Source organism: Lithobates pipiens, unplaced genomic scaffold (assembly GCF_037356315.1).
Source record: "Lithobates pipiens isolate NorthernLeopardFrog02 unplaced genomic scaffold, aLitPip1_a1.2 Scaffold_8, whole genome shotgun sequence".
Taxonomy (NCBI): Eukaryota; Metazoa; Chordata; class Amphibia; order Anura; family Ranidae; genus Lithobates; species Lithobates pipiens.
This window is the reverse complement of record NW_027507903.1, coordinates 316,305,334-316,422,209: the sequence shown is the minus strand read 5'-3', so window position 1 is coordinate 316,422,209 and position 116,876 is coordinate 316,305,334. Positions and strand designations below refer to the sequence as shown.

The window sequence follows — 116,876 nt, the reverse complement described above, 5'->3', positions numbered from 1 at the left end:
CAATGTTCAGTGTCCTCATCCCTATCCGCGAGCTTCAATGTTCAGTGTCCTCATCCTTATCCCTGTGCTTCAATGTTCAGTGTCCTCATCCCTATCCCCATGCTTCAATGTTCAGTGTCCTCATCCCTATCCGCGAGCTTCAATGTTCAGTGTCCTCATCCTTATCCCTGTGCTTCAATGTTCAGTGTCCTCATCCCTATCCCCATGCTTCAATGTTCAGTGTCCATCCTTATCCCCGTGCTTCAATGTTCAGTGTCCTCATCCTTATCCCCGAGCTTCAATGTTCAGTGTCCATCCTTATCCCCGAGCTTCAATGTTCAGTGTCCTCATCCCTATCCCCATGCTTCAATGTTCAGTGTCCATCCTTATCCCCGTGCTTCAATGTTCAGTGTCCTCATCCTTATCCCCGTGCTTCAATGTTCAGTGTCCTCATCCCTATCCGCGAGCTTCAATGTTCAGTGTCCTCATCCTTATCCCTGAGCTTCAATGTTCAGTGTCCTCATCCCTATCCCCCTGCTTCAATGTTCAGTGTCCTCATCCCTATCCGCGAGCTTCAATGTTCAGTGTCCTCATCCTTATCCCCCTGCTTCAATGTTCAGGGTCCTCATCCTTATCCCCGAGCTTCAATGTTCAGTGTCCTCATCCCTATCCCCCTGCTTCAATGTTCAGTGTCCTCATCCCTATCCGCGAGCTTCAATGTTCAGTGTCCTCATCCTTATCCCCCTGCTTCGATGAGGACACTGAACATCGAAGCATGGGGATAAGGATGAGGACACTGAACATTGAAGCTTGCGGATAGGGATGAGGACACTGAACATTGAAGCACAGGGATAAGGATGGACACTGAACATTGAAGCTCGGGGATAGGGATGAGGACACTGAACATTGAAGCAGGGGGATAGGGATGAGGACACTGAACATTGAAGCTCGGGGATAAGGATGAGGACACTGAACATTGAAGCAGGGGGATAGGGATGAGGACACTGAACATTGAAGCTCGGGGATAAGGATGAGGACACTGAACATTGAAGCTCGGGGATAGGGATGAGGACACTGAACATTGAAGCTCGGGGATAGGGATGAGGACACTGAACATTGAAGCATGGGGATAGGGATGAGGACACTGAACATTGAAGCATGTAGCTCAGGATAGGCACTACAAGTCCCAGCAATGCAAAACCTACTAGGTAACAAGGGAAGTATTAGTGTTGTAACGAACGGCCCAGTGTTTGTGTTGTGTGTAACTTCACTTCCGTAACATTATGTGATGGTTTCGCTGAACTGTATTGCCGAAACTATGTTGGAACGCACGGCGCAAGTGTTTGGAACGCATCGCGCATGCGCAGTACGCAACAACGTGGCCCGTGTTTGTGTTGTGTGTAACATCACTTCCGTAACATTATGTGATGGTTTCGCTGAACTGTATTGCCGAAACTATGTTGGAACGCACGGCGCGAGCGTTTGGAACGCATCGCGCATGCGCAGTACGCAACAACGTCACTTCCGCACCATCCTGTGATAGGCAGCAAACTGTGACACTACACCGTTGTAGTGTCACATTTTGCTGCCTATCACAGGATGCTGCGGAAGTGACGTTGCCGCCAGAAATTGCGTATTCTGCATGCGCGATGCGTTCCAAACACTCGCGCCGTGCGTTCCAACATAGTTTCAGCAATACAGTTCAGCGAAACCATCACATAATGTTACGGAAGTGATGTTACACACAACACAAACACTGGGCCGTTCGTTACAACACTAATAATTCCCTTGTTACCTAGTAGGTTTTGCATTGCTGGGACTTGTAGTGCCTATCCTGAGCTACATGCTTCAATGTTCAGTGTCCTCATCCCTATCCCCATGCTTCAATGTTCAGTGTCCTCATCCCTATCCCCGAGCTTCAATGTTCAGTGTCCTCATCCCTATCCCCGAGCTTCAATGTTCAGTGTCCTCATCCCTATCTCCGAGCTTCAATGTTCAGTGTCCTCATCCCTATCCCCCTGCTTCAATGTTCAGTGTCCTCATCCTTATCCCCGAGCTTCAATGTTCAGTGTCCTCATCCTTATCCCCGAGCTTCAATGTTCAGTGTCCTCATCCCTATCCGCGAGCTTCAATGTTCAGTGTCCTCATCCCTATCCCCCTGCTTCAATGTTCAGTGTCCATCCTTATCCCCATGCTTCAATGTTCAGTGTCCTCACCCCCTATCCCCATGCTTCAATGTTCAGTGTCCTCATCCTTATCCCCGAGCTTCAATGTTCAGTGTCCTCATCCTTATCCCTGAGCTTCAATGTTCAGTGTCCTCATCCTTATCCCTGTGCTTTAATGTTCAGTGTCCTCATCCTTATCCCTGTGCTTCAATGTTCAGTGTCCTCATCCCTATCCCCATGCTTCAATGTTCAGTGTCCTCATCCTTATCCCCGAGCTTCAATGTTCAGTGTCCTCATCCTTATCCTTGTGCTTCAATGTTCAGTGTCCTCACCCCTATCCCCATGCTTCAATGTTCAGTGTCCTCATCCTTATCCCCGAGCTTCAATGTTCAGTGTCCTCATCCTTATCCCCGAGCTTCAATGTTCAGTGTCCTCATCCCTATCCCCCTGCTTCAATGTTCAGTGTCCTCATCCTTATCTCTGTGCTTCAATGTTCAGTGTCCTCATCCTTATCCCCCTGCTTCGATGAGGACACTGAACATTGAAGCATGGGGATAAGGATGAGGACACTGAACATTGAAGCTCGGGGATAGGGATGAGGACACTGAACATTGAAGCATGGGGATAGGGATGAGGACACTGAACATTGAAGCACAGGGATAAGGATGAGGACACTGAACATTGAAGCAGGGTGATAGGGATGAGGACACTGAACATTGAAGCTCGCGGATAGGGATGAGGACACTGAACATTAAAGCTCGCGGATAGGGATGAGGACACTGAACATTGAAGCTCGGGGATAAGGATGAGGACACTGAACATTGAAGCATGGAGATAGGGATGAGGACACTGAACATTGAAGCATGTAGCTCAGGATAGGCACTACAAGTCCCAGCAATGCAATACCTACTAGGTAACAAGGGAAGTATTAGTGTTGTAACGCACTGCCCAGTGTTTGTGTTGTCTGTAACGTCACTTCCGTAACATTATGTGATGGTTTCGCTGAACTGTATTGCCGAAACTATGTTGGAACGCACGGCGCAAGTGTTTGGAACGCATCGCGCATGCGCAGTACGCAATTTCTGGCGGCAACGTCACTTCCGCAGCATCCTGTGATAGGCAGCAAAATGTGACACTACACCGTCAGATTTTTTTTTGTACCGGAAGTGACGTTCTGTCACCGCCATCTTGCTACACCCCGCATTCATCCACAGTAAGGATACAGTGAGAAGGTGTTTCGTCACATATGGCTACCCATCACGTTTTGCTACCCGCTGGAGTGTGCATGTGTGACGTTGCCATATGCGTTCCAACACTGTTGTAAGACCACTTTGCCACAGGGCCGCTCGCAACGCTTCAGGCATGGCCTCGCTTCGCTCGGCATAATTATAGTCAAATTCTATTCTATGTCCACTTGGATGGTGGGGCTTGAACCTGGCCATAAAATTATGCAAGCGCAGATCATCACAGTGTTGAAACGCATATGGCGGCGTCGCGCATGCGGAGTCCAGCGGGTAGCCAAATGTGATGGGTCGCCATATGTGATGAAAAAAAAGGTGGTGTTTTATCAGATACCAGCTACCCATCACATAGCCACTGTTCCATTGTTTCATCAGATTAGGCGACCTGTCAGAATTAGTACCGGACGTGATGCCGCCATCTTGCTACACCCTGCACTCCTCCATAATAACATTACACTGAGAAGGGGGCAAGCTGACATCTTGTTACACCCACTGTAGTTTTGCATTTCACAGTTATTTTTAACAGGAAACTAGCATATATGGTGAAATACAGGATTTAGAAATCCATGGGACTGTTTACATGCTGAATTATAAAAGCAAAGGTGTTCTGTTAGATTATAAACAGAAGATTGCCGCTCTAATCTCTCAAATCCGTGACAAAACACCAGCCCTAAGGCTGAATTCACACCTATGCAGTTTTAGTGCTTTTTGCATTTTGCAGATTTGTACTACAGTCCGTTTAATATGGTTTCCTATGGAACACGTTCTGTAGTGCAAATCTGCAAAATGCATAAACCACCAAAACTGCATAGGTATGAATCCAGCCTAATGGAGCTCACAGGTTCTGGCTCTGCACAAGCTTGAGGAAAGAAAAAGATCTTGGATGGCCGCACACCATAGAAGGCATCTTTATTGATATGAAGTAATAAAATCAAAATGCAGTCACCTCATGTATAGGGAAGAACGGGGCAAATGGCTAACACATTTCACGCCCTATTATGGCGCTTATTCAAATAATAAAACGCGTTAGCTATTTGCCCTGTTCTTCCCTATACATGAGGTGACTGCATTTTGATTATATTACTTCATATCAATAAAGATGCCTTCTATGGTGTGCGGCCATCCAAGATCTTTTTCTTTCCTCTGTTCTGTTAGATTAGCAAACCTATGAGATCGGCAGGTTTGCCGTTTCTTTTAGTATTCAACATCTCAACAGTCCGTCAGATTTCCAAATACTGTATATGACCTTATAAGCTGCATTTACTGTTAAAAATAAGTGTGAAATGGGGGGGCGTGGCCGGCGCGTGACTGGAATGGCCGCCTGAGAACTGAGCTCTCCACATACATAGCGGCATAGAGCGATTTCCAGCGAACCTCAGCCTACACCGAACGTACGGTGACCGTCCTAATCTCCCGCTTTATCACGGGAGAATGTCGCTGAAGCGAAAAGATTCCCGACCGCCCCGCAAATTGACGGCTTTTATGTACCAGCCGTCGGCGCGGCGAGGCCAAGATGGCGCCGCTCCGTCAGGCAGCCTTTCGTACGCAGCGGCCGTATCTTCCTCACACGGACACACTGAAGCCAGAGACTCACCTAACAATGCGGTAAGCGTCTCACAGGGTGGCGATCCACCCCGCTCCCCTCCTGGAACTCCTACTATCCAAAGCCCTGTCAAAAGCAAAATGAGGCTGGATGCCTCAGGGATAGATGGAGATGGCTGTAATTTGAGAGAGCTCCCCTCTCATACACCTGCACTAGGCCCACAGCCAGATGCCATAGCCTCTTTCCCCACCATGGGCCAAACTGTTCTTGATACCACCTTAAAGGAGATGCTTATTTCACTCCGTAGTTCTTTACAATCCGATATGCTATCATTTATGCACGGATTTGATAACAAATTGGGCCTAATAGATACCAGGGTCAATCACTTGGAATCTAACATGGATACCATGACTGCCACCATTAATGATCTAATTGATTCGCAAGAGGCACAAGCACAGGAAACTAAATGGCTGACTGACAAATTAGCAAATTTAGAGGACAGAGCCAGGCGCAACAATTTCAAGATCAGAGGAGTGCCTGAGTCCATTCAAAATACTGATCTCCCTGCCTTTGCTAAAGGCCTGCTTAAAACATTACTGCCTGAAGCAAAAAACATGGAATTGCTTATTGATCGGATACATAGACTGCCAAAACCTGCGTTTCTGCCGGATTCTGTACCCAGAGATGTTATTCTCAGGGTACACTTTTTTCACATTAAAGAACAGTTTATGCAAAAAGCGAGAGCGTTACCAGCACTCCCTGATCCATATGCTCAAATGCAGATCTTTGCTGATTTATCTCAACATACCCTGAGTAAACGCAGGCAACTTAACAACATCACTAAAACCCTGCGCAACAACCAAATCCAATATCAATGGATTGCACCTGCCAAACTCTCCATCACTCATGCAGGCACCAAACATGTCGTGTCCTCAGTACAGCAGGGCTTACAGATGCTGAAAATCTGGAATGTTATTCCTACCAACAACGACATGATGCCTATGGATCAAAGCAACACGGGAACCATGTCGCATCATCCCTTACCTCAGAGGGATTATGGTCACATTCCATCTACATGAATGGCTGAGGTCCGTCTATTGGGCTATGTTCTGTGGTTGTGATCCCTGCTCACGCTCGGTTTCACTAGACTTTTACCCCCATCCAGGGTTCCTAGACACTGTTGTGTTGTGTCTCCGCCCTGTGCACTGTTGGTGCTGGTTTCTTTTTTTTGTTGTATATTTGTTTTGTTTTTATTTTTTCTTTTTGCTCTACCATTCATCTAATTGACATATACTCCTGACCTGGAAGCAACCTTCCCTCAGTAATCAACCCTTGGGCACAAACCCCTTATCAGTACAGCTTCCTCTTGTGACCAGTGTTTTGTCCCCCTCCCCCCATCCTCCTTTTTTTTTTTTTTTTTTTTGTTGTTTTTGTTTCTTCTCTCTTTTTACAGGTACTCCGAAGTTGCACTAAAATTCTCTACCAGACCCTGCTGTCTTCACCTCTTATTGACTCAGCACACAGCCTTTTGAGGACTTCTCTACACACTACGCCACCTTCTTCGCATCTCCTCCAACTGTACGGAAATCTGTTGGCATCCGATCTGCTAAGTATTTATAAGGTACCCCCATTCATCTGTATTACACCTCAATACGCACTATGACTATCAAAATTGTCACGATTAATACCAAAGGATTAAATCATCCTGCGAAAAGATCCTCTCTCTGGGCCTTGGCTAATCAATCTAAATGCGATATAATCTGCGCTCAGGAAACACACTTTCTATCTAGTAATCCTCCTTCCTGCACCAATAGGAACTTTAGTACTATATACACCGCTAATGCACCTCAAAAAAAGAAGGGTGTTCTAATCGCTATTAGCAACTCGCTAACCTTTCAACAAGATCAATGCCTTTCTGATCCTGGAGGCCGCTTCTTAATCTTGAACTGTCATATTAATGACGCACCCTATACCATCGTCAACGTCTATGTCCCAAACACTCACCAAATTCGATTTCTTCGGAAACTGAATAGAAAAGTTCATTCAATGCAACAAGGTGCAACTATATGGTGTGGAGACTTTAATTGTACTCCCGATCCAGAAATGGATTCTACATCTCTCTCCAAAAGAGGGCGACCAGCACTGAATTCTCTACTTCATGAACTAGGCCTCTATGATGTCTGGAGATGCACACATGCAGACGAAAAGGATTTCACTTTCTTTTCCCCTTGCCACAATACTTACTCTCGCATTGACCTTTTTCTTACAGACCAATGGACCTTGCAAAAAATATCTTCGTCTACTATTCATATGACTTCTTGGTCTGATCATTCCCCTGTAAGCATCATTATAGAAGACACTAACAGAACTGCTTCGACTTACCTTTGGAGGTTAAATACCTCGATCCTGCAATCTCCATTGTACAACCAAACTCTAACGGATAATCTAAACTCTTTTTTTGAATGTAATGAGAACTCAGTTGATGATCCGGCTGTTTTATGGTCCGCGCATAAGGCTTTTAATGCGCGGAATCTTTATACAATTAGGTGCTCAAGATAGAAGACAGAGGAGGCAGCGAATGAACAAAATATTAGCAGAAATACAATCCACTGATCTACTTAATAAACAAAATCCTACGCCAACATTGAAATCTAGACTCATTGCTCTCAGACTGGACCTTAGGACCCTACTCCTAGAAACTCACGATAAATTCCAAAAGCGACTTAAAATGAAATTTTACGCTGAGAATAATAAACCTGGTAAATTTCTATCTCATAGGATCAAAGGTTATTCCGCCAAAACCCGACCGCCCTACATCTATCATCCCCACACTAATTCTAAATTGACTAATCCGCAAGATATTGCCAATGCCTTCAGTGCATACTACAGCTCACTCTACAATCTAAAAGACGATCCGACTCAACCCAAACCCTCGACAGCGCAAATTAAATCATTTTTAGACTCCATTGATCTGCCTAGCTTAACCCCCCTACAATTAGATGACCTTAACGCACCTTTCACAGAGACAGAAATCAAGAAGGCCATCCAATCATTACCTCCCAACAAAGCCCCAGGTCCTGATGGTTTTGTAGGAGAATACTATAAAAAATATGACTATCTTCTCATCAAATATATCACCCCATTGTTTAATTCCGCTGCCTCCTCTGCCTCTTTCCCCCAGGAAATGTTGAAAGCACTAATCGTCACTATACCGAAGCCAGGGAAAGAACCCACTTTAACCCAAAATTACAGACCTATCTCCTTGCTCAACCATGATGTGAAATTGTATGCCAAAGTATTAGCTAATCGGCTTAATGATTTAATGCCATTATTGATACACCCTGACCAATCTGGTTTTATCAAGGGGCGCCAAACGTCTGATGCGACCCGCCGTATGATAAATATCATCCATCACACAGCGGCTCATCGGATGCCTTCTCTGCTTCTCTCCTTGGATGCGGAGAAGGCATTCGATAGGGTTCACTGGCAGTATCTCCGGCAAGCATTGGAAAAATTTGGATTCCAGGGTCATATACTGATGGCAATCTTGGCCCTATACTCCTCTCCATCAGCGCAAGTGTATTGCTCCTCCATGTTATCTACTAATTTTAAAATATCTAATGGCACTCGCCAAGGTTGCCCCCTTTCCCCCTTAATTTTTGACTTAATAATAGAACCTCTTGCTGCTAAAGTTAGGTCCCATACTAACATATCAGGCATTCCCTTTGGCGATTGTGAACACAAGATTAGTCTCTTTGCCGACGATGTGATCTTTTCATTAACCAATCCTACCTCTTCCCTGGCTTCGGTACAAACCTTATTGGATGAATTTAGCTATGTGTCTTACTATAGGGTTAATGCGTCCAAATCTTACATACTACCTTTAGCAATATCCCCCGAACAACGACAACATTTGACCACCCAGTACCCTTATGCATGGTCTACAAATTCTATCACGTATCTGGGTATTAATCTGACGAGCTCCACCAAGGATTTGTATAAAGCAAACTTCCCTCCATTCCTAGCCACTCTCTCATCTGACTTAACGAACATCTCCAAACTCACACTGTCCACCTCTGGCAGACTTGCGGCATTCAAAATGCTCAAGCTCCCTCAGTTACTATACTTATTCAGGGCGTTACCCATTCCTATACCTACTTCCTTCTTTAGGCAGACTCAGTCGATAATTCATAACTTTATATGGTTAGGAAAAAAATCTAGAATATCACATCGCACGCTTATGAAACACAGAAAGGTAGGTGGCTTAGGATACATCGTAGTTAAAGACTATTATTTTGCAGCTATCCTGGCCCAACTCAAAGCCTGGTTCATTCCAGATTCTAGTATCCACTGGTGTGTCATGGAATCCTTTCAGGTGCCAGGAAATAATTTACATAACTGGCTTATCTCTAGACCTGATTCTAAATCGTCCAACATTTCCTTATCCCCAACCATAAAAGCGTCACTAGCAGCATTCTCATATTTCATTACGCATTTTCCTGCTTCAGCTCCCACATGTACAATTCCACTCCCCATTGAAACTCTTAATCTTCTGACCCATGACATTCAACTCTCCCCTTGGAAACACAAAGGTATTTCCTATATCGCTGATCTTTATGATAGTGACTTCCTACAATCCTTTACTTCCCTACAAAATAAATACTCGCTCCCACCCAAAGAATACTATACTTATATCAGAATTTCACATTGTCTGGCCCGATCACCTTCCCTCCGTCGCAATATCCCGAAAGTGGCATGGACATATTTCTCTAATGCCTCATCGTCCATCAAGGGGATATCCCTTTTTTATGCATTATTAGATGGCAAAGATATTTTTGAGAAATTACCCCCTTTACTAAAGTGGGAAACTGAACTGGGTTCCTCATTTTCCTCACAACAATGGCAAACTGCCTTAAGGGCCATATTTCTGGCCACAAAATCGGCAAATCTCTGGGACCTCACATACAAGATAAACCTTAGATGGTATATCACTCCATTGCAGATTCATAGATATAGCCCAGCGACTAACCCTGCCTGTTGGAGATTATGTGGCCTCCCTGGCAATCTTTATCACACTTTTTGGTCTTGCCCAAAACTAACCCAGTTCTGGACAGACGTATTTGTCATCATATCATCTCTCACTCACATTGTCTCCCCGCCTAACCCTGCTCTGGCACTCCTAAATATTGGAATTGACATCTACCCCCACCATATTCAATATATTGTTACACATTTATGCCTAGCAGCACGGCTGACCATTACACGTAACTGGAAATCCCCAGACCCTCCCTCACGTTCTGAAGTCATACGAACAACACAGTTACATGGCGTATACGAACGTATGTATGCCTCTTCGGAAGGTCTATTGTCTAAATCCATCACCCGATGGACTCCCTGGTTAGACTGGTACAAATCTTGCATGTCTGGGCCTCCTTGAACATTTATCTCACCTGTTATGAGAAGAATTTCTCACATGCCTACATGTACCTACTCCACCTTTTCATTCCCCCCCCCCCTCTCCTTTTTTTTTATTTTTTTATTTTTTTTTTTTTTTATTTTTTTTTTTTATTTTTTTTCTCTCTTCCTCTCCCTTTCTTTTCACCCACCCTCATCCCTTCCCACCTTCCTATATATTTCACCTACATAACAGTTAGCGGATCGATATTAGTCCATTTATTATGGACTTCTATTCTCCATTATTTTATTCTAGTTTTACGGTTACTGCTTCTTGTTACACACCATTACGGTACTTTGCATTCCTCTTGGTTTATTTTGATTATATGGTCATTGCAACAAAGTTTGACTTCTTTACTACCCTTACCATGGGAATACTCCCTTGCTCCTGTGTACAGTGTGTTCCCAATTGGGGTGCACGGTGCAAGGTGACGTCCTCCTTTTTCTTTTTCTGTTTTACTAATTGGATTATATATATTAGAAGTAATACATTATGTTTCACTTATTATATCTAAACATTCCATCGCATTGTTAACATACACTGTAATGGTACAGATATTTTGCGAATGTAACCTTCTTTTTGTGTAATCTCTTGCACTTCTGTTTAATAAAAAACTATTGAAAGTAAAAATAAGTGTGAAATGCAAAACTCCGGTGGGTGTAACAAGATGTCGCCTTTCCACTGTATCCTTACTGTGGAGGAGTGCAGGGAGTAGCAAGATGGTGGCGAATGAACCTCACCTCTGTTACAAATTCTGACAGGTCGCCTAATCTTGGTACAATGGCACTCGTCTGCAATAAGCCTAGCATTAGAATTCGGCAAGCGGACATCTTTATACACCCACCGGAGTCTTGTTTTTCACAGTTATTTTTAACAGTAAACTCTGCTTACATAGTGAAATGCAGTATTTAGATGTGCGTAACACTGTTTTGATGTTGAATTTTAAAAGCAGCGGCAAGCCTGCTGATCTCACAGGTTTGCTTATGTGACCGAACACCTCTGCTTTTAAAATTAAACATCAAAACAGTGTTACGGACTTCTAAATACTGCATTTCGCTATATTAGCCAGACATCCCAACCTGCAAAAATGTCCGCCAAAAAACGGCTTACAAGGAATTAATTACAAGGAAGTGGAAGCTGTTTGCAGAGATGTCTGCTGGGACAGGGTCGGTCTTCAGAGCTGTCCCCCGCTGCACCGTTCATTCCCAGGAGATCGGGAGGCACTTGCAGGTGTGCGGGAACTGCTGCAGAAATGCGGGAGTCTCCCGCACCTCGCGGGAGACTTGAAATGTCTCTATTAGCTGAGTTTACTTTTAAAAATAACTGTGAAAAACAAGACTCCAGTGGGTGTATAAGGATGTCAGCTTGCCAAATTCTAACTCCAGGCTTCCCGGGGACGAGTGCGTGTGTACCAAGATGGTCACGAGGCAATGTTACTTCGGTTTTGCATGAGCAGGAGGCCGGGTAATGGCTTTTTTATGGGTAGCGGGTGTCTGATAGAACAACGGCAAGCGGACATCTTGTTACACCCACCGGAGTCCTGCATTTCACAGGGCGTGTTCTATGCCTACATACTTTTACTAATAGGTGTCCCTTGTTCCCATGTAAAAAAGTTGGGAGGTATGATCATGCAAAAGTTCTTAAAGTGGAGTTCCATTCAAAAGTGGAACTTCAGCTTATCCATTTTTGACAAGTACCCTTCCCCACTTCTGGGAGATGGGGCCGTGGTGCAGTCTCTCGGACGTTCGCCCCCATCCTCTTTTCTCCGCGGCGGGGCCAATTAGAAAGTGCAGAATGCTTCGGACATGCGCAGTATGCCATTCCCTAAACAGGAACGGCAGATCCGAAGATCAGTTGGCATGCCAACATTGTGGGATCCTTGGATAGGTAAGTGTCTATTATATATTAAGGCTGGGTTCACACTATTGCAAATTGGATGTGGGGCCTCCTGCTTCTAGGGCCATTTCACATTTTGGCTCTGCGCACCATGTGGGGGGGGGCAGATCGGAAGGAGTGGAGGTGACCGGTAGCTGCTGGGGGCCAAAGCGCTGGGCGATTCCCCGGGTCTTCGGTGTCCGGTGAATCCTGTGCCGGGGACCAGGCTGGGGCTGTGATGCTGCTGGAGACCTGCTCTGTGCGCCCCGTGGAAGGGACCAGAGTAGGAGGGAGGAGGAGGATAACTGCCGCTGTGGGGTGAGTTGGAGCACGCTAGTTGGTTCTCCACACTGGCTGTGCTCTGGGGTACCTCCGCCAGCTACCAATCCAGGGTTGTGGCGCCGATGGGTCAGATGGGTTCTCAGATTCCGCCAGAGCTCAGGGGAAAGCGTCCGCTCACACGCCATCTTAGACACATCCCCCGGACCTCCTCCTAAAGGGTAAGCTCAACTTACACAGGTTACTAGTTTAAAGCTGGGTACACACACTCACCAATCAGCAAACTGAATGAAAAAAAATGGACAGATTACTGTACTAACACAAGTGATGTTAGTATGGGGATCTCCCCCGCTATGCCTTTGTGTTTTGAGAGGGGGGACTGATTAGATGCATGTCGGATGCTGGTTTTCCAGCATGCTCGTTCGACAGAAGCCAGTCGTGAGACCAGCTTCTGTAGAACAGACAGCTGTACACACGGGCCAAAAGTCAGCTGATTTTGAGCATGTATGTACAAGGCTTTAAACGTGAGCTCTGGTGCCAGAATTATTGCTCTCACTGTGATGTTTTCAGAGATGCCTAACATGGGTAGTGCGATCTCTGTTTACATATGTGTGCTAGACCTACATTTGCATTTGCATGTGAGCACAGGGGATAGAGGTGCTTTCAAATCTTTTTTTTCATTTTAATTCTATTTTGTTACACTTTTTTCACTTAACTTTATTGCTATCAAAAGAGGATAGAGCCCCTTGTGATAGCTTTGTGCAGTGATAGGCACTGATTATTGAGACATCAGGGATCTATTAGACCCCTGGTGCCTCCCCTGCCCTTCACACATGGAATTTTAATCATTTTTTCATACAAATAGAGCTTTCTTTGGTGGTATTTAATCATCACTGGGTTTTTTTTGGTAATAACAAAAGAAAACCAAAAACTAAAAAAAAAAAATAATAATAATTTGTACATAAGTAATTTTTCTCCTTCACTGATATGCGCTGATAAGGCGGCACTAATATGCCACACTGATGGGCACTGACTGGCATAACTTGCTAGGGCTGCACTGTTACCTGTACAGTCTCCCCTGCTAGTAAATGCCGCTGATCGATGCTGTCAGTGTGAGGCGAGGAGAGCCGATAAGCGGCACTTCCGCATTTCCATGCGATCAGCTGTGATCGACACAGTGTCATCGCCTCTTTACCAAAATCGGGGTTGAACCATATCCTGGGGGATCGGCACTCCCCCCTGGGGGTGCGCGAGAGCGATTACACTGGGGCGTCATCATATGAAGTCGTCCCAGAAAGAGACGAGATCCCACCGTCATTTCCCTTTAGGCGGGCAGGAGGTGGTTAAAGTATCTGCTCAACACAGATCGGTTTGACTAGATGCTTCTCTGGCTGTACTGTTGTGGACAGGTTGCCTATGGTTTTTTAGCCAAGTAGTTGGCTGGCCTAGGCTGAGGAAGGGTTTAATGTGCTGCAGCTCTGTTCCTGGGCTTTTTGGACCCAGCCTAGCCACCCTGTAATATAAATAAGGGGGAAGGCCGAGTTCCGGAGGCTTTTTCAGCCCACGGAAGAAAAAAGGCCGTGAAACGCTGCAGAGTCCAAAGGAGGGCTGCCGCACCTTGCAGAGTCTCCAGTCCCTGGTAGTAGTCAAGTATTGACTACTACCTTGTGGAGGCAGCCAAATCGATATAATTAGGCAGGTTCTATTTCATATGGTCACACTGAACTGCACCATCAATATGCTTTAAGTAAAAGTTGCATCAACTGTCCTGAGCCTGGTCTGAAGTCATTTAAAGGGGGGCATGATTGTTCCTGGCAGGGGCGTAACTATAGGGGGTGCCGCAGTCGCGACCGCAACTGGGCCCTGTGCTGCAGGGGGCCCATGCAGCCCCCTCTACATATGGCCGGCAGCAGCATAGGCAGCTAGGGGTACCAGTGCACCATGCACACGGGTGGCTGGAGGTGGAGGGTGACTAGCAGAGCTCCATGCTCGACTATCGCACTGGCTGCTCTTTAGTTGTGCATTCCCCGCATGACCTGTGTCCTCGGCTGGCTCCTCAGAGTACCCCTCTCCTGCTCCATGCATTGCCCCTCAGTCCGATGTCTGTTCTCCCCAGCCAGAGTCCCGACCCCCCCGAGTCCGGCCCACACTGCACTGCATACTTCTCCCGGGTAAACAAACTTTAAGCGCACAAATGCAGTGCAGCCCTATGAGAGGCGGCTCCCCGGAGGACACTGCCAGCCCCCCTCCTCCCCCATCATACACAGATGATGAAAGGTCTTTCTGGAAGATATGCTGATCACCCGTCCAGCACACTGGATGGAGCCCAGGCCAACATGGATGAGTGCGCGGCCTGCAGCTTGGTCATGATGAGTGAGGGGACCCCATCCCCCACACACCATTACTTACCCCCTCCATCTCCCCCTGGGGACAGGGGCCCCTTCTCATGTGGGGAAAGGGACCCCCATCTCCCCTGGGGACAGGGACCCCTTCTCATCTGGGGGCAGTAACTTCATCTGCCCTGGAGAAAAGGACCTCATCTCTTCTGGGGACGGGGACCCCATCCTGCCTAGGGACAGTCCCCCAATGGGGCACCTAAAAATGTATAAAAAACGAATAAAAAAAAAACTACTGATGCCAGTGGTGGAACTACAGGGCTCACAAAGGTCATACCTGTGACCACGCCCTGGAGTTCCACCTCCAGACTCGGAGGGAAGGGCCCTGGCTGGGGTTCAGGGGGGCCCTTCATGATTTCTTGCATCGGGGCCCTGAAGGTTCTAGTTACGCCACTGGTTCCTGGCATATGAAAAAACTAGGGTCAGTAAAGCTAATACTACAGGGTTAACTTGCCTCCCCCACCTTCACCTGGATCTATGGCTTGCAACAAGGAGCCTCCCCCAAGGGACCCAGGCTCGAGCTGCCGACCTCAGGAGAGCTGCGCAAGGGATTTGGCATCACCAGTTGCTTGAGACTTTAGTATTGACTCTACTTACCGAAGAAATACCAGACCGCATCAGCCCTTCTCTGTTGGGCTCACTTGTTCCTGAATTTCTGGATCAAGTCTCCCTGCAGCCTTGCATGTCATCTGCCGCTGCTGCCCCCATACCGGATGAGCCACTAAGACCAGTTACCCCCTCCCAAGAGAAATACGTACAGGTATCTTGGGGGGGGGGGGTTCTAGAGTAGTGAAGTAGAATCACTGTCCTTTCCCCAAGTTTTTCCTGGTCCTACCACTTGTTTCAGAGGAACGCCTGGAGTAGTCTATCCTTAGGTCCCTGAGTAAACAGTTCCAGGCTCTGTCTCACTGCCCTGTGTATTCATATCTCCCGCAAGGGTCAGTCCCTCCCCGAGGAAAATTAACCAGACTCTCCTGTCTGCAGAGGTACTTCGATGCTTATGTACTAAAGGAGTTTAGGTACACTTTCTCCCATGTGCCCAAGGCTCTGTTTCAAACGTTTAAAGAGGAGAGGTCCAAAAAATACAGCAGGGTCATCTGGGAGAAGTTCCGGTTCCAGAATGTGTATATTGAAACCCGAATTCCCCTGGTTGTATTAGTACTGTAATATTGGTAGACATATCTACATTGACCGAGTGGAACTGGTGAAGCCCAGATATACATACCTTGTAGTGAAAGAAGTAAAGGGCCTCCTTCCCAGACCCTGCATACTATGCGTAAAGATTCTGTTGTTTTACCAATTGTGGTTTGTTGAAAGTGGTCAGCCTTCGCGCCGCTAAGTGGTAATGAGTGACTCAAGTGAAACAAAATCCAAAATCAGAATTAATGAAACACAGATGCTGTGAAAAAGAACCTGAGTGATATAAAGTGCAAATGCTAACTAAAAAATGCAGCAGGACAAAATAGTGAACACAAACTATCAAATAATGGATATAAAGGGGTAGATCATGCGCAAATCGTGCCACTCAAAGAAAATACACAAATTCAAACTAATATAAATATGTGCATACATATAATGCCGTGAAAAATATAGTCCATAAAACAGCACGGATAAAGATATAGTCCATAAAACAGCACGGATAAAAATATAAAAAATGGAGAAGGGATCAATGATAGAATAATGATAGAATGTCCGCTACTCAAGGCTCCCAGAACTCTCACCTTCAAACGAAGTGAATAAGCAAATCAAACAAACTCCAGGATTCTCTTATTTCATTCATAAATAATAGCCATCAGGAAATCCAAAGGAGGGATGTAGTGATACAATTCCGCCACTAGAGGGCCAGTCCCAGCTTATAGAATAGGTAATATGGATAATATGGATATTCACTTCTATCCCACACTGTATGGCTCAAAAAAAGAGAGAGAGAGATGACGTAACGCGTAGGGAGTGGCCAGAGGACGAACCGGAAGTAGAGTAAGACGGCATTACACCCTCTTCCTGATTGTGTTTGTTTTTTGCAATCAAAATGTGAGAGTCTTTACTGCTGCTTAATAAATCTACCTGCCGTTTTTTAAACTACTACACTATGGAAGTCTCCTGTTTTTCTCTCTCCCCCTCCTCTCTCTTATTATATTAGTTTGAATTTGTGTATTTTATTTGAGTGGCACGATTTGCGCAGGATCCACCCCTTTATATCCAATTGTGGTTTGTTGTTGCACTGTTTTCTATGGCTTTGTAAGGTTGCTGCTATTGTTATTTATTTGTACTGTTATTGTTATTATTTATTGTGGGATAGTTGTAGCCGGGACGGCTTATGAAAAGGGGAAGGCGAGGGTCTGCGAGTATCTGTGTAGTGTATTGCTGAGTATTAGTGTCAGGAAGCTAGTTGTTAGGTAATTTGGACAGGGTATAATCCCCAATCCTCATTAAATTCATAGGTACAATGTCCGATGTGTATATCTTGCGGCATGTTTAAAATGAATAATTGCGCTATTATTAACCTACTAATATTGCACAGTGTACCACCAAATTATGTGAATGATTATGAACTATGAATTATAAACCATACAAAATATAATATATACAATCATGGCCGAAATTGTTGGCACCCCAGAAATTTCCAGAAAATCAAGTATTTCTCACAGAAAAGTATTGCAGTAACACATTTTGCTATACACGTTTATTCCCTGTGTGTGTATTGGAACAAAACAAAAAAAAGGGAGGAAAAAAGCTAATTGGTCATAATGCCACACAAAATTCCAAAAATGGGCTGGTCAAAATTCTTGGAACCCTTTCAAAATTGTGGATAAATAAGATTGTTTCAAGCATGTGATGCTACTTTAAACTCACCTGGGGCAAGTAACAGGTGTGGGCAATAAAAAAAAATCACACCTGAAAGCAGATAAAAAGGAGAGAAGTTCACTTAGTCTTTGCATTGTGTGTCTGTATGTGCCACACTAAGCATGGACAACAGAAAGAGGAGAAGAAAACTTTCTGAGGACTTGAGAACCAAAATTGTGGAAAAATATCAACAATCTCAAGGTTACAAGTCCATCTCCAGGGATCTAGCACTGAAGCTAATCTCTCTGGGCGTGGACGGAAGAGAAAAATTGATGAAAGGTTGCAACGTGAGGGGCGTGGCCAACAGCGGACATTTAAGCAGCGCCAGAGAAGGGCTCCTCTGACACCGATTGATTCTGTACAGCATCCGGACCCCGGAGTGCCGGCTTTCACAGGCCACGGGAGGAATCAAAGATGGCACCGGCTCCTCGGGAAAGAAACCGCCCGGGGACAAGAGGCTGGTGAGTGACGAATCCTCCTCTCATACACAAAGCTCTGCACTCTCCACAAAGAAGGGGAAACCACCCACTACTATAAGAGAACATTTCTCAGAGCCTCAGCAGAGCCCGCGATTATTGGCTACTCCAGCTATCCCTGAGGGGGAAGAGTCTGACTTGTGGGAGAATACAGGCAGGTGGGAGGAAGACAGTGAGCTAGGAGGCCTCTCACAGCCGAATCTGCTAGTGGAGGAGGAGGGAGCGGACACCGGAGGTGAAGAGGAGCTAACACTCAAACATGTTATGGAGGCAGTCCGACAGTGTCAGTCTTCCCTAACCACACAGATCGAAACGGTCAGGCTGGACCTATCGATCATTAAACATGATATGCAGAAAATGCGCTCCAGAATTACTGGAGCTGAGCAGCGTATTAGTGACATTGAGGATACTGTGCAACCTATGTCTGTGAGTCTGAGAATGCAGCAGCAGGATTTAAAAGAACAAACCGCAAAGCTCAGCGATTTGGAGGACCGCATGCACAGAAACAACCTGCGCTTTGTTGGCTTTCAGGAGGGGGCGGAAGGAAGGGAACCAGAACTGTTCTTGGAAAAGTGGCTTAAAGCGACTGTAGGCCCTGAGAACTTATCATCTTTGTTTGCCATTGAGAGGGCGCACAGAGTACCCATGCACCCTCTCCCACAGGGAGCTCCACCACGACCTCTTCTGGCAAAAATTTTGCATTTCAGGGATAAGGAGGTTATTATGCGTACGGCCAGGAACCTCTCTGATCTAAAATTCAATGGAAATAAGATATCAATGTTCCCAGATTTCTCAACTGTTACACAGAAACAAAGAGCAGCCTTTACGGCGGTCAAGAAACGTCTTCGGGACAAACAGCTCAGTTACAGTATGTTGTATCCTGCTAAATTGAGAGTCATTAACGATGGTACAGCTCAATTTTTTCTGTCCCCTATGGAAGCCTCAGATTGGTTGGATGGTTTGGGCTAAGTCTCTACAACTAGCTGCTGGATCTTGATTGGACTGCTTCCTATTACATTCGGCATCCCTCAGACATTTCTAGAACGGTTATGTTGATTTGTTTAAAGTATACCTGGAGGTTACTCCACTCTCCACTCTACTGCACCCCCACTCACGACCTTGTCTGTCACGTAGACATTAATCAATGCTGGACACCTCATACTGCTTGAGTGCAGGGTTGCAAAGTCCATAGATGACTGATATATAGATGAGATGGAATATGCTGAGTGGAGACGTGTGTACATCATATATCTGATTGTCCCTTGAGTGGGAAGGGTCTGGCTACTGAGAACTTGATCTAAGGAGGCTTGTGGCCAGATGCACCATTCTGACTCTAATGCTATGGCGGTGTCACTGTGGCTCCTGGCGGACCCTGGGACACAGGAAGAGGAAAGAGAGGAAAACCCCCCTTCCTCCCCATTACATTATTTTTTTTTCTCACTTTTTTTAATGGACATGCCGATAGTTTAATTGGGAGGCCCTTTTTGGTCACCTCACAAGTTACTGTTATGGTTTTTGGGACAAAGCTCGTTGAAGTTTGGGACAATGAGCAGGGTGGGGGGAAAGGGGAACTGGAAGTCATTGATATGCTTCCTTTTGTTTGTTTGTTTTTTTTCATCTTTTTTATACACTGCACAGATCCACATTGTAGGAATAGTGAAATGGGATGTTCCCTGGGGGGGTGGTACTGAAAAAGTGTTAACCTATGCCAGAGTATCTAAGAGTATTATGACATTATTTGTCGGACCAAGAATTTATACTTTTATATCCTTTACACCATCTTTGCTCCTCCCTCTAGATGGGTCTTAGGTGTGTTTCTTGGAACGTACAAGGCTTGAACTCGAGGATCAAACGTTCTTTGGTATTTGACTACCTTAAACGTACAAAGGCGCACATTATGTTGCTCCAGGAGACCCATCTGGAGGGATCAAGGGTTATGGCTCTAAAACGACCCCACATTGCTCATGCATTTCATGCAACATACTCCTCTTACTCTAGAGGGGTGTCTATATTGATTCTTAGATCATTACAGATTCAGGTACTGGAGGTAAAAACTGATCCTCAGGGTTGCTATGTGGCTGTGGTCTTTAGGTATAAGGAAATGTTGTACACTATAGTGAATGTGTATATTTCTCCACCTTTTGAACTACAAAAACTGGAAAAATATATGGCTACGGTGCTCCCTGTGATGCAGGGCCATCTCATAATAGGAGGAGACTTCAACAGGGTTATGGATGTGGAGATGGATAGACTCAGATGCACCAGACCGCAATCTCACGCATTGAGAGATTGGGCAACTGCCTATGCTCTGGTAGATGTATGGAGATGGAAATACCCGGACAAGAAGGAATTTTCTTGTGCGTCTGAGTCTTATAAGTCTCTGTCTCGACTAGATATGTTTTTTACCTCCAGGGATGTGCTGCAGAAGGTAAAGAAGGTGTCGTATCTGTCAAGAGCACTCTCCGATCATTATCCTCTGGAACTCATCCTATGTGACCCAGATCGTCCGACTGACCGGGTCTGGCACATGGGCCCATATTGGTTGATAGAACCATTGGTACTGAGTTCCTGTGTGGAAGCTATAAACACGTTTTGGCGTGAGAATGCTCGGGAAGTGTCGGAATTGGTCGCATGGGATGCCTTTAAGGCAGTACTGAGGGGACCGTATATGCAGGGGGTATCAACTTTAAAGAAAGTTACTGGGGAGCAATTACTTACCTTGGCGAAGGAAGTGAAAGAAGCAGAGGAAAGGTATGTCAGAGATTCAACCCCAGTTAGATATCAGATGCTGCGGGATGTCCGCAGGACGTATGAGCTAGCACTAGTGTCCAAAACACAGAAACGGCTGTTGTATCAGAGGCAGAGAGTCTTTGACTCAGGAGACAAGAATGGAAAGATCTTGGCCTTTTTAGCCAAACCGATACGTGACCCAATTGTTATTTCTCAAATCTATGATGCCTCAGCTACCTTGCAGGAGTCTAGGGAGGGAGTTGTTAAAGCCTTTATTCAGTTTTACTCTGATCTGTATAGATCTCAGGCCCACTACACCCCCCCTGAGCTGTATGATTACATAGATTCTATTGCCTTCCCCACTCTTCTGGAGGAACAACAACTAGCTCTGGAGGAAACCATTTCCACAGAGGAAATAGAACAAGCCATAAACTCTTTCGCTAAGCATAAAACCCCGGGACCGGACGGTCTACCTATGGAATGGTATATGGAACATAAAGAGGCCATGGCACCACGACTGCGCAAGCTTTACTCTACTATCTTTCTACAGAATAGCCTTACCTCCTCTATGAAAGAGGCCATCATAGTTTTAATTCCTAAACCCAAAAAAGACCCACTCTACTGCGAATCTTATAGGCCAATTTCACTCATAAATACAGATCTAAAAATATTGACTATAGTCCTGGCCTCCCGTATAAACTCGGTCATAACAACATTGATAAGCCCAGATCAGACCGGTTTTATACCAGGCAGAGGTACCTACAGTAATGTGCGTAGGCTGTTCACCAATCTCCAAGCTCCCAATACCTTGTTAGTTCCCAGAGCAGTGGTGTCCCTCGACGCCCACAAAGTGTTCGAACCTTTTGCCCGTATTAGAATTAATGGAACGATTTCTAAACCATTTCCTATATGTAGAGGTACACGACAAGGATGCCCATTATTACTACTTTTGTTTGCGCTTGCTATAGAGCCCTTGGCTAGATTGCTAAGATCATCTTCAGATATACAGGGTATGAAAATTGGCACCCTAGAAGAACGTATATCACTTTATGCAGATGATATGCTGCTGTACCTGTCTAACCCCCAAGTTACGATCCCGGTGATGCTTAGGCTCATTAGTGAATTTGGTAAATTCTCAGGCCTTAAAATAAATTGGACTAAATCTAATGTTTTATCAGTAGATTAGGATATCCCATTTGTGCTGCCCTTGGATTGCCCTTTACAGATGACTGATAGGTTTAAATATTTGGGAATTACAATACTATTGCCAATCTCCACCTATATATAGCGAATAACCTTTTACCATGTATAGAACCCTTTAAAAACAGGATAAAGAGTTGGGTAACCCTGCCATTGACACTGATGGGTAGGGTAAACCTATTTAAAATGGTGTTTTTGCCTAAGTTCTTATATGTTCTTGCAAATAGTCCAATATATGTCAATAAGAAGATCTTCCTGGAAATTGATTCTCTGCTACTGACCCTGTTGTGGTTCCCCAAACACCCTAGAATAGCCTTAAAAACAATGCAGCTGTCTACAGCTCAGGGAGGTTTAGCGCTACCAAATTTGAGACTTTATTATTTTGCATCACAGCTTGTCTACATGCATTGGTGGTTGTTCCCACAGATTGAAAATGCTGCGGTAGCAGCGGAAGCGGCTACATTTTCATCCTACGAGGCACTTAACAATTTGATTTTTTGAAGGACAACTAGAAAAGTGGAGGGCGCTACAATAATTAAGACCTCTCTAGAAATATATAGGCGTTGTCTCCAGCTGAGTCCGGGGGCCACGACATCTATATCCCCCAGCCATCCTGTGTGGTGTAATCCCACTCTCCCCCACTTTCTGGCTCTCCCTTCTGCTTCCTCGTGGGCCACAAAGGGACTGAAATATATACACCAGTTGTATAATCAAGGGAACTTTAAATCCTTTGAGGTACTGCAGGCTGAATTTGGGATCCCAGTTTCTTGGCACTTTAGTTACCTGCAATTAAGACACGCAGCCATGGCTCAACTGGGGTTGCAAAATGTATCTTTTCAAAACTCTCCATTGGAGGAGGCACTACTACAACCTACACATGTAGGATTGATATCTAGGTACTATAAAATGTTGAGACATCACGACTCTAACCAGCTTCACCCATTAAAAAAAAATGCTGGCGATTAGACATACCGGACCTTACAGATGAGAATTGGGAGGAACTTATTAACACATATTTTGTCACTACGCTCTCGGCTAAAGATAAAATGATACAGTTGGGTTTTTTCCATAGAGTCTACTACACCCCTTTACGGCTTTTCTATATGCAGAAAAAAAAACAGTCCTACATGCCATAAATGTAATAGACATATTGGAGATTTGCTCCACATGCTTTGGGATTGTGAAAGGATCAGACCATTTTGGTCTCAAGTAACGCAATTTATTGCAAATAATTTTGAGTTACCTAATATCTGCAGCTCAAAGTGGTGTATCCTAGCGATCTTTGAGGATATAGATTTGAGCATGTATCAAAAGCAATTTCTCCGTCTTTTGTTGTATTATGCTAGAAAAACGGTGGTTATGCAATGGATATATTCCACAACGGTTCCTCTGGACCAGTGGAAAACCTTAATAAATCAGGTATTGCCAGTTTATAAACTTACATATGAGGCCAGGGGGTGTGCGGGTAAATTTATGAAGATTTGGGCGAAATGGACCGAACTAATGGATACATGTGAATACTCTGATAGGGTGCTGAGTTCTGGGGGGAATGTAGGACAGTAGGATAACACACAAGAATGGGTTTCATGGTACTCCAGGGAACAGATAACTAGATCGGCTTAGGCTTTATGAATATCTCTAAGGACTGTGCAAAAATGTAATTAAGTTTTTTGTTTTTTTCTGGGGGTTCCCCCTTTTTTGTTTTGTTTTGAGTGTTACAGTTGGTGATGTTGGTTTAACTTCTGTTGTATAGAAGGTGACACATTTACAGAATCTGAGATAAGAAAACGTTGTCTTTATATATGTATCAGCAATGTATAAGCAATTGTACTTGTAATAAGTTTGGCAAGTGTATCTTGTATGTGATGAAGACTAATAAAAAACAGTATAAAAAAAAAAGGTTGCAACGTGCGATAGTCTGGCGGCTGCTTGGGGCTGCTTATGGTGGATAAGCAGCCCCAAACAAGTTCCAAAGAAATTCAAGCTGTCCTGCAGGCTCAGGGAGCATCAGTATCAGTGTGAACTATCCATCAACATTTAAATGAAAGGAAATGCTATGGCAGGAGACCCAGGAGGACCCCACTGCTGACACAGAGACATAAAAAAGCAAGAATACAGTTTGCCAAAATGTACTTGAGTAAGCCAAAATCCTTCTGGGAAAACTTCTTGTGGACAGATGAGACCAAGATAGAGATTTTTGGTAAAGCACATCATTCTACTGTTTACCGAAAAAGGAATGAGGCCTACAAAGAAAAGGACACAGTACCTACAGTGAAATATGGTGGCGGTTCAATTATGTTTTGGGGTTGTTTTGCTGCCTCTGGCACTGGGCGCCTTGAATGTGTGCAAGGCATAATGAAATCTGAGGATTACCAAAAGATTTTGGGTCACACTGTAGAGCCCAGTGTCAGAAAGCTGCGTTTGCGTCCGAGATCTTGGGTCTTCCAGCAGGACAATGACCCCAAACATACGTCAAAAAGCACCCAGAAATGGATGGCAACAAAGCGCTGGAGAGTTGAGATGAGTCCAGATATAAATCCCATTGAACACCTGTGGAGAGATCTTAAAATTGCTGTTGGGAAAAGGCGCCCTTCCAATAAGAGAGACCTGGAGCAGTTTGCAAAGGAAGAGTGGTCCAAAATTTTGGGTGAGAGGTGCAAGAAACTTATTGATAGTTATAGGAAGTTATTTTTTTTCAAAGGGTGTGCAACCAAATATTAAGTTAAGGGTGCCAAGAATTTTGACCAGCCCATTTTTGGAGTTTTGTGTGACATTATGTCCAATTTGCTTTTTTTCCTCCTTTTTTTGTATTGTTCCAATACACACAAAAGGGAATAAACATGAGTATAGCAAAACATGTGTTACTGCAATACTTTTCTGTGAGAAATACTTGATTTTCTGGAAAAATGTCTGGGGTGCCAACGATTTCGGCCATGGTTGTACATGAGCAGCTGCATCCCATTGGGTTATAAGTTTAAAAGAGCAAACAAAAGTCCTGGATGGCTTAACTCCAATGTAAAAATGCATATAAAAGTAAAAGGGAAGGCCTTAAAAAAATACAAGGTTGAAGGATCATCAGCATGCAGACTTTATAAAGAATGCAACAAGAAATGCAAGGGTGCAATTAGGGCGGCTAAGATAGAACACAAAAGACACATAGTGGAGGAGAGCAAGCAAAAATCCCCAAAAATTCTTTAAGTATGTAAACAGTAAAAAAGGGAGGATAGACCATATTGGCCCCATAAAGAATGAGGAAGGACATCTGGTTACAAAGAATGGGGAGATGACGAAGGTATTTAATTCTTCTCCTCATTCTTCACAAGGGAATCAGGGGGCTTCAGTAACCAAAACTGCAGTGTTTATCCTCGTGACACATCACAGGAAGCACCCTCAAGGCTAACAGAGGATAGAATTAGAATTAGATTTGGAAAACGTAACATTAATAAATCACTGGGACCAGATGGCTTGCACCCCTGGGTACTTGAGGAACTCAGTCAAATAATTGCCAGACCATTTTGCCTAATTTTCACTGACAGTCTACTGCCTGGAATGGTACCAGTGGATTGGAGAAAAGTCAATGTAGCACCAATATTTAAAAAGGTCCTAAAATACATACCTGGGAATTACAGACCAGTTATCCTAATATCAATAGTATGCAAGCTCTTGGAGGGGATGATAAGGGACTATATACAAGATTTTAGTAACGAAAATGGTATCATTAGCAGTAATCAGCATGGATTCATGAAGAATCGTTCTTGCCAAACCAGTCTATTAACCTTCTATAAGGACATGAGTTGCCATCTAGATAAAGGAAGGCCGGTAGACGTGGTGTATCTGTATTTTGCAAAACCATTTGACACAGTTTCCCATAAACATTTACTGTACAAAATAAGGTCTGTTGGCATGGACCATAGGGTGAGTACATGGATTGAAAACTGGCTACAAGGACGAGTTCAGAGGGTAGGGATAAATGGGGAATACTCGGAATGGTCAGGGGTGGGTAGTGGGGTCCCACCGGGTTCTGTACTGGGACCAATCCCATTTAATTTGTTCATAAACCACCTGGAGGATGGGGTAAACAGTTCAATCTCTGTATTTGTGGATGATACTAAGCTAAGCAGGGCAATAACTTCTCCACAGGATGTGGAAACCTTGCAAGAAGAGCTGAACAAATGAATGGGGTGGGCAACTACATGGCAAATGAGGTTTAATGTAGAAAAATGTAAATAAAAATGCATTTGGGTGGCAAAAATATGAATGCAATCTATACATTAGGGGTAGAACCTCTGGGGGAATCTAGGATGGAAAAGGACCTGGGGTTTCTAGTAGATGATAGCCTCAGCAATGGCATGCAATGTCAAGCTGCTGCTAACAAAGCAAACAGAATATTGGCATGCATTAAAAAGGGGATCAACTCCAGGGATAAAGCGATAATTCTCCCACTCTACAAGACTCTGGTCCGGCCGCACATAGAGTATGCTGTCCAGTTCTGGGCACCAGTCCTCGGGAAGGATGTACTGAAAATGGAGTGAGTACATAGAAGGGCAACAAAGCTAATAAAGTGTCTTGAGGATATGAGTTATGAAGAAAGGTTGCAAGCACTGAACTTATTAACTCTGGAGAAGGGATGCTTGAGAGGGGATATGATTTAAATTTACAAAAATTCAGTACTGGTGACCCCGCAATAGGGATAAAACTTTTTCGCAGCAGAGAGTTTAACAAGACACGTGGCTACTCATTAAAATTATAATAAAAGAGGTTTAACCTTAAACTACATAGAGGGTTCTTTACTGTAAGAGTGGCAAGGATGTGGTATTCCCTTCCGCAGGCGGTGGTCTCAGCAGGGGGGCATCGATCGTTTCAAAAAACGATTAGATAAGCACCTGAACGACCACAACATACAGGGATATACAAGGTAATACTGACATATAATCACACACTTGATGGACTTGTGTCTTTTTTCAACCTCACCTACTATGTAACTATATAGATTGATCATGTGAAAGGGGCCCAAGGCTGCTTTCACACTGATACACTGCGGTTTACCCGCAGCATGGATGAAGAGCAGTGCACCTGTGGATTGCCTGTGGGTTAACTGCACTTTTCCATACAATTCTATTAAATTCTGCAGGTGTGATGCACTTTCAGAAAGTGCACCAAAACCACAGGTAATGACAGCAGTCCATGGCTCAGTGCAGGTAACCCACAGGTGCACTGTGTGGCAACTCCAGATCAGTTTGAAAGCAGCCTAGAGTAACCAGTGCAGAACTAGAACAGATATGTCCATTACAATTTGATTTTAATAAAAACTGACCTGTAAACACAATGTTCACTTCAGGAATCACCCTGCAGGTTTTGCCAGTGGTTGCTGTCCCAGGCAGAGTGGGCTTGGTATAACTTTGCCTGGGAAAGGAACCTGCGCTATACAGGAAACATCAGCTCTGCTCTCTACTGTAACCACATGCTTCCTCTAGCGCCTACTCCATTCTCAACACTGATGCTCTGGGATGGTGGGACAGGAACCTGCGATCTGGGCTTCATGAATCTCTATCCCAGAGCAGGAGGTTTCGGGCCACATCAGAGGGCTCATGTGGACTGCAGTACTGTGGTTGGGTGGGGTGCCATAGATGGTTATTTTTGGGGCTTTGTGTATGTCTAGCCCCTGGTAGTCACATGTTGGGTCCTTTTCTCCAGCAGTACATGATTCTCACTGCTTCCAAATGTTTTTGGAGAGCGCCGCCTCTTATTTGTCTCACTCACATGGCGTTGGGAGAGACCCATGATGAACCATAAATAGTGAAGATATGTGGGGGTGATTATTTTCACTAGTACACTGTGGAGCAACACGTTGGTTTTATAGTTCTAATATGCAAGACTCATGGTGGCCTTTGTTTTTGTATGTTTTAAATGTCTGTTCACTTGGCACATGCGCGACTTCCGCGGGACCGACTGCATGACTGAGTAGCTCCGTACTACTCACACTGACTAGCCTGCTCCCTGCGGCCATTCAGTGACAGAACCCGCAGCAAACTTGCCCAACACCCCCAGGATAGTGCTGTGCATGCCGCAGAAGAAAAAGGGGACCACTCAGAGGTTCGAACTACTTACCTACTGCAATCACAGGAATGATTCGGCATGTCCCAAGATGGCACCGGCAGCCCTGCCTCTCCGTCTCTACAGCTCACACAGGATGCCTCAGCACCGCCCCAGGACAGTGAGTACTCTGCCCCCCTCACAAAAGAGGATTTAAACAAAAGTCTGGAATCCATATATAGCAAAATAGTATCCAAATTTCAGACTGAGCTGCATAAAAGCACAAATACCCTGACACAGGAGATAGCAGATCTGGGAACCCATACCGATGATCATTTATAAACTAAACATGATGAGCTCAGTATTGCGCACAATGACCTTTCCAGGGAATTTGAATCTCTTACTGCGACGATCACACAATTACAATCACAAGTCGAAGATCTTGACAACCGAAATTCCAGAAATAATCTCAGGGTAAGAGGAATCCCTGAATTTAACACAGACCTGATCCCTACCATGCATTAGCTATTCCAATCCCTGCTGCCAGACCATGAACCGGAGTCCTTTACTTTGGACCGAATTCACTGAGCTTTGCACCCAAAACCACCCCCTGATAAACCCCCTAGAGATATTGTTCTCTGCCTAAAAGACTTCCTTATCAAAGAGGAGATCCTTAGGGCTGCTCATAATTCTCATTCTATCACATTGGACGGCACCCCTGTGCAAATTTATCCTGACATCTCTCCAGCGCCCCTGGACAGACGCCGTAAGATGAAGGAGGTGACTACAGTGTAAGCTAAAGCACACATCCGTTACAGATGGGGCTTCCCTTTTAAATTTTTGGTCCCCCGTGATGGAACCACATACACTGCAACCACACTCTTGGAAGGGCAAGACATTTTAGTGAAACTGTGACTTTTGGATGCAGAATCCCTCCCCTCGACAACCCTCCACTCCCAGAACAACACCCATCTGGCTTACACCCTTTCCAAGGCGAGATAGGAGACAAGCCAGACATGACCCTGGCCACAACCCTCGTTGATTGTACTGGATCAAACTGACTTCATTATCACATTCTGTTCCTGTTGAACATTGTCTGCAGATCTCTTTGATTAGAACTCCACCTACTGGATGTTTTTGGAAATTCACCTGCACCTTTTATTTCAATTAATCCACGATATATTTTACCTGGATCTGATGACTGTTCAGACGTTTTCAACACGAGAAAATATGCACTTTGGATGAACCTGGGAGTGTACAACTGATCCTGAGACACCTGCATATTCCCCCAGATCACCCCACGGGATCTGATCAACTCCAGTCCGAACATACTTTTGTCTGTTGTTTTTTTATTTATTTATTTATTTTTTCTGTCCGTTCTTTCTTTAGGTGGACACAATTTTTTGCCTTCTGTCTCCTATGATTTCAAACTGTGATATGCATGCTCTACACATTTTATTCAATCATTGTATGCTAGTTCGGCGGATGCCGTTGCCATGCCACCCCACTCCACTCATATCTGGACTTCTAGAAGTCTAGATATGACCTCTGGAGTTAGGGGCGTTTTTGCCCCTTACATGGTTAATTTTTCAGTTTCAGGTTTTTGCTATTTGCAACCTGACCCTAGGTTTTACCAGCTCAAAATCATTAGGCTGGCTCTCTTTTCAGTTATTTTGTTTATTCACAAATCAAGTTTTTGTTTTTTCAGTTATCGAAGCATATCAATCATTGCAATCACAATGTACCTAATTAGGTACTCCTCTCCTGGCGTTTCCCTTGTGAAGGAGAATTCAGGCGATACACTGAAGTCACCTCTATTCCTGTCAGTTGAACCTGCTTGGATCCCATTTCACAAATGGTCATTACATGTATATCACATAATGTGTAGGGCTTTAATTCTCCCCACAAGTGGAAAAAAGCCTTTACCACCTATAAAAAATTAGGAGTCCAGATTGTCCTAATACAGGAAACACATTTTGCCGAAAATAATCATCCTACCTTTTTTCATAGGTCATACAAGCAAACCTTCTTTACCAAGCATAAATCCAAATGTAGAGGGGTTGCCATATTCTTACATAACACATTCCCCTTAGATGTTCAACATATTTACAGGGATCCAGATAGTATATTCCTCATAATCAATGGGTCAATAGCTGGACGGGAGATAACTATAGCAAATGTGTATGCACCTAATGTAGCACAGGCATCTTTTTTCACCTCCTCCCACGGGTCATACCTCCCGGGGCACACATCCCTGGCGATCACTATTCAGAAATATTATAAACAAACTAGAACTTGCGCTGATAGATCAAGAATAAGCTGCTGGCAAAAAACAGATAAGCTGTATATAAAAGATAAGGTACAGTTTGCCGCGCTGTTGTGATTACATAAAAGTGAAATAACTTTAAATGACAAGCAAGTGAAAATATAAAGACTTGCTGTGCAAAAAAAAAAAAATTCCATCAGTCCTAATAGTGCAGAAATCCACCATTGTGCTGATATGAGGAGTGTGTTAATCCAATTCTTGAACACCAGGTGCACCGTTGCCTCAAGTAAAAAGGACTCTTACAGGGGCCTTTGGACTCTATTACAGAGTCAAATCAGCATGTAGATCATAATATCATCCTGGGGATCTATATAGAGGCCATTTATCGAAAATCCTAGGATATCTCCCACCCCCCAATATACACTGCTCAAAAAAATTAAAGGAGCACTTTGAAAACACATCAGATCTCAATTGGGAAAAATATCATGCAGAATATATATACTGATATGGACTGGGTAATGTGTGAGGAATGAAAGGATGCCACATAGTTTGATAGAAATGAAAATTATCAACTTACAGGAGAGCTGAATTCCAGACCCCTTGAAAATCAAAGTGAAAAAGATATATAGCAGGCTAGTCCATTTTGCAGAAATTTCATTGCAGCAACTCAAAATGGTACTAAGTAGTTTGTATGGCCCCATGTGCTTGTATGCATGCCCGACAACATCGGGGCATGCTTCTAATGAGAAGACATATGGTGTTCTGAGGTATTTCCTCCCAGATCTGTAGCAGGGCATCACTGAGCTCCTGAACAAACTGAGGTACAACCTGGCGGCGTCAGATAGATCGAAACATAATGTCCCAAAAGTGTTCTATTGAATATAGGTCAGGAGAGCGTGGGGGCAATTCAATGGTATCAATTCCTTCATCCCCCAGGAACTGGCTGCATACACTCACCACATGAGGCCGGGCATGGTCCTGTACCAGGAGGAACCCAGGACCCACTGCACCAGCAGAGGGGGTTCGACAATGGAATCAAGGATTTCACCCCAATATTGAATGGCAGCCAGGGTGCCATTGTCTAGCCTGTAGAGGTCTGTGCATCCCTCCATGGATATGTCTGTACCAAGACCATTCACTGACCCACCACCAAATCGGTCGTGCTGAACAATGTTACAGGCAGCATAACATTCTCCATACCCTTTCAGGTCTGTCACATGTGCTCAGGGTGAACCTGTTCTCATCTGTGAAATGCTCAGGGTGCCAGTGGCAGACCTGCCAATTCTGGTGTTCAATGGCAAATACCAATCAAGCTCCACAGTGCCAAACAGTGAGCACAGGGCCCACTAGAGGACATCGGCCCTCAGTCCACCCTCATGAAGTCTGTTTCTGATTGTTTGGTCAGAGACATTCACACCAGTGGCCTGCTGGAGGTCATTTTGTAGGGTTCTGGCAGTGCTCATCCTGTTCCTCCTTGCAGAAAAGAGCAGATACCGGTCCTGCTGATGGGTTGAGGACCCTCTATGGCCCCGTCTAGCTCTCCTAGAGTAACTTCCCATCTCCTCCATGCTCTTGAGACTGTGTTGGTACAGCAAACGTGGCAATGGCACATATTGATGTGCCACCCTGGAGGAGTTGGACTGCCTGTGCAACCTCCATAGGCTCCAGGTATTGCCTCATGCTACCAGTAGTGACATCGACTCTAGCCAAATGCAAAACTAGTGGAAAACAGTCAGAAAAGAGTAGGGGGAAAAAAAAGGTCAGTGGCCTCCACCTCTAAAACCATTCCTGTTTTGGTGGTTGTCTCATTGTTGCCCATCTAGTGAATTTGCTATTCAATTCATTAACACCAAAGCAGCTGAAACCGATTAGCAACCCCCTCTGCTACTTAACTGATCAAATCAACATCCCAGGAGTTTAATTGACTTGATGCTATACTCAAAGTGTTGAAAAAGTGTTGCCTTTATTTTTTTTTTATTTTTTATTTTTTTTTTATTTTTATTTTTTTTAAGGTGTATATCAGATTAGTGCCATCCACAGATTCCCATATGGTTCACCATATCATGAAATTAAGAGGAAGAAAATTCAGTGTAAAAAACTAATAAAACCAGAGGCTTGATTCAGGCTTCCTTTATGATCAAGTGAGGCCGGTCAGCCATTTTAAAAATCAAAACGAGGCTTGGATTGCTGTATTCACAAGCAGGACCTCCGCTCTTGAATAAAATAAATATCGGCATGGTGACTGGCACGGCATTCGTGCCCCCGATGACATCAGATGTAACAAAATGCATAGGGTGAAGCCAACACGACATCACCACGCTAATCCGTACCGGGAAATGTTTTGGATTGTCTCCCAGGAATAAAATCTTTGTATTAAGTGCTTATTCATTTTAAAAACATGTGATTAGTTCATTTGTCCTTGGTTTGCATTAACGTTCTACACAGTTTTACTCTAATTTCATGATATGGTGAACCACTTGTGATTCTGTGGATGGCACTAATCTGATATACAGTATATTGGAAAATATAGGATTTTCGATAAATGGCTTCTATATGGATCTTCCAGGATGAAATTATGATCTAAATGCCGGTTTGACTCTGTAATAGGGTCCAAAGGCTACGGTAAGAATTCTGGTGTTCACAAGCATTGTATTAACACACTCATCATATCAGTACAGTGGCGGATTTCTGCACTATTGGGACTGATAGACATTAATAATTTATTTTTTGCACAGCAAGCCTTTATATTTTCACTTGAGTGTCACTTAAAGCAGTTATTTCACTTTCATGAAATCACAATGTGTCACATAGTCATGGCTGAAATTGTTTGCTATACACCCCAGAAATTTTTCCAGAAAATCAAGTATTTCTCACAGAAAAGTATTGCAGTAACACATTTTGCTATACACGTTTATTCCCTTTGTGTGTATTGGAACAAAACAAAAAAAAAAAAAAAGAGGAAAAAAAGCAAATTGGACTTAATGTCATACAAAACTCCGAGACCCAAGATCTCGGACGCAAACCCAGCTTTCTGACACTGGGCTCTACGGTGTGACCCAAAATCTTTTGGTAATCCTCAGATTTCATGATGCCTTGCACACATTCAAGGCACCCAGTGCCAGAGGCAGCAAAACAACCCCAAAACATCATTGAACCTCCATCATATTTCACTGTAGGTACTGTGCCCTTTTCTTTGTAGGCCTCATTCCTTTTTTGGTAAACAGTAGAATGATGTGCTTTACCAAAAAGCTCTATCTTGGTTTCATCTGTCCACAAGACGTTTTCCCAGAAGGATTTTGGTTTACTCAAGTACATTTTGGCAAACTGTAGTCTTGCTTTTTTATGTCTCTGTGTCAGCAGTGGGGTCCTCCTGGGTCTCCTGCCATAGCGTTTCCTTTCATTTAAATGTCGACGGATAGTTCGCACTCATACTGACTTGTAACCTTGAGATTGTTGATATTTTTGCACAATTTTGGTTCTCAAGTCCTCAGTTCTCTTCTCCTCTTTCTGTTGTCCATGCTTAGTGTGGCACACACAGACACACAATGCAAAGACTAAGGTCCGGTTCACACTGAGGCAGCATGACTTACAGCGTTACTGCCTCAGGCGAACTGGACGCGACCACTGCAGCGACTTGCAAAACGACTTCTGTATAGAAGTCAATGCAAGTCGCCTCAAAAGTTTTACAGGAACCTTTTTCTAAGTCCCACACCTGTTACTTGCCCCAGGTGAGTATAAAGGAGCATCACATGCTTGAAACAATCTTATTTATCCACAATTTTGAAAGGGTGCCAAGAATTTTGGCCAGTCCATTTTTGAAATTGTGTGACATTATGTACAATTAGCTTTTTTTCCTCCTTTTTTGTTTTGTTCCAATACACACAAAGGGAACATGTATAGCAAAACATGCATTACTGCAATACTTTTCTGTGAGAAATACTTGATTTTCTGGAAACATTTCTGGGGTGCCAACAATTTCGGCCATGACTTCATAGCGTGGCAACTGTACCCCATTCAAAAATATGAATTTTTTATGGATTTGTAAATATCAGGTCCCTTTTAGTGTCCCTTGGGGTTGTAACAGCTTCATTTATAAATGTGATACTATTATGCTTACTATATATTCTTCAATTGATGTCCCATTTTATAGATATCTATATTTGCATCTACTCCTAAAGAAGTAAACAGAGATCTGATCAGAGAAAACTGTATACTGACCAGGAATAAATTACCAATCAGCTTACTAATGTTAATGGTTTTTGTATATAATATTTGCAACCAGTGATCAATAAAGTGTTAGTATATTAGTTATTTCTTAATTTTATTACAGGTACTTCTATAGCGCTGTCAATTTACGCAGCACTTCACAAAATGATTATTAGCTGTCTGTGATGCACCTTATTTAAAGTCCCAGGGAAAATATAAAAACTTTATGGATGTGGATAGGGATATTTTTATGCTGATGTAGGGACAACTAAATGGGGCTGCTATTGTTGGCCTTCTTGCTTCAGTACTTTCACAGACCTGGAACACACAGTATATGCAAGCAAGAACTTATGACTTTGCAGATCTTAATACTTGTCTTTGGTCGGTGACTGTAGTTAGCAAGTCAAACATCCAGATAAGCATTTTCAGAAGGAGGTCAATGGCAGACCCTTATTTATCTCATGCAGTAGCATTAACCAATTGGCAAAGACCACACAATGCTACAACTGTACCCACTATGGTGTGCCTACGATCCATGCAAGGTCCATAAAGGCAATTCACTCTGACTTCTACTTTAAAAAAATAAATAAAAAAAATAAAACCCAAACACTCAATCATAGACCAGGAGCAGTTTTGTCACATGGATCTTGTCTGACTAGAAGTCAGCAGTGTAACAAGACATCTGAATTTTATGTCTATGCAAGCAAAAAAAACGTACACTTTATTTGTGAAGAGACAAAATAGCTTTATTAAATAAAAGGCAAAACAGAAACAGACAGAAATAAAAGACATTTTGGAAACACTTTTTTTTTTTTTTTTTTTTTTTTTTACAGTATTTTTTTTTTTACTTTTGCATTACATACTCCAGATTCTATTCCAGCCACTAAGCCTCCTCCTGTGCATTTATTATACAAGGGGCAAACATCTGTTATACAGTGGTAAACATGGTGGTAAAATGACTTGACATGCTAATTTTGTAAGAAAGCATTTTTCCACTACAGGAACCCTGAAGATGTTTAGGAATGGAGCGCTGCAATAGAGGCAGCGAACTATGTGCATGTATGGATCATAGCCAATACATTTACTACCTTGCTGAATCAAACATACATAATAAAGCACACAGTTGGGGAGGAGTTAAATGGGTTCACTTTCATTTAAAACCAATGTGCCTCTCTTTAATCAGTCAGGTTACAGGTAAATAGATGACAACACCTAGCATACTGTAAATAGTTCAGCATGAACAATGTAATACAACTTTGTGTTTTTTTTTGTTTTTTTTTGGGACCACCCCAAACAGAAAGAATCAGCAAAAACATATTTCTAATATAATAAAGTGCCATCTGCTGATAAATCATGTGCAAAATATTATTAGTAAATTACTAATGTGGAGTAGAGGAGTAGCTTCTCATATGCATCTCCACAATGACTCATAGCAGCATTAACCAGAGCTTCCAAAGTAGCTTTAGTCCAGGTTTTCGGTTACAAGTGCCAACGAGTACTGAGTGTCTGGTGAATCAGACCCTGGAAATCCAGATAAGGACCACAAGATTGAAATATTATTGATTTTGGCTGGTAACATCTAAACAAAGGTTTGAAAATGCAACTTTTGGTGCCACTGTGGCTGCAAGTCAAATAGTTTATTAACACTCATTAGATCGATACACAGCGTGACTTTGACTAAATAAATGACAGGAAAGTAAGATAGCTGTGGAGGAAACCAACAAAAGGAGATGCATATGACCGCATTCTGTCAAGTGCGGCAAAATGATCTTTAGCATGGAAAACTGCTGTAGTACTATAAAATTTACACTTTATCCAGCAGACAACATGATCACAGAGAGAATCTACAAGCTAGCCCCATTGCTCAAAACAGGAGAGAGGCACTCAAAATTTGTCTCCTTATGTAAGGTACATCTCTTTTTCTTAGTCAGTATCACACACATTAACACATTTCTTCCCAAATGGTCCACACAAAAATGGCCTAGAGAAAGGCCAGCTTCTATCTGAATGTACAAGTAAGGCACAATTATAAGAACACATCACACACACGACAGGCAAGGGAAACAAAACAGACAGTTGGGTCTGATAAGTGTACTGCCTGACCCATAGTAGGTTTTGAAACCTCTTTTACAACAAAGTTTAGGATCTTTATCAGTAGAAGAAAGACTAGTGAGTAATTCAAAGTAATACTGGAATATTAGATGTTAAGGAAAGTGAAATGAGAGACCACCATAATCTGTGTGATATATATGACCAGAAGTACCATTTGGTGGTGTTCTCTAAAGTGACTAGTTTTGACAAATTTAGACAGCCCTTCCCAAGGACTTTTGTGAAGAAACTGCCCAGTCAAATGTGACTGAACCTTAAAATCAGAACCGTGAATAGGCTATGGACATTCAAATATTTACATGAACATGTCAAGCACTAAGGCTGCATTCACACCTGAGCATTTTTAAAGTTGCACGTTTTTTACTGCCATTTTGTACAGGTCAATGTAAAAAGCAGAAAAACTTCTGTAATTTGCCCTAAAGAAGCTCATGTTCTTTTTTTATTTTTTTTAACTTAAGGTGCTTTTGAGGCATTTTGCTTCAGGTGACAAAACGCTCAGATGTGAACAGGTGCCATTGAAATGATTGGGATTTTGCTTGTTGGGCTTTTTTTCAGGTGTTTTATTGGCTGAAAACAATCAGGTGCGAATGCAGCCTAAATGGGCTTAAAGCCTGGTACACACAGGCTGAATATCAGCCAGTTCAATAGCAAGTGGCCTGTATTCAACCTGTGTACATCAGTCTGTCTGACAGAAGGCGGCTGAACAGTCAGCAGTCTGGGGTGGGGGGGGGGGGGGGGAGGTGTCAAGTCTCCCTGTCAAAAACACAATCGCTGTACCAATAATCACATAGTACAATGAGCTCCTCAGTTTTTTTTTGTTCAGCCCGCTGGGTTGAACGGAAAAAACCTTAAGACCAACCCCCTCTGTAGCTGCAGGCACTGTAAAATTCATCCTAAAAAATTCATACTAATTTGAGCCCTTCGTGTTCTCGCCTCTTTTTCTAGTACACCTGCTCTGTGTTTTCAACAGTAGGTTAGCAACCTGCTAAGTCAATGCTGAGAGAAGGAGCAGGATGACCAGAACTGCTTAAAGCGGAGGTCCACCCTAAAATGGACCTCCGCTCATCGGAATCCCCCCCCCCTCCGGCGCCACAATCGGCGCCTTTCAGGGGGGAGGGGGGTGCAGTTACCTGGATAATCCAGGTAACTGCACCCACTTCCGGGCTAGCTCTCTGCGGAAAGGGGCGTACGTTACGCCCCTTTCCGCAAGCGCCCGCCCCCTTCAGCAAGTGCCCCGCTGCCTGCTGGGAAACACACAGCTCCCAGAGGCAGCGGGGACCGTCCGGATTGCGCCGCGCGGCTCGCGCATGCGCAGTAGGGAACCGGGAAATGAAGCCGAAAGGCTCAATTTCCTGATTCCCATACCCAAGATGGCGGCGGCAGGACCCGCCAGACGAGCGAGCGATCGGCTTCGGGTGCCGACATCGCGGGCGCGCTGGACAGGTAAGTGTCACTATTTAAAAGTCAGCAGCTGCAGTATTTGTAGCTGCTGGCTTTTAAAAAAAAAAAAAACGCGGAGTCCCGGTGGACTCCCGCTTTAAATGAAACTGAAAGAGCATACTTTCTGCTGTATATACAAAGACTGAGTGACTCCACAATGCCTGCAGCTAGAGGCAAGTGAGGGCTTCTTTTAAAGTTTATGTAATGCTTAAATAACTCTTTAGACGATCTAGTTACATGGACACAGATCTTCTTTAAAAAGAAACCACTAACTCTGACAACTGGTTGTTAAAAGTGAAACTGTCACTCAAGCTCTCATTAACTCCTATAAGATCTTCACCATTCCTCATATTCGGGAATGCAGGAAGGAGTACAAATGTATGCTTTCATCCAATTACTGACAAACGCAGTGCTGGAAGCAGTTAGAGGATGCAGGGTACTGAGAGGAAAGGAGACAAATCTCGGTTTACCTTGGAAAGGAGCCTCCTGTAAATGGGAACCACCCCTTCCCTTTCGTAGCTAGCATATGCTTATGCAATCTCAGGGCATAAAAACTACCAGCTATAATCTCCCCAAGAAAACCTGCATTGGTATTCTAATTATCAATTATCCCAGCCTTGCGTGACGTGTGCATGCCTTGAAAAACGATAACATAAAAATAACATTTTCCAAGGGGGATTACAACAGATAAAAATTTATGTCAGATGATCATATTCAACCTGCAAGAAATCCAAGTGCACAACTGGTTGTGTCCTGTGTAGCTAGAATCTGGCTGTTCTCAAACTACATACAAATGCAGAAATTAACATATATACATAATGAGATTTTACAATGCAACTTGTTTTCTTCATAAGAGCAAGAACTATACACTAAAGATTTACATTATAATATATAAATGTATACTATATATATATATAATGACAATAGAGGAAGCAGAATATTACTGGCATCAAAGTACAACCATGTCTAGACTGTTTTAAAATACCACAGAGTCTCCTGGTTTAAGAGTAAAGCCGCACAGCTTTTCTTCTACACTGGGTCATTGTGTGGAGGGTGCATGGTGGCTCCTGGTAGTCTGGGCCAAGCTCAGACAGTCACTAATTATAAATCACATTGGTCCTTAGTTCGAACATTCCACGCACTTGGTTCCTTACTGTAAACTAGCTAGGCCTCAGAAAAGCATTTAGGTGCTGTTTCATTGGGGCTTTCTGTCCAATTTATCTGACAGCTAGGAGAGCTTTGATACATATCAACTCATGCAAAACAGAAAACACTTAAGGGTCAACACCAGTTCAGGACCTGTAATAAAATTTAGGATGGTCTTACCATGTCCTCAATGACAAGGTCCAATAGTCAAACCATGCAAATCCAACCTGACCTGAGGCATCATTTTCCTCTGTATCATAACTGCCAGCTGTATTTAGTTTACATCAAGTATTGCTGCAGCATACAAAGCAGTCCAGAGTTAGCAGCAAATGGCAGGAAGTGACATATATATATACGTATGTTTGTAAAACAAAACTATTTCCTCTTTTAACAAAGTGCTTTTTGTACATATACATAAATACTTATAAAATAAAGTGTCAGTTGGAAAAAAAAAGTTAAAAGTCTAAAATCTCTCAACATCTGCTCACTATACAAACTAGCAATAACACTGTGTGGCCACCTAGAGACTGGAGTGACCATGTTCGATGTCACGGATAATAAGGGGTGAGAAGGAATGACATGAAGTGGCAGGAAGAAAAAATTAGTGGGTGTACAATTATGGCAAAGGATATAAACTTTCTTGTGCCATACCCAGGCAAATCTTGGCCCTCATTTTACCAAGAGTAAAATATTTGAGAGGTTGTACCCATGGGCACTTCATCTGTGCCCATGCTATGTTTGATTTAGGTAGCGTTCATAGCTTGGGCAATGGAATTCAAGAGCCACCACACCTTAGGTTCCATACAAATCCAAGCAGGATGTGCTTTACAGGTAAGTTTATAAGGACCTCTGGATGGGCTCACTACATATAGGGAAAAGGGCACATCCTATCTTTTGCATGCCATCCAACCTGAACATTTATAGGTATAGTCAACGTTATTTTCATGCAAAAACCATAGGTGAGGTAACATTTAAGTTCAGTTTAAAGGTTGAATGTAGCCCAAAAAAAAAAATTAAAACAAACAAAAAACCACTGTGGAACATATTCAGGAAAAAATAAATAAAAAATATGACCGTTGTTGCAACGTATCATATGTAAGCCTCTCTTTTTTATCTTTCCTTGGAAAATGGCAAACTGCAATCAGATTGTCTGCTATGGACAACATTCCTCTTGTTTGCTTGAGCTGATCAATATATCAACCCCATTACTTTTTTTGCATGAGCACCAATAAACAGAGAATTTTTATATCAATGGAAAACAATATTATTTACAGAGTGCCTTGTACATGTAGATAAAACTGAGAGGTACAATGGTAGATTGTCTGGAACATACTGTAGATCTGTACTACTTAACTTGTGCCACAGTCAGGACTGAAACATGATCAAGAGTCTACCATAGAAAAGGCACCCCCAACATAACAGTGCAAAAGGAGTAAATGCTATGTCTGTATGCAATTTTTTTTCAATAGAACAACAATCATTCTCCATACAAAACTGATGAGAAAACTCCACAAGGCAACTGCAGAAAAATATTGCCATCTTTGCTGCCTTAATATTTATTGTAATGCCACAACAGCCAATTAGAATAGATGGCCATCATATAGAAAAACAACGTAGTACTGCTGCCTAAAGTCTTGTCCTCCATCTGCGATACAATACATCCTACATGTCTGAAAAATGCTAGCTTATACAGGCTTCCCTTAACACAAAATCGATTATTTAAAGTCACATCTGGTCAGAAAAAAAGTTTTGAATGGTTTTAGCAAGTTACCTGAGTCTTTTGTGCTTTACAGATACTGGGGCATGTTTGTATGGACTCAAGCATGGTAGGCTAATATTATCTGTCAGGTGTTTGGAGTGTTATAGATAGCCCTGTGTTAAATATAAGCAAGTGTATTGCCAGAGGAAAAAGGATTTCCGGAAGTTGTGTGTCTACTGTAAAAATGGCTCGGGATGTTATTACAGCAATGAGGGATTGATACATACAGTACATTGGATTGCCCTCTAACAGTTGAAAGTGGTAAAGGACATTATAGCTGTGCATTGAAAAACATGTGGGACTCTTAACAAGATACAAAGCGCAGTAGCCTAGAGCTGGCAATCAGAACTCCTTTGTGATCTGACTATAGTGAATCTGGTTGGCTGCTATAGATTTCTGCAATTTAAACATCACTGCGCTTTGTACTCTTATTACCCAAGCCCAACTCGCAGCTGGCAATTACCAGCGAGCAATTCTTCTTTCTTTGACTAAGTTGTGGAAATACCTGCAGAAGAGGACACCACTGAATAAAACAAAGCTTATCAACTGAGAAGTAAAAGTCAGTATAAGTTCCTCGAAAAGGCAGGAAGGAAGCAGACTAGGAAGCAACAACGGTTGTTAATAAGGCACTCCGAAATGTATGCCAACTACTAAATGTCATTACAGATTAGGTAAACCAGAAATGTTATATGGAACTTCTATTGGACAACAAAGTGCAAAATATAGATGAATGACGAGCACCTCTCAGAAAACGCACTTGGGCATGAACATAGCAGCTACTGAAGGATGACCCTTCAGTGTGTGGGCCAAAGGCGTAGACATAGGACACATCATATCATTGCGAGACTGTTGGGACTTTGGCTGGGATTGTCAGTGTTTGCCATGTATATTAATGAGAAATAGAGGGCAGTATCTAGAAAAGGCAAAGCACTGGTTTTCTGGGTCTAGCCAGGTTTCTATTGAACCGCCAGCTTCACATTAAATGGTCCATGAAAATGAATGTTCATCTTCACTAAGCCACAAAAAAAAAGGTGGTAGCTCATTATACATTTCCTGAAAATGATATAGCACGGTCTCATGTAGAAAGTCTGTTTGCTCCAATTTGTACACTTCCCAAAAGTAATTTGGGGTAAAAAAGGAAAATGCTATTCTATAGTCCCCTCAGTACCGTTGACTATATACTTTTTTTTCTGCATCTAGCAAAACATAGCTCAGTCAGCTGATAAGGGGTACGTCCGTGTAATCCGCATCAAATCTTCTGCTAAATGGGATACAGGGCCTGATGTAAAACAACAGGTCAAGATGAATCATGCAGTTGGCATATTAAGTAGACTATGCTGATACGCAGTCACTGTCCAGCTGTGCTCACACAGCCCTAATCAGTAAAACTGTGAAAATCAATGATGCATTATAGAGTGCAAAAAATCAATAGCAACCAATCAGATTAAAGCATTGCAATCACAACAAATGAAATCTGACCAGTTGCTTTGGCTTACTGCACTTTGAATAATACCTCTTGTTTTTTCAAATAAGGCAGAAAGTGTATCCAGACAAGTCAAACCTCAGTAATGAATGGGCAATGTGAATGGCTTGTACTGTATTGGATGCACCATTTAGCAGTGCAAACAAAATATTTCACTAATTCTGGGCCTGCTGAAGACACAGAAGCATGTCTCATCAAGCTAGTTATAAATGTTATGGATACAAACAAGCCATTACAAATAATAACTTTAGTGCTTCGATGGACCCTTTTGAATGAGTAAATAGGCATGCTGAAAATACACACGCACCCGTAAGAAATAGCTCACAGAAGATACTTCTCACAATAAAAATAACACATCCCTATAAACTCATGCTATATAGATTTACTGGAAAATCTTGTCTGGTCTAGAATTTTGTCTGTCAATCATCTTTGATCATTTAAAGCTGATCCTGGGTTTAGAAGACTGTTGGGCACTCTTTCTACAAATCGCTCTACATCTCTAATGCCGCATACACACGACTGGACTTTGAGGGACTAGGTCCGACGGTCTTTCCGACAGACTTTCGGCGGAGTTCCAACGGACTTTCCGAATGAACGGACTTGGCCACACACAATCACACCAAAGTCCGACGGATTCGAACATGATGATGTACGACTGGACTAGAATAAGGAAGTTCATAGCCAGTAGCCAATAGCTGCCCTAGCGTCAGTTTTTGTCCGTTGGACTAGCATACACACGAACAGATTTCTCGGTCCGGCGGAGTTCCGGTGGAAAAATTTAAAATATGTTCTATTTCTAAAGTCCACCGGATTTTTGGCAAGCAAAGGTCCGATGGAGCCCACACAAGATCGGACCTTTGCTGTCAAAAAGTCCGGTCGTGTGTACACGGCATAAGAGATCTTTCTTAGAAACAATGGAAATGCTGCCCAGCCCATGTTAAAGCATTGGTGCTGTACGATTGTGTCCAAGAAACAATTATTCCCAATGGGGCAGACAAATGTTAATGCTCATGGACACTTTGCTGGATACACACTGCATTCAGCATAATGCACATTTTCAGGACCCATGGTGCCAAGCAATACATATCATTACTGACACCCAGGTCCACTTACACACAGCACTTAAAAGCTAAAAACACAAAAGCAACAATCTCACCGCTAGAGATTTTCTAGTGTATTCAGAATCGCCAGTGTAATTTAGTCCTAAAAAGGTGCCTTCTCACATTGTCACCAACTTGTAACAAACTGCTGTGTTTTTCCTGGGTGGTAAACCATCTGGGCAGAATTACCAATACATACAAAGATTACCAAAATGTACGCTCACATTTTCTAAATTTCAGCAGGACTGAGGCATTTTGGGGGGGTGTGCAAAGGTCTACATACAGGTGACCTATCTAGGTGTACCCGTCAGAGTACATTTGACAGGTCCATGTAGTAGATCTGCCTGTTCAAATAATTTTCAAATAGTAGTTTATATTTTATAAAAATTACAACTAATTAAATGTGCCATATTAACAGGTTTTTTTTAAATCTTTTATAAAAAAAGAAGGGTTGCTTGTTAAACAACTATACATCTATTGGGCATACTTTACACATTTTATACAAGGTAAATACCAAGGGCACTTGATAAACATCTATCAGTTCAGCTTTAAGTTGAATAAAGTAGTTACTAATATAGAACATGTGGAAAAAAGGGCAGTCTAACCTCTCAATACCTGCACAGGCATGGGTTTACACATACACTATATTGTCAAAAGTATTGGGACGTCTACCTTTACGTGACCTTTAATGGCATCCCGGTCTTAGTCCGTAGGGTTCAATATTGAGTTGGCCCACCCTTTCCAGCTTCAGCTCATCTAGAAAGTCTGTCCACAGGTCCTGACCTCAAGCCGACAAACATTTTTAGGCTGAATTAGAGTGGAGAATCGTGAGTCAGGCCTTCTTGTGCACATCAGTACCTGACCTCACAAATGTGTTTCTGGAAGGATGATCAAACATTCCCATAGACACACTCCTAAACCTTGTGGACAGCCTTCCCAGAAGAGTTGAAGCTGTTATAGCTGCAAAGGGTTGACAATATAGCGTATGTGTGGAAAGAAACTTGTACTTGTAAATAGATAAATACATAAATGTACGTAAGTTTTAAATTGCTTCCACAGCCCAGGAAAAGCAGACTAACATGTTACAGGCTAGTGTGAGTACACACCAGATTAGTAAAAAATGAATTGCGATATAGTAGTTATGTATTTTCTTAGGGACAATTCTTTTACCATAACTGCACAAACTGCTGGTGCCTAAAAAAACTAAAAGAAACGATAATGGACATTTCTGAAGCACTTTGTAATTCTCTGATTCTGTATACTGTTTAAGACTTTGAGACCTAAAAACAGATTCAACCCCCGAATTTTAAAAAACATAAGGCACGTCTAAGGGAGCAATCTTTTTTTTTTCTTTTCTATTTTTTTTTTTGGCATTACAACTACCAAAAGTGCTGCAAATTTCTTTCTTTACAGCAAGAAAAAAAAACTCTGTATATCAAAACTAACATTTTAAATCTATGTATATTTCAAGAATATATGTATCAAACAAAAATATAATCTAAGACCGAACCAGATTACAGAATAAACTCCAGCCATCAGTGAACACTTTTGCATTTGGCGAAGCATCGTGCGATATACATAGCAAAAGCATTCATTTACCTCTCCATGTCCTGACAAAAAAAATGGAGTACTGCTCAAGGTCCCATTCTGTTCTGTTTTTTCTGCTGCCTCTTAACCACAATCTGATTTGGGCAAAACAAGGGATACCACCTTCACCCACCTAGATCACCTTCTGAATAAACAGAGCAGTCAGAACAAATGTGTTCTGCATGAATCAGCATGTGCAGGTAATGGGGTCTTTAGCAGCAGTTGATCTCCTGTGAGTGCCCATAGAGATTAAATAAAACTTGCTATGTGTGCAACATGATGAAACAATTGAACCAAATACTGGATTTTTCACTAGAGGTGGCTGGAATAACTCTTTAATGGTTCGATATTTAACACTTTATTCCAGATTGTGGGAATTTCTACAAATAAACAAATTACAGACAGCTATAGAGTCGATCCAGACAGATAGCTAAATTAAGTTGCTGGGTTAACTTGTTAAACATTTTGAACATTCTAACATTAGGTCTAATCCAATAGATTTAGGCAATAGGGAAGCAGCTTAGGGGAGTAAAGTCTTCAAACACATACCTGTGAGATGCACTCTTATGGTATTCCAATTTGGGGTCATGCGTCCTGGAACCACAGTGGTCTGCACTGTAAAACAAACGTCAGCAGAGTCTTCAGTAAAAAGGACTCTGCTGAGGCTGAAACCCACAATATAGAGCTACTTCAAGTCATGTCAACCAACATACTGGCTTCAGGTCTGTGACCAAAAGCCTTTGCTGCATAATCTGCTTTTACATCTCCCATGTATCTTCCGTCTTCTTTACCCCCTTAGCTAGCCTCAGAAAAGCTGCAACTCTTTTAAAGTGGACGTAACTTTAAAGTTTAGGTCTGTTTTTAGACTCGATCTTCTCTAATGTAAGAAAGAATATCTCAACACTTTCTGTAGCCACAAAGTAACTACATGCAGGATAAAGCCAAAACCACCAAGACAAAAATGAAAACCAAATCCCTAACAAACCAAATAAGCATATCTTGCAGAAAAAGGTACAAAAATATATATTTTTTTCCTTTTTTATTTTTTTTTTCCTCTTTTAACATGTTACGTTTGTTTCTTTTATATCAGGTCATGCTCTGTATGATCGACATTAACAAAAATATTGGCAAAGTATTAGAATTTCTAAAGCTCTCCTTTTCTTCTCAAGTTCAATATATTTGGGTGCATATAACAATAGCAAAAATAGATATATTTATATATATATATTTTTTTCTTTTACAACATATAGGCCTACAACATGTCTCTGGCTAGGGAAAATATCAGATTCTGGAAGTTTATCTATATGAATGAAATGTAGCAGCACCACCTACCCTCCAAAAATCTGAAAAAAATAAAACATAAAAAAAACACAACTACATATATAAAGTCTATTTATCTACAGAGAAATCACTTGTGTTACTGTAGACAGCAGACTGTGAATAAACCCTCAGAGTTTACATACAGACTCAGAATATTGGACCACTACAAAAACAAAAAAAAAAAAAAAATTCACAGTTTATTATAACCCCTACTAATCCCCAAATTCTGCTGACCTAAACTTTTAAATATATATGTTTTTTTTTTTAAATGTTTACATTCATTACAGTATCTTTTAAGCTGTGCAAATCTTTACTTTGACTGGCAGTTCGCCACCTCAACGTGTTTTGTCTTTGGTACAAAATAAAAATAAAAAAAGGAAAACAATCAAAAGTAATGTGCAATTTTTCTTCCTTTTCAAACTAAAAGTACCAAAGAGAAAATAAAAAGAACACAAATCAAAAAAAGTGCGGCTTTTTAGTTCAAGAGCCACCGTTTAAGGTTTTTTTTTTCTCTTTTGTTGCCTTTTATGTTTTTTTTATTTTTTTTTTAACCTTTTTGTGGTTTTTTTTTTTTCAATGTCTATACAATTCACAGACTCTGTGGCACATATCTACATTTTCAACATATTCCTATATACATTCGGAGAAAAAAGGAAGTCACAAGGATTTTTTTTATCTTAAACATGTAAGTTCAACCCAATAAATATGTATCAAACTATGCAATTAAGCCCACTACACTAATTTTTTTTATATATATTTTGTAACGGTTTAAAGCATACCAAAAAAAAGCAACTTTAAGCAGAAGTATCTTCTCACTTCGCAAATTACAAGGCACAAAGATATTTTTTTTTTTTATATAATCGTAGTCCCACTTCTGACAAACGATTTGCGATCGCAAAGTCTGTTTTCTCTGCGTTAGATATATTGTGACTGTAGCCACTTTTGGTGACCGCGGCTTTGCTACTGTAACATGAGCGCGGCACACACAGGCATAGACATATAAGCCTGGCATAAGGATTCTGCATTAAAATCAGAATCCACAATTCTAACATCCCAAAAGAGTTCTTATCACTTGTGTTTGAAGCTTATTCTGAATAATTTTGGCATTAGCTCAAAACTATGGGAACGTAAAAGAAAAAACAATAGAAGTCTGACTAAGACAGACATTAAACTTACAATACGTTTTCACTATTTCTTTTGTACGTTTAAGTTCAGTATTTAGAAATCTATGGCAATGATAGAGTTGTTGCTGCTTGTATGCTAATAACAAAGAATTACGAACAACCAGAAGTTGTGATAAAACAGAGCTCCATGCAAAGAGTACTTGCCACTTGCAGACAAGTTTGTTTGCTTCTCTAGCCCAACAAATCTTGTTTAAAATAGAATCCTAGCAGATGATGAATTTTACATGCAAAACCTAAATGGAATTTACAGTGCAGACTGTGGAGAAGACAAGGACGACACACATCAGCGCTCATCGTGTAGGGAGGCCATCACACCTTTGAAGTGGGTATACGTAACCCCACTAGGCCACCAGTGGGATTTCCCTCAGAGGTTTTCTCCAAAACTTGATTAACAAAGTCGGAGGTCTGGCCAGCCACTGGGGATCCTGAAAAACAAAATAAAAAGCTTCTTTATAACACTTCACCAACATAATCAGATTCTACTTCCAGATAAGCGGTCCTTTGTGTTATGGTCTAAGTCTAAGGCAAGAACAAAAATGGGTCAAACACAAAAAAATAAAAAAAATAAAAATAGGGACTAAAACATCAATCATCAATCTGATAAAGCAAGACATTCTATCAGAAAACAGTTGATTCCTTATGACCCAATGCGTTTCATGGACTTGATCCACTTCTTCTGGATTGGTCAAAGCACTTATTCACATAAGCTAAACAGAAACTACCAAAACTATTAAATATTTATCATCCCAATAATTGTTGGTTAATTGGGGCCATAAGGAATCAACCGTTTTTTATTTTATTTATATAAGGTCTTACTTTATCACTAAGAGGTTTTATAGTATTTGTCCTATATTTCGATATTCTATGATATTTTATGTATTAACGTGGAAAATCCATTTTATGGCTACTGTAAATAAATGGTGTTTTTAGATATATGTTGTGCCTCAAAAGTCCAATTTTAGTGCATTTTTATTAATTTTTTTTCTTTTGCTTGATAGTATAAAGCAGGGGTATTTTGAATTAAAATTCATGGGAGGTCCGATTAGTAAAATTTTCTTCCAGCAGAGCTCTGAAATGCATTTTTGTGGGATGAGTTTATTTACATCACAGCCCAGGTGTGTAGGCACGACAGCCCATTAATTTGAATGGGCCGCTGTGCCTGTGTTTTCTGCTTGGAAAAGGTCCTGGCACCTTTTGGGAAAAAAAAAAGCTGCACGAAACTGCATGGTGCATTTGTATCATGCAGGAAAAAGCACCTTGTATTTCAGTGCGTTTAAGAGTCAATGGTACCACTGCCCTTTCACATCTCCCCCACAGCACTTTATTCCTTCACATCACCCCCTCCTAGCAGCCAATCACCTCCTGGTTAACGTGAAAAGGTAATTTAGGTCTTTAACAGCTTCCCCTTTCCATGCAGAGCTGATCTGCTAATGACAATGTCGGAGGCTGGGGAAAAAGCAGCAGCTAAATACAGTGATCGCAGCGATCCAGATAAATGGCAGACCGAGCTACTGCTCTACCAATACCCGATAAAGAATGTGCCACTACTTTTTTTTAACAGTTTCATTACTACAAAAAAAAAAAAATGGGCTAGACATACATTTAAAGAGGAAGTAAACTCTGATGGGTTCACTTCCTCTTTGATTCCCTGCAAAATTAAAGCATAATGGACTACTATGCATCGCATAGTAGTCCATTATGTGTCACTTACCTGACACAGGAGCCAGCGAAGTCACCGCTGTCCCCTTGTGTACAGAGCCTCCATCTTCTTGGTGGGTCTCGCTGCTCCACCGCTGTCATTCGACGGAGTTGCAATGACTTCACTCCTGCGCATGCGCAAGGGAGCCGACACTCGCGGCACATCGCCGTTAACAGCGGTGTAGATAGCAGTGCCTGACTTTTGGCAAATATCTCCTAAACCGTGTAGGTTTAGGAGATATTTCTTGGACCTACAGGTAAGCCTTAATCTAGGCTTACCTGTAGGTCAACGTGGTTTGTAAGGCCGCGTACACACGCGCGGACTGTTCGCCCAACTTTGTCCGTCAAACAGTTTCGGCAAACAGTCCGCTCAAACTTAGCATGGACGGACATGGCCACACACGACGGACGAACAGTTTGCTGAAACCGTGCGCGATGACGTGAACGGCACGTACGACGGGACGAAAAATACGACGTCCTATACACTGCATTATAGCTTTCGGCGTGAAAATCCTTTCTGAGCATGCGCGCAACTTTGTTTGACGAACAAGCCTACACACGAGCGGACTGTTCACTGAAACAAGGTTTCAGCGGACAGTTTTTCGGAAATTCCGAAAAACCTTGTCCGTCAAACTGTCTGCTGAAACTGTCCGCTGAAAGCCCACACACGAGCGGACTGTCCGCCCAAACACTGTTCAGCGGACAAAGTTGGGCGAACAGTCCGCCCGTGTGTACGCGGCCTAAGGGTTTAAAACCACTTTAAGCCATGTTTTGAAAGCAGTGAATTGGACATTCACCATTCAATGATTTCTTACCAGTAAATGTTTGGTGAAGTCACATTCACTGCTCTATAAATTGACTCATTTTAAATTATGGGCACAGTGAGGCATTGATTTGATTGGGAAAGAGATTTGTGAGCGGTCCATGACCAAGTGGAAAATATCTAGCCCATCAGCCAGTGCTCAGCTTTCAGTTGAACACTTCATTGGAGGAATGCAGACTGCATAATGCTGTGGTTCCCGCCTCTTTGGATTTATTAACAGGCATATATTGTGAACATATTCTTAACTGTAAAACCAAGACCAATTGTTGCCATGATTGGGGATGAAGGAGCCCCCTGGATTGATGCTTGAAAATTTAAGGCCAATGTAGAATCATCTGTCTACAAAGATCTACTGTACACCTAGTCATACACAAAGAATAGAGGACTAGTGGTCCCTTCATTTTTAAATAAAGGTACATTGACTAATTATTACGGCAGATACATTGCTTAAAGAAAACTTCAATATATGAATTGATATAAAACAGCAGGGATGATAGAAATGGGCATATAATATTTAAAATAGAGTTAGCCAGTATCCTGATGGTTGGGAAAGCTGTTCATATAAACATACAGTCATTATAGTTTGCCTAGTCTGCCATATTCTTCACACAGCTCCATACCCAAAGTCTCTTTGATAAGAGTATCCAGTTTCTGCTCCATGCTTGACGACCATTCCTCCCATGGGATTTGTATCCGTGTCATTATCTCTTGTTTTATTGAATTGATCACAAACAGCAAATTATCTGCAGACAAATGTAAAGCAAAAAAATTGAATGTTTTATTAATGCAATAGGAAAACATCAGTAAAATATTCCGATTACTGTTTTGCAGCTTGACTGGACATTCACACAAAATTCTAAATAGCTTTTAAGCAAACATAAAAAACTATTTTATATTATACATATATATTATATATATAAAAAACAATCTTTACTGACAACACTGAAGAAATGATACTTTGTTACAATGTAAAGTAGTGAATGTACAGCTTGTATAACAGTGTAAATTTGCTGTCCCCTCAGAATAACTCAACACACAGCCATTAATGTCAACAAAAATTAATGGTAACAAAAGTGAATACACCCCTAAGTGAAAATGTCCAAATTGGACATAATTAGCCATTTTCTCTCCCCGGTGTCATGCAACTCATTAGTATTACAAGGTCTCAGGTGTGAATGGGGAGCAGGTGTGTTAAATTTGGTATTATCGCTCTCTCTTACTGGTCACTGGAAGTTCAACAGGCTATAGAAGATTCCCAAGACCCTGAAACTGAGCTGCAGCACGGTAGCAAAGACCATATAGTGGTTGAACAGGCCTTGCCATGATCGACCAAAGAAGTTGAGTGTACGTACTCGGCGTCATATGCAGAGCTTGTCTTTGGGAAATAGACGTATGAGTGCTGCCAGCATTGCTGCAGAGGTAGAAGAGGTGGGGGGGGGGGAAGGGTCAGCCTGTCAATGTTCAGACAATACCCCACACACTGCATCAAATTGGTCTGCATGGCTGTCGTCCCAGAAGGAAGCCTCTTCTAAAAGCAATGCACAAGAAAGCATGCAGTTTGCTGAAGACAAGGAGACTAAGGATATGGATTACTGGTACCATGTCCTGTGGTCTGATAAGACCAAGATAAATTTATTTGGTTCGGATGGTGTCAAGCGTGTGTGGCGGCAACCAGGTGAGGAGTACAAAGACAAGTGTGTCTTGCCTACAGTCAAGCATGGTGGTGGAAGTGTCATGGTCTGGGGCTGCACGAGTGCTGCCAGCACTGGGGAGCTATAGTTGAGGAAATCATGAATGCCAACATGTACTGTGACATACTGAAGAATGATCCCCTCCCTTTGGAGACTGGGCCGCAGGGCAGTATTCCAACAGGATAATGATCGCAAACACGCCTTCAAGACGATCACTGCCTTGCTAAAGAAGCTGAGGGTAAAGGTGATGGACTGGCCAAGCATGTCTCCAGACCTAAACCCTATTGAGCAACTGTGAGGCATCCTCAAACAGAAGGTGGAGGAGTGCAAGGTCTCTAACATCCACCAGCTCCGTGATGTCATCATGGAGGAGTGGAAGAGGATTCCAGTGGCAACCTGTGAAGCTCTGGGGAACTCCATGCCCAAGGGGGTTAAGGCAGTGCTGGAAAATAATGGTGGCCACACAAAATATTGACACTTTGGGCCCAATTTGGACATTTTCACTTAGGAGTGTACCCAATTTTGTTGCTAGTGGTTTAGACATTAATGGCTGTGGGTTGAGTTATTTAGAAGGGACAGTAAATGTACACCGTTATACAAGCTGTACACTCACTACTTTACAATGTAGGAAAGTGTAATTTCTTCAGTGTTGTCAAATGAAAAGGTATAATAAAATATTTACAAAAATGTGAGGGGACTTTTGGGAGATACTGTATATAGATAGACAATTTTTAAAAGAAATTTGAAATCCAAATGCTTATTAAAACTTGCAGATATTTGCAAAATCCTCCCTTGTCGGTTTGATGTGCACTGGTCCTATAAGTCAACTTCTTAAATGCAGAGTAAGAGCAGTACATTGAATACATAAAAGATGCTTGCTCCTATATGCAGCATACAGAATAAACCCTACACTGGAGAGATTAAAGTAAAGTAAACCACATGGGAATTATATGTGCTTCACTGTCATTCCTTATGTGTCTCATTCCAAAAAGAAGTCTGAGCCTCAGAGAAGAAGCCACACTTCATGTTCCTAAACAAAGGCATTGTTCATATATCAGACTCTCCAAAATCTTGCTCCACCATACAGAAACATTCCATTTCTTACCATATTCGGTATTCAGGCCCCACAGCTTCACTTTATTGGCTTCATACTGGGCTTTCTTTTTTAGACGGCAAGCTCTGTGGAAGAAAAGGTAAATGAGCTTATGCAGAACACATGCCAAATGGAAAGAGTCAACAAAGGGTAGTGTAAAAGAGAGGGATTAAAAAAAAAAAAAAAAAAAAGGGAGTAGAAATGCATTTCACTTAGGAGAAGACCCTTCCGACTATTGAAACATCTATGTTTTATTGTGACCTTTGCAGTGCCACTCAAAGCAGGCATATGTCCTCTTTCCCCTCAGTCCTCAGTTGTAGGGGTGCCAGCGATCAAGTAGTATCATCCAGCAACAACAAAAATGGACATCCAGAAAGCCGATTTCCTGCTCGACCTGTGTAGAGTTTGTAAGGGCTCATCAAGTGCTTCTCTAATGACCATGCCTTCTGGTGCATTTCCCCCTGACCACCAGGGCTTAGTCATAGAGGCTTATGACCAAGCTCCAGTGAGTGGGGCGAAATGTGTCAGTGGGTGTGGTCAGCAGAGAACCACTGGCTGAAGCCCTATTACACACTCTATAACACACTATGATCCCTTAGGAAGACACATGATTAGCCCTGTCATCACATGCAGGGGAGGGGCCAGGACGGTGGAGGAAACAGTCTCATGCTTTTTTGAGCAAACTACTGACACACACAAGATTTGAAGTCACTTGGGGAGAGGATTTTGTACTTAATGTATTTTATAGTTTGGTGTGCTGGAAGCACCAATGAAATGTGAGTACCCTAATGTTATTTTCTCTAAATAAATTTACAAACAAAACGATAATACACTATTCATCCTCTTTCTATTTTTAACATTGAGGATTTCTTCTCTGGATTTTACCGTGGGATCCTGCTGAAAATCTCTGTACACAGAGCCCAGGAGTGGCTCAAAAGTTTATGTGGAACAAGCTTAGTTGTGCAATCACACAGCTTGAGGTGAGCGCAACTACACAAGGGGGAGTACGTCTGTAAAGTCACCCTCGTATCAACCAAGACTTTTTCATCACAAGAGTCACTTTATGGAATATTATTGCACATATGCACTTTAATATTTGTGGAAGCGAAGATTTTTGAGGACAACATTTTTTAGGACACTTTCTACCAATGCATTTTTTTCACTGTGAACTTACTTGTTACACACATTTATTTTAGTTTTTTTTTTCTGTATTTTATTAATATACTATTACATATATTATTGATGTTATTGCACTAGTAGCCTTGTATCAATAAGGACATTATCACACAGCGCTGCATATTCTTTGTTATTTTTGTATAACACACTCTACACAGGTCAGGTATGAAACCAGCTTTTTGGATGTGCTGTATATTTTATTACTGGTGTCGAAAAGGCAAGCATCATACTTACCATTGGCCACTTTAGTGCATCAATTACCAGTGTAAAGCTAATCGATAGATGGTTTGTTTTATTTTCAGCCAGCTGGCTGATTAAAAATGTTTAAATGAACAGATTCTACCATCCACACAAATGAGGTGGATGTAGGAAAGCTGTCAGAATACACCGATTCACGGCTGCAGCTGCTGAACCAGTCACTACTGAACCTGCTGGATTTCGATTTGTCTATGATCAGCTTTTCATGTGACATGTCCAGGTGTGTGGGGTCCGTTTCCCATCACTACACCCAATATCTGGAAGCCACTATGCCACTAGCATGTCCTTGCAGCATTCCTGGCACATAGTCTCTGCACAGTCAATATTACTAGGCTGTGCTGGCAGCTCAGAGGCACACTAGTGATGTAGTAGTCAAGGGCGTAGGACGACTTCAACACATCTAGAAGTTTTGGACTGGGAAGATTCCAGTGGCATGGAACTATGTTTAACCAGAAAAGTTTGAATCAACACAGGGTCTCACAAGGAGTATGATTTTTGCCTTTTACACAGAATAAAATGTAGAAGTTACAAGAGGTAACAAGGTTATGGTGTGGATTCTAAGTATAGACAGCTATGTAGCTGCTTGTAGATTTGGTAACAAAGCTGTTTCTACACAACTGCTCTGCGTCAAAGTTTTATAACCAACTTTTCTTGGTGCCTGCATTGCCATCTTTGTTCCATTTCAGAGACTTCCCTTCACTTCCTGTCTTATAGACAAACAGGAAGTAAGAGGAAATTCCTTGGGGACCCCCAGGTCACCAGAACTAATGTCCCCATTGGAAGATTTCCCCTCCATTAATTTTTAGGGGATGACCCAAAAAAACTTTTTTTTTTTTTTTTTTTACTTTCAATGCCAATAGTAAACAAGACAAATAGAGAGGGGGGCAGGGGCACAGACAGCAATAATAACTGGCAATTGTTCTAATCCCTCTGAACTCTATCCAAAACTAAAATAAAAAGTTTTGCCTTTAGTTCCACTTTAACTGAAAGGCTGCAGAATATGAGTTTGGATGTTGATGGGTGTCAAGATCTGTGATAACAGTGTTAAAATGTGCTTCAATTGAGTAAACAAACCAATGACAATTTTGTTAGCCCTCAGAAAAATCGCCAGAGACAAAATGTTACAGTATATTCTGCCTAATAATCACCTTTGAAGAGAATGTCTTGGAGCTTTTATGTTCTGCAGGTGTACAGTAAATTTAATTGTGATAATTCCCATTTATAAATAATAGCTAACATACCTGGAAGCCAGCTTGTTTTTCTCCTTACGAGATCGTGGCCTGGCAGTGACAGGAAGCTCCGATACGGGTGTTAGGTCACTGATTACTTTATTCAGTTTACGCAGCTCACCACCAATCTGCAGAAGTTTTCTTGGATTTGGAGTCAGGTCTTCCACATCTGTCCTGCGAGACTTTTTCACAGTGTACTTGCCTACACACACACACAATAATGCACTTATCAGTAATGTAATTGTATAGTATGCTGCTAAATAAAATACCTTAATTACTGCATTGGAAATGTACAAAACTCTATAGTCACAATAACAATGCGGTCATACACTGTCCCATGAACAAATCCAGAAATGTCCACTGGATTATACTGAGGGCGTGGTGCTTGGGAAAATGGAGCACAGTCATCCTTTAGGTTTGACTTTCAGGCATAGGAATTTATGCTCCACATATTCTGGGATTTTTCCTGACAAAACTTGGCAGAAAAAAAAAAAATAGGATTTTTAAAACAGCTTTCCTGTAAAATCCTTTTCTTTGATGTAGATCAGGGGACACAGAGCCATAGTAATTACTATGTGGGTTATATATCGGACCGAAAGGTGCTGGACACTGACACGCCCCTAAGGTGTGTACTCCCCCATATAACCCCTCCCATTACTGGGAGTTCTCAGTTTTGTAGCCAAGCAATACAAATGTATACCAAGAAGGGAGGAACCTCTGTGTCCCCTGATGTACATCAACGAAAAGGATTTTACAGGCAAGCGGTTTTAAAAATCCTATTTTCTTTTCTTACATCAGGGGACACAGAAACATACATAATTACTATGTGGGATGTCCCATAGCAATGACAACTGAAGGGGGGGAAACACAACAAGAAAAAAAGGAAGTCAGAGGACTCATACTGTAGCCTGCAGCACACTGCGCCTGAAGGCAATATCCTCATGACCTTTAACATTGATTTGATAAAATCTGGTAAAATTATGAACTGAAGACCAAGTCGCGGCCTTACAGATCTGAGCCATAGAGGCCTGATGATGCACCGCCCAAGAGGCACTAATCGCCCTGGTTGAGTGTGTTTTAACATGAAAAGGAGGAATTTTCTTCTTTAAGTCGCAAGCCTGAACAATCACTTCACGAATCCATTTGGAAATAGTAGATTTTAAATTTAACTGTCCCTTTTTGGATCTTCTGGCAGCACAAATAAAACATCAGTTTTGCGAACCTGAGCGGTCGCCTTTAAATAGACTCTGATCGCTCTTACTACATCAAGGGAATGTAATGCCTTTTCTTCCCCAGATTGAGGCTCTGGGAAGAAAGGAGGAAGAACAATATCTTGGTTTAAATGAAAACCTGTTACCACTTTTAGTAAAAAATTCAGGATGAGTAAAACCACCCTATCCTTATGAATGATCAAATATGGCTCTTTACAAGACAGAGCCGCTAGTTCCGATACTCTTCTAGCAGAAGAAATGGCAACCAGAAAGATTACCTTTCTTGTCAAAAGAACCAAGGGAATTTCTCGTAAAGGCTCAAACGCTGATTCTGCAAAGCCGATAAAACCAAAAATTTAAATCCCAAGGATTTAGAGGTGCCTTGATAGGGTGATTAATCCGTGTTACCCCCTAAACAAAGTTACGCACCAGAGAGTGGGCAGCAAGAGGCTGTTGAAAAAAATATTGACAAGGCTGAGATGTGGCCCTTGATAGTACTCAAGGCCAGCTTAATTTCTAATCCCATTTGCAAGAAATCAGGGATCCTACCTACGACATACTTCCTGGGGTGCCAACCCCTGGATCCACACCAAGAAACACATGCTTTCCAGACTCTATAGTAAATGATTCTGGAGGCCGGCTTCCTGGCATTAATCAAGGTAGACACTACCGAAGGAGACAACCCACGATCCTTTAAAATGTGGGTCTCAATAGCCGAACCGTTAACTTTAGCGTCTAAGGTAGGATGGAATACCGGACCTTGCGCAAGAAGGTCTGGCCATAATGGAAGAGTCCAAGGGACTCCTACTGCCATCTTTATGATCTCGGCAAACCAAGATCTTCTGGGCCACGCTGGGGCCAACAGAATTACCTCCTTTTGTTCCTGGTTGATCCTGCGGAGAAGACGCGGAAGTAGCAGAACTGGAGGAAACGCATTGATCAGTGAAAACTGATCCCATGGGAAGACTAATGTGTCTGTTCCGCATGCTAGTGGATCCCTCATTCTCGACACAAAGTTGTAGACTTTGTTGTTGAATTTGGACGCTAACAGGTCCACGTCCGGAATACCCCATCTCTGACATATCGCTAGGAAGATGTCGGGGTAAAGAGACCATTACACTGGAAACGATTGTTGGCGACTCAAGTAGTCCACCTGCCAATTCTCTATTCCTGGAATAAATATTGCCGATAGGCAAGGAATGTTGTGTCCTGCCCAAGCTAGAACATGATTCACCTCTTTTTGGGCTGCACGACTTCTCGTGCCCCCCTGTTTGATGTAAGCCACAGCCGTGGCATTGTCGGACTGAATCCTGACAGGACAATCCCGTAGTCAGGCCGTCCAAGACTCTAGGGCCAGACGTACAAGCATAAGCCGTGAGGCTTGAATGATAGAATCTTTCATAGCATCTACTGTGAAACATAGTGCGTCCGATACACCAGACCATTTCTGGGGCTGCTGATCAGGCAGAATTTTAAGTATCTCCACAAATTGTTGCCTAATGGACTGAGATAAACCAAATGCCGCAAGAACAGGCTGCGCTACTGAACTTGGTAAAGACATATTGCTTTTAGAAAGAAGTTCCAACTTTATCTGTTGGATCCTTTAACATTAACGCATTAACGCATTAACCACCGGACATGCTGCAATTGCAGCATCAATTGCTGGAACCCCCCATTTCTTATAGAAATCCTCTTCCATAAGATAAAGTGTGGAGAATTTCTTATCCGGATGTTCTCCTTTAGAATATATAAGCTTTCTTAGCCATGCGTGAATAGGAAAAGCATCCCTAGATGGGGGAGGTTTTAATGATCCCAAATTAGAGGTGGGTTCATCAACAGCCTGCTCTGCAGGCAGCAAAAAGGTTGAACAAACCAATTTAGTAAGAGTGCACAAGCAACCTGTCTTGTGATGCTACACCTTCTATATTAGGATCCTCGGAAGAGGATATACAAGTATCTTCCAAATCTTTGGGAAGATCTACCTGATCCCCTGCACCTCAATAAGAGGGTCCTGAGCACTAGATGGGGATCTGCTACGTTTGGCCCCACTATGGGGAGATATCATAACAGCAATCTTCTTTTCCAAATTACAAACGGTAGAAGAAAAAACCTCTTGTGTGATATATACAGGGACTGAAGTGTCTAGTGCAGCTGCAACAACAATCTCCCCTGATGGCTCAATTTGACTGGCCGTATAACTCTCAGAGGATGACATTCTTTTGGAAATGGATTTAGTTTGTTGTGAAACCACTGACCCTTTAGAACCCTTAAAGGAGTTCCCGTGCCCTTTACCACTCATAGCCTGAAGCACAAAAGCAGCGGCACTACCAGCAAAAGAATGTACACTGCTAGGTTTTAGTCCAGCGCTATAATCTGCTATTAATACCTAGCCTGGTAAAGTAATAATGTGTCAAAGGGAATGCCTGTGTCACCAAACCTGAAGCAAGCCACCTCCTGATCATGCGTCCCTTCACAGCCAGCAGCAGCTACACACAGTGCTTTAAAAACTTCCTTCACGTGTGGCCGGCATCTGACGCCATTAGCCCCGCCCCCCACTTTCAAAAGAAAGTGTCTTCCCGTGCGAGCGGCGGACTTCAGGCGCCTTGCAAACAGCGGATATGGCAGGGGGGGGGGGGGGTTAAAAACTGATGAGTGGCCGCGTGGTTTGTCTTTTTTTTTTCTTTCAAAAAAATAAATGCTTTTGGCATAAGTCCCCCGAAGGGGAAGATTCCAACATTGAGGGTGCAGGAGAACCAGTCCCCCCTTTCTTACCGGAGGATCTGCTTGTGGCCGGAGAGGAGAAATGCTGTTTCCAGCATCAGGTGGTGAGTGCTCAATACAGCCCCATTGGTGACACATAGGCATGACAACATTATAACTCAAAAGGATAAATGCATAAGAAAATCTCCACTTACCTTTCCTCGCTGCAGGTTTATCTGAGATAAACCCAAACTTCACCCTTCATGATGGGCTCCGAAACCTTCAGGAACAGGGGAACCTAGAGGTTACCCACAATCCTGGACCTGCAACAGCACCCTGCCAGTAAAACGTTATGGCCTTACTGCCAAAAAGTACTGTATCGCAGGGTCCAGCTCTCTAAAAAGAGAAGCATTCACAAGAAAAACCTCTTTTCTTTGGAAACGAGGCCTGGGTACCATTCCTTTAGCCCATGAAAGGACACTCTGAACGGATCCGGTCAGCATGGCTAGCCCCAGCAAGGATTGCTTCCAGCTCCCAGCACATCTTTACTCATGACCAACACCTTAGACAAGGGCGAAAAAACTGAGATACTCCCAGTAGTGGGAGAGGTTATATAGGGAGTACACTTCTTGCCTTAGGGCGTGCCAGTGTCCATCACCTATCAGTGGCCCTATAACCCACATAGTAACTACTATGGCTCGGTGTCCCCTGATCTATGAAAAGAAAAGAAAAAAAAAAAAACTCATTTTTTTTTTACATTTTGCTATAATAAATATCCCCCAAAAATATATATATAGAAAAAAAATAATAATAAATCGCAATAATATTGATTGGTTTGTGCAAAAGTTATAGCGTTTACAAAATAGGGGATAGTTTTATGGCTTTTTTTTATTAATAATTTTTTTATTTTATTTTTTTACTAGTAATGGCGTCGATCAGCGATTTTTATCGTGACTGCGATATTATGGCGTATAAATCAGACATTGACACATTTTTGGGACCAGTATCATTTATACAGCAATCAGTGCTATACAAATGCACCGATTCCTGTGTAAATGACGCTGGCAGTGAAGGGGTTAACCACTAGGGGGCAGTGTAGGGATTACGTATGTCCTGGGGAGTGATTCTAACTGTGGGGGGGTGTGGATACGTGTGACACGTCACTGATCTCTGCTCCCGATCACAGTCATAGGCAGAACGGGGAGATGCTTGTTTACATTAGCATCACCCCATTGTTCTTCTCCGTGAGGCGATTGCGGGTATCCCCGCGGTGATAGAGTCCACGGGACCCGTGTCCCGACTCATGGAGCTTGCGCGCACCTGCAGGCCGCCTCTTAAAGGGTAACGTGCAGGTACGTTAGTTTGCCTATACGAGCCCTTCTGCCGATGTATATCGGCATGAGGTCAACGTTTTTTATCTTAATGCATTCTATGCCCCCCCCCCCCAATAGTTACCGGAGCCCCATCTCTGTCCAGCGATGTACACGAGTGTCTCAGCTATCCAAGACTCTCCCTCCTGATTGGCTGAGATACAGCAGCAGTGCTATTGTCTCCCACTGCCTTTTAAAGTCAGGTCAGCCAGTCAATCAGGAGGGGGGAGGGGGGGGGGCAGACTGCAGCCTCGTGTCTGGATACACGGAGCTGGGACTCGGCTTGGGTATCCCCATAGTAAGCCGCTTGCTGTGGGGACAGTTGACGGATAGGAAGGGAGGCACAGAGAAGAGGAGGATCCAGGCTGTTCTGTGCAAATCTGATGCACAGGGCAGGTAAGTGTGTGTGTGTGTGTGTGTGTGTGTGTGTGTATGTATATATATATATATATATATATATATATATATATATATATATAATTTTTTTTATACAAAAAGAAACAACTGTCCTCTTAAAGCAAAAACTGTTTATATATATTGTGTAGATCCTGTATGTCAACCTAGCAGCCTATAAAATACCATAGCGTTTTCTTTTCGCTTTACTTTTTTTTTTTTTATAAACTGACTCTCTAAAAAAAGAAAACCAAATAACAGAAATAATAAAATGTTATTTTTAAATAGATGTTAAGATTAAAATAGATGAATCTTTAGTGTTCAGTATCTAACCTGTAACTGAAATAGCTGGATTTTCACTGCATCACCCCCTTCAATGTCCTATTCTGTACAGTTATTACAAGTAATATACAACATTACTATTGCCCTTTTAGTGAATAGGGAAACTGGCAAAGGTAGTAGAAAGGTACAAAAGGTAGCAATATTTTAAGTACCGTGATGCAGACCATTCTTCTGGTACATATTACTGGGAAGCGTGTCTCTGTTCCATTCAGACGGTCTCAGCATCCCTTCCTGTTGAGAAGGCATTAATTGCTCGCTATATTCCCAGAAATACCTTCGCTTTCCTCTTTTCCTTGATGACACGGCAGTTATTCCTTTCAAATCTTCAACAGAATCATTTTCATAACCTAAAATGTTAAATTTCATATTCATAAAAGAATGTTAAAACAACATGAGGTAGAATAATATAGATTAGGAGGAAGAAAATGCAAAAGTGTTGTTCATGGAAGCCACGCTAACTGATTTTCTAGCACATGCTGGAAAAAGGACAACAACCACAGGTTACAGCGATCAACACTCTTCATATAACCTGGTAGGTTATAGTACAAAATGCTTCATTAATCAGCATGTGCAACTGCAATCTAACCTTTTCCCAAGGTCACGGACTCTTAAGCTCACACTGCAGTTACAGCAAACATTTTTTTCTCATTTTGGGATAAAGGTTTTGCATAAATAAAATAAAAGAAGCACCCTTGCCATTAGTAAATGGTTTGTGTCACTGTTAACTGACAGAATCCTCCACCCCCACATGCAGCAATAGCGATGGTCCATCTAGCCTTCTCTCCCCATCCCTTACCATTCACTCACCTCCATTTCTACCCTCCAGTGACTTGAACACCCAGGGACCACTGCACAGGAGATCAAGCCATATACCATTCTTTAATTATACCCACCATATAGCGATGTGCCATGTCATGGCCACCTGTGCATAGACCATCTGGCGCTCAGAAGTTTACAGGTTATATGTTTTAGTTCTGTTTTTTTGTTGGTGTCCAGTTTTTGTTTGTTTGTGTTGCCATATCCAATGGCCATATTGCCTAGTGGCCTTCGGATATACATCTTGTCTTATTACATGATCTTCCTCCAATTGGAGGATATAACATATGATCTTTTTAATTGATTGTTAAAGTGGTTGTAAACCCTTTACAACCACTTGTGCCTAAAGGAAAGTCTATAGTAAAGCTTACCTGTAGGTACCGTGAATCTCTCCTAAACTTACACAGTTTAGGAGAAATTCGCTGTATACGCATGTGCCGACATCAGTACATGCGCACTGAAGAAACGGCACATACGTGCCATTTCTTCAGCTGCTGTGCCGTGACTGCGGCATGTGCAGGAGTGCCGTCATCGCGGCTCTGGCCAATCACAGTGCCGGAGACATGTCGCCCGTCACAGCGGTGTACGGGGACCTCTGCAACAGCATCGTTCTAAGCTAAGTATTTCATAATGAGGTAGTATGCGATGCATACTATCTCATTATGTCTTTGTCTTGCAGGTTTTTTTTTTTTTTGCAGCGTTTACAACCACTTTAAAAAAATTATATACCATTTAATCCCAACACTGTGTGCTGGTTCACCGATATGGCCAGTTCTTCTCCTCCACTACTCTAGTTGGGAATTTTGTCTATATGCAGTATAGTGACATTACCTCAAATTTGGTAAGCGTTGTTAATGTGGGGTATTAGTATGTATTTTGACTGACGTTTTTTTTTTTGTATATCAATCTTTTACTTGCATATAATAGCCTATAATAAGGCTTAGCTATAGGTACTATAGATTTCTCCTAAACGTGCACCATTTAGGAGATATTTACTTCATATGCAGTCAATGACGTCATTGGCAAATGCGCGCTGAAGGAACGGCCACCCAGAATCCTGTGCCATAAATGATAGCTCCCCGCAAATGCGCAGGAGTGATGTCATCGTGGCTTCCGGATAGTCACACAGCCAAAGTCCACGCCAGAATGCATAGTTTTCAGGTAAGTTTCACATAATGTGCTAGTATGCGATACTAGTACATTACGGCTTTACCTTGTAGATCTAAAAAAAAAAAAAAACCACACACAAAAAAAGAGCACATAGCAATTTATAACCGCTTTAAAGGATCAGGAAGGCAAGTGCAACATAATAAATGTTTGCTTTTGGGTTTAATACTACTTTAAATTTTACATGATACAGAAAACACCTCCAACTCAAGGTCAGACATTGCATAAAAAACACCATATAACAAGACAAAACAAGTAGAGTGGTCAATTATATGAGGATGGGAATCAATGTACTACATCACAGTGGAACCTTGGATTAAGCGCATAATCCGTTCCAGGCGAATGCTTGTTATCCAAAGCACTCGCATATCCAAGCGAGATTCCCCAAAGAAGTCAATGGAAACCAAGATAATTTAGCAATACCACATGTGGCCAGAGGTAGGTGGGGGGGAGCACTGAAGAGACTCAGAAATATTCAGACTGCTCGGATGCACTCTGAAACCCTAGGAAAGGTTTGAAAACACTCGTGAACGGAGTATTTTTGAGTGGCTCCAATTGCCACCAGAGCCCTGCCTCTGGCCAAATGCGGTACTGCACACCGCAGAGGCTTGAATCCTGCAGCTACTGCTGGCCGCCTGGCTGTCATACTCTCCAACATACATACTGCCAGTCCGAGGGGCTTGGTGCAAGCATTCAAGCAGTAAAACTGGAACTTCTTATTTGAAAACGTATTTTGAGTAATTTAGAAATGTACTGAAGCATTTTATATCAGTATGGCAGCTAGGAAACCAATGTTTTCAGAAAGAGAGGTGGCAAGGGTACAGTGGTAGCTTCTTTATTTCTCTCAGCACAGATTCCCTTTAAAGGGGTTGTAATGGTAAATGTTTTTTCACCTTAATGCATTCTATGACATCTGACAATGCCAGCGCCCCCAGCCCCCCCCCCCCGTTTGACTTGCCTGACCCCTCGAAAGTCCCACGCTCGCCCCCGACTTCCTCGCCGCTCACCCTGGCCGTTGATTGGCAAGAGTGGATGAATTGAAAACAGCGCAGCCATTGGCTCACGCTGCTGTCAATCACATCCAATGTCACGGCGCACTGGGGGGCAGCGCCGAGTGATACAGCGAGCGGCTACAGGCGCTAGCTGTATCACGGGAGTGTGCCCGTAAGCACTACACACTATGCGAGGGAGCTCGCATGAAGTTGTGGAGTTCTTGCGGGAGGGAGCCGAGACAGCTGCAAAGGGACCCCAGAAGAGCAGGTTCGGGGCCACTCTGTGCAAAACGAGCTGCACAGTGGAGGTAAGTATAACATGTTTGTTATTTATTTTTATTTTATTTTTTTATTTGCCTTTAGCGATCCTTTAATCATGTGGAATGTGCAGCAATATTTGTCTGACAGTTGATAGAGAGAACATACCTGGCTCTGAGAAGGTATCACTGATATCATCTTTGTCATCTTCATTGTCTTCTTCCTCTTCCTCCTCCTCTTCTTCTTCCTCTTCCTCCTCCTCCTCTTCTTCTTCTTCTTCCTCCTCCTCCTCCTCCTCTTCATTCTCAGAAAGCTCATGTTCACTACCAAATCCTTCATCATGTTCTTCTTCATCCAAATCAATATCCTCCTCCTCATTGTCCTGCTGGCTATCTGTCTTGATGGCTGATTCGGTAAGCCCCTCTGAGATGAAAAGTGAATAGTTGTGCTCCTCTTTCTTTTGTGAGGGATCAGACACAGAAGCTGAAACAGTAACACTAGCTTCCACAACCCCAATTGTGGCCACATTCTGCGGAGGACAGAAAAGCTTTTGAGTCTCTCTGAAAGGCAAAATGGCACAGCTTCTTCGGCCTATGGAGGGCTCATCAATTGTCCTTTCCTGCTTTTTGGCTACAGCACCACAAAAACAAGTATTTTCCTTGGCTGCATCTATGGCAACCACAGTGCTTGTTGTTCGGCTTGGAAGTGCTGAGCTGATCTTTACCTTAGCCTTTTTTACATAGTCCTTGCACTCTCCATGGACATTAATTTTCTCATCACAAGAAATATTAGTCTTTGCTACCATCTGGGTACTTGCTGCTGTCTTGGCAGCTTTTTGGGAGCAGTCAGGGCATGGCACTTCGATGACAGGGGCAGTCTTAGATGAACAAACCGGAACAGCCACCCTTCCTGATGCCACCTTCTTTCCTGGAAAAAATGTGGCTTTACCACCAAGGAGATTTTCCGTGCAGCAAAGAGAGTCTGTGACTGACTGAGAGTCCTCACTATTTAGCTGAGCAAGAGTGGGGGTTTTACTGATAACTTCTTCATCCTGATAGGGACTTGAAAAGTCATCAAGACCGAGATAATCCACCTCTTTCGTTCCCCATATATCACAACTAGTTAGCTTTGTGTACTTGGTCAGATCCTCACAATATGTGTCCCACTGCTCCCAGTGAGATGTTAAGGGTGGACTGTTTCCAAGGATACCAGTAAATGAGTCAAATATTTCAAAGTCTTTGCACTCCTCCAACAACAGAAAATTATCTGCTGGGCTTTGTTGGTATCCCAGTTCTCGGTCCTGTTCAGAAAAAAAAAAAAATAATAATAGATTGAAGTGCATCGATATGGCTTTTTATACATTTACACTTTTATTCAGAAAAGCGCCTAATGACAATCAAAAATAGAGTACAAAAACGTTAAAGGTTGTGTACTTTAATGAAGTATTTCCAGGCAAGTTATTTTTTTTTTCATCTGCAGCGTAAAAGACAATTTAAAGGAGTATGTAAAACCAACATTTCAGATTTCTGATTTGTGCCTGCTGTACCATGTACTTGTATAAAAAAAAAGTATACTTTTCTCTTTGTATCGTTTCCTTTGTGTAAAATCCCTGGTGTTCCTGTCAGTTCCTCTACTTTTCTATCAAAAACTGACCACACTAAGCAGGAGAACACATTGTGGTCAGCTTTCTAGCTGTGCTGGGAACTCAGCGTGCTCTCCTCCAATAATTAGACTTGTCCTGACACCCCCACCGCCTTTCACTGGGAATACCAGTGTTCTGCTGCCTTTCCTCCTCCAGCTCTTATGCAGCCGAGAACAGAGGGAATGTGATCACTTATTAAAAAAAGGTGGGGAAAAAGGGTATTTCAAATGGATTTTTTTTTGTTTTGTTTTTTAGCTATATACAAAATATTTTGCCTTTCATTTCCAATTTAAACTGAATTTATTATTTTACAAGTTGATCGCTTACAATCACTTTAGGTCCAAGGAAGTGCAAGCTCCCTCCCCTTGCACATTCGCAGAACAAGAAAGATCCACACAGAATATGAATCATTCTGTAAATGGGCAAGGGGAGAGGAAGGGTAGACACACAACAGTGCAGCTTCAGTTTAAGAGAACCCAAACCCCCACGTCTCTGAAACAAAAGGTTTAGGGAGAGGATTACTACAGTATATGGCCTGAAAGAATGTGTAAATATGAAAGAAATAGCAGCAATACTTAAAGTGGTATACATATGCTGAGACTTTAATCAAAAAATGGTAAGTTTATTTTTTTAAATTTAATTTTTTTTTTTAGATGAACGGAAAAAAAGCAAACATTCAGCTAGACCACATCCCCCCAAGAAGAAATTACACTTTGATACAATGTAAATTAGTGAGTGTACAGCTTGTAGAACAGTGTAAATGTGCTGTCCCCTTAAAACAACAACACAGCCATTAATGCCTAAACCCCTGGCAGCAAAAGTGAGTACACCCCTAAGTGAAAAATGTCCAAATTTGGCCCAAAGTGTCAATATTTTGTGTAGCCACCATTATTTTCCAGCACTGTCTTATACCTCTTGGGCATGGAGTTCACCAGAGCTTCACAGGTTGCCACTGGAGTCCTCTTCCAATCCTCCATGACAACATCATGGAGCTGGTGAAGAAGGATGAGCTCAGGTGTGTTCGCAAACAGCACTTGCAGAGCCCGCCAGGAAGTCGGCACTGCACAGCGCTAATCAAAAGCAGCGAGACATTATCCCGATGGGCGGCTGCAGAGATCGGGAAGTGTCTCACTGCTTGTAATTAGCGCACCACAGTTCCTGGCGGGCTCTGCATGTGCTGTTTGCGAACATGCCTGAGCTCATCCTTACTGGTGAATGTTAGAGACCTTGCGCTCCACCCCCTTCCGTTTGAGGATGCCCCACAGATGCTCAATAGGGTTTAGGTCTGGAGACATGCTTGGCTAGTCCATCACCTTTACTCTCAGCTTCTTTAGCAAGGCAGTGGTCGTCTTGGAGGTGTGTTTGGGGTCGTTATGTTAGAATACTGCCCTGCGGCCCAGTCTCTGAAGGGAGGGGATCATGCTCTGCTTCAGTATGTCACAGTACATGTTGGCATTCATGGTTCCCTCAATGAACTGTAGCTCCCCAGTGCCAGTAGCACTTATGCAGCCCCAGACCATGACATTCCCACCACCATGCTTGACTGTAGGCAAGACACATTTGTCTTTGTACTCCTCACCTGGTTGCCGCCACACGCACTTGACACCATCTGAACCAAATAAGTTTATCTTGGTCTCATCAGACCACAAGACATGGTTCCAGTAATCCATGTCCTTAGGCTGCTTGTCTTCAGCAAATTGTACTTGGGCTTTATTGTGCATCATCTTTAGAACAGGTTTCCTTCTGCGATGACAGCCATGCAGACTGATTTGATGCAGTGTGCGGCGTATGGTCTGAGCACTGACAGACTGTGACCCCCCCCCCCCCCCCATCCCTTCAACCTCTGCAGCAATGCTGGAAGCACTCATAAGTCTATTTCCCAAAGACAACCTCTGGATATGACACTGAGCACATGCACTCAACTTCTCTGGTTGCCCATGGCGAGTCCTGTTCTGCGTGGAACCTGTCCTGTTAAACTGCTGTATGGTTTTGGCCACGGTGCTGCAGCTCAGTTTCAGGGTCCTAGAAATATTTTTATAGCCTAAGCCATCTTCATGTAGAGCAACAATTCTTTTTTTTCTGTTCCTTAGAGAGTTCTTTGCCATGAGGTGTCATGTTGAACTTCCAGTGACCAGTATGAGAGAGTGAGAGCTAGAATACCAAATTTAACAACACACCTGCCCCCCATTCACACCCGAGAACTTGTAACACTAACGAGTCACATGACACCAGGAAGGGAAAATGGCCAATTGTGACCAATTTGGACATTTTCACTTAGGGGTGTACTCACTTTTGTTGCCAGCAGTTTAGACATTAATGGCTGTGTGTTGCTATTTTGAGGGAACTGCAAATTTACACTGTTATACAAGATGTACACTCACTACTTTACATTGTAGCAAAGGGCAATTTCTTCAGTGTTGTAAATATTTGAAAAGATATAAAAAAATATTTACAAAAATTTGAGGGGTGTACTCACTTTTGTGAAATACTGTAATATACACCAACAATAAAGATAGCAGATGGGCAGAAAAAAGTCAGCTAGCAATCACTGATATAGATAGACAATGTACCCAAGTAACAAAACTTTTTTTTTTGTAAGTTTATTTTATTTTATTTTTTAATTATAAAAGTAAGAGGGCAACATAAGTCTAGTGTGACATTGGGCACTATTTTTGATAAACTAACACATCAATATCGTTCAATGGATGTAGTAGTAGTTCCTCACAAATATAGGTAAAACGGATTACAAGAATAAGGCCCAATTGTGAAGAGTGGAAGATTTTTCCTTTGGAAAATAATGTGGCCCAACACAAAAGTGTAATCTTTCTTACAAGTGCTGATTTATTGTTTTGGTGGGGGGGGGGGGGGGGGTTTGTAAAAATGCACTTACACTTAACGAGCACATGCGGCATAAAAGTCTAGAAAAAGGGAGACTGCCAATTGTATATTCCTTCCGCATGTGTTTGCTAAGTGTAAACGCATTCTTACAAAAATCCAAAAATCCCCCCCCCAAGAAAAATAACTCTAGAATTTTGTGTTGGGCCGCATTCCTGGCCTGTGGGCTGGACACCCCTGCTGTAGACAAAGAGGGGGGTACAGCTACCCTGGGTTCCACCTAGTGTCACTGGGAAATATGCATGGCTCTATAAATTATTTAACCCTGTTAAAAGAAAATAAACAAAATCATGAGTGGAAAGTCTGCAAAGATTTAAAGAGGTCTCACGTTCTCACTACTGTGATGACTTACCATTTCATACATGAAGTCTGGATCTGAGCTACTTGCTAGGAGATCTGTGCTCATTAATGTTTGCTCAGGAAAGGCTGGGCTGCGAAAAACATCCCCAAATGGAGGCTCCATTCCACTGACATTTGGCTGTGTGAAAAGTCAGAAAGAACATTAATTAGACAACATAAACTAGTGGTGTCATGTATCATAATGTATAAAGATTATATGAAATAAACACCCAGTTGTTTGCTATAAAACCAACATTCACAGTCTGTGGACCTTGCTATGCAAATGTTTTTTACATTATTATTATTAATAATAATAATAATAATAATAATAATAATAATAATATCCCAAGCTTTGAACATCTCACGGAGCACTATTCAACCCATTATGCGAAAACGGAAAGAATGTGGCACAACTGCAAATCTAACAAGACATGGCCGTCTACCTAAACTGACAGGTCGGGCAAGGAGAACATTAATCAGAGAAGCAGCCAAGAGACCCATGGTTACTCTGGAGGAGCTGCAGAGATCCACAGCTCAGGTGGGAGAATCTGTCCACAGGACAACTATTAGTCGCTTACTCCACAAATCTGGCCTTTATGGAAGAGTGGCAGGAAGAAAGCCATTAGAAGTCCCATTTGCAGTTTGCTAGAAGCCATGTGGGAGACACAGCAAACATGTGGAAGAAGGTGCTCTGGTAAGATGAGACAAAAATTGAACTTTTTGCCTTAAAGCAAAACACCATGTGTGGCAGAAAATGAACACTGCACATCACCCTGAACGCACCATCCCCACCGTGAAACATGCTGGTGGCAGCATCATATGGTGGGGATGCTTTTCTTCAGCAGGGACAGGGAAGCTGGTCAGAGTTGATGGGAAGATGGATGGAGCCAAATACACGGCAATCTTAGAAGAAAACCTGTTATGCCGCATACACACGATTAGACTATCCGGCAGACTTAGTCTGGTGGACAACCCGCTGGACTTTGCAGCGGAGGTCCGCCGGACTTTCCGAACGAGTGGACCTGCCCACACATGACCGGACTTTTCCAGCGGACAAGCTGTCGGACTTTGAAATGAAAGGAATTGCCCACATACGGAGTAAAGTCTGTTTGAATGTGGCTCGAGGTTGATGGAACTAGCGAAGGAATTCAATGTCGCCATCTCCAGCGGCAACATTGACACCTCGCGAGCCCCGTCACCTGGTATGGAATTAAAGGGGAACCCCTACGCCAAAATGGGTAGGGGTACATCGTACCTCATACTCATTCACATAGGGTAGGGGGCCGGAATCTGGGGGGCCCCTTATTAAAAGGGACTCCCAGATTCTGATAAGCCCCGGCCTTCGTCCCCACCCCCTTTCCTGACTGTCCAGGCTGCGTGCTCGGATAAGGGTCTGATATGGACTTTGGGGGGGGGCCCCCACACCGTTTTTTCGGTGTAGGGCTTCCCCTTTAAGTCCATACCAGGTGATGGGGGCCAGCGAGATGTCAATCTAACCGATGGAGGCAGCGACAGTGACCTACTTTGCTAGTCCCGTCTACCTGGAGCCACGTTCATAATGAACAGACTTTTCTCCGTGTGTGGGCAAATCCGTTCATTTCAAAAGTCCGGCGGACTAGCACACAGGCTCGGCAGTCAATTTTGAGTCAAGACTTCTTTCCAAGTCCGCCGGACTTTTGGGAACAAAAATTCCGCTGGAGCCCACACATGCCGGATTGTCCGCCGGATAATCCGATCGTGTATACGCGGCATTAGAGTCTGCAAGAGACATGAGACTGGGGTGGAGGTTCACCTTCCAGCAGGACAATGACCCTAAACATACAGCCAGAGCTACAATGGAATTGTTTAGATCAGAGCATACTCATGTGTTAGAATGGCCAAGGCAAAGTCCAGACCTAAATATAATTGGGAATCTGTGGCAAGACTTGAAAATTGCTGTTAACAGACACTCTCCATCCAATCTGACAGAGCTTGAGCCATTTTGCATAGAAGAATGGGCAAAAATTTCACTTTCTAGATCAGGGGTCTCAAACAAAAGTTCCATTATGCCTCTGCCTGTGGGAGTCATGCTTGTAACTGTCAGCATTGCAAAGCCTCATGGGACTTGTAGTTTTTCCAACAACTGGAGGTTAGGACCGTCTGGATTTTGTGGGAATACAGCGTAAAGTCTCATCCAATTTGTATTTGGTTTGACATTTTGTGATTTATACATTTGTATATATGTATATTGGTTTCAATAAAATTATCTATTTTGTAATTTTTTTACTTTGTTGCCTTTAAAGTCCCACCCTATTGGGGTGTATTTCTCTCTTTTTTTGAATTGGTCATACAAGGGATGTTGGCAACTTTTCAGTGATATAGTTGGATGTTCTTTTATTTATTTCCATTTATCATTTTCCCTTCAACTTCGCAATTATGTGCCACTTTGTGTTGGTCTATCACATAAAATCCCAATAAAATACATTTACATTTTTAGTTGTAACATGAAAAATGTGGAACATTTCAAGGAGTATGAATACTTTAAGTCACTGTATTCTAAATAAGTCACAAACTTTTTTATTTAGCAAAGAACATAAATTAAATAGACTCAAATAAGGCTGTTTATGACCTGGTTAAAGGGGGGAGTAATGAACACGACACCCCTTCAAGCAAGAACACAGGAGGGTCCTACCTACCTCACAAGCAACAGCAAAACCTTCAACCTAATACTGTGCACAGTGATCGGGCAGCTGAGAAAGGGTCTGTTGGCCTGGAAATGAACAATTCAATGTTTATTGGAAATACACATTTACTATCAGATGAGCTCCACATTACTGTCTATGAAGCGATTTCATGCAGTTCTAGTTTATCAGCATGATAGTGCCACATGTTCTTGTCTCCAATTGGTCAGCAGAGGGTATGGAAAATTGATCAATTTCCAGCCTCATCGGTCAGAAAACAAACATCAGAACATTGGTTAGTGCAATGTTAGTCAAGATAGCAATCTATCTTGACACACACACACACACACACACTTCAGTAACTAGTTTTCTGGTACATGCATTAAAATCACTTAAAAATAAAAAATAAAATTTTGACTAAACGAAAATTATCTTCTAAAGCAGGCATTACTAAATGGCAGACCGGTACTACCATTTAAAAGTTGGTTCTTCTCTTCAGCCACAGCCACCACTGCCATTATCAAAGCAGAGTGAAAAACAGGAGGCATGACAGTTCGGCAGCTTTGGATGGAGAGCGGGAGCAGGAGCTGCCAGAGTTAACTTTTCAACTTAAAGCGGGATTCCACTGCCGTTTTTTTTTTACCTGTGTCACTGTTGGGCGATTCCTACCGGGTCTTTGCAGCCACGATCGGCGTCTTTTTAACCCCCGGCGTGACGATTTCATTGCTAAGGAAAACTTTTAAAAAAGCAGTCCGGCGGTTTCCATTTTCACTGTGGGCGTTTGAAGCCCACAGGCATTTACTTCCTGGATGCGATGACACTGAGCTCCCAGCATCCACTGCTCCATCTCGCACATGCTCATTGAGTGTCCTCTTTGTTTTCCTTCCTTTTGTCTCCTGTGCTATAGTGGTAATGGCTGATAGAGCTGCCTGCCCACTTTCAAAATGGCAATTTCGGGTTGACTGTGTCCCCCATGGATTCCTGGGAAATAGCTAAAAAAGTTCCCAGGGACCATTGCGAAGCCGATAAACACGCCTACTCCCACGGGAGGAGAGCCCAGAAGTCGGCATAAACATTAAAAATAAAAAGGTAAACACTGCATATTATTTTATTTCAATGGTCATAACTGCATCTATGTTCCAAAGCCATTTGAATAAGACGAACTTGCAATTTTCTGTACAAAACCACTTTAACCAGCAGGGGATTGTTTGCTTAGATGTAGGGTGGTCCTAGCAAACAATCATCAGCTTGGTAATATGAAAAGTTAACTCTGCCAGCTCCCGCTCCTGTTCTCCATCCAAAGCTGCTCTACCTCCCTGTCCTGAACGGTCATGTTTCCCACTCCCCACTCTATGTATCCAAGTATCCAAATACAGTTATAATGTCACTGTGACTATTATATAAAGTAATACATGGGTAGGAATTTGGTGCACCCAAAGTACCTATTTTGTGCAGATTACTTTTTACACAAGAACCTAATAGGAGTCATAAAAAAAAATAAAAAAAATAAAAAAAACACTTCAAGCATTCACAGACCCTAAAGTAAAAAAAAAAAAAAAAAAAAAAAAAAAGACAGCTTCAAAGAAATATTCTTTAGAAATTTCAGGGAGTGACGTCCCTTCATGGAGACAACACATATATTGTGCAGTAGTAAATAACTTCCTCAATGTTATGGTCATGGTGTAAACCAGGGGTGGCCAACCCGCGGCTCTCGAGCCGCATGCGGCTCTTTGCCTGGTTTCATGCGGCTCTTGCGTTCGGGCTGTTTAATTCGGCTCTTGTGTTCGGACTTTTTTATTGTGGCCCTTGCGTTCGGACTGGGCCGATGGTTCAGTGGGCTGGTTTAGTGACAGGCAGCCCGAGTCTCTGCACTCCTCCGCTCCTCCCACACATCAACAGCCAATCAGCATGTAGTGTCCCCAGCCCGCCACATTTGAATACATATGCGCTGGAGTGAGGCTGAAGGGGGGCAGAGGAAGGAGAAACACGCTGTATCTGAAGCCGATGAGATACAAAAAGGTATGACCACAAGTGTGCAGGTTACTGATCTGTCCTCCCTTCTCCCTCTGTCTTGCTCTGTACTTTTTTTTTAACTGTTTCACCTGAACACTGATAAGACAATGACAATGATAAGATCTGCTCAGCACATTCTCTGTCTGTTGATAGTGTGACACACGGCTGGCTGTTAACCATTTCAGCTTCTTTTCACTTATTTATCCAGAGCTCTGTGTGTGCTGCATGCTTTCTGTGATGTTTTTTGGAAGAATTTACTGCTAGTTCAGGCTAGAAGACCCATTAACTGTTTATTGTTATCCTGACCAGTTCACTGTTTGTAAGACAATTTGTATTTTGGAAATTAGATGAGCTACTGTCTTCTGTCACATGGATGTACTTTCAAAGGAAGATTACTGACTTGATGAAAATGACTGGCCTGTGGTCTTTGTAGTGTTAAAACAGTGTGTGCCATTTACAATAAATCCAGCTGAGCAAAAGTATGTGTGTATGAGGAAGGGATGGGGTGATGTTCATGTGTGCCATGCATATGATGTGGCTCTTTGCGGTAACTTGGTAAAAAATGTGGCTCTTGATCTTCGTCTGGTTGGCCACCCCTGGTGTAAACAATTCAACCACAAGTAGGATGAGTAGCCAATAAAAAAATGCAGTTTCAAGATAGTGACATCAAAGCAGAGTTTCCAATGCTCCATTACTTCAGTTACAGAAGACCAGGGTATCCCACTTCGACTCCCCAAGACCTTCACAGAATTACTGGTAAAGCTATTAAAACATACACACACAAATAATATATTTATATATATATATATATATATATATATATATATATATATATATATATATATATATATATATATATATATATATATATACACACACACACACACACACACACACCCCCCCCTCTTTCTGTAAGGCTTGGCCCCGGAACAAAATGGCTGAAATATATTACAGTGCAAAAAGTGAATTACTATGCACCAGGACTTTCACACTGAAAAAATACATATACATAGGGCTTGTTCACACCATGTCTGAGCTACATTATTCTTCTATCGTACTTGTGTGGTGAGAATACAGCACATAGAAAACAGTTGTTGTCTATGTGCCCCGTTCTCGCAATATATGTGCGGTGGCATGCAGAGACACGCAGCTCAACGTACATTGTGTTAACAAGCCCTAAAAGGAAAATAAATGGCAAATGAAAAACTGCCCAATTTAAATGTGGAATTACAGCTAAAAACTAACCCTATAGTATCATTATTTCTAAAATAAGAGAATTACCATGTTAGGTTAGTGAAAACATTTCCTTTATTATATGAATACCTAGTGACCCTACCAGTCCACAGCACTCCCTCCCACATCGTGATAACACTAGTTAACCTGCAATGAAATCCCTGCAGCGCTGTCACTTGTGCAGCACAGGACTGGTATCAAACAATGTGCCCTGCATCAGGAGGAAGTAGTGCATGGTGCCCTCTTGGATATTTTGCAGGCTAAATACTTTTGAACCCCCCAGTGATGACACTATCACAGAAGAAGAAGAGAGTTGCATGTTCCCACATTCACTGCTGTGGGAGAGGGCTTACATGTCTCCCTTAGTTTATTTCCCATTGGCCAGTGCAGTGACAAGGCCACTAGTGACACCACACAGAACTAGTCATCTCTGCATACGTTTAAAACGTAACTACACTTTAAAGTGGAAGTGAAACTCACCTGAGGCATCTCAAAGCCCAGCTCTTCCAAAATCACTTCTAATTGTGTATTACCCAGGGGCCTTCTTTCTGACTTTTCCTTCTGGTCAGCAGCAAGAAAATGATACATACAAAGAAGCGTAACGGTTTTCAGAGTAGAAGATCAGGGAATCACAGGCACACCATTCAGAGCCTATTTCACAGAAAAGATATAAAAATACCATAAGACTACAATTCTACAGTGCATATAAAAAACAAAACAAAAACACCTTTCTAGAGTTTAACAAATATGAATTTGTTTATACTTTAAAGTCTCCCAATATGCAAAATTAGACGGTCCCCTAAATACATTTTTATGGTCAGTGTCCATTCTTTAAGGCCCCTTGCAGATGAGGCAGACTCTGTCAAGCAGATCTGCCCGCTCAGCCCCGAGTAGGCAGAGGAAAGGTCTGTGGTCCGCATTAGCGGAGCAGACACAGCCTACTGTTCTCTATGGGGCATTCGGTCGGATGGAAATGGACTGCCTATCAGTTTCCATCCTACTGTCATCCGACCCACCAGACAGATTTGTAACGGATCCTTATTTGTCTGTTGTTAGCGGACAGGATCGGATGCCAGTGGACATGTAACCATTGACATCTGCAGATCCACAGAGATCTATGTATGGTCCGATGGTCTGAAAATCTGACCCAATTGGTCCCTCAATGTGAAAGAGGCTGAGATCACAACATGTCCACTCCCTTCTCCACCACTGCCAGCTTAGGCACACTATGGTATGTGTGCAGCTCCTATTTTTTATTTATTCTTACATGTTAAATGCAGGCAAACAAAAAATTTAGTAAGTGTTAACCATATTACTGGGTCCTGGAACTGGGGTTTCAAAAAAGATAACTTATTTCTGAAACTCATCCAAAAAGGAAAAGCAAATTAAGCTCAAACAGAACTATGGACACAATTTTGCATGTCATTTTAAGTGGCAAAAGAGCTTTGGGCTGGTGTTGATTGCATCAGTTTTAGATGCTCCTGAGATCAACTGAAAAGCATAGAGAAAACAAGAAGACGACTATTTGGAGACTGCAGTGCATCGCACACTGTCCACCACCGTCTGCCTGCTCTGTGCTCTATTAGTCAACAACATACTGGTATGGACCATCCTGACCTTTCTCATCTAGTATGAGCACTTAAAGTGGTTGTAAACCCTTACATTATACCCAGTGAAGTGACTGGCCTCAGATGATACACAGAGATTAAACACATCCTCCTATAGAAGTTGTATCTGTCTATCCACAGTCTTGTCTTCATCTGTTCAAAGTGCTGAATTTTAAAGCATGTCTGAGAGTTCCAAAAAAAACAAACAAAAACAAACGAAAAAATGGGGAGGATTTACATTTTGCATGGTTTAGTGAGGAGAGTTCTGAGAGCTGATTGGAGGGAAGTGACACACCCCCTTCACACAGCACACAGGAACAAAGCTGAGGCTGTCAATTAGCTGGAGATACCATCCCCTCACCATTTTTCTCTTGGTGCCAGGAAAACTTGTCAAAAGTGATTCATGCTGATGGCAGAGGAACAAAGCAACAGACAGAAATTATACCTAGTGCTCTTAGTTGAGAGAAGTACACACTATACATGGATATGCTTTGTTCATATTTCATGTGTAAGGTTTACAACTATTTTAAATATCCATCAGCTTACAGCGCAATTCTCCTGCTAGAAGCCCGACTTCAACTTTCAGCTGGTATAGCGTACTCTCAGCTTGATCAATTTTCTGAACAGACTTTGGATAACTTATTCCGCAGTCTGTAAAGATTTTGGCATCAGTGCCATGCTTCACTGCCACTCAAAACTTTATAAACTCAAGACTGAAGCACCACACTAGGAAGTAATCATTCAGGTATAAACTTATCAGAGACTTTACCATGAAACCAAACACGTTTCTGGGGTCATAAAACACCCATCACACATCAGGGCTTGTTGTAAGTAAATACTGGACTGGATGTAAAGTAGACAGTGGTTAAACCAGGCAGGTTTTAAGAGCTCACTGCATCTCGAAGAAGCTGCTCGTACAGGCTTTTGAGCTCTTTTTTTAAACTCATTTTTTTCTGCCTGGAAACTCCCTTCCATGTTAGTCAATGTGTCCATGCACACTATGGGGGTTATTTACTAAAGGAAAATCCACTTTGCACTGAAAGTGCACTTGGAAGTAAAGTCGGTGTAGAGCCAAGGGGGACATGCAAGGAAAATAAAAAACAATTTTAGCTTGCACATGATTGGATGATAAAATCAGCAGAGCTTCCACTCATTTCAGATCTACCCCTTAGATTTAGAGCGACCGCACTTTCACTGCAAAGTGGATTTGCCTTTCGTAAATAACCCCCAATGGTGTTTTTAGGAGTTTACAGGCATATGCTCTTACATGCACAAAAAACCCCCACCAAAAATCGCATTTTGGAGAGGAGCTTTCACGCAGAAAAAAAATGCCCAAGTGCCCACAATCACACACACAAAGAAAAAAATAAATAAAAAATAAAACGCTTATGCTCAAAGAAGCTCAAAAATGTGCAAGAAAGCACAAGCTTTTAGGCAGAGAAATAAAAGCTCAAATGCCTGTAAAAGCACCTTTTTTGAGGTGTAGGTTGCTGATTGACTCTGTATGTCTGCCCGGTTTAACCACTATATACTTCACATAGTCCAGCATTTATGAAAGTCCTAATGAAGGGGATATTTTCTGACCACCAAAACACTTTCGCTCAGTGATAACGTTTTTAATAAAAAATAAAAATAAATGTATGCCTAGATCAGGGATATGCAATTAGTGGACCTCCAGCTGTTGCAGAACTACAAGTCCCATGAGACATAGCGAGACTGACAGCCACAAGCATGACATCCAGAGGCAGAGGCATGATGGGACTTGTAGTTTTGCAACAGTTGGAGGTCCACTAATTGCATATCCCTGGCCTAGATCATAGACTCAACGCTTCAAACTTAGATTTGCCTGGTTAAACACCTAGGAAACAGTGGAAATCTCTGGGCATGGATAGGCAAATTCCAGATACCTCATCCAATCCTAGAATAACAATAATCCTAGGGTCCCAGTGCTAATTTTTCATTTTTCCCCAAGACTTAGAACTTTATGTCCAATGCCGTACAAGATCTTGCATTGAAATCTTAAAATTCTGTGAACATCTCACAGAGAGAAAAACTGCCCCTGTTCAATAGTCATCTCTTGCCCGGGCAAAGGGCAGTGATGGGTATGGCCTCTTCCTCTTTCCATACCCTGCAATCCAAGTATTGTTTTTGTAAACTAAAAGGTTTCTGCCAGCTGGATCATACACGCAGTCCACCTCTGACGTCTAAGTCGGTAAGTGTCACACCTTTAGACGTGGAAACATACTCTGTCAGTTCACCAAACCTGGCAAGGACCCGATGTTTATATTTGCTCAGTGCGGAAAGGTCACTCACGGTTATTTCGTAATTTCCTATGCATTTTAAGAAATATATGCAAGAGAACACGAGATGAAAGCAGACACGTCTCAGGCCCCAGAATTAGTATAATAAAACCAAATGAGTTTTCAAGGCAGCAGTTTGTTTTTTCTCTGCTGAAGAAAACCAATTAACTGAGCACTTCGGGGAAGCAAGCTCCATCCGTATGATCAGCCATGGTGGAGGCTGGACATTAATACGCAGCAGGGAGCACTTTCTACACCCAGAACCAAACAAACTTCTTTGCCTAGTAAGATTTTTCTGCGTTTCTTGTTTATCAGATAAGAGAACCTAGTAGTGGTGAGTAAAAATTCTTCAACAGAAAGAAGTGCGATCATTTTATTTCACTAAACAGTAGTAATATCATTTTTAAACAGCATTATCCTGAACATGTGACCAAGTACCGGTACTTATAAATCGGACCAACAAAGGCATGTTGGTAGGTAATTGGTGCTAATAGCTGTATACCTGCATGTGGGATAGCGACTATAGATTGTAAGCTCCTTGAGAGCAAGGACTGATGTCAACATAATTAAAAAAAATTAAAAAAAATAAAAATTCATCTCAATGGTAATGCTTTAAAAACTTCTTAAAGCTCTTACGAGTAGGGCCCTACTAACCTTTTCAACTTGAAACGTACTGCAATTGTTCTGTCTGCCTTCATTTTCTAAAGGTCTGTGAAAACTGTTGGCGCTATATACATTTTGGCAGAACAATAATCTTAAAATGATATACATTCGTGAATGCAGCTGATGAACAAATATTACAAGCTATCAATTGTGCTTAAAGCCATTGTAAATGTATATATATATATATTTTTTAATATATCTAATAATAATGTTATATTTACCTGCTCTGTGCAATAGTTTTGCTCAGAGCAGACTCAATCCTCCTCTTCTCCGGTCCCGCACTGGCTCCTCCCTTCTGCTGAGTGCCCCCACAGCAAGCTGCTTACTATGGGGGCACTCATGCAGGCTCCATTGACACACACAGGGTAGCTCAGCCCGTCCCCCACTCACTCTTCATTGGCTGCGATTGACAGTAGCAGGAGCCAATGGCTCTCATGCACAGAGCTGGGTCAACATTGGGCTCAGGTAAGTATAAAGCCCCATACACACTATCAGATTATCTGCTGAGTTTTTCCTTCAGATTTACCAAAACCATATAATATGAGGACAAACCTTAGGAGTTTCAATGTGTATGCAATCAGGCAGGCCCTTCTACTACATGGTTTTGGTAAATCTGAAGGAAAAACTCAGCAGATAATCTGATCGTGTGTATGGGGTTTAAGAGCAGGACACAGAAGGCTTTTTACCTTAATGCACTGGGAAAAAAAACCTGCCTTTAGAAACACTTTAGCGTGGATGTAAATTCCAACAAATTATTTTCTCCCTTTTGGTCTGCTTAACATAACACTGAAAGTCTTTTGTTTTGCCTGTTTCACAAGTGAAAAAAGATCTGTTGATCCTGCCCAAAATCCTGTGCACTCTACAGTGTTCTCTAAAGTGTTATGAGCCTTGTCCAGGTTCTTTCTAAACTAGAGTAGCTCCCAGGGAACAAAATCTGAAGCTGCTCCCAAGACCATGACATCCTCAGCTCCAGCTTGCATGTGCTCACTCCTTTGGATTTTGTTCCTCTCACACACAATCCAGCAAGGTAACAGTGATCCTTAAACTGTGGCCCTTTGCTTTCCTTTATCTGGCCCTTGGGGTGCTGTTCATCTAACTGGGGCATTTTTCCTCCCACTGACACCAGCAATGGGGTTCAATTCATCCCACTGATTTAACTAATTAGGCACTATTCCTTTCACGAATAACAATTATGGGGGCACTACTACTCTTTCTATTGGCCATGGGCACCATGTAATTTTTTTACTCCAACTGGCCACTCTGGCCCCCCCAATGTTTGAAGGACAGTAAACCGGCCCTTGTTTGTTTAGAAGTTTGGAGACCCCTGTTCTAAAACAACACACCACTTCTGAAGGGTAAAATCATCAACTTTTCCGTGTAAGAGGAAAAATCATCAATGCAAGAGGCATTCAGTGAATGTGCTCTACTGTACATCTATTTCTATACCAAATCCAAGGCTTTTTTCTCAGAGAATAGGTCCAGGAACTATGCCCCTTCTGAATTACTCCTCGTCTCTGTTCCCGTTCCACCCCCTACCCACCTCCCAGTACCACCCCCATTTAAAGAGTACAGAACCATGTATCAGTTTGTGGTGTTATGCAATTTGTTAACAGGAAAATAAAATAATGTAATGTAGATTTCCTGCAGCCAGCAATAGTATACCCCCCCAGAGGCAGAACACCACCCAGCAACAATAGATCCTCCCGGCAGCCATCAATAATATACCCCACTCAACAGTAGATCCCTTCTAGCAACAATGGACCTCCCCAAAAACAATAGACTAACCACAATATACCCCCCACAGCAACAATAGATCTCCTAGCAGCCATCATTAATAGACTGTACAGTGCACCTCAGCACACCTTGCCATTGAATGCTTTCCACCTTGTTTCTGCTGAAAGGAAGTCCTGACCAAACCTAGTCACCCTATGCAGAGAATTGGTTTTATGCTACCAGATGTTTAGCATTGACACTGATTACACCTCATGGTATACAATAAACCACTAGACAATAATAATAATAATAACAACAATAATGGAAATATGGAACAGCAATATAGTAAAAATGTGAAAGAGGCATTAAAAAGACTTTCCCATTAGTACCTACAGATGCTCACATCGCTCCTGAGCCCATTCGCCCCCGACTGATTGAAACATGCAAAATTTAAATTTATATACTGCTTGTAGAAATCACCTTAAGTGCAGCGCGTCCCTGGCATTGCGGCCGGAGAGAGCGTCGAGTCAACATCTCCAGAAGAAGGAGAAGAAGAACGGAAGGCGGCGGCGACAGAAGATCGGGCCACCGTCTGTAAAAGAGCTATAAGAAGGCGCGGTGGCCCGGCAGAAGAAACGAAGAGGGGGACAAGACCCCCGAAGTCAGAAGAAGAGGCCGCGGCGATGAAGAAGAATGCCGGGCTCCTCCGCTAGCAAAAGAGCTATAAGAAGATAGCGGAGGAGTCCAGCGAGAAGACCCCCGAAGACGGAAGACCCCCGGAGCTGTGCAATAAACTATTTTATCTTGTGTGTTGTGTTTTTTTTGTACTTTATTTTACAGGTGAATGGGTAGGGGTACATTGTACCCCATACTCATTCACATAGGGTGGGGGGCCCCCTTATTAAAGGGGGCTCCCAGATTCCAATAAGCCCCCCGCACGCAGACCCCGACAACCAACGGCCAGGGTTGTCGGGAAGAGGCCCTTGTCCTCATCAACATGGGGACAAGGTGCTTTGGGGTGGGGGGGCCGCACGCACGCGTTGAGGGCACGCGGCCTGGTACGGCTCAGGAGGGGGGGGCGCCCGCTCGTCCCCACCCCCTTTCCTGGCCGGCCGGGTAGCGTGCTCGGATAAGGGTCTGGCGTGGATCTGGGGGGACCCCCACGCCGTTTTTTTGGCGTAGGGGGTTCCCCTTGGAATCCATACCAGACCTAAGGGCCTGGTATGCTCTCGGAGGGGGAACCCACGCCAAATTTTTTTCAGAAATTTGGTGTGGAGTTCCCCCTTCAGAGCTAATAATTCTGTCAAAGTCTCCTCCGTATAGACAGAGATCCGACTTGGAGGCGACCTCCATTGAAATCAATGGGTACAAGTCGCCTACAAGTCGGATTGAAGTAGTACAGGAACTTCTTTTGAAGTCGGAGGCGACTTCAGTAGCGTGCATTAAGACGGCTCTCATTCACTTACATTGATTTTTAAATGTTGTCCGACCTGAGGCGACTAGGGGCGACCTGAAGTCGGATCGCAGTCGCCCCTGTGTGAACCAAGCCTTAAGAGCCATAGCAGGCGCCCACTGCAGGGTGGGGGACCCAATGCGTGTGGACGCGATTGCTGTCAGCCACGAACGCTAGAACGGGGATTTGTGTATTTACAAATTTCAGGTACTTACACTGCTTGTTCTGTTAAAAAAAAAAAAAAAAAAAGTCAAAGTAAAAAAGGAAGAAGGATGTATTAATGATTAGCGAACTGGATTAACCCCTTCCCACCACCACTTCCCAGCCCTTCAAAAGGTTCTAAATACTGGGAGGTAGAGGCGCGCATTACAATCATGTGAGTGCTGTGATTGGCTGCCACATGATCGGAAAGCTTCCGAACACAAGTATGCATCAGGAGCTTTCCAGTATCCAGCAGCTTCCGTGCTGGGAGTGCGCTCAGCACAGTAATTTGTCTACACAGGGCCGCATTATATGCAGCCACTCACCAGTAGAGCCCACTTGCCGAGAGGCCACATATATGCATAGGACCAGCTGGAAGTGGTTAATGCAGAACTAAACTCCCTAAAGGGAGTTTGTTCCGCTTTAATACTAACCCCTTCCGCAGGCAAAAGTCCAGGAAAGGGTTGTTACCCCCGTCCCCATTCTGGCCTAAAAAATGACAATGACATGTACCTGGTCCTGCAGCCTCCTGGGATACTCACATCACATCTGCCAGGAGTCTACATTATCAGCACACAGAGCAGCTGGGGAAGAGGCAGCAAAGACCAAGATGGTGACATGATCTGCTGTGTGGCACCGGAACAGCCGATTGCAGGAAGACAGCGCTGTATTCACTACGGGCGCGTATGTGCTTTGAAGAGCACTACAGATAAGTGGGGGGGGGGGGGGTATTGCTTTAAGCTGGGTGCTATACCTGCCTGAAGAAACATTTCAGCTACTTCATGTTTTTAAACACCATCTTGCTTTTTTAGTTTGGAGTTCCACTTTAAAGATCTAATTGGTGCTTCTGCGTCTCTGTACTCACGCTAGACTTCACCGCTGTAAAAATGACCTATATTTTCCATTGCCAGCTCTGACAGCACACAAATAAAAATGTCAGTAGAAATGTTTCCTCTAAAACATACATGTAAACAAACCGCAAACAGATGGAGATGGCATAACTCTCCTTGTTTACCACAGAATTTAAAATGCTCCTCACAGAACCTACATTCACAAATCTTCAATGGGTAATTTCATACATTACTAACTTGTTACTACCAGCAAGACACAAAAGTTGTGGAAAGAAAATGCGCAAACTCAAATTCTTACAGCTATTTGACTTTACATGGGGAAATGTGAAGGAGGACAGGCAGTCGAATTACAAGGAAGACATACTGCTTTTATCTACTTGAAATGAGACTGCCGCTAAATGCAAACCTAGAGCTGACTATTTTTATGAATGAACTGTGCCCACATTCTCCATCATGCTGATATAGTAAAAGCTGGCACAGCCTCTGCTTCTCTGGGTCATCCTACATTGTAGAATCTCTAATCAAGTTCTATTACTAGAAGAATGGACATGTACACACAATATCACAGACATGAAGGGAAAAGCAAGAATTTCCATACAACTTGGCATTAGATAACAGCTTGGTAAACTGAGGAAGTGGTTGCGTACTATTGTTCGCACAATGCTACTTCCTGCATTGAAGCCTGAGGGAGTCTCACAGCCTGCTCCCTCTATATTCACAGTGTTATAATCAAACTACTATTATCTGCTTTCTGAGTGTTGTTAGTACTCACATATGACTATGGTGGCACGTTAGGCTCCCACCCTCCCTTACTGCAAGGAACATATATAAAAAAAAGTGTTAACCAGTTAAGTTGAATGTCAGGAATGTCTAACTTTAAGGGCTCATTCACATTATTATTCAGGATTTATATACAGTTTGTACAGCACTTTACAACATGAGGGCAGACAGTACAGTTACAATAGAATCAGAGGGCCTTGTTCGTTAGAACTTACAATCTAGGAGGGAAGGTCAAATGATACAAAAAGGTAATAACTGTGGGGCATGATGTGATAGAGAAAGTAAAAGTACAGTTGTTAGGTGGGGGGTGGATATGCTTCTCTGAAGAGAAGAGTTTTCAGGGATTGTCTAAAGGCAAGCAGAGTAGGAGTAAGTCGGACAGATTGGTGTAGGAATTCCCAGAGGATGGGAGAGGCTTGGGAAAAGTCCTGGGAGGAGAGCATTGGAGGAGGTGACGAAGGAACTAAAGAGCAGGAGGTCTAGAGAGGAATGAGTAGGTTGGTGTTTTGAGACTAGGTTAGTGATGTAGGTGGGGGCTGAGTTGTGGATGGCTTTGTAAGCTATTAGAATTTTGAATTTAGTTTGTTGGTCGAGTGGAAGCCAGTAGAGGGATTGACAGAAGGGGTAGCAGACACTGAACGGTTGGTAAGGTGGATGAGCCTGGCAGCGGGATTCATGATGGACTGAAAGGGGGGATAGCCTATGTAAAGGTAACCCAGTGAGGATTGGAGTTGCAGTACTCGAGGTGGGAGATGACCAGGGAGTGAACTAGGAGTTTTGTGGTGTCATCGGTTAGGAAGGGGAGTATTTTGGAGATGTTGCGGAAGTGGAGACAGCAAGATTTGGAAAGTGTTTGGATGTGGGGCTGAAAGGATAATTCAGAGTCCAGGGTTACACCTAGAACCTTGAGAAGACTGGAGAAGGGAGCCGAGGGGTAGAAAGATAGATTTGGGTGTCACAATGACATCAGATACCGCATTATGGTATGGCTTGGCAATGTACTAATTAAGACCGTTACGGTACATGGCCATTCATTCTTCATTGCATCCAAATGCATATATGCAGTGCACAGATGTGTTGGTTCTGTGCCTTGCAGTGCGATGTTTTCTGAAATATAAAGTAGGACCTTTTTTTGGGGCACATTAACCACCTCAATACCGTGCGATTTCACCCTCTTCCTGCCCAGGCCAATTTTCAGCTTTTAGTGCGGCAGCACTAACAATCAAGGCACTGATGATCCGTGCCCCAACTATCAGTGTAAGCAATGATGTTCTGATAGTCTTGTCTGTTAACGGCTCTCCTTTCCTCACACAGACACAGGGCATGAGGAAAAGAATGCTGATAACTGGCAAGTCTGTTTACATGTGATCAGCTGTGATTGGACACAGCTGATCACAGAGTATGCACGGGAGGAGAATTCTGGGAGGGTATCCACGGATGCTCTTCCAGAACTGGAAGCCCATGCTCTAGCATCTTTTGGCTATAGCACGACCGGGAAGAGGTTAATCACTTTCACATATTGGACTGCTCTTCAGAGTTTATTTGACACAAAAAAAAGGTAACAGATGAGTAGATGGATAAAAGTTCAGTTGTTTGTTCAGGTGGAGACAGGAAATTCTTCCCTGAAGAGATGAGTTTTCAGGGATCATCTAAAAAAGGAGGACAGAGTAGGAGGACAGCTTGACAGACTCAAGTAGAGAGTTGCAGATTGATGAAGCCATGGAGGTGAGCATGAGATGAGGAGACAAGTGAACTAGAGAGCAGGACATTTTGGAAGGAACGTAGAGGCCAGTTTGGTTGATATTTCGGTCCAAGCAACTAATCGCAGCTACCACCCTCCATCCAGACCTGCTGCACCTCTTGTCCTCTGTTGTGCTGTGTTAGGTAGGACTGTGAAGGGAGGGCTGTCATGGGAATGTGACTGTGGACACTGATATGAGTAGGAGGATGTAATATGAAGGAGGGACTGATGAAACTGATGTGATGGTGGGATGTGATGTGAAATCATGATGCAAATGTAACAAGGGGGGGGAGGGGAGGGGGTCGGAGGGCACCGATGTCAAAATAGGGACTGTGTTGTGAAGAAAAATGTAAATGACTGGACCTCCATGAACTTTAATGCAGTACCCCTGCTGTAGATGGTAAAATGTTTACTACAAAGTTCATGCCCAAGTCAAAACATTCAATTTTTTTTTGTTTATTTACTAAACTTCACTCCAAATTGGATTTAAAGGGGTACAGTAAAAGGCAGGCAAATTCACATCAACTAAGAGGGCGTCTACTAAGCTGCTGAGGATTTTCTTATTTTTTCCCCTAATATTTAATGTTGGTAATATATTGAGGTGATATGTACAATGGCATTACAGCCAATAGAGTTTACTTTTTTTTTAAATATATTTTAAAGTTGTACTTCCATTTATCTAAAAGCAATATTTTTGTTTATGAAACTTGCTTTTAAGTGTAAAGAAGTTATATATCACAACAGTTAAATCTGTAGTGCATGTTCAAATCTTAATACCATAAATAACATGTTATCCGTTTTTTTAGTCCTGGAATATATCAGGAGTTTTGCAGTTCTAGAGAAATGCTTAAATTATGCATTACAATTAAACCCATTCAATTTTAGTTGACAGGACTCTAACAGAGATTTTAGTAGTTCAAGTAAAACTCAAAAATTCAGGTGACTAAAATACAACTAAAATTAAAATGCTATTTTAGTCAAAAGACTATGACTACACCTAAATCGAAATGTGACATCAAAATTAGCACTGGTAGCAGGGTAAAGGTTATATAACAAAAAAATAAACCGCCAACATCTTAAGAGTTATGGTCAAATTTTTATTTCTACATGTTATATGCTAGAATTTAGCAGTTGCCAGGAAGATAACAATTACTAGCAGTTTTTCTCAGTCGTTTCATCCTTTACTTTGCCGAGTCATCCTGACCTGTAGTGTTTAAAGCAAGCACATCTTCCGGCCTCTTCCCATTACACATACTTGACATTCTGGACATTTCCATATAAACTGTAGCAAGCTTTTTTCTTTTTATACATCCCTGAAGTGTTTACAGACAACATAACACAGAATTCTTTTAATTTAAGTTTAAAAAATAGCCATGTCAAAGTGTAACACTGAAAGGGGTTTTAAATTTTGAGTATCAGGGCAGGAAGAATCACTTGAAAGACTCAAAGCGATCGCAACAGTACATTTTTCTCCCCCCAAAAGGTCCTCCTGTAGGTTTAGGCTGTAAATGTTGAATACTAGTCTAGTACTAACTAGATTAAGTTAAAAATAATTGAAATATAAAATGTGAGAAAGTATAATTTAAAATTTTCACCAAGGATACGCTTTAAATGTCCAGTAGGAGGCGTGGCTAGCACGCAAGGCAGATGGACGCTTAGACCTGGAGCTCCATACTGCAGCAGGGGTTATCGCCACAGAGCGCCTAACTCAGGCCTAGTTTTTTTTTCTCCCCCTAATGGCAGATCGCTTCCCACATGAGCAGGTGACAAAAAATCTCACTGCCTTCTTCCATCAGGCAGCTCAGGAGCGCAGGCAAGATGGAGCCGTAACACATACTTCTCCACAAGGCAGACAACAGACACCAACAGCGGCCCGTTCTGGTGGCTATGGGCACGGAAGCTGCCCTGATCTCTTCTCATCTCCTGCAGCATCTACTCCACAAAAGCCCTGCCAAATTGAAGGCTGGATGACCACAGGGGGCACATTCTCTCCGGTCTCCGACTCCATCTATCTCACTAGAGAACTACCTGACTCCTAGATATACTTGTTTCATTAAAGGTCAACTACACTTTCATGGGGGGGGAATAGCAAATAAAGAAAAAATAGAGCATATAATTGTGACAAATCATATAACAACTTGTTGTTATTAAAAGATACCTTTCCAATCTGCAGCCATTAAAATTTTCAAAAACATGCATTGCAATATGGCTACCTGGAGTTGTTCAGTACACAGAGTGTGTACTGACCGCTCCCCAGAAACATACATTTCCTGCTTTGCTGCGATAGGCAGACTTTGGTGAGCCAAAGATACAAGTCAGATTTCAGGCATCCCCTGCCCAGCAGATTTCCTCATTAGTGCCCTGCAGCTGCACACCTGACAAGCACAGACAAACACACATGGATTTCTTCAGAATAACAAAAAAGGCAGTAATCTGCAACAAAGGTTGTTATAATCCTTGCAATGTATATTGATCACCCAGAGAGGAATGTTTTTTTGCTCAACAAAAGAGAAGTTACGCTTTAAAGTGGTTGTAAACCCTTACAGACCACTTTGATCTACAGGTAACCTTAGATTAAGGCTTACCTGTATCTCCTAAACTCCACTTTTGTTGAGCAAAAAACATTCCTCTCTGGGTGATCAATGTACATTGCAAGGATTATATTTGCAAATGACAGGCACGCAGGCGCACTAAGCATGCCGCTTCTAACTGCAATCACTAACTGAAATTCTGTCACATCTGTGACGTGACAGACATCTAACAGATGTGACAGAATTTTGTCCAGACGAGGTTGGAGTTTGGCTTTTCATGTAACTGGAGAGAACCTGGCAATATCTATCCGTATTTGGAAGAAAGCTTTCCTTTAAGTTTGGGAATCCATTATCTGGGAGTTCCATTTACCTGCTGTCATCATTAAAGTGTGTGCGACCCTTGGAATATATGTTCTTTTGGGTCAAAATCAGCTGGTAAGCCCACATCTATAGAGGTGGTGGTATCGTCACATGGGTGGCTGCATGTTGCATCTCTATAACTGGATGGTCCATTTGATATGCAATATCCAACTGCACATGTGGGCCTTGATTTTCTTCCTTTTTTGAAAGGACTTTTCACATTCCATATTCTTTTTTTCACTCATTTTTTCTTTTGCATATATTATGTCATTGTATTTGGGTACATAAGTATACTGTATATATTGAAATGGTATAATGTTCTTAATCGAATAAGATACACACTTGATGGTATGCTAATCAATACAATATATGGTATATGAATCACTGTAGTTCTATGTAATTTCTGCACATATTTGTGATATTTGTTGATAGACGAGCTCACATTCACTTTCTCAGCGCTACACTTTGTGTAACTCCCTCACTGTTTGAACAAGATATCCATTTTGTTGTGTTAGCTGCTCTCCGATTTTGACAGCACTGTGATTTTTGATTTTAAAGCGGGAGTCCACCGGGACTCCGCGTTTTTTTTTTTTAAAGCCAGCAGCTACAAATACTGCAGCTGATGACTTTTAATATAGTGACACTTACCTGTCCAGCGCGCCCGCGATGTCGGCACCCGAAGCCGATCTGTAGATCGTCACCCGGGTGCTGCCGCCGCCATCTTGGGTATGGGAATCAGGAAGTGGAGCCTTTCGGCTTCATTTCCCGGTTCCCTACTGCGCATTGCGCGAGTCACGCTGCGCAATGAGGACGGTCCCCGCTGCCTCTGGGATCTGTGTGTTTCCCAGCAGGCAGCGGGGCACTTGCGGAAAGGGGCGTAATCTACGCCCCTTTCCGCAGACAGCTATCCCGGAAGTCGGTGCAGTTACCTGGATTATCCAGGTAACTGCACCCCCCTCCCCCCTGAAAGGTGCCAATTGTGGCACCGGAGGGGGGGGATTCCGATGAGCGGAGGTCCATTTTAGGGTGGACCTCCGCTTTAAGTTTTTTCTCTATTACTTGAGGTAATCTGACACTTTTTAGGAACTCTCGTCTTTTACAGTCCATTTCCTGTTGTCCCTTTGTTTTATGGAGTATAAAGGACCCATAATAAATCTGGAACACTTGCCATTTCTGTTGTTGAAAATACCATCTCCCCAGTGCTATTCTGTATTTTTTCGATACGATTACCTTTTTTCTTCAGTATTCTTGCCAGGTGTTTACCCGTTTTATTTCCCCACAAATATCTTTCTTTTGCAATTCTATCAAAAAGGTCCGTCTACTGATCCAGTAAGGTCTTTTAGTTTGTTCCTTTTTTATCAGTAGTGCCTGGAGCCACTCCCCTTCGCCCCCCCCCCTTTTTATGCCCTTGTTCCAATTTATGGATTTCTTTTATTAATACTTCCATATTTTTTCCCCCTCTTGATCTCATCAGGATGCCCCTAATATAGGCCTTATGGACCTTCTAAAGGGTAGCCTCTGTTATCTGCTTTGTATCATTTAAAAATATTGTTATAGTTCCTCTTATTTTCTCCTCTTCTTCTTTACTTCTTTAGTTCCTTGTTTAATCTCCATGAATTCGATTTTTTTTGGACCGGGGAATGATCTGACAATGTTGTCATTTCAATGTTCGTCCTAGTCACCAAGTCTAGTAACCTATATTCGACCATTATATAGTCGATCCTTGAGTACGTTGCATGCACAGGGGAGTAGAATGTATAGTTCTGTGTATTAGGATGCTGCACTCTCCATATGTCCAGCAATTGACACCGATATTTCTTTTTTTTGTTAATTTTCAGCTGTACATTCCTGGTCCCCTGTGCCAGCGACGTACTGTCAATTCTTGGCTCCAAGCAGATATTTCGATCTCCTGTCATAATCACACTTACCTTTTTAAAATCTATTAACTTCCCCATGACCTGCCTCAAATAGTTTGTTGGGTGTTTATTAGGGCAATAGAGGTTTGCCAGAGTACTTTCCATTTTACATACCTTTTGCTAAAAGGAAAACCATCGACCTTCTGGATCTGGCATCCTTTCCTCCAATATGAACTGCACTCCTCTGGCCACCCCAATGGCTACCCCCTTTGTTGTTCTTGTTGTAGAATCCCCATAATACCATATTGGGAAAATTTTCTAAAACAACTTTAATTTGGCATCACGGGAGATATGCGTCTCCTGAAGGGACATCACCCCAGCTTTATACTGGTTAACCTCCTTTAAGATTGTGTCTCTTTGCTGGCATATTAAGCCCGCAAGCGTTATACGATATTAATTTTGAGGTCATCTTTGATTCCCTAGCTCTCTTTCTAATCTCTGTCTGGGAGAGAAATTATCCGATTGATGTCGATCACATAGATAGGGATTTCCAGGACCCTCTCCCCCCCCCCCCCCCAACCATCCCACCCACTTTGACCCCGTTCCGGCCTTCGAACCATAGGTGGATCTGTATTCCATTTCCACCAGTGATTCACTTGTCCTGGGGTGAGTCTCCGACCATGCTCGTCAGTGATCAAGTGTCCCAACTCTCCATCCCCTTTTTACCCCGCTGCCACCAATTCACCCTCATCCACTTCCATTCCCCTTCCCCAAAGCCTATTTCTGCTAAAAGTTTTTACACTTTTCTCTACCGTTTCTGCTCTATTCAGCTTAAACGCTCTTAATACATTCTCCAAAAAACGATTTCTATTCAGTCTCTGAGGTATTTTTAGTTTGGTTTTTAAGTCTTCCTTGTGACTTTATGTGGCTTTTGCCATTGTTTGCCTTCCTTCTGTGTTAATATTTCTTCTTCTGACCATCCTGGGATAACCACGGCTTGTAATTCCAATTTATTACTGAATTCTTGTAGGTTTTCTGGAAACCTTAGTCTCGTTGATCTTCCATCCTTCTGACCTATTAGACATGCCGGGAAAACCCAGCTATACTTGATGTTCTTTATTTGCATTTGCTCAAGTAGAGGTTTAAGGAGTCTTCGCCTAGGCAACGTTGCTGGTGCTAGATCTGTGAAAATTTGGAGGTCCACTCCATATTTTAGTGGTGGTCATCCTCTGATTTTGTTCCCCCATATTGGTGCTTTTTCTTCATATAATTGAAATCTCACTATGAAATCTCGGGGTAGGTCAGCGGATATGTTTTGGGGTTTTCTGATCCTGTGGATCTTAAGGCAGTCCTCCACTGCTTTATCCAACAGAGGGTTAAATATTTTCTTCATTATTTTTCCTAGATCTTCTCTTTTTTCTTCTGATAGCGCACGTATCCTTAAATTTTGTCTTCTATTTTGGTTCTACTAATCTTCTAGTTTATATAAGCCTCCTCTGATCCAATAAGTGTTAAATTTATCACTTTTGGTGCAAATCCACACTCACTCTCTTCTCCGCTCGCTTCTTTCTTTCCGACTTACCAAGATCTTCTGCCTCTCCTCTCCCCCCTCCAAAAACTTCAGGGAGAGGGCTAGAAAAGTGTAAGGGAGCAATAAATGGAGTAAAAAGGAGGCAAAAAGCAAAAAAGTAGCACCAGTAGATAAACTACAGGGGAGCGGGGCTGTGTCTCTCATGTTAAGTTGAATGCCTTATCGGTCAGACCTCCAGGGTTCCCCCCATAGGCAATTCATATGCTGTTTTGTGGGAAGCTCAAACTATTTACTGGGCAGATCATAAGCTGTTTCATAAACAGTTCATAAGCCATTTCATAGGCCATTACATAAGCTGTATCAACAGATCATTAAGCAATGCTTTAAATAATCACTTTAGGGAACCAAAATTTCTGCGAACTTGCATAACATTATTCCCCTCAACTACCAGCCAGTCTTATCTACATTCACCACTGATCTTAAAAAGAGGGACTCTCTGGCCCTTTCCTGGGGTGTCAGTGGGGGGGGGGAATAGTGCCACATCACTGGTGTCAGTGGGGGGGGGGAAATAGTGCCACATCATTGTGTCAGTGGGGGGGGGAATAGTGCCCCATCATTGTGTCAGTGGGGGGGGGGGGGGAATAGTGCCCCATCATTGTGTCAGTGGGGGGGGGGGGGGGGGGAATAGTGCCTCATCATTGGTGTCAGTGGGGCGGAATAGTGCCACATCATTGGTGTCAGTGGGGAGGGGAATAGTGCCACATCATTGGTATCAGTGGGGGGGGGAATAGTGCCACATCATTGGTATCATGGGAAGGGGGGGGAATAGTGAACCATCACTGGTGTCAGTGGGGGGGGGTAGTGCCCCATCATTGGTGTCAGTGGGGGGGGGATAGTGCCCCATCATTGGTGTCAGTGGGGGGGGGATAGTGCCCCATCATTGGTGTCAGTGGGGGGGGGAATAGTGCCCCATCATTGGTGTCAGTGGGGGGGGGGGAATAGTGCCCCATCATTGGTGTCAGTGGGGGGGGGAATAGTGCCCCATCATTGGTGTCAGTGGGGAGGGGAATAGTGCCCCATCATTGGAGTCACTGGGAGGATTAGAGCGCCATCCTTGGTGTCACTGGGAGGATTAGAGCGCCATCCTTGGTGTCACTGGGAGGATTAGAGCGCCATCCTTGGTGTCACTGGGAGGATTAGAGCGCCATCCTTGGTGTCACTGGGAGGATTAGAGCGCCATCCTTGGTGTCACTGGGAGGATTAGAGCGCCATCATTGGTGTCACTGGGAGGATTAGAGCTCCATCATTGGTGTCACTGGGAGGATTAGAGCGCCATCATTGGTGTCACTGGGAGGATTAAAGCCCCATCATTGGTGTCAGTGGGGAGGATTAGAGCCCCATCATTGGTGTCAGTGGGGAGGATTAGAGCCCCATCATTGGTGTCAGTGGGGAGGATTAGAGCCCCATCATTGGTGTCAGTGGGGAGGATTAGAGCCCCATCATTGGTGTCAGTGGGGAGGATTAGAGCCCCATCATTGGTGTCAGTGGGGAGGATTAGAGCCCCATCATTGGTGTCAGTGGGGAGGATTAGAGCCCCATCATTGGTGTCAGTGGGGAGGATTAGAGCCCCATCATTGGTGTCAGTGGGAGGAATAGTGTCTCGTGTTTTTTTTTTTTTTTTTTTTTTAAGGCTGGCAGGGGACTTGTTAGGTTAGATTTGGTAATGGTACCTGCATAAAATAAGTTTTCTGAAGGAGCACGGTATCCAGCGTGACTCCTGGCTGAACAACTTGCGCTGGGGGTGACGTCAGCGCGCAGGTCGCCGACGCCGGATGTACCAAGATGGCCGCCCGCTCCGGAGCTAGGCCCAAGCCGCGGGGGCGGTTGGGTTGCAGGGGGGGGGGGGGGGGGTTATTGCCTAGGTCTGCTGGTATAGCCCATCATAAGTGGGGATGCCGCAGCCTCTCACACCGTAGGTCTCCCACAGGACTCTCCCCCTTCCACGCTTCCTCTCGGCACCATGGTCAGGCCCCTCCCCCAGCTAGGAAGCGGCACGTCTTCATCATCCAACAACCACCAACACTACATCTATAAAATGAGCACACTTGAATCAAAGCCAAACTTGCAGATCAGGAGGATTGCTCCGGAATAAATAATCCAAAGATCAGGGGAATCCCTAAATCTGAACAGCAACAGGAGCTCCACCAATACTTTGGTGATCTCTTTAAATCATTGATCCCTGAGCTCACAGATTCCGACATTATTATTGGACAGACAAAATACACTGCATACCTAAACCGTCTTTCATACAGGAACATGTGGTCGGGGAAATGCTCATGTGCATTAATTTTTCCACAAGAAAGAGCAGCATTTAATCACCTCTCATAACTTGGGTACCCTACAACCTCCATATGAGCATCTGCAATTTTTTTCTGACTTATCCCAATTCACCATGCAACTCAGAAAGAAGATAAAAACACTATCCCCAAAACCGTGAGAAATCATAAAGATAAATTACACTTGGGGAAACCTGATGAAGCTTCTTCCCTTCAGAAATAGACACACGTCATCCAATCTCCAATCCTTAGATAAAGGTTTGCAGCTCCTGAGGTCTTGAGAAATCCTGGATGAATCTGCATCATCCACCAAGGGGAAATCGCACCCCAGCCCGACTATCACTAGAATGGCAGCAAGTGTCTCAAGCATCATCACCTCCCATTTGAGCATTCAATATGCAGGAATTCCTTGTTATAATGGTAACTCCTCCATCTGCTGTATGGAAACCTTCCTGTTAGTGGATGTTACCCCCAGTTGCCTTCAGCTTTGTTTTACAGCATTCGGATCAAAGATCCACCTTTTAGTTCAAGGACTGTTGTATATAATTTGGTTTATGTGTTTCTTCTTTTAGTTTTTCTTTTTATTCATGAGTCAGCCACTACACTCCAAACCTGGACATCACACCTTCTTCCTATGCGCTACAGCAAAGTCGCCCACATCCTGTTGAGACAGCTTCTCCATACCATCTGACCAGCCAGACCAGATCATGCGCGCGAATACCAAGCCATTTGATACCAGCACCTTTAAAACCCCCATAATATGGCTATCAATGTACTGTTGATAAATGCTAAAGGACTCAACCACCCTGCTAAACATGCTTCTCTTTGGGTTGAAGCGATTAAGTAGCACGTGGACATATTATGTGTCCAGGAGACGCACTTCTGCCAATCAGCCCCCCCTAAATGCTCACATAATTCCTAACCTCATATTTTCTCTGCTTCCATCCCTGCAAAAAAGGGGTAGTATTGGTAGCAATTAGAGACATTGTTGCTTTCCACTTAATCAGATCACCGATCCTGGAGGCAGATATACAATCTTGAGTTGTGATGTGAAATCAACAAAGGTATAACCTTTATTGCTCCCAACAAGCATCAGATATGGTTTTTAAACGGGACTTCTCTGCAAATAGACAAAATCAAGCAAGGTTCATTATTAGTGTGTGGAGACTTCAAAACTCTCCGGGATCCCACAGATCTACTACAGCTCCCAAATTGCTCCTCTCTCATTACAATCTCTCCTACATCAGCACGACCTTTATGATGCCTGGGGTTGCCTCCACACCACAGAGACTTCACCTTCTTTTCCTCGACCCATAACTCTACTTATTCTTGACGGATAAACGGCTTTTACAAAGGATCCAGGACTCCACTATAAACAACATGACATGGTCAGACCATGCGTCAATCACCCTCCAGATTGCAGATCCATGTGCTTCACAACACTCCTTCCTATGGAGAACAAAAAGATCCACTCTGGAGAAGGCCCTCCTGGAATTCTTTCAGTTTAATATAGTTTCTGTAAATGATCCATTTATACTGTGGAATTCCCTTAAGTCCTTCATGCAGGAATGTTTATTAAACCTGGTGCTAGCGCTAAGAGGAAAAAGTGGCAACTTATAGATCAGCTACTATCAGAAATTAAACAACTTGAAATAACCAACAAGTCCAACCCTGACCTAAGCGCTTAACTTACCAATTTACAGAGAGTCCTCTGCACTCTCCTTTTGGAGAACTTTGAAAACATTCTAGATGCATGAACATGATTATACTAGTGGCAACAAAGCCAATAAACTGTTAGCCAGGCATCTTCAAGGCGTTAGAAAAAAAAAAAAAAAACACACACTTTCTCTATCCCCGTCACCAAGCAAAAAGTGTTGAATCCACAGGAGATTGCTGATGCTTTTAGCTGTTTCTATAGTTCCCTATAAAATTTGAGGGAAGATTCAGCAACCCCTCAGCCATCAACTGATATCTAACAAAGTACATCTACCCACTCTATTTTATTCGAATTTGGGGGCCTTAAATGCCCCCGTCACCTTAACTGGAGTTTGCAAGGTGTTAGATTCTCTCCCAAACGCTATATCACCAGGACCTGATGGCTATAGCGGTGAATACTTTAAAACAGTGATTCTCAACCAGGGATCCGTGGAACCCTAGGGTTCCTCCAAAGGTTGCTAGGGGTTCCTTCAGTATTGGGCAATTTCTGCCTCTCAGATAAGTTCTCACCGACACCACTGATCTTTTTAGCTATCTGTAAGGAGGTAATTCTTCCCAATGAACACAAGTGTAAGGACCAATCCTCTCACTGGCCATCACACTAATGTATCATGAGTTGTAGATTTCTCATTTTTAACAGGGGTTCCCTGAGACCGAATAACTATTTCAAGGGTTCCTCTGTGTTGAAAAGGTTGAGAAAGGCTGCTTTAATACATTTAAATATATACATTCTGCTGCCGCCTCTTCCTCTTTTCCTCAGGAAATGTTAAAGGCTCTTATCACACTGCCAAAACCAGGGAAGAGACCAGACTCTACTTAAAACTTTAGGCCAATTTCATTATTGAACCTTGATCTAAAACTATATAAAAACTTATAGTCATTAGACTTGTAGACATAATGCCTACCCTGATCCACCTAAGGCAGACAAAACGTCTGATGTCACAAGAAGGGTTAAAAATGTCATTCATTACACCAAGACCACAAAAACACCAGCCTTGCTTCCAGTGTAGACACAGAAAAGACGTTTGATCTCATCCACTAGAACTACAGTGGGGGATCGAAAGTTTGGGCACCCCATGTAAAAATGTGTATTAATGTGCATAACGAAGCCAAGGAAAGATGGAAAAATCTCCAAAACGGCATCAAATTACAGATTAGACATTCTTATATATATGCCAAATAAAGTTCGATTTTATTTCCATCCTTTACACTTTCAAAATTACAGAAAACAAAAAAAATGGCGTCTGCAAAAGTTTGGGCACCCTGCAGAATTTATAGCATGCACTGCCCCCTTTGCAAAGCTGAGACCTGCCAGTGTCATGGATTGTTCTCAATCATTGTCTGGGAAGACCAGGTGATGTCAATCTCAAAGGTTTTAAATGGCCAGACTCATCTGACCTTGCTCCAATAATCAGCACCATGGGTTCTTCTAAGCAGTTGTCTAGAAAACTGAAACTGAAAATAGTTGACGCTCACAAAGCTGGAGAAGGCTATAAGAAGATAGAAAAGCGTTTTCAGATGTCAATATCCTCTGTTCGGAATGTAATTAAGAAATGGCAGTCATCAGGAACAGTGGAAGTTAAAGCAAGATCTGGAAAACCAAGAAAAATATCAGACAGAACAACTCGCAGGATTGTGAGAAAAGCAATTCAAAACCCACGTTTGACTGCACGATCCCTCCAGAAAGATCTGGCAGACACTGGAGTTGTGGTACACTATTCCACTATAAAGAGATACTTGTAAAAATATGGTTTTCATGGAAGAGTCATCAGAAGAAAACCTCTTCTACGTCCTCACCACAAAAATCAGCGTTTGAACTTTGCAAACGAACATATAGACAAGCCTGAGGCATTTTGGAAACAAGTTATGTGGACCGATGAGGTGAAAATAGAACTTTTTGTCCGGAATGAGCAGAGGTACGTTTGGAGAAGAAAGGGCACAGAATTTAATGAAAAGAACCTCTGTCCAACTGTACTTCAACGAGGTTCTGATAGAATTTGGTTTCTTGGGACATATCATTTCCTCTATCATGGCGCTCTATACCTGCGCCTCAGCCCAAGTATTCATAGAAGGCACACAATCCCAACCCTTCCTCATTACCAATAGTACTAGATAGGGCTACCCCCTGTCCCCGCTATCTTTTAATCTCCTAATGTAGCCTTTGGCCTCAAACTTCCATTCACTACCGAGTATCACTGGCTTCCAAATTGGTAGCAGTGTCCACTCTATAAGCTTATTTACTGATGACAAATCCTGAAACCCTGTTGGTTGCAGTCCAAAATGCATTACACCTATTTCACACAGTCTCATGTTATAAGGTCAACAATATAAAATTTGAATCAAAATGATGGTACTTCCTCAATTACTCTATATATTTAGAACATTGTTATAGTGGCCCCAGATTCCTTCTTTAAATCTCTGCAATCTATTGTCAATAAGTTTGTGTAGTAAAACCAAACAGCACGTTGCGCCTTTAGCAACCTTTTTAAGCAGAGGAAAGCTGGTGGCATGGGTGATGTAGCCAAGGAGGATTTCCATTTTGCCACTATTTTACCACAATTAAAATATTGGTTCAGAATCATCCAAAAAGGGGCATCTCCCTTATGCCCCATACACACTATAAGATTTTCTGTAGATTTTTTCCTTCAGGTTTACCAAAACCATGTAGTAAAAGAGCCTGCCTGATTGCAAAAAAAAAACAAACGTGTGTAAGAAATTGCGTGGGGGTACTATTAAGCAGTAATGGCAATACTGCATGTCTGCAAAAAGGCAGCACACTTTTTTCGCATTACAGGAAAGCATATGATTTTGTGCCCCTTCCTGCAATGCACAAGTGTGAATGTAGCCTGAAGGTCCACTTTAGCTTCGAGAAATATTTAAAAAGTTACTTCATCTTTACCAAAAAACTGCATGTGCATAAAAGGGGCGTCTGTAGATAAAACAAACTGTGCAGCCTTAACTAAAGCAGAATAATGCCCTTGCTAGAGGTAGGCCATTTACGTATGCCATGAAGCCTGACTGGAAAACTCTCAGGATGCATCAAGGGATGTTGCTAACAGAGGCCCAGCTGATACTGTTTACATCCACTATCACAGCAGTAAGCTCTCAAACTTAGTAAGGGCCTTTTCACACGGGCATTTCTAACAGGTCCACCTGTCAGTTTCTCAGGCGGTCCTGATCAAATGCTCCATTCACCCATGACATATCTGCTGACACCCACTGCTATACGATCCGATCCTGTCCACCAAATCCAGATGGATGGTGACCCTATTATACCATCCGTCTGGTGAATCCAATCTCCCCATAGAAGAGAGTGGGACTCTGACATAGGGTGACCAGACATCCCCGGTTTCCGGGGACAGTCCCCTGATTGAGGACACTGTCCCCGAACCAAATCTGTCCCCGGTTTTGTCCCCGGATTGCATTTGAACAGGGGCTGGGGCAATTTCAAAGACAGTCAGTGCAGAATTAAAAAATAAATCTGAATTACACCCCCCCCCCCCCCCCCCGACTCTGCCACTCTGCCGCTCCTACTAGCTTAGGGTGTGGGGTGTATTTTTTTTCCATCATCTGTGCCCCTTTCTCATGATCATGTGCTGGTCTGAGCGGAGAGAATATTTCTTCAGTTTCGGGTGCATGCTCGTTCCGCTACTGCTCGCATGTTCTTCTGCCTTGGCTCAACTCCTGGCCAGCCATCTGCCCATCTCCTTGCCTTCCCTGGCAGAGTGATCTTCCTCCGCTCCCCACCCAGTAGTAGCCAGGGCCCAGAGAGTTAAGACTTGACAGGCTGTGAGGTGGGCAGCGGCGGTGATGGGCAGAGAGTCTCTAATTGCCGCCATTAATAGTAAGAAATAAATAAATAATATGTCCCCGGATTTCATTTAAAAAAAATCTGGTCACTTTACTCTGACAGGTCCGTCCCAGCACAGTGAGTGGAGACAGACCTGTCATCCACCTGCTCAGCGAGATCAGCAGATCAATCCCCTGCTGAGCAAGCCGAGTCCGTCAGACATACCTGTGTGACAGGACCCTTACTGCATCAGAGGAAGGAAAGAGTATGCGAGGGGGTTTGAAACAAAGAAAGCACTCCTGTGATGGCAGAGGTAAACAGTAACAGCTGGACCTCTCTTAGCAACATCCTGGGATGGCTCAAACTTATCTGCATAGGCAATTTTTTGGTAAAGGTGAACTAAGCTTTTCAAATGTTTACATTGTACATTGGATTAATAAAAGTAAAACTACACCTAAAGCAAGATAGTAAAACCGACAGAAGCAGCAGGTAGCCGACATGATTACCTCTTTGCTGTGTGGCACCCAACATCTCTGACATCGATATGCAAATAAAAAGCCGCTATTTAGCTAAGAATAGGCATACTACATACACCCTCCCCCACTTGGTGAGAATGTCTAGGCCTGCTAATAGGTGGCTCTGTTACCATGCATTGGGATTGATTTACTAAGGCCCGAATCACAACTTTGCAGGTTGCAGTTTGCAAATTCCAGGTGCATTTTGTGTTTTTTTAATATACGTTTTAGATCCATTGAAGTCTTTGGAACCAAAAATCAGAACAAAGCTCCTGGTTGTTTCCATAAAAATGCACAGATGTGAATGTGACCCATAGGAAACCATGTTAAATGGACTGTAATGTATTTCTGCAAAACTGAAAACACACAATCAAAAAATAAAAATAAAAAATGCATAGGTGTGATCCGGGCCTAACATTGGAAAATGCTAAATCTAGTGCAGCTGTGCATGAAAACTAATCAGTTTTTTTTTTTTTTAAGTTAGAAGCTGATTGGCTACTATGCACAGCTGCACCAGTTTCAGTACCGTAAATAAAACGCATTGTATTGTAGAATGAGAGAGCTGTGTACTACAAGGAAAGAAACTGCTTGAGGCACCATACAGCACTAGTGTGAAAGTTTCTATAGTAACCAGGGTTTTCTTTTACACACAGATTTGTTTTTAAAAAGATAGCTACAGTCATGCATTTATTTTCTTATTACTGGAGTCTGTGACTCTCAGGGACATGTAAGGTCTATGCTGATTTTTTACAGCACAGTACAACGTACAGTGTACAAATAGAGGGTGGTGGTACTGCAGTGAGCAGACTAGGACAACCCTAGGAATTTGGTGCTCAAGGACATTTACTGAAAAGAAAACAGTGGACAAAAATACATCAAGACCAACATTTCAGGAAAACACCAGTCCTTTTTCATTTGGTGCTTTTGCCTAGAGAATAGAGCACAGGCTCGAAGCGTCAGTCTTGATGCATTTGGTCTACTAGTTTCTTTTTACTAAACGTCAGATTCTGGAGTGCAGGCATCTAATCTCATTAGTAAAGTTTGCCCAGGAGGGGGGAGTTAGAATCATTTCAGGTTTTTATTGGTTTTTGTGTCCCTCCTGGGGAGATTTCCCTCACTTCCTGTCCCCAGTGGTGACATAGACCACAATAAAAACCTGGGAAAGTGGATAGTTAGCACTGGACCCTAGGGTTCTCCTATTAGTATTACTAACCAGTAGTATAATAGTATGGGTACAAGTTGCGCTTACCAGGCTGGCAGCTTTTACACTCCATTGGAATTCTAATCGCTTCGTATGCAATACAGAACAGCAGATCTATGACTGAAGCAGCACATGTTAACAGTCCAGATACAACTTCATTCTAGTATAGGGTCTGAAGGCATAAAAATGGATAAACCAACGAGTTTGCCTTTTTAAGCCCTCATCAGGACTTGAAATTGCAAACAACGTGGAAGAACTGATTGAGAATAAGGCCACATCACCACTAGTGCATCTTGTCATGCGACTGAGGAACACAGTCGCATGACAAGTTGCAATCAGTTGATTTCAACGGCACCCGTTCCAGTCTATGTGACTCAAAGGTTCCTGCAATACTTTGATGCTATTATCTTGCAACTGATAATTATAACTTAGACTTATAAATTTGTACCCCAACACTTCATATTCCCAATATGTGCCTGCTGTACCATGTACCTCCTGTTATCTTTGTATTGCTTCCTTTATGTGAAATCAATTGCCATCAGACCTTATATGAAAGCCAAATCCTCGGCTCCTCGAAGATCCACTCGATAAAATTTTGTGAATGTATGCACTGAAGACCAGGTAGCAAGCCTTACAAATCTGAGCCACAGATACCTGATGGCGAAAAGCACAGGAGGTTCCTACACCCTTGGTAAAATGAGCTCTCACCCTAAAGGGAGGCGCTTTACATTTCAGACCATAGGCCTGAATGACAAATTGATGGACCCAATTGGCAAGGGAAACTTTGGAAGCTGCCTGCCCCTTCTTGGGGCCTTTAGGTAAAACAAAAAAGGAGTCTGATCCTCGGATCTCCACAGATCTAGACAAATAAACCTTGACTGCGGGACAATGTCCAAAGAATGCAGATGTCTCCCTTCCACCGAATGAGGCTGAGAGAAAAAAAAACGAAAGGCTGACACCCCTTTTGGCAAAAAGGGATGGAACAGGTTGTAACACGACCCTGTCGGGATGGAGGATCAAGTACAGTTCTAAATTTAGGCTCCGACACCCTTCTAGCCGAGGCGATGGCTATCAGGAAGGCTAGCTTGCATGACAGCAAGTCTAATGGAATTTCCTTGATAGGTTCAAATGGTTGTTTCTGTAAGCACCAAGGTCAAGTTCCAAGGACACATAGGTGACCTAATGGGGGAAGCAAGCGAGTTGCCCCCTACATAAAAGTTTGGATCAGTGCATGGGAAGCTAAAGGCCTTTGGAAGAATACTGATAGAGATCAAGTTTTGGCCCTGATTGTCACCTCCATCAGAGCTGAACGACTCCTGGTACCGTCTCTGTGGTTTATACAGGCCACTGCCGTGGCATTGTCGGACTGAACCCCGATAGGGAAGTCCTGAAGCTCCACCATCTGTGACCGTAGGGCCGGTCGTTCTGCCCATAATTCCAGGACGTTGATGGGCAGGATCTGTTCTGTCCTTGACCATTTCCCTTGAGCTGTGAGAAACTCTAGGGTTGCTCCCAGCCTGAGAGACTGACATCTGTAGTCAGTACTCTACAAGTTACCGGGAGGAAGGATCTTCCCTTTTGCAAGTTCTGACCCTGCTTTTCCAAGTCAACAAGATGTCTTGTTGTAGAGGCCTGGAATGAAACTGTGCATAGGGCATCGCCTTAAAGGAGGATACCATCCTCCCTGGAAGACTCATGCAGAGCTGAATGGAGGGTTGTCTGGTGCCCCTTATCTGATGCACCCGATTCTTTATGACACAGATCCTTGTGGGTAGCAAGAATAGTCTTGCTTGGACCGTATCTAGGATCAGACCTAAATACTTTAGACTTTGAGCTGGTCTCAAGGTTCACTTTTCGGTATTTATGATCTAGCCTAAGCTTTCCAAATACTGCACTGTGCGTGTTATGTTCTGTTCTAGAGCCTGTAGTGGGTGATCTCTGAACAGGTCATCCAGATGGGGAAAGGGGAAAGCCTGTGTGGCCTGAAGAGGCCTCAGGGATCCCAAAGAGGACCAGGGAGGGGTAAGTAACCTCTGCAAGAGGCAACTTAAAGGCAAAACGAACCATTTCAGTAAAAGTCAAGATCAAAAGCCTCTGTGATTGAGACGCAGACACCAACTGGATAGCTTCTTGTCCAGATTGCTCTGAAGCAGACTCATCTGCCAGGCCATCCACAGAATCCTGAGCTTTAAGCTCTTCCCCATCCTCAGCCCATTCCTGCTCCAGACTGGGAGGCTCTGGGAGGGGGGATCTGTCACGCTTCTTGCCACTCTGTGGGATGGAGGCAAACCTGCCAGCAATCCAATGATGTATGAAAAAAAAAAAAAAAGTGTATTTATAATGTTTTTGTATATCTGTACAAAAATGTTTTTCCTTTCATTTCTATTAAAGTGAATGGGTTGTTTTACAAGGTGATCTTTTACAATCACTTTAAGTGCCAGAGGCTGCACTAGTTGAAAAGCAGCCTAAAATAAGCAGCTGGTTTAGTAGCCTGTTAAACCAACTACTGAGGAGATCTGTGTCTGTCTGTCTGATATCACATTGATAACAATACATATTCAACCTCAATGAGTCCGCCAGTACCATGATGCCATGATACTGGTGTATTCCCAGCACAGGCAGTGTTGGCAGGGATACTATGAGTGCGTATACAAGGGTGGCTAAGACAGGACTCCACGGGACCCTACATGCCAAGTAGCCACCCATACAATGCAAATCAAGGACCTGGTGAAATGAGAAAACAGAAATGCAGACACTTAAGAGGAAGCAAAACACAATATAAAGTGCTGCCACCAGCTTCTCTAGCACAAACAAAAGGAGGGGGGAGTTACTCATTTCAAAAAGTAACAGTTTGGGCTGAAATTCTATTGATTGGGATATATATATATATATATATATATATATATATATATATATATATATATATATATATATATATATATATATATATATATATATATATATATCTCCCAAAGTATGCTTTGTTCTTTTTAAAGCAGAACTCCGGGGAGAAAAAAAAATCCCATGCAGTGGGTCTGTACCTGCACTGCATAGGTTAACCACTCGGCCAGAATAGTAATTTATTCTAGCCATCAAAATCAATTAACGTGCGTTCAGTCTCGAGTGTGTTTTTTTTTTCTCCAAAAACACTGCTGCTCCTGGATGCGCTGGCAGAGGGGGTTTTTTCCCTGCCTCTAAACCAGCCTTTTTCAACCAGGGTGCCCAGGGTGCCTTAAGGCTTCTTCAGAGGTGCTTTGGCAAAGTGCCTAAAAAATTTACCCAAAATTGTACAAAAGCCATCAGGTGAATGAAGCCTGCCTTTTAATTACACAAAGCCACAGGTTTTCATTATGCACCATTACAACTGTCTAGATACTGGCATCCTAACAACAAATAATGTTATCACTTGATAAGGATGATGTCTGTTGCATCCATAGCATCCTTGTTTGATCCTCCTCTGCCTCTCTCCCTCAGCACTGGGGTCACATTAGAGCTGACTGATGGAGAAACTGAGGGAGAAGAGAAACATTTTAATACTAGTCAGTACTAGACATGTGCAGAGTAAAATATTTCGTTTCGGAATTTCGTTTTCGTCCGAAAACTTAATTTATTTAGTTACTCCCGAAATTCGTTTTTATTCATTTCGTTTTTCGTTCAAAAATTGCATTCGTCCGAAAATCCACATGAATTACGGTCGAATCTGTCTTGGAAGGCTTATGGTGTCTGTCAATGTATAAAGAAGATTTGACGGAGCTAACTATATAGCATACTTTAGAACCCTATTAAAGTCTATGGGACTCCAACGTTCAAAATCTAAAGTGCTAATTTTAAAGGCTAATTTGCAAGTTACTGTCCTAAAAAGTGTTTGGGGACCTGGGTCCTGCCCCAGGGGACATGTATCAATGCAAAAAAAAAGTTTTAAAAACGCCCGTTTTTTCGGCAGCAGTGATTTTAATAATGATTAAAGTGAAACAATAAAAAGTGTAATATTCCTTTAAATTTCGTAGGGGGGGGGGGTTGTCTATAGTATGCCTGTGAAGGGGCGCATGTTTCCCGTGCTTAGAATTGTCCCTGCACAAAGTGTCATTTATGCAGGAAAAAAAGTCCTTTAAAATCACTCGCAGCTATAATGAATTGTCGGCTCCGTAATACAGAGAACACTCATTGAAAGTCATTGATAAAAAAATAAATAAATAAATAAATAAAAAAGTGTGGGGGTCCCCCAAATTCAATTACCAGGCCCTTCAGGTCTGGTATGGATATTAAGGGGAACCCTGCCTCAAATTTAAGAAAAAATTGATGTGGGGTTCCCCCTAAAAATCCATACCAGACCCTTTATCCGAGCACGCAACCTGGCAGGCCGCAGGAAAAGAGGGGGGACGAGAGAGCGGCCCCCCCCTCCCTCCTGAACCGTACCAGGCCACATGCCCTCAACATTGGGAGGATGCTTTGGGGGTCTGTGACCCCTCAAAGCACCTTGTCCCCATGTTGATGAGGACAAGGGCCTCATCCCCACAACCCTGGCCGGTGGTTGTGGAGGTCTGCGGGCGGGGGGCTTATCAGAATCTGGAAGCCCCCTTTAACAAGGGGACCCCCAGATCCCGGCCCCCCCCCCCTGTTTGAAATGGTAAGGGGGTACAAAAGTACCCCTACCATTTCACAAAGAAAGTGTAAAAAATGGTTAAATAAAACAAACACACTTTTGAAAAATTCCTTTATTAAAAATAAAAAAAAAAGATTCCAGCGGCGGTAATCCACTCTTGCTATCCAGCGACGGACGGTCATCTCTCCAGCGATGTCTCATCTCATCCAGCGCAGCGATCCATCCTTCTTCTGTCTCCTCCACGGAGACACTGCAGGCATTCCGGCGGCTGACGTTTCTTATATACGGAGGGCGGGGCCACCCGTCACCTGACCCCGCCCCCCTCTGACGCAAGGGGAAACCCGGGGTTCCCCGTGACGTATGGGTGACCCCGCCCCCCCTCTGATGTAACGGAAACCTGCCTGTGTTACATCAGAGGGGGGCGGGGTCACCCATACGTCACGGGGAACCCCGGGTTTCCCCTTGCGTCAGAGGGGGGGCGGGGTCAGGTGACGGGTGGCCCCGCCCTCCGTATATAAGAAACGTCAGCCGCCGGAATGCCTGCAGTGTCTCCGTGGAGGAGACAGAAGAAGGATGTATTCGCTGCGCTGGATGAGATGAGACATCGCTGGAGAGATGACCGTCCGTCGCTGGATAGCAAGAGTGGATTACCGCCGCTGGAATCTTTTTTTTATTTTTAATAAAGGAATTTTTCAAAAGTGTGTTTGTTTTATTTAACCATTTTTTACACTTTCTTTGTGAAATGGTAGGGGTACTTTTGTACCCCCTTACCATTTCAAACAGGGGGGGGGCCGGGATCTGGGGGTCCCCTTGTTAAAGGGGGCTTCCAGATTCTGATAAGCCCCCCGCCCGCAGACCTCCACAACCACCGGCCAGAGTTGTGGGGATGAGGCCCTTGTCCTCATCAACATGGGGACAAGGTGCTTTGAGGGGTCACAGACCCCCAAAGCATCCTCCCAATGTTGAGGGCATGTGGCCTGGTACGGTTCAGGAGGGAGGGGGGGCGCTCTCTCGTCCCCCCCCCCTCTTTTCCTGTGGCCTGCCAGGTTGCATGCTCGGATAAAGGGTCTGGTATGGATTTTTAGGGGGAACCCCACGTCAATTTTTTTTTTAATTTGATGCGGGGTTCCCCTTAATATCCATACCAGACCTCAAATTTTTTCTTAAAAATCTGGTAATTGAATTTGGGGGACCCCCATGCTTTTTTATTTATTTATTTTTTTATCAATGACTTTCAATGAGTGTTCTCTGTATTACGGAGCCGACAATTCATTATAGCTGCGAGTGATTTTAAAGGACTTTTTTTCCTGCATAAATGACACTTTGTGCAGGGACAATTCTAAGCACGGGAAACATGCGCCCCTTCACAGGCATACTATAGACAACCCCCCCCCCCCCCCCCTACGAAATTTAAAGGAATATTACACTTTTATTGTTTCACTTTAATCATTATTAAAATCACTGCTCCCGAAAAAACGGCCGTTTTTAAAACTTTTTTTTGCATTGATACATGTCCCCTGGGGCAGGACCCAATCTCCTATTCTATATCGAACTGTTGTAAAAATGAAAACGAACGAAAATAAAGCATTTATTTATGTCGGATCTTTCGTTTTTCGGATTTTGTGCTTTCGTTATCGTTTGTCAAAACGAAAACGAAAATAGCTGAAATTCGGACGAAAATGCATTCGGACGAAAATGAATGCACATGTTTAGTCAGTACCCGTACCAGTGTGCAAAAGTGTATTTGCTTTTGAAAAAACATCACCTTTAAACATTGGGTATCCTACAGGTGCGGATGTTGCTGCATTATGTAAAATAGTTTTTTACGTTGCAGAATGGGATGCCCTGAGACTGTCTTGACTGAAAAAGGTTGAGAAAACACAGCTCTAAACTAGGGTTGCCATCTCATCCCTTTAAACCCGAACACATATTAATTACACAGGTTCTGTGGCTGATCAAGGTGATAAACTCACATGGTGCCTTATCTGCATTTAAAGTGGGGTACCCCCTAAAAAAAAAAAAATTAAAAGTCAGCAGCTACAAATACTGCAGCTGCTGGCTTTTAATAATCGGACACTTACCTGCCCCAGGGTCCAGCGATGCGGGGGAACGAAGCCCCCCCCCCTCGCTCCCCGCGCCGTCATGCATACTGTGGGCACCCGGCTGTGGCTTCACAGCCGGGCACCCACTGCGCATGCGCGAGCGGTGCAGGGCGCCGTGATACGCCGTACAGTCACCTGGGACACATGACAGGTCCCAGGTGAATGTGCGGCGCGAGGGGAAGTGATGTCACCAGCCCGGGCAATGAAGAAGGCAGACTACGAGGGACCCCCTAGCAACCGGTATTTAGAGGTGAGTAAAAAATTTTTTTTTTGCCAATTATTTTTTTTTTTTTTTTTTTTACGAATTTTAAGTAGTTTTATTTTTTTGGTGGCAACACCACTTTAATTAGCCACAGAACCTGTGTAATTCAAAGGTGTTTGGGTTTAAAAAAATGAAGCGGCAATCCTACTCTAACTGCCTATGTGTGTATGGAGGGATGTTTAGAGGAAATAAAAAATAAATACATAAATAAAAAAAGCCAGACGCCCTAGAAGCAGCGTTTTTTTCAATGCTCACTGTGCATGAGTCCTTAAAGAGAAGCGCCACCCAAAAGGGGAAGCTCAGCTTGTTTGCTACCTTCACTGCCACATTTGGTACCTATGGGGGGCAGCGGATACCTGTCATAACCAGGTACTCACTCCCACTTACGGGTAATATCACTGCAATCGTTGCGGCGATCTACAAAATTTCCGGCCCTTCCTCCTTTCCTAAGCTGCCTTCTGGGAGACACACAAGTCCCAGAAGACAGCGGGACCAGTCAGAAAGCGCAGTGCGACTCACAGTAGGAAACAGGCTTTGAAGCCGCAAGGTTTCACTTCCTGCTTCCCTTAGGCTGGATTCACACCTATGCATTTTTAGTGATTTTTGCATTTTGCAGATTTGCACTATAGTCCATTTAACATTGTTTCCTATGGAACAAGTTTTGTTGTGCAAATCTGCAAAAAGCACAAAAAAAAAAAAAAAAGGGGGCTAGGTGTGAATCCAGCCTTAGTGAAAATGCCAGCGGCTCCACCCAGAGCCGATGGACAGATCGGCTTGGCGTGCTGACATTGTGGGATCCCTGGACAGGCAAGCGTCCATATATTAAAAGTCAGCAGCTACAGTATTTGTAGATGCTGATTTTTAATTTATTTTTTTACAGGGAGGAACTCCCCTTTAAGCTTACATCTTTATGCCTTAAGCATAAAGATTTTGCTGGACTAAACTAAAAAATTCCAGCAGCTGTCATAAGACTGGAACAGTGAATGCTTCTGTGTGATTGCAGTCACTGTTCCACTGACTTCCTTTGCGCCTGGCTGCGGTGATTTGTCAATAAATGTTTTTTGATCCGGATGGGGTCAGCGTGGCCCCCTAGGGCTTGAACTTTGGACGATTCACAGGAATTAGCCAAAACGAGCGCCTTGTATGGTTCGTTTTTTAGACAGGTGTCCCCCAGAGCTAGATTTCCCCACCTGTGTGATTGCTGCTCATCTCCTGGACTGAAGGCAATGGTCACCATGACAACTATATAGGGTATAGAAATAAAAACCTGACAATGGGGGTTAATGCTTCCCCACTTCATCATCCCAACCCCCCCCCCCTCAGGCTATGACCTGTCTCTAGAGTTCCACTTTCAGCAGGCAGAGGGAAAACACATCATACACATTAGTTACCGTTTACTAGTTGTTTTCATATCCTCTGAAGCCAGGAAGGAGGTGACCATTCATATCCATACCAGTAACAGGCATAGAACTGTCTTTAGTTGGGGGAATGAGCAGCTCTGCTCACATTAAAGAGTGCAGACATTGAAGGCACAAAACTAGGGAATGCCAGCCATGCCCCTCCGCTCACACCCCTCTCTTGCACTATACAGCCAACATGGCTTCAGCTCCTGCTCCGAGCCAGCCTAACCTCGTGACGGAAGCACAACGACGCCGCTCATTGGATACAACGGCTGCAGACTCCTGTTCCCATTCGTCGCGGGCGCTGTCGCTTAGAGACAAGCTCCCGCCTACCTCCTCCCCGCAAAGTTGCTGTGACTGAACACATAAACAATCCCCAGCTTCATTCAATGTGAGGGGCGGGCGGGAGAGCAGAGGCCCAGCTGCCTCTTCCTCCTCCCTCCCCCCCCCCCCCCGTATTGTAGAAGAAGCACAGGAGCTGACTGACGGTGGGGGCATTAGAATGATTATGTAAAACACGAGGCCCCTCCCCTCATGTGCTCACACCCCCTGGACATGCAGAGTCCTCTATTCAGCGACACACCCCCTTCTCTGCCATCACTGCATGTAAACAACAGGCCCGGACACATCTAGGAGTATCCTCGGCACACCTACCAGTGCCCACTACACGAGACAAGGAGTGCCATAGTGCTCTACACAAGCCTGAGAAACACTGCCCTATATACTGATACTGATCTATATACTGGTCTGCATCAGCCCCAGCCCACCGAGCAGGAAAGTCCCAGACCAGATCACAGAGGTCACAGCTTCGCCACCCCTTCCAAACACAAGGGGCCCCACCCTCCTATTATTTGCTGGAGGTACCCCATGCCACCCATATAGTCTACTGGAGGTACCCCATGCCACCCATATAGTCTACTGGAGGTACCCCATCCCACCCATATAGTCTACTGGAGGTACCCCATCCCCCCCATAAAGTCTACTGGAGGTACCCCATCCCCCTAATATCTGCTGGAGACACCCCATCCCACCCATATAGTCCACTGGAGGTACCCCATCCCACCCATATAGTCCACTGGAGGTACCCCATCCCACCCATAGAATCCACTGGAGGTACCCCATCCCCCTAAGTTCTGCTGGAGGCACCCCATCCCACCTATATAGTCTACTGGAGGTACCCCATCCCACCCATACAGTCTACTGGAAGTACCCCATCCCACCCAAATAGTCTACTGGAGGTACCCCATCCCCCTAATATCTGCTGGGCGCACCCCATCCCACCCATACAGTCTACTGGTGGTACCCCACCCCCCTAATATCTGCTGGAGGCACACCATCCCACCCATATAGTCTACTAGAGGTACCGCACCCCCCTAATTTCTGCTGGAGGCACACCATCCCATCTATATAGTCTACTGGAGGTATCCCATCCCCCTAATATCTGCTGCAGGCACCCCATCCCACCGATATAGTCTACTGGAGGTACCCCATCCCCCTAATATCTGCTGGAGGCATCCCATCCCACCGATATAGTCTACTGGAGGTACCCCTATCCTCCCTCATAGTCCACTGGAGACAACCTATCCCACCCATATAGTCTACTGGAGTACCAGTCTATCCCATCCCATCCCATCCAAACTCAGCAGGGGGCCCTCCATCTCTTCTAGATTTACCTGAAGGTGCCTCATCCCTTTCTATATTCAGCTGATGTTCCCCTATCCCTTCAATATTCAGATAGTGACACCTCACCAATTCTATGATCATCTAGGAGGCCCCCCAGTCTTTCTATACTCAGCTCATCATTAATGATCAGGCTCCTTGTAGCACAATACCAGTCTGTATGGATCATCTTTTATAATAAACACACCAATCGTATTACTTTCCATTAGGAGTCCCATGTGGTCGGCCGTATTTATTCGTGTCAATGGCTGAGCCTGGAATGGTATGAGTGGGTATGATTGTGGTGTGAGTGAGTGCATGGAGGGTGCAGATCAGAGGCCATTCCACCCACATACATACATACACAGTCACTGGCAGCTTTCTGTCAATGGTGCACCACGCCCCCTACACCTGACAGCAGCCTTCTCCCCCATCACACACACACACGGTGCTGGCAATCCTGGCAGTGACAAATGCCATATGATGAGCAGTCCTCTGCCCCCCCCCCCCCTCCTCCCGAATAGATCGGGCTGTCCTGGCAGGCATGCCCTGTCCCGTGCCCCTGTCTTACTTCAGCTGACCGCCCACCTCCCGTACCCCCTCACCTGTCACTGGTAGTTTGGAGAAGATGCTCGATGTGTGGGGTCAGGCGCTCCGCCGCCACTGATCACCCCCCCGGACAGTCTCCATGCTTTCTGCTTTGTTTTGTTTATTTCCTTCCTGACGGGTTCCCGGAAAGCGCGTGACTCCCCACCCATGTGACCCGCCACTGCACCAATCCCATTCGCCTGGTACCCGAGCCCAGCCAATAGGCGCTCACCTGTCAAGGGTGGAAAAAGGAGGGGAGGGGGGCGAGTCCCGAGCAGGAGGAGAGGGGCAGCAGAGAGCCCGGGGATGGCTCATACTTCGGACGCATTTACTCCTCCATACACTGACCGACTGACACCCAGGAGCAGGGGATGATCCATCCTCGTCCTCCCTGGGGGATCACCATGACAGGCGCTAGGGAGAGGAGTGCTGCTTATTGAGGGGGGGGGGGGGGGGTAATTAGCAGTCTAACATGAGAAGGGGATTCCCTTAGTGGGAGGGATCACAGCTCATTCATCCCCATATGGAGGGGGGGATTCCAGAGAGAAGATTTCTTTAGAAAGGCTGATGATAGGATTCATAGACGTCCTCCAATCAGCACTGACACCCTTTTTTCCAGCACTGGGATGGGGTGCCTCCAGCAGATATTAGGGCTATGGGGTACCTCCATTAGACTATATAGGTGGGATGGGGTACCTCCTGTAGACTATATGGGTGGGATGGGGTACCTCCAGTAGATTATATGGGTGGAATGGGGCACCTCCAGCAAATATTAGGGGGATGAGGCACCTCCAGTAGACTATATGGGTGGGATGGGGTACCTCCAGTAGACTATATGGGTGGGATGGGGTACCTCCAGTAGACTATATAGGTGGGATGGGGTGCCTCCAGCAGAAATTAAGGGGATGGGGAACCTCAAGTAGACTATATGGGTGGGATGGGGTACCTCCAGTAGACTAGGTGGGATTGAGTGCCTCCAGCAGATATTAGGGGGGGGTACCTCCAGTAGACTATATAGGTGAGATTAGGTGCCTCCAGCATAAATTAGGGGGATGGGGTACCTCCAGTAGACTATATGGGTGGGATGGTGTACCTCCAGTAGACTACATGGATGGGATTGGGTGCCTCCAGCAAAAATTAGGGGGATGGGGTACTTCCAGTAGACTATATGGGTGGGATGGGGTACCTCCAGTAGACTACATGGATGGGATTGGGTGCCTCCAGCAAAAATTAGGGGGATGGGGTACTTCCAGTAGACTATATGGGTGGGATGGGGTACCTCCAGTAGACTACATGGATGGGATTGGGTGCCTCCAGCAAAAATTAGGGGGATGGGGTACTTCCAGTAGACTATATGGGTGGGATGGGGTACCTCCAGTAGACTAGGTGGGATTGGGTAATTCAAGTAGACCATATGGGTGGGATGGGGTACCTCCAGTAGACTACATGGGTGGGATGGGGTACCTCCAGTAGACTATATGGGTGGGATGGGGTACCTCCCAGTCTCTGCCACCTAGCTCCCAGAACTGACACCCCGCTTCCAGTCTCTGGCACCCCACTCCCAGTCTCTGCTGTCACCTGACAGCACGTGCTGCCCAATACCTGCAGCCAGCAATACTTCTGTTATCACAGTAACAGCACACACAGAAACATCTCCACCAATCGCAATCCTCTGCTGGTTTGAAAATGCAAAGGCATTCATTTCTCTTGTTTTTTTTTGTGAATAGAAATGTCTTCATACCGTGTAAAGGTGCTGTGTGTCCTCATATGTTTATTCCCAGGAACAACTGCTGGGTAGCTTGAAAACCAAAGAGAACAATTTTAGGCATGCAGAAAATACAGCCTTTTTTCAAAACTTTTGGTCTTTTTTCGTTTATATCGCTAAAAAACAACCCAGTGATGATCAAATACCACCAAAGGAAAGCAATTGTATACATTGTGTTTGGGTACAGTTTTGCATGACTGCACAATTACCTGTTAAGGTAGCACAGGGCTGAATACCAAAAAATGGCCTGGTCATGAAGGGGGTAAAATCTTCTGGAGCTCAAGTGGTTATGAATAAATACTTGCACATATATTTTTCTTTTTAAATAGGGTATAGTGTTGTTTTAACCACTTGCCTACTGGGCACTTATACCCCTGGGGTGGGTACTCTGGTGATGGTGGCTGTGTGATGGGTACTCTGCTGATGGGCGGCTGTAGGAAAGGTACTCTTGTGACAATAGCGGTCCTGCGCAGCCCTTATATTACTATATAGCAGGTAAGAGCCGGTTAAAGGAGAATTTCATATGATGCTATCCCTGAATGGACAGTGGTCTGCAAAATAATCTAAAACTCTAGTTAAGCCCCATACACCCGACAGGAAATGTTGGATGTCAGGCTGTTGGTGGAAAATCCGGCCATGTTTCATCGGACAACTGTTGTTGGACTTTCCCCCAACAAATGTTGGCTAGCATGTCTTCAAATTTTCCACCAACAAATATGTGTTGTCGGATTTTCTGATTATGTGTACACAAGTCCATCAGACAAAATTTCAAAGTACAAACATGCATGCTCGGTAGCAGAAGCGGTCGGTCTTGTAAACTAGCGTTTGTAATGGAGAATTAACATTTGTGATGCGGCAAATTATGAAATCTCCAAATGCAGTGCATATTCTCTTCTTTAATGGGATAATAATGAAGCTGCTTTGCTGGTGAAACTGATGGAGTTATTGCAAATTAATTTTCAAATTTTTCTAGTGATATCAAGAATAATATTATTATTTTTTTTATTTGTGCAAGTTACAACACCATTATCCTGTCATTTTTAAGATCAAAGATACAGCTATGTTGGTGTCCCTTGTCAATTTTACATTGTATTTTTTAAAATGTAAAGGCCTACTCCCAAACTGTCATTTGAAGTAAATCACATAGCCAAGTATTATTCTCCACAATTTTTTTTATTGTGCATTAAAAAAAATAAAAAAAATAGACATGCTATCTGCCAATAGAACTTAACCAAAAAGTGCATTCTATGCATCCAAAAAAATACCAAATCAAATCATTATTCAACCACAAAAATAATGTCAAAGGAATAACTCCAAGGCCAATAATAAATAACACGTTATCTCCTCCCATTCCGCAACATGACTGGTTGACGAGCGGCCATTCAGAAACAAACTGAAAAGCACAAAATGAAAAGCGCAAACTGAAAAGCGCTAAATGAAAAACGCGAATCAACACTCGCCAAACTTCTACTAGCACGAAATTATCAGGAGCCCAAAGGGTGGTGCTAAAGAGCTGAAAAACCACGTAGTACATCTA

At 43.2% G+C, this 116,876-nt stretch overlaps 1 protein-coding gene across 3 annotated transcripts; it reads right to left on the bottom strand.

Annotated features, from left to right (window-relative positions):
- Positions 1-35,943: 35,943 nt before the first annotated feature.
- On the bottom strand, positions 35,944-113,720 carry CREBRF (CREB3 regulatory factor). 3 transcript variants are annotated; one of them, XM_077472815.1, is made up of 10 exons: positions 113,592-113,720; positions 76,296-76,466; positions 69,923-70,048; positions 65,202-66,333; positions 61,953-62,147; positions 55,797-55,986; positions 53,134-53,207; positions 50,958-51,080; positions 48,132-48,241; positions 35,944-45,927 (listed from the first exon to the last, which is right to left on the bottom strand). In XM_077472815.1, the coding sequence occupies exons 2-10, from the start codon at positions 76,401-76,403 to the stop codon at positions 45,898-45,900; spliced, it is 2,088 nt and encodes a 695-aa protein (XP_077328941.1). In that variant the 5' UTR covers positions 76,404-76,466; positions 113,592-113,720; the 3' UTR covers positions 35,944-45,897. The 3 variants fall into 3 exon arrangements, with proteins under 3 accessions (XP_077328941.1, XP_077328942.1, XP_077328943.1); XM_077472816.1 differs by lacking the exon at positions 113,592-113,720 and adding an exon at positions 111,319-111,513; XM_077472817.1 differs by lacking the exon at positions 113,592-113,720 and adding an exon at positions 72,585-72,658 and having other exon boundaries at positions 76,296-76,434.
- Between the last annotated feature and the right edge of the window lie 3,156 nt (positions 113,721-116,876).

Excerpts from the sequence above, each read along its gene's own strand:
- CREBRF (XM_077472815.1), bottom strand. The coding sequence starts at position 76,403 with ATGTATCATTTTCTTGCTGCTGACCAGAAGGAAAAGTCAGAAAGAAGG. Across the intron at positions 66,334-69,922 it reads CAGACTTCATGTATGAAATG|GACCGAGAACTGGGATACCA; the intron begins GTAAGTCATCAC and ends TTTTCTGAACAG. Across the intron at positions 55,987-61,952 it reads GAAGAATGGTCTGCATCACG|GCAAGTACACTGTGAAAAAG; the intron begins GTACTTAAAATA and ends GTGTGTGTGTAG.